The following is a 121,896-nucleotide window of genomic DNA, read 5'->3' on the forward strand; positions in this document are numbered from 1 at the left end:
ATCTAATTAACAATTTACAGATAACAGAGGGGATAGAGGGACAAGTTTTAACAGCATCCTAAAGACAGAATCAGTCAAATCCAAAATGTGGGAAATTCTACAAGACAAATGGTCTAATTTTAACATGAAAAATGGTACAAAAGTGGGAGGTGTGTGTAATTTAGAGGTTAAAAAAGACTTAAGAGACATAGCAACCAAATGCAATGAACGACTCTCATTTTGGATCTTTATTTGGATAAACAGTAAAAGAACGTTTTTTGAGGTGCATGCAGAAATTTGAACAAAGTATTACAGGCTGCGACAGCCATGAAAATGGGCTTCTCCACTCTCCTACTGTAGGGTGGGCAATTAACTGACAGCTGCTGTGATCTGAATCTGCCGCGGTGTTCAGCTAAGACCCTGCTTCCTCCTGACTACGCCCTGACAACAAAGGAGCACAGCAGGAATACAAAGGCAAGCCCACTCCTGCAAGATGCAGGACTACTCTGATGAATGGGCATCTTTGGCAGGAGGACTTTTTAAGACTTGCTAAAACTTTCTTCAAACCTCACTATGGATGGAGACTTCCTGCTCAGCCATCCTTCTTCCCTCTCTTCTTCACTGCAGTCCGGTCTATACCAAGGTTACCCAACCTCCCCTAGATCCTTCCCCGTGTTTCCTCACAGGTGTTTTCCCCACTAAGTATCTTGCAGGCCTTCCAGGAGAATCCAAACTAAACAGATGGTATCAAGAAACGAGCATTAAATGCATTGGGTATGATCATACTGTGGTTATTTTTTAAGCCCTTATCTAATAGAGACACATACTCAGGTATTTACAGGTGAAATTTAACTGTAAAATACCTCAGCAAAAAAAAAAAGGGGGGGGGGCATAGATAAAATAAGATTGGGTAATTTCTCTTCTTTTGTGTATATCTGAAATGTCCATAGTAAGATATGAAAAATACCTGACCAGTAATCCTCAGAACTGTTGAGGTCATCAAAACAAGGAAAGTCTAAGAAACTGTCAGAATTTAGGGTCTAAGGAGGAGACAGGACAGCTAGATGTCATGTGCTATCGTAGAGTGGATCCTGGAACAGAGGAAGGACATTAGGGGAAAAGTGAGACTATCTGAACCAAGTATGAACGTCAGTAAATGATAATGCACCAATATGATTCATTAGTTGTCACAAATGCACCACACTAATGTCAGACATTAATAACAGAGGGAAACGGGTGTGGGGTTATTTGAGTATTCTCTGTTGTGTCTTCATAAGAATTCTGTCATCAAAACCTGCTCCAGAGCTTTTAGAAAGTTAAAAAAAAAAAAAAAAAAAGTAATTCTTTAACTACCTCTTAATATAAGAAAACAACGAACCCAAATAGACTTTAACTTTCTTTACTCATTGAGATGCAAGTTTGTGGATTTACCATCACTGGCCAATTAAGGAGAAAATGCTACTCAATTTCTGAGTCCACAGAGAGTAAGTTGAAAATTCAGTCTCCCCATGGACTACCCCACAGGATCTGTACACGCAAGAAAACAAAAACAAACCCATAACTCTGATGAAACATACATTTATTTGCTCCCATTAAGGTTTAAAGTTTAACAGAAATGCGTTTCTGATACCAAAAAGTTTCAGGCAATAAGAGATCGACCTTAACACAGAAAAACAAAGATTTCATTCCACAGAGTCTTGGACTTAAGAATTCATTTGAGTTCCAGAGATAATACTAAACTAATAGGTTTATGTCAAGCTGCCAGTATCCATGCTGAGGCTTTTCCTGATACAATCTTTTGCAACATAAGCAACACTGAAAAGATCACTTTTTTAAAAAACAAGTTCTTGTTATATTACTTATACAATGTCCAAAGACAAAAGACCAACCAAGATCTTTGCTTAAAAATAGAAATGCATAATGCAAATTTGCAAGCTTTGACCTGCATCAGAATCATTTGAAGGGCTTGTTAAAACAGATTGTTGGGCCTCACCTCATTCTGTTGTTGGGTGGGGCCCAAGAATTTGTATTCTAACAGGCTTCTAAGTGAAGCCAAGGATACCAGTGTGGGGACCAGACTCTGAGAACCACTGGGAAAATATTTAATAGGACAGTGATTATGTCATAAAAGTATGTCATAGCAAAAGGTATAAAACACTGCTTTGTCACCTTGAGCAAATTAATCTCCCAATCTCTTTCTTGCATAAGTTTAAGGAATCAAATAAATACTTACAGCACTGAACACAATGCCTGGCATATATGGCTACCGAGTTACTAACTACCGAATGTTTTCACGATATATGAAATTGTTAAGGCACTAGAGGTTGTGACTGACCCTTTTGCCATCCCATGGACTGTAGCCTGCGGGGTTTCTCTGTCCATGGAATTCTCCAGGCAAGAATACTGGAGTGGGTTGCCATTTCCTTTTCCAGGGGATCTTCCTGACCTAGGGATTGAACCCAAGACTCCTGCAATGGCAGGCAGATTCTTTACCACTGAGCCACTCAGGAAGCCCTATACGAAATTAAAGTTATGTTCAAATTGTTAACTGAGTTACTCTGCTTAATCAAACTGAAGATATATTGCTCTCAAAGGAGTTACAAGAGGCTTCTATTGATCATTAATTAGCATTCTGAAATGTCCATTCATTCAATTACAATTTTCACTGATTAACCAATTTACTTCAAATAATAAATATGGTTAATGTGAAAATTACTGGGATAATTTTACTTCAAGTTAGTGATGTTTACTGTCCTGAACTATTCATACATGAAACTTTCAATCTGCTACAAAAGGCTATAATTTTCCCACTTTTCTGAACACTGTATAAGATGAATGTACTCTTACCAAAAGTGACTTGCAGGTTCTTCAAATGAACTTTCCTATGCCTCTGACTGATATCTTTATTTATATTTCTGCACTACAAGAATAATAAAAGGAATCAGACACCTTTCTACTATTTTTCTTAAAAATTTGCTTCCAAAAGCTAAAATGTCCACGGATGACATCATTTACCTTTGTTTAATCATAGAAAATAATAATAGTTTACATTTTAAAGAAACACAAATACTTCCCTGGATAAAAGCCTGTATGGTCATACAAACACTGTAAATTTCATGTCCCATAGTATATCTAAACATGTACAGCAGCTGATCATATATGGATTGACTATAATTTATACTGAGTAATTCTGCATATTTCAACACAGAATACAGTTAACATGAAAATTACTGGCATAATTTTCTTTAGTGATTTAAATCTACCTTTCCTAACTGGGTCATATTCATTTCTTTTTCATATCACTCAACTAACTGACACCAAGTAGCTTTCTCAAAGCATCTTTATTCAGTCACAGCAGTTTTTTGAAAGTGACAGTTGAATTGTGCATTTGGTCCAGAATTAAGAGATAAATTTTGCTTTCTTTTTAGCCTTACATGGTTAGACATCCAAAAAAGGGGGAGGGAGATTGTAAAGGGTATTATAACTAGTTTTATTTCTTTAACATAAAGGTATATTACATAATTCTTTCCAAGAAGCTGACCAGGAATAAAATGTGACCGCTTGTGTAAGTGGGAAGAAAACACTAGAGGCATGAGATTAAAAAATTATGTAGGTAGTTTAAAGCTACTCATAGAATTGTGTGCACCCACTGAGTGAATCTAGATGGGGGGGGGGGGGGAGGGATTTGATGAAGATAAAGGGCTCCAGTTCCAGTGCAGATAGGAGATTTTGCAAAATTCTTTTAATAAGCTTGCTAATAGAGTACATTCTTACATAAGGACTTGAGACATTATCAAAACAACCTGACTGAAAGATGCTTCTTCACTTGTTAGACATGTATGACATTACTGAGAAGATTAATCTACAGTTTTAGAAGAAGACTGATTAGCCTGGGAAGGTGTATGAAGAATGACACATTAGGCAAAAGGTTCTATAAACCATTTACTATAAAAAACAGACTGGATTTTTACATTCCTAGATCTCTACTTATCTTTTCTAACTATAAGGGACCTGAAATTCTTTGACCACCATCCGACTTAGTGGATGATAGATCCAAGTTTGGATTAAGAAATTTTTTGTGTAGCTTCAAAACACAAAGACAATTATGTGTACACTTCCTATTTCAAAAAGCCCCACCACAAATGTATTCAGATTTATTAATACTATATTTTTGTTTTTTAAAACACAATTCCTTCTACAATTATATTCTAAAGATTTTAAAGTATTGCATATTCTTTCAGTAAGAGACACAAAAGTTAATTCGAATATTAGCACTGTCCTTTAACTTTGAAAATAAAACTCAAGGTCAGGGTTTTACTGATGGTAGAGGAAGGAAGAAAAAATTAACCAGTGTTAAAAATTAAATGAAAATTTACTTTTTTATTGAATATTTGTTATTTTACATGCAAAGCATATTAGAAGTGAATCTTTATCATGTTGACTACCCCAGTAAAAACCTATGCAATGAGAATTATGAGAGTTGTCTACACAATACTAAAGTGATCAATAAATTATCAGATGTTTCTCTACAAATAATTGGATTAGCTGAATTAGCTGACTTTTTCAACAAAACAGTAAATTTTAGCTTTCATATGGTCTTTACTAGTAACAGCAGACATCTTAGACTTAAATTTAAAAGAAAAGCATAACACCCTGAATAGCATAGTCAAAACTTTCAAGAAACAAGTTCACCAGAAAAAAAAAAAAGTAATATACATCTATCAGGTATCCAGAAGGGGAAACAAAACAAGCATGTAATAAATGTCCATCAAGTGATCATCACTAATATTCCATTATTACCAAAGTGACTGCCAATATGTGAACTGTTTATTAGACTTAAATACCTAAAAACAAATCAGTAATCAATAATGTATACAAAAAAACTAGCATAAAATCACATCTGAATAGCATCAACAGTTGGGTGTATCTGACATACTCTGAATTCTTTTTACTTCATTACTGCCCCAAATGCATTAAAATGTTCTTTTCATAATATATAATTATCTGAAAGAAACATGGAAAGATACTTCCCCAGTATGTTCAGGTCTTTCCACCATTCAGTAAATGCTGCAGCAAATTAAACAGTACCTATTATCCAGAACTAAAATACAATGGCTGGATAATTAATATAAAAGGAATACTTTTGAATGAACTATTCAGATTAGACCAGCTAATGCTACTTATATACCATCACAGATTATACACTGCTAGATATAAGTGCTGGTCCAAGTCCACTGTTTTGAAACTTCTGTAATATCTAGAATTGTATACCCAGTTGATTAATAAATACTTGCTAAAAGAGTAAGTATGCAAATTTAACATACTCCCCTAACCATACCTTTTTCACATATTCAAACGTAATTATTTAGGGGTGGGAGTGGGGATATGACCTTAATATGCTGTGAGATTCTAGCTAAGTAAACTAAAAAAACAACACGGGCTCAGGTTTTCTTGGGCAATGATTCAAGCCTACACTGAGAATCAAATGACCAACTTCTACACATCAGTGAGGAAACCAACAGCATGGGGGGAAGTGCCTTTGTTGATGGATTTGATTAGCAAAATATTTGCTATCTAACTAGTACTATGTCTTCAGTTCATTGAAACAACAAAAGAAAAGTGTCACTAGTTCTCAGGTAAGTAATACTAGTTACAATCCTTATCAGTGGGAAGTCCTTTATTTATGAGAGCACAGTTCCAGTGCAAAAGAAAGTTTACTGTTACATATTAGGGATGGTTTAGATATAACAACATTTACCACTGACTTTAGCATGTTATCTTAAAGTTCTAATTCCCAAATGCTAGTTCCTCCTCACTTAGTAAATTCTCCTCAATGAAAAGCTGGTGTGTTTGTCTTTTTTTGTGTTGCAAGATGAAAACATATGCCTGAATCTTATAACAGGTTATTAACAACATTATGAGTAGTTATTAAATAAGTGCCAATACTGCATGAACTTACTAGGTACTGAGTCAAGATTAAAGAATTACAAAAATGTGAAAGATAGTCATCTTATACATATAAGATGTACATATACATAGTCATCATTATACATATCAATATTGTCTAGGACATCCAATTAACCATCAAACCCAAGGTCCATCCTACTGTGTCTTTCAGTATTGAACATGTGGACATTCTACTACATTGACTTTCATTGTTTTCCACAAAGTATAAGTGGACTTAAAAACTTGCATCTTAGTTTCTAATTATAAAAATCCAGATTAATCCAGAAAATATAAGCCACGTGTTAATTGAGGTAGGATTTTCACCTTTAGGAATACACTGCTTTCTAATGGAATTAAAAAGTTATTTTAAAAGATCCACTGCTTCAGGTATCTACTGATGCTTAATTTTCTATGTTATAAACTACTTGAGCAAGTATGAGAAGCTACACTACTTGAGCAGGTTTGACAAGCTATTTACAACATTTAGTAAATTCCCTTAGAAATACACACCAGAAAGCCTTCCTCTTCCTCTCTAAAGGTAACTGTAGTGCAACAAAATCAGTAACAATTTTAGAAAGATGAAACAGATTACTTTACTAATTCACAAGTTAATATATGCCAGAAATCAAGGAAGCAAGTCATGTTTATCCTAAATATAATAAACTTATTGTTTGGAAAATAGTATCATAAACATATAAACTGGATATGCTTTATTATGCCATAAATTTTCAGGAAATAATAAGAAATATTTCTGAATGGGACTATTAATTTCACAAATACTAACACTTTATTGACAAGTCAAGTATTTTAAGATAGTGTACATTTAAGTAACCTTTTAAAAATCTCAATGCTTTTTATAAAATTTAAAGGAAAACTGTAGCAGATCCTACTTTGCTTTTCAATATTCAGTGTAAAAACCTGTATGTGACATAAATTTACATTTTAAGCTTGGAAGGAGGACGGCACATGAACTGCTTTGCCAAAGGTGTCAGGCTCCATCCTGCATTTGTACTACATACCACTATGTAAAAGATCATTGTTGGAAACGTTCCTGATAAACCAAAATAAAGGAAAAATTTTAAAACGGCCTTGTCTTTAAAAGCATTAATACCTGGTATAAATTTAAAAAGGGAAATGAGGTATTTCTTTACTTCCCAATGGATTAAACAGAAAATTCAAAATACTTCTCTTATTTGGAAAATGAGTACACTAATATATTTTAAGGCTGGATACTGACACCATTTTCACAATATATAAACTACGATGGGAAACAAGGCAATACTGATATTTCTGCCATACATTCAAGGGTAAAGAAAGGGGAGATGAGGACAGCCAAAGCCAGTGACTGAGCCTGGCATGCCACTTTGACAAGTGGGCAGCAAACCACTACTCCCATGCTGGGAACAGTCTCCAAAAAGGATGCCCTTATGCAGTAATTCTACAACTATACCAAGTTTGGTAATCTATCACTGAACTTTTTGGTAAATATATATACATATATGGACATATGAGAAGTTTCCCAGAGACAAAGTTAATGATTAAATAAACTAAAGGGTGAAATAATGCTGATAGCTAAAATTATGTTAATTTCAGTGATTCCAACAGAAGATATGGGAGGAAAGAGGCACGAGGCGCTGTTTCCAAATTGAAATTACGACCAGAATCACCACGTGCTGAGCTTACTCTATCTAAGGTCTCAACCTAACCCTACCTGGAAGTGGTAACTCAGGGACCCCTTTTAAGCAACCAGGTGACTCTGATGATTACTGAAAACTGAACCTCTGAAGTGAAGGAGTGTGGCAGGTGAGAGGGTACAAGCCAGGCTATTGGAAGAGCTTCAGAATTCAGCATCTGATATTTACCATTTACTCTGCAATTTCCCTCCCTATTTTCTAACAGTGAATCATGAAGTGACTCAGCAAGTGATGAGTCGGTAGGTACCCAAAATGGATTTTACTATGTTCAAGCTATTTACATACATTAACTGGTGTACTATTAGAGATTCAACATCAGACAGACCATTCTTAATGTATCTTAAAGGAGAAAATTTCTTTACTCAACATGAAAATGTAACATAAAACAAGTCTAAATACTATTATTATTTAATGAAAGAAAATTTTCATAATTCTTCAAAGTAATTGTTTTTAAAAATCCAAAGTTAAGAGGAAAATTCCTTAAATTTGAGGTAGGGGAATAATTTTCTCATATGAGAACAGCTGTGTCACAGTGTTATCTGCCAAGTCAGAAATTAAGCAAAGTATTTCAGTACTATTTCTGTTTATGCACTGCTTTGTTACTGTAAATATAAATCTTTTAAATGTGGATAAGTATTTTTGTTTGATTTTAATACATGTAGTTAAAAATATGAATTGTTTTTCTTATACAGTCACTGAAATTATACATACTGTCTAGGCTTGATGAATAAACAACTTTTAAAATACTCCATGTTCACTTATAAACCTTGGAATAATAATAAAAAAAGCAGTACCTACATAAGAAATTACACATTAAAATTACAACTGTATGTTTTTCCAAAGTCAAAGTGATTTAAATTTTTTTTCAATATCTGAATACAAAATAGTACATTTTAATTTACTATATATAGCACAATTCAAGTATTCTCATATTTTATATTTAGCCAACTAGTACATGATATTAAGTGACTTTTTTAGCTTTCCTTTTTAAAGATGACTGTTACAAAAAGTGTGACTATGTTCTTCTAACTTGATTAGAATAAGCTGAGAAAAAAAATGACAGTAGACAAAGACCTTTATGAAATATCATTAACATATAAAAAGTTGCACACATCAGTAATAAGGCATTTGCAGGTAATTCCCCCAAAAGTATCTGAATTCATGTAAACAAAGATTAAGTATATTCTTTAAGGGAGAAAACATACTATCATACATGCAATATATTCAGATGGTTGTGACTTTAAACCATATATTTTTGAATATAACACAAAACCAAGAGGCCTAACCTACCAGTTTAGTAACTAAAAGATGTTACTTATTCATGGAGTAAAAGGTTGATACTTTTTTAAAATGATAATGAAAAAGAAATATTTTGAAAAGAAACACCCACTGTTTTCTAGAAATAAATATACATAGTTAGTTTAATGCATTACAGCATAGGAATATTGTCCTAGCATTAACCATAACATTCAGTAGTTTTAAAATATTTTTCCACACTGAGCCTTGAATCTTCTACCTTGTTAGCTGCCCAACAACCTTCAAAAGAGTTTTATTCTCCTGCTTTAGTTGTTCATTTTCATCTTCTATGTCATCTAGGTCCTTTAGGAAACAAAAAGGAAAATAATATAAAAGCTTTTTAAATGCTTAAAAATATTTTGAAGGTGATAAAAAAAACACTTCAAAATGCACATTCAAAGATAATTCATATAAACAATTTGGAAACATGGATGATTTCTGAAAACAATTTTGGAAGGAATATGCACCCCAGGTAAAGGCAGCATGCACTCTTAGACTCCTCACTAGCATGATGATGATGCAGGCCAGCTCTTGTCAGATCTTTCAGGTTTTAAAGAGAAGTCAGAAAGCAGAACTGTGTTGTGAACCTTCCAATTTTTAATCATAAATGACAAGTTTTTAGTTAAAACAAATCCCTCCTTCCCCAAACTGAGGGCTAAATACATATGCAGTCAGTAAGAGGTCTGGGGCCTCGGACTGCAAACGTGTGTCACATTAGGCATTAAGAAGGATTCAAGCACAAGTTCTATATAGACTCCCATCACCTTGGGTGATCTTAACAAGTGTTCATGTTGAGGAGTGAGAATCTGGGGAGGTGACGTAACTGAGGCACAGAAAAGGAGATCAGGGGCTTACCAAGTTGATCTGGTTCAATTTACGTTAGGGTTTCTCTATGATAATTTTTTTTAGAGAAAGGTTTTTGAGTTTACAAAAATGCAAAAGCCACTATGTAATTACCCTCCAGCTTTAAAGTTATCAGATTCCAGGTCTATGTTGTCTATGTTAATCCTAGTGCCCTAAATACAATCACTCGATAAATACAAAGACAATCCACTGTAATTTTCAGTTTGAAGAAACACAATTTCAAGGCAGACTATTTACTGATGAATGGAAAAGCAGACATTTATAGATTTACCCTTGCGTTCAAAATACTAAACTTGGGAGAAATAAATTTGAATTCTAAGTATAGTATTGGACAGCAGCATTCTGATACATTTAGTATACTGTCTTTGAATTGAGTTCTAAAAGTACAAACACAGAATTTGTAATTTACTCACAAACTAAATAAATGATATTAGGAAAGTAATTTGTTGGGACCAAAAAACCAATAATAAAGATATGAGATTCCTAAAAGTACTACAACTGAGACCTACCTAAGATTTATCATTAAATCATAAAATAATATTCATATATCATTATTAGGTTATAAACTCTGTAAAGATAAGTGTTTTACGCTTTTTAATAAACACAGTGCCTAAGGCAGTGCCAATACATCACAGACATCAAACATATTTGCAGATTTTATTAAATCACATTCTATAGCCAATAGAGGAATGCCCATGTTCTGAACCAAGATGAAAGGCAGTCAAGAAGAATGAAAGACCTTACTTAAAATTAAGACTATTGAATACCTGAAGGTCAATTACTGGCTCATCATATAACTATGCAATTCCTACACACGACCTTCAGCAAGTTAAACCCCGAGTTTCAGTGTCCTCCTGCACACCTTACTGTTAATGCCATGGAGCTGTATTAGAATGAGTCTGCATATAATGCAGCTTTCTAGTTTCTCTGCTTCTAGAATTAGAGCTAAGACTAGATTAATTAATTAAGATTAAGACACATGGAGTTTCTTATGGCAAGAAAGAGTAATTTCAGTTCTTCTTTGAGGCAACTCTGAGCCAGTACTGTTGGATGTGTTATGTGTGGCGCTGACCAAGCTGCCTCTTACCTCCAGACTCCAACAAAACACAAAATAAATCCATTCACTGGTTCATCCCCAGAAGAATAACATAAATACAAGTGATAATTGGCCAGAGGAAATCAGTTTGTGGAATGAAATGACAGTCCTGACTACCACAAATTACTATGACATTAACAAAGGAATGAACTATTCAGTTCACATTATTAAATAAAATTGCTTCATATTTATGTATTTTCATCCAATTGACAGGAAAAAACAAAACCATTAAAATGAAATATGTGAATACTCACTCTATTTAACAAATCAATTTCTTCTTTGAGTTTTCCAATTATTTCCTCTTTATCTTGCATTAATCTCACAAGTCTTAAGTTTTCTTGCCTCTCTCTTACCACCTCCTGGTACATAAAATTACAAAGTATTAATTGAGAAGTAACAAGTTGTTTCTAATCTTAAATAGTATACATCCACTAAATCTGGTAAAGTATCTTAGATATATGAAGATTTACAGTGACTTTCTTAAGTCACCTGGGGAGGGAAGGAGGAACCTATCCCACAGAAAGAACCAGGGAATGAGAGGAATACAGGAGTTGTAAAATATATTTCCGATTAAATCAATGTTTACCCAAGTTTTTAACAAATACCAATACTCAAATGGGCTTCCTTAGTGGCTCAGATGGTAAAGAATCTGCCTACAATGCGGGGACCTGGGTTGGGAAGGCTGCCTGGATGAAGGCATGGCAACCCTCTCCAGTCTTCTTGCCTGGAGAATCTCGTGGACAGACGAGCCTGGTGGGCTACAGTCCACGGGGTTGCAAAGAGTCGGACATGAATGAGCAACTAAGCACAATGACTTTAGCTCTTTAGTTGATCACCACCATTAGTAATAAAATCTCTTAATATTAAATGACTAATACCCTGCTGAAGGAAATTCAAAATTTTTGTTCAAAATACAAAGTTTAAGAAAAGGAGATTGCTCTGTGAAAAACAGAAAAATAACGATCCTCCATTTTACTTTTGGCTCTGCCAGTTAATTGATAAATGGGTAAAATGAAGGAGCTGAAAATGATTATTAGCTTTTAAACTTTTTCTCCAGTTAAACAATGCAGTGACTTCCCCAGTCATCCAGTAGTTAAGACTTTAAGGTTCCAAATGCAGGGGCTGTGGGTCTGATCCCTGATTGGGGAAATTAAGATCCACCAAGCCATGCAGTGAGGCCAAAATAAACAAACAAAAAGAAACAATGCAACACCTTTTTCAAAGAAATCTTATTTAGTACCCAGGACTTTAGGCTGGGTCAGACATCTTAGAAGCAAAAGTGAAGCTGAACTGAAAAGGTCTCAGCCGAATTTGGCTTCTTTCTTATGACCTCAGAGGAAAGTAGTCAGACAGTCTCATTAATCAGCTTCTGCCAACAACTCAGTCCAAACTTCTGTGAATTTTAAAAGCCTTCTTTGATGAACCCCCTTGAAAACTATTAAGGCTTCCCAGATGTCTCAGAAGTAAAGAATCTGCCTGCAATGCAGGAGACACAGGTTCAATCCCTGGGTCAGGAAGATCCCCTGGAGGAGAACATGGCAACCCACTGCAGTGTTCTTGCCTGACAAACCCAAGGACGGAGGAGCCTGGCAGGTGAGAGTTCAAAGGGTTACAAAGAGTCAGACACAGCTGAGTGACTGAGCGTGCACAGACTTGAAGACTATTATACTATATATCCCTTAAAGCTGTTCAATGTATTTATTTTTTTAAAGCTGTTCAATTTAAACTCACAGAAACCAGTGTAAAAGTTCAAACATGAACTAAAAATAATCATGTTATAAAAAAGAATAAAATTCAATCTCTACTTAAAACAACTTTTATAAGGAATTATTTCAATTCAACAAGATATGCTTTCAACAATCAGAAAGTAATTCAGCACCATTATTAATTTTAGGGATTGAATGTCTAAAGAACAAACTTGAGAACCCATGGTTAATAAATTAATGCCAATATTCATTTGACATGTTCTCAAGTGTTAGTCGCTCAGCAGTGTCCGACTCTTGACGACTCCATGGACTGTGGCCCGTCAGGTTCCTCTGTCCATGGGATTCTCCAGGCAAGAACACTGGAGTGGGTAGCCATTCCCTTCTCCAGGGTGGACATTCCTGACCCAGGGATGAAACCCACGGTTCTTTCATTGCAGGCCAATTCTTCACTGTCTGAGCCACGAAGATAACTCTTAAACAGGTTTACTCTTAAAATTGTTGCAAGTATCACAGCAGCTCTAGGCTCTAACTCAGAATGTAGAGGAAAGTCTACAAACTGTATAGATTATATAATAATAAACACACAGTAGCAGACACTGCTAGCATAGACTTCTAACCATTTCAAAGGCAGACTGTTTTCTATATATCAATATTAAAGATAACACTTGGCAGAATGAGAGGAGCCATTAAATACTAAGCAATTCAAGAACTGGCTCCATTTCTAAAAGTTTTAACATCAACAGAATTGGATAGAACAGTACTAAGAAATCAGAAAACGCTCAGCCACTTCGCGTCTAGGAAATATCTAATTAAGAGTGGTTCAAAGTTGCTGTCTGACTACACGTGGGAGTACAATTAACGCTCACAGTAGCTCCCATCATGCCTCTCATTTCTTCCCTTTTCTGGTACTGCCTCTTCCGTACAGATTTCAATTTTTCTCTTTCAGCTGCTATGAAAGTGAAAAAGGAATCCTAATGGTATATTAATTTTATAGGTCTTAAATAATTTATAATTCATACCTTTTCAAGATCTTCAATTTTCTTTTCCAATGTGCTACTTGAGACCAAATTACCTGAAGCATTTGCATCCCTGTTATACCTGCTGAATCCACTTCTATCTGTTCGGGGAAATCTACTTGAGACATCTTCTTCAGAGGCAGTGGTTGTGCTATGGAAATTAAAAAGATACATTTTTTTAAAGATACCTCATATTCAGTTTTTCAATACAACAAAAATACAAAAAAAAAATAATTCTTTTGATTAATATCTACTGAGAAGCTGCTAAGTACCAGACATTGTTTTGAGTACTGGGGGTGTGACAGGAAACACAGACATGGACTCTGACTTTCATAGAACTTTCAGTGTAACAAGAACATAACCAATGACCATAAAGCAAGACAACCATCACAATAAGGTTAAGTGTAAGGTACTCTGAGAACTATGACAAGGGACCTAACGTAGACTAATAGAAATATACAAGGTAGTGAAGAACTACTTTCTGTTTCCTTTTATTTTTAAATTCCATTACATCATGGGCCAATATTTTAGTAAGATCAAGTAGAAATGAACTGGAAAGATAAAAGTGAAAAACATCACACAAAATGTAAGCCTAAATGTTAAATTAGATTCAGACCCGTAAAATTATATTTTAGTAATAGGCTAAACAAGAAAAAGAATTACATTAAAATGAGTCATCATCATTGGAAGTATGCATATAGGCAATTATTGTCAAAAAACAGCTGTCAACTGGCAACTTTTGTCATTTTGTAATTCTTAATTATTTGACCAAAAGTTATCAGTGAAATAGCAATTCTTCATATTAAATACCAATTCACACTGAACTAATAGCATATGTCTTTAATATATCAAATAAGCTTGCTTCTTATTTTTTTGCATTAGTTATCTATTACTGCATAAAAAATTATACCAAAATTTAGTGGCTTAAAACAACACAATTATTTGACAGTTTCTGTTGGTCAGGAATCTGGAAGCAAATTAGCTGTGTGTTTATAATTCAGGGTCTCTTACTGGTCAGGACTACAGTCATCTGAAGGCTTGCCTGGACTGGAGGGGACTTTGGCTGTAAGCTCATTCACACGACTGATGGCAAAACACCTCAGCTTCAAACCGGCTACTAGTCAAAAGCCTCAGTACTCAGTATGCGGGCTCCTCTGCCGGACTGTTCACCACAGACAGAGAGCTTCCAGGGACAGAGTGACACAAAGCCAGGACAGCACCGCAGCCTCTCACGGCCTAACCTCAGAAGTGACAGGATCACATCAGCCCTGGGCGGGGTGTGGGGAAGGGCTGCACAAGGTGACACCACCAGGAAGCAGAGCTTCCTGGGCGCGCTCTTGGAGACTAGAATCATTCTTGCTAATCAACCTACTCTAGGCTGGACTGATGACAATGCTGATCACAAGGGGTAAAGTATATCTAAACTACCTCTATGATTTAATAGCATTCACAATAGAAAAATTAGTTTCACAGATGTATATTGACCAGAAGAGACGTTAAAGCAATTTTAGCAAGCTCAGTATACTCATTTTTAACTTTTACCCAATATGCAGAAAATGACACTTTTCAAAGTTTGTCCTCAATGCTTTACTGGTAGCCAGTTCCAATCATTTACCCATCAAAATTACAGCTAAATCTGAAACAATTTCTGCTGAAAGATAATAGGATTTTGATCCATTAACACCCTATGCATGGGTTTTCTTTTGATGGAAAATAAAATTCAAAGTGTATCTTATCAAATTTGTAAGGTAATGGATTATAACATTTTGCAAATGTGCAATACTAAAATCATCACTTACTGATGTATTGTAGAACGAACCATAACAATTTGAAAAATATTTCTGCCAATTTCTAACTTTCTTTTTTTTTTTGTCTTTATGTAACACTGAAAACATATGACATTTCTTTCTTGCACAAAAGTCTAATTAAGATCATTTTGTAAAAAAAAGAATGATGCAATCAGACAGACAAGTCTCATACACATATTTAAAAGGCTAGGGATCAAACTAGTTTCTTTTTTTTTAAATTGAAATATTTCTAGTTGTTCAGTTGGTCAGTTGTGTCCAACTCTTTGCGATCCCATGGACTGCAGCACACCAGACTTCCCCCCACCCCACCCCCCCGTCCTTCTCCAACTCCCAGAGTTTGCTCAAACTCATGTTCATTTAGTCAGTGATGCCATCCAACCATCTCGTCCTCTGTCATCTCCTTCTCCTCATGCCCTCAATCTTTCCCAGCATCAGGGTATTTCTAATGAGTCAGTTCTTCACATCAGGTGGCCAAAGTACTGGAGCTTCAGCTTCAGCATCAGGCTTCCCAATGAATATTCAGGGTTGATTTCCTTTAGGATTGACTGGTTTGATCTCCTTGCAGTCCAAGGGACTCTCAAATAGTCTTCTCCAGCATCATAGTGCAAAAACATCAATTCTTCGGTGCTCAACTTTCTTTATGGGCCAACTCTCCCATCCATACATGACTACTGGAAAAACCATAGCTTTGACTAGACATACTTTTGTTGGCAAAGTGATGTCTCTGCTTTTTAATATGCTGTCTAAATTTGTTCTCCCCATCTATTTGCCATGAACTGATGGGACCAGATGCCATGATCTTGTTTTTGAAAGTTGAGTTTTAGGCTACCTTTTTCATTCTCCTCTTTCACCTTCATCAAGAAGCTCTTTAGTTCCTCTTTGCTTTCTGTCATAAGGGTGGCATCATCTGTGTTTCTGAGGTTATTGGTATTTCTCCTAGATATCTTCATTCCAGCTTGTGCTTCATCCAGCCCAGCATTTTGCATGATGTACTCTGCATATAATTTAAATAAGCAGGGTGACAATATACAGCCTTGACGTACTCCTTTCCCAATTTGGAACCAGTCCGTTGTTCCATGTCTGGTTATATCTGTTGCTTCTTGGCCTGCATATATGTTTCTCAGGAGGCAGGTAAGGGCCTGGTATTCCATCTCTTTAAAGAATTTTCCACAGTTTGTTGTGATCCATACAGTCAAAGGCTTTAGCATAGTCAATGAAGCAGAAGTAGATGTTTTTCTGGAATTCTCTTGCTTTTTCTATGATCCAATGGATGTTGGCAATTTGATCTCTGGTTCCTCTGCCTTTTCTAAATCCAGCTTGATCACCTGGAAGTTCTCGGTTCACATACTGTTGAAGCCTAGCTTGAAAAATTTTGAGCATTACTTTGCTAGCATAAGAAATGAGTACAATTGTGCGGTAGTTTGTACATTCTTTGGCATTGACTTTTTTGGGGATTAGAATGAAGATTGAAGTAGAGTTGATTTATAAAACCTGTTTTTTTGCTTGTAAAAACATGAAGTGTTCATCCCAAAAGTCAAACATTTTTGTCAGAATGTTTCCCTTTAAAAATTACTGTATATGTCAGCATAAGGTAACAGTTAATATCTTTTAATTTTCTTTAAACCTCAAATTTAATATATTAGCATTTAAGTAGTTCACACTTATAGTGACTGTTAATTTCGTTGATCTAAAGCACACTGTTTAGTTCACCTGGCCTAACAAGACTCTGTCAATGAAAGAAGCAGACACTGATTTACACTCGGGCACAAGTTTGCAGCACTTCTTCCCTGTCACTGTCTCTATATAATCAGAACATACTCCTGCAAACCTCATCTTTGACCCTTCAAAGTTTTATATACCTCAGAGCAAGCTGTGTTTGTCAGCAAAGAAGGTGAAAAGTAACTTCTTTCTTCACATTACTGTTAAATCAAGGTACTGATCATATTGTAACAACTGTATCCCTAAACTGTCCCTAAATATAACAAATTATGGGCATAGCTGGGGCGCATTACATTAACTATCTACTTTGCTACAGACTCATCCAACACCTTTTGGCAAACATCTTTCACTTGTCATACCTAGTTTTTTAATGTCAGCAACCTGAAGTCAGACTGGAAAAGAAACTCACAAAACACTAATGAAATCCTGATGATCTGCTGCTGTCAGGTTCTTAAAAGTGACAGTCTTTCTTTCAAATAAGCCATTTGTGGTTGTGAATATAATGCCGTGCATATAAATGCCACTTAAAGTTGGTGGTTTTATTGTTTTAGCAGCCAGTACATCGCTGCAAATAACCCCACTGTGGTTTTAGCACCTCCCTATCAATAATGGCTAAAAACTGAACTCACTATAGGAGGGATAATACCTCCCAACAAAACAAGTACAAACTCTTTTGGTCTGTATCTCTTTGAAATTACTTTCATCATCATCATAATTTGGTTTGCCACTTCTGTCACATTCAAAAAAAGATATATCTTTTCTATTAAAAAGTCTAGTAAAGTTTGTTTCATCATAAGTAAATTAAGATTAAAAATAAAGAATGTAAAATTTACTTCCTAGATTTAGATAATACTAACAAAAGCAGAAGTTGAAAAGAATAAAAAAGATTTTTAGCTTTTACTCGCTTATTTTATGTTTACTTCTTAATTATTTATGGAACAAGAATATGTCTGATTAAATGTAACACAAAATTTCTAAGGTAAATATATCTTCACATCTTCTTCAATTCTTACACATTTTGGTTTACAAATGACTAACATAAAACTAACACAGGCATAGCAGAATATACATTCTTTTCTAGCTTGCAAGATGACCAAGATAAGCCAAATTCTGGGTCATAAAACCCACCGTCACAAATTTAAAAGAATAGAAATCATATTGTGCCTGGTCTTAGACCACAATAGAATTAGACTAGACCTAATAACAGAAACATAACTAGAAAACTCCTGAATAACATGGACATTAAACAATGCATTTCTAAATAACACATGCATCAAAGAAATCTCAAGAGAAATTTTAAAGTATTTTGAACAAAACAAACAAAAAAAAAAACTTACACTTATCATCTGTGGAATGCAGTGAAAGTAGTGGTTACAGAAATGTGTCCACTGAATGCATGTATTAGAAAAGACAGATCTAAAATCAATACTCTTAAGTTCCTACCTTAGGAAACTGGGAAAGAAAGAGCATATTAAATCCAAAATAAGCAGAATAAAAGAATAACAAGAACTAGAGAAGAAATTAATGAAACTGAAAACAATAAACCAATACAGAATAATCAATGAACCAAAAGCTATTTCTTTAAAAATATCAACAAAACCAATAGGCATCTAGCCAAGCTAAGAAAAAGAGAGGACACAGACTACTAACATCAGAAATGAAAGAGGGCATATTACTGAAGATTGCATGGACATTAAAATAATAATAAAGGAATACTCTGACCACAAATTTGATAACATAGATGAAACAGATCAATTGCTTGGAAGCTACAATCTGCCAAAATTCACAAAAAAAAAAACAAATAATCTCAATAGGCTGGTATGTATTAAAGAAATTGAATCAATAATTAATAACTTTGCAAACAGAAAGTACCAGGCCACAGTGAACCCATCCAAAATCTAAGGAAGAAATTATATGAATTGGTAAAATCCCTTTCAGAAGTAAAAATAGAAGGAATACATCTTAATTTATGAGGCCAGCATTACTCTAATACCAAAATCAGACAGATATCATAAGAAAACTAAAAACTAAAGATTAAGATCTCTCATGAACATTGATGCAAAAATCCTCAACAAAATATTCACACATTGAGTTTGAGAATGTATAGAAAAAATTATACACCAAAAATCAAATGGAATTTATTCAAGGCAGGTTCTGTTTAAAAACACACACACACACACACACACACACAATTATGTAATCTATTTCAGTAACAGGCTAGAGAAGGATCACATGTAACACAGACACAGAAAAAGCATTTGACAAAATCTAACATCTATATATGATTAAAAAAAAAAAACAAACTGTACAAACTAAGCACAGAGTGGAATTTCCTAAACCTGATAAAGAATATCTACCAAAAAACCCCAAAACACAAAAAACCTACATCATACCTAGTGGTGAGACATTCAAAGCTTTCCTGCTAAGATCAAGAACAAGGCAAGAATGTCCCCCTTTTACCAACTCCTTTTCAGTATCTTACTGGAAGTCTAGGTAATACAACCAGACAAGAAAAGGAAATAAAAGGTATACAGACTGGGAAGGAAGAAATAAAACTTCCTTTGTTCACAGATCATCTATGGAGAAAATTTGAAAGGACCAACACAAAAAAATTCCTGAAACTAATAAGTAATCATAGCAAGGCTGCAAGATATAAGCGTAATACACAAAAGTCAATAGGTTTCCTACAGAGTAGCAATGAACAAGTGAGATTTGAAATTTAAAACAATACATTTACATTAGCTCTCTACAAAATGAGATACTTATGTACAAATCTAACAAAATGTATAACATATATATGAGGAAAACAACAAAAACTGATGAAAGATATCAAAGAAGAACTAGGTAAATGGAGAAACCAGTTAGTGGACAGGAAGAGTCAATGTTGGTAACATGCCACTTCTTCCCAACTTTGATTTCCCACTGATCTCTCGGCTCAATGCAAGCCCAATCAAAATCCTAACAAGCTATTTTGTGGCTACTGACAAACTAATTCTACAGTTCACATGGAGAGGCCAGATCCAGAACAGGCAACAATATTAATTAACAAAGTTGGAGGGCTAACACCACCCAACTTCAAGGCTTAGTTTAAAGCCACATTAACAAGACAGTGCAGTACTGGTAAAAGAACGGACAAGCAGAGCAATGGAACAGCAACAGAAGTAGAAAGAGACTCACATAAATAACCCACAATAACCCACAACTCTGACAAGGAGTACAGGCAATATAATGGAGCAAAACTGTCTTTTCAACAGATGGAAAACAACTGGACATGTGCATGCAATGAAAAATGAAACAAAGAACTTACACCCGTAACAAAAGTTAATTCAAAACGGATCAAGACCTAAATGAAAAATGCAAAACTGCTAATACGTAATCTCATAGAAGACAACTAACACAGAGAGAAAATGTAGAAGACTCTGGGTATGCTGATGACTTCTCAGGTAAAACATCAAAGGCACAATCCATGAAAAATAGTTGATAGTTGCTGCTGTTTAGTCACCAAGTGACTTCTGCAACCCCTCGGACTGCAGCCCATCAGGACCCTCCATCCACTGGATTTCCAAGGCAAGTGTACTGGAGTGGTCTGCCTTTTCCTCTCCAGGAGACCTTCCTGACCCAGGGATCGAAGCTGCGTCTCCTGCACTGCAGGCAGATTCTCTACCACTGAGCCACCTAGGAAGCCATGACTGATGGCTGAACTTCATTAAAATTTTAAAAATCTCTGCTCTGTGAAAGACAATGCTAAAAGAACAAGACACGCCAGCCTGGAAAATATTTATATCTGATAAAGAACTATTATCCAAAACATACACAGAATTCTACAATTTAACAATAACAAACCATAAGACTGAAAAATGAACCAAAAAACTTAATAGACACCTCAGAAAATAAGATATACAGATGGCAAATAAGCATATGAGAAGATGTTCCATATCATCTGTTATCAGGGAAATGCAAATTAAGATCAGATACTGCTACACACACATTAAAGTGGCTAAAACCAGGATCAGCACTGGTGAGGATGCAGAGCAACACTGACCCTTATTCCTGCTGGCAGGAATGTAAACTGGCACAGCCGCTTCTGAGACAGTTTGGTGGTTTCTTACAAAACTAAGAAAAAAAAAAAAAAAAACCATGGCTCATGCTCCTTGGTATTAATCTAAAAGAGCTGAAAACGTATGTCTACACAAAAACCTACACATGGATGTTTACATAGCTTTATTCATAACTGCCAAACTTGAGAGCAATCACATTGCCCTTTCCTACGTAAATGGATAAACTGTGGTATATCCAGAAAACAGAATATTATTCAGCACATAAAAAGAAATAAGCTATTAAACCATGAAACGATACAGAGGAAATTTAAATTGTACATTGCTGAGTGAAAGAAGCCAAGCTGAGAAGGCTATATACTGTTTAGTTTCAGTTATATCACTCTGTGGCAAAGGCACAACTATGGAGCATAAAAAGATACCATAGTATCATTTTACACAGTGACAGAGACACGTCATTATATATTTGTCCAAATTTACAGAAGGTACACCACCAAGAGTGAACCATATAAACTAGGGACTTTGGTTATGATGTGTCAGTGTAAGTTCATCAACTGTAACAAACGTGCCTCCCTGTAGGAACATTAATGAGGGAGGCTATCCATGTGTGAGGATAGGTATATATGGGAAATCTGTGTACCTTTTCCTCAATTTTGCTCTAAAAGGTTAGAGCAAAGGTTAAAAAAACACACACATATGTACCACAGTACTTGAATTAAGTGGATATCCTGTTCATAAAAGAGTCCACTTATCATGCACTTGGGTGTGATGATGACAATGTAAAAATGAAATTCAGGCTTCTAAATATTTACTTTTATGTTTTATTCTTACTTTGTCATGGGTTAGAAACAAACAGTTCAAGGACCACACTTTGAGCAGCATTAAAAGAATGTTTAAACTCAGACTTAAAAGAGGAATAAGAATGTGCAAATATGAAAGAGTATGTGGTCTACTGAGAAACAGAAAAATCCAATACGGCTAAAGCATAAAATGTAAACATAGGAATGATAAGATATGACACTGGAAAAGCAAGCAGGAGACTGAAAACTATTTTAAGAAGAATTTCAACTAATGCTTTCTAAATTTAGTCACTATGTACACACTGGTATGTATATTATCTACTATTTTACAATATGATTTATAATATTATATGTGATTATATATAATATATTCATATATAATTTATTATACAAATGTATATGTAAATTAAATGCTATGATTTAGAATATGATATTATGGAATTTAGAAAGATGGCAACGATAACCCTATATGCAAAACAGAAAAAGAGACTCAGATGTATAGAACAGACTTGTGGACTCTGGGAGAAGGCGAGGGTGGGATGTTTCAAGAGAACAGCATTGAAACATGTATACTATCTAGGGTGAAACAGATCACCAGCCCAGGTTGGGTGCATGAGACAAGTGCTCGAGCCTGGTGCACTGGGAAGACCCAGAGGGATCGGGTGGAGAGGGAGGTGGGAGGGGGGACTGGGATGGGGAATACATGTAAATCCATGGCTAATTCATTTCAATGTATGACAAAAACCACTGCAATGATGTAAAGTAATTAGCCTCCAACTAATAAAAATAAATGGAAAAAAAATAGAATATGATATTATTAAAATATTATTATCTGTATCACAAAAAAATAGAACATAAAGGATGAAAAGAATTTTAAGTGTACATTTTAACTATGGTTTAAGTTTTCTTTGTTTGCACAAAAATTGACTATAATGTTTTTAATGAAAGTATAATTTGAAGATGCATCTTCTTCTGAGGAACTTATTTTAACTTTTCATGAAATATAAAGATTCAAAGATGCAGTTCTAAGATGAGCATGCATATTTGATTTTTAATGGCTATAACAGAAAGAGATGCCTCACAGTTTTTAAATTTTTCACTTAAAAATCCAAAGCATCAAAATAATTTTTTCTAATTTGTAAAAACAGATCTGATTTTATGTATCTTGCCAACAAAAAACCCCACATGATCACGTTTGCATTTATATACTTGGTTTGATATTCTCCTTAAGTTTCCCCCCACCAGACTTACTGATTTTATGAGTATTAAACTACATAATAAATTGTAAATCCATTTAACCATTCAAATTACAGTATTATATAAGATTTACAAGGTAATCAAACAGAATACACTTTCTTCAGGACACTTCCAGTGTCAAATAATCATCTGATACATAGAACAAGGGAATAACAAGTTAGTAACTAGCACATGTGAGTTACCAAGCATCATTGGGTCCTATGAATCTGTGGGTTCTATATCTACAAACTGAACCAATCCACACGGAAAATATTCAGAGTAAGGGAATTCCAGAAATTTCCAAAATGCAAAACTTATATTCATATAGCACTTACATTGTATTAGGTACTGTAAGCATTCTAGAGACTTAAAGTATACAGGAAGATGTGCATAGATTATACACAAATACATTATTTTACATAAGGGACTTGAGCATCCACAGATTTTGGTATCCTTGGTGGTCCTGGACCCAAAACTCCACATATCAAGAGATGAGTGTAAATGTCTTAGTGTCTTTTAGATTAAAAGGTAAATACAAATAGAAGATCTAATATTTTCCTCCTGCAGCCAGCATTATCTTGAGTATCACCCTGCCTTGGAAACTAGCTTAGACTCATTTAAAGGTCACAGGAAGTCATGAAAGCAGGGAAAGTTGAGTCATTTTAACAAAGTGGACTGGAAATAAGCAAAACTGAAGGCAGGAAGACCAGTGTGTAACGTATTGTAATCATCTATGTAAGAGATGAAGGTATCCTAGATTGGTGGGTAGGCACTAGAGCTATACAGTAAGTAAATTCAACAAGTTTTTGTAAATGATTGAATGGAAGTGAGGTAGTGAAGGGAAAAAGAAAAAAGAAGGGTCACAGCAATGTCCAGATTTCTGACTAGAGTAAGAATGGATTTTGATACCAACTACTGAAATCTAAGCTTCACCAAGTTTGCTTTTGAACTTGCTGAGTTTAAGATGCTTCTAACAGATCCAACCAGTCCATCCTAAAGGAGATCAGTCCTGGGTGTTCATTGGAAGGATTGATGCTGAAGCTGAAACTCCAATACTTTGGCCACCTCATGCTAAGAGTTGACTCATTGGAAAAGACCCTGATGCTGGGAAGGATTGGGGGCAGGAGGAGAAGGGGACGACAGAGGATGAGATGGCTGGATGGCATCACTGACTCGATGGACATGGGTTTGGGTGCACTCCGGGAGTTGGTGATGGACAGGGAGGCCTGGCGTGCTGTGATTCACGGGGTTGCAAAGAGTCGTACACGACTGAGCAACTGAACTGAACTGAACTGAAGATATCTAAAAACAGATATTTAAAAGTTGTTGATTATATAGGAATGGAGCTAATGATTTGGAATCAGCACAGGTATATACAATAACTGAAGTCATCAGAGTGAAAAAAATTTTCTAGTACAAATAAACAGAACAAAAAGAGTAAGACAAAGTGCTGAGTAACACCAACACATAAAGAGTAAGTACAGGAAAGGAAGAACTACAAATAAAACTGGGAAATACCAGCAGAGGGGTAGAAAGAAAATCAATAGTAAGGTATCATCTAAGTTGCAGCATATATAAAAGAGAACTGGAATCATTTTAAAGTCCTCTTTTCACTTAAAAAAAGTCCACTCACCTGCATCAACCACATGATTATTCAAATAAAAACCACAATGCTGACAACTACAAATAAAAACCAAAACATGTGGATATACCTTAGTATGTCTATATTTGCTTGATGTACATACAAGCTTAAAATAAGATTTCAAAAAGTTTAACCTATTAATACTTTAAAAAATCCTTCATATTAGGCTTTAGACAAATGATCATATACAAATTCAAACCAAGGAATATTACTGAAAAAAAATCAGTGATTTATCCCCACTATGTATTATGTTTGTAAAGAATACTTGTCATAATTGTGAATTAACTGTGCTACTAGCTCTTATTGCCAAATTTAGCTCTGTTTATTTTAAAAACAGAAATGTTTTAACCAATTTTCAGGGCTAGATATGTATAGTGCACAATACCCAGAATAAAAGGTTGCTTTATTAACTCCAACAAGATTACAACGATCTACTCAGGAATGTTAACACAAATCTCTAACTAATACAACTCCAAAAAGAATCCTCCTCTGCCCTTAGTACAAAGTTATTAACCAAAATGTTCAGAAAAGGAAAAAGAATAAACAGTATTATCAAGGACAAACACCACCATTTACTGAAAATATTCCCCCTCTGGGAATTTTCATATCTTCTGTGGGAAGAGCAGAAGGTGTTGTGTTGGGAGATAAAACACTGTTATTCTAAAACTACCATGAGGACAAGACTGGCAGCACCATGAGATTATTTTAAAGTTTTGCAATTAGACGTAATACAAGACTCATGAGTAAAATCCTCTTTTTAGAAAGTGCTCAAAAGTAATGGATACATCTGAGTCTCTTTTTCTGTTTTGCATATAGGGTTATCGTTATCATCTTTCTAAAGTCCATATATATGTGTTAGTATACTGTAATGGTCTTTATCTTTCTGGCTTACTTCGCTCTGTATCGCTCTGTATCTGGGAGAAGGCGAGGGTGGGATGTTTCAAAAGAACAGCATTGAAACATGTATATTATCTAGGGTGAAACAGATAACCAGCCCAGGTTGGGTACATGAGACAAGTGCTCGGGCCTGGTGCACTGGGAAGACCCAGAGGGATCGGGTGGAGAGGGAGGTGGGAGGGGGGACTGGGATGGGGAATACATGTAAATCCATGGCTAATTCATTTCAATGTATGACAAAAACCACTGCAATGATGTAAAGTAATTAGCCTCCAACTAATAAAAATGGAAAAAAAAATAAATTAAAAAAAAATAAAAAAATAAATTATTTCTCAGACTCTATTAAAATTATGATACATATTCACTGTGGGAAACAGATAGTATGATCAATCTCTCCAGTAACCCCAATAACCCACAGACAACAGATGTTATGAAAGTCAAAGTGAAAGTCGCTCTGTCGTGTCCAACTCTTTGCGACCCCATGAACTACACAGTCCATGAATTCTCCAGGTCAGATTACCAGAGTGGGGAGCCTTTCCCTTCTCCAGAGGATCTTCCCAACCCAGGGATCAAACCCAGGTCTCCCGTATTGCAGGTGAATTCTTTACCAGCTGAGCCACAATTCCACAATATATCAATATTAGTAGTTCATAACCTTTTTGGATTGCAGATCCCTTTGAAAATCTGATGAAAAATATAGCTCTTCTCCCAAATAAGCATGATATTCTTTTACACAGAAATTTAGCAGATTGTCAATAGAGTTCAAGTTTAGAACACTTTATATAAGAGACACTGTTTTATTATCATACCCTTTGTTATATGCTCTCCCTCTGCTCGTTTAATATAAATAGGTAATAATTTTCCTATAATTATTAATTCTTATAGGTAACATTTTCTACATCAGTTTAATGTCCGTATTGTAACTTTACATTAATATATTACAGCATATACGCTATCTCATTGTTATAAATTTAAGTTTTTCCATTAGGGGCTATCATATATGTTCTTTTCTGATATGTTAAATACAGTAAATTATCTTAAAGAGATCACTATAAACTTAACCAAGTAAACATTCTATTACGAAAATTACACACACTGGGGAGGAAAAAAACCCCATAAACACATGACCACTGGTCCACCCTTCCTAAACCTTAAGTTTCAGAAGCTTTATGACCCCCACCTCCAAATAATTTTCCAAAGTTATTGAAACATAGCTGTTTTAAAAAAAAAAAAAAATATTTCTTTGGCTGTGTCAGGTCTTACTTGCAGCACACAGGGATCTTCAATCTCTGCTGTGGCATGCGGAATCTTTAGCTGCAGCATACAAACTCTTAGCAGTGGCATGTGGGATCTAGTTCCCTGATCAGGGATCAAAGCTGCACTGGGAGCGCAAAGCCTTAACCACTAGACCACCAGGGAAGCCCCATTTAAACATGTTTTATAAAAAGGAGTTCAGTGAATATTTAAGAGATGTTCTAGGTAAACGAATTGACTCAATAAAATAGGGCATAACTAGAGTCACTGCTTAATAAATTCAATGCATCCTTGATATCTGTAAGAAAAAATATTTAATTCATAATTTATAAGAACACACCAACTGGTCTTGTGGATGGCTTATATCCTCTAATGACTTTTTAAGTTTGTCTAGCCATATGTATAAGTTATTTGGTTAACTGAAAATATTTTCTAACATATAATGCCAAATATCTATCCTTTAGCCCATTCCTCCTTTTTTTATCCCCATTAATCAGCAGACATCCTAAGAAATATACATTCTTCAGTCTTTGTTGCAACTTGACAGATTAATGAATGTAATGAACTGTTGATATACAATACAACAAATTCCTCTAGATAAGGCACTGATAAGTTCAGATCTAGATTTTGTTTATCTTATGTCTGAGTTGCAATGAGTTTGTGAATAATGATTAGTAACTTTAAAAAATGTTTGTTTTTTTAGTAGTATTAAACATGGCTAAACCTTTGAGAGTTGAAAAGTAACAAACCACATGTTCTAGGCTATGAAAATAAAAGAAGCAACAAGTGTACGAACAGGTCACAAGTAAAATAATGGTCTAAAAAGCTTAAAAATAAAAACATACACCATGTGAAATCAATTGTCTTCCTGATTTAACACAATGATAAATGGTAGATAAATGATAAATGGTAAATAAAGCTTTTGATGAAGATTTGTAAGGAAATTATTCCCCTAATGACTCTAACTAAAGAATGCAAATCTGAAAAGTGCCAATTATAATTTAAAGTGTACTACTTAAGAACTAAATGTGTATGAATGATACAACAAATGCTAAGTTAGTGAAGTTCATTTTTATTTCCCGAAACAAAAACTTGATAAAAATATTTTGGTTTGAGAACGTGGCCTGCAAACAGGCCAAATCAAAGCTTTTTGATTGGCAATGCTTGTTAGCAAACAAAAAAAGATTCTTTCCAGTTTAAACTAGTCATGCTAAGTAAAAGTTTCCAAACAATGCTTACATGTTAGAAGTTTAAAGGAACTACAGGTTTCATTATACCTATATCAAAATTACTCAGAAATTAAAATAAAAGCAGTAGCAGTGACAAATATATCAGATTTACTTACTCAGTTGTTGATTAGCTTAGCCTTCTTAAACATTGTTTTATCACTAAATATTTAAATCTTTTCTATTAAATAACTTAGTAATAAAATTACAGCTCTTCTTAATATTTCATTTATATACACTGTAACAATTACAACTTTTAACCATATATTTTAAACTTAACATCAAACAGAGGAAAACAGAGGTTTTACACATATAAATCTAGGTAGATTGTCTCGCACAGGCATGTGGGTTCTGGAGTCAGGTTGCCTGAGTTCAAATCTGGGCTCATACTGACTAGTTTTGTAACCACAGTGAAATGATTCTACCTCTTTATCTCATTTCCCTCACCTACAAAGTAAAAGTAAATATTTTACCAACAGTACCTTCTTTATACGATAACTGCAAGAATTGAATGAGTTCTCTGTAAAGCACCCTGGACATTATATATAAGACTTGATGAGATTTATCATTATTCTATAATTATTAGCACAAGCATGATGACCACATCTTTTGCAACTTTATGGCTTCAACAGAGAAGGACGCTACTACTTCAGGCGTCTCTGTTAAACAAGTTCTCATAATTCTGGTCTTCCTCCTATACATGAGCACATACACTCAAACATAAATTCTCGTAAAAAGCATTATTCAATTGTGAATAGGTGGTGCTATGGACTTGCTATGGTTTGAATGCTTGTGTCCCTCCAAATTCTTATGCTGAAATCCTAATGTCCAATGTAAGGGTACTAGGTGGTGAGACTCTGGAAGGGGCCTAGGTCACAAAGTTTGAGTCCTTATGCACTTTTCTAAGCACAGTAATGCCACAGAGCTCTCTAGCCCCTTCCACTATGTGAGGACACGGTGACAAGCTGTTATGTTAGTCTGCAACTGGCAAGAGGGCCTTCACCCACAGAATCTGACCAAATTACCCACTCTCTCTCCATCACGTGAGGATACAGTGAGTAGGCAGTTCTCTGAGAGTCAGGAAGAAAACCCTCATCAGAACCAGACCATGCTGGCACTCTGACTGATTTTGGATTTTATAGCCTCCAGAACTGTGAGAAAATAAATTTCTATTTTAGCCATCCTGTCTATGGCATTTTGTTATGGCATTTCTTTTCAGTGTTTAAATACACAAATGAAAATGACTAAGTTTTCTTTTGCTAGGTTCACCAAACCTTCACAAATCCATGCTGTGTGTGGTTTTCAAAGACTGCAGAGTATGTGAGAATAAGTTGTGGTCTACCTACAATGTCATTTCTTTTTAAGAGGACAATTAAGGTTTCTGACATTACACTTATGTCTACAATAGGTTCTTAGTCATAACTTAAGGATTCTTACCTTTTGTATCTGCCTGAAACTGTTCTAGAGGGCTCCTGTAAAATAAAAATAACAACATATCAGTTTGGGTATGTGTAAAAGCACGCACAATTCCAGGTTATATAAAACAACTGATAGAGAATATTGCAACAATTACCATTACTTTTAAAAATTCACATTGCTGATCAAACTAAACAATATTCTACATTTGATTTTTCAGACAAAACCAATCACTGCTTAAAAATCATATCTTTAATTTGGAAGCATTTTAAAAGCTTAGAAAAAATTTTTAAACGGTTATCATTCATCAATCAATCTAAACCTTTTTGGAAGTCGAGCATTAAAAAACACAACCTATTCCCCCTTCGAGTGTTTTCTATGCTCTCCATTTATCTTTTTTTTCATTTATTTTTTATTAGTTGGAGGCTGATTACTTCACAATATTGTAGTGCTTTTTGCCATACCTTGACATGAATCAGCCACGGATGTGCTCTCAGTTAAAAAAAAAAAAAAAAAGTACAACTCACCACAGACATATAATGATTAATGCTTATTTTTTAAAATAGCTAAAAATAAAAGGTGACAAAATATTTTTTATGCTGATTTTAAGCTAGACCTCCCCCCAAAAAGATAGCTATAAGTTAATATTAAGCATTGGGGTGAGAAAGCTATTGTTGTTGTTGCTATTTAGTCACTAAGTCATGTCTGACTCTTTCACAACCCCATGGACTGTAGCCCACCAGGCTCCTCTGTCCACGGGATTTCCCAGCCAAGCATACTAGAGTGGGTTGCCATTTCCTCCTCCAAGGAATCGTCCCCACCCAGGGATCAAACCTGCATCCCCTGCTTAGCACGTGGATTCTCTACCACTGAGCCACCAGGGAAATGGGAAACTATGTTGCCTTGCAACCAACAGGGCAATCATTTCTGTTTTGCCTTCTGCAGTTTCATTTTAATAACATAGTCAAAATGAGGGCTCCCTTGGTGGCTGAGATAGTAAAGTAGAGTCTGCCTGCAATGCAGGAGACCCAAGTTTAATCCCTGGGTCAGGAACATCCCCTGGAGAAGGAAATGGCAAGCCACTCCAGTATTCTTGCCTGGAAAATCCCACTGATGGAGGAGCCTGGCGGACTATAGTCCATGGGGTAGCAAAGAGTTGGACACGACTGAGCAACTAACACAGTCAAAATTAAATGATAAGTCTTAATTAACAGATTACAAATCAACTATACTCCTATAATTTTTTAATTTTTAAATAAGTAAGTCTTTGATTCTGCAACTCGATGGACTGCAGTCAGCCAGATTCCTCTGTCCATGGAATTTTTCAGGCAAGAATACTGGAATGGGTAGGCATTCCCTTCTCCAGGGCATCTTCCAGACACTGGGATCAAACCCAGATTTCCTGCATTGCAGGCAGGTTCTTGACCATGTGAGCCACGAGGGAAGCCCCTGAGATGATCAGATCCCAGCCTAAAATAGCAAATGCTACATGGCACAGTGAAGAATGTGTCAGTGTGGGAAAACAAGACAGAAAACCACACAGTTATGAGTAGGATTCAGATTCAAGTTCCAACCAGACAGGCCGCCCAGCAGCTGTGAAACTGTGGGTAAGTTATTTAACCTCCATCAGTCTCAGTTTCTTCATCTCTAAAATAAGAATAAAAACAATGTCTATTTTACCAGCTTGTTGTGGGAATTAAATGATGGAAGTGATAAAAAACAATTAGCAAAACTCCTTTACAACAGGTTAATAATTTAAAATTGACAGCGAAGGTTTTTTAAAAAACCTAGGATGTGGAAAAATCTTTACTGAATTTTATGAGCAGAACTTTAATAAATCTGACTTAATTTCTCCAAATCAATAAATTCCCATTACAACAGCCTACAAGGAAACGGGATCCCGCTCCAGTATTCTTGCCTGGAAAATTCCACGGACAGAGGAGCCTGGTGGGCTCCAGTCCGTGGAGTCACAGAGTTGGACATTGACCTGAGCACACACAGCACACACCACAACAGCCTACATCACTTCTTTAAATATGACTTTATCGCATTTTTAAGTAATGCAATAAAGGGGTAGCAGGGGTCTCTCTTCTTTGATTTCCTTTTCCCCAAAAAACCTCAGTATAAACAGTATGCAATAAATATATATTGACAACCTATGGAAATAACTTTCCTGGTAATCTGCAGTTACAGAAAAAGCATCACCTTGGAATTAAAAAGTTGTCAAAAGTAACCAGGTGATACGATACAAGAAGTGCCCATGTGTGTGGGCCTGGTCCTTTAATAGGATCACCCCTGGAGAAGTCTTGGTCCAACAGCTGGTTCAAAGACATTTTACCCTCTTCTGGGCACCAACTGATCTCAGAGCAGGGACAGTAGCAAAAGCCTAGCAAGTCAACTTTAAACAGTTTCTTATCTACCTGTCATTAAACTACGAGACCCTAAAGATAAGAGGGATGATCTTTGTACTCTAACACCAAACATGTAAAACAGAGCTCCTGTTTATAAAAATATGATATCTCTAAGTGAATAACAACAAAGAATACACTTTACAAAATCTAGTTTTTTAAAACTATTTTTGAAACCATAATAACTAGATTAAAATGTTTAATCCTGGCTATTTAGATAAAGCAGAAAGAAATACTAAAGTTATGTGTACACACTCAAAGTAATGATTTTAACTGCAGCTTTTCCCCTTAAGTTTTATAAGCAGTATTCCAACTAATATTTTATCAAGGTTTTCTTTCATAATATTCCCTAATCTTATTATATATGAACTAAAACTTTAGGCACAGACCTTAAAGAATGTTCATCTAAATATGCATTGGAAAAGATGCTAATAACAAGGTAAAGTCCAAAACATAAACACCTCTCTGCTTTTGGTTATAACTGAAATATTTCAAAAAATGACATCAGCGTGATTATCCAGACTACTTCTTACTGCAATGAAATCAGCGTAACTGCTGAACAGTAAGAGCCTCTCCTGCATTTACGGATTTGTGTGCAGTTGACACACTGGCTGTAATGGTATGGAAACCTGGCAATAAAAAAGTTCTGAGGCTTCATGTAGGCATTTTCCCCTAACATGGCAGAACTAGAGACTAACACACATTTAGATTAGAATTTTAATATGTACAGAAATGTGAAATGCAGGATGTTTTTAGCAACACTACACTATAGTGGCATGATACTACTGTTACACTGACCTACCTATAAATTACTTAAAGTCAGTATTAGACAAATTTCCATTGTACTATTAATAATAAGAAGTTGTATGTTACTAATTTTTTACATTTCGTACAGCTTTTTAAAAAACAACTAGTCACTTGAAAGGCGCTTTGCAGGTGGCACAGTGGTAAAGAATCCGCCTGCCAATGCAGGAGGTGTGGGTTCAATCCCTGGGTCGGCAAGATCCTCTGGAGTAGCAAAGGGCAATCCATTCCATTATTCTTGCCTGGAAAAATTCCATGGGCAGCAGAGCCTGGCGGGCTATGGTCCACGGGATTGCAAAGAGTCAGACATAACTGAGCGACTGAGCACACAGTCACTTAAAACATATCTCAAGTTTTATAGTATTTTCTGTACAACTCATCTGGTACAACTGATAAAATTATAAACTCAGACATAACCTGGACCAAATTACTCCATGCTCAAGTCCAAGATATGTAAACAATCAGATTTAAGTCTATTTCTACATAACTAATATTCAAGTTAAGATTCTAAAGCAGACCAACACTCTTAAGCTTATTGCTTACTGGCCAGATTTGAAAACTGTTATTATTAGATTATAGATTTTGTAGCTAAATGTTATTTCACAGTGACTCTGGTAACCAAATTCCATTGCTTAACAACCAAATGTTCCTCAAATCAGACAGACTACACTAGTATTAGCAGAGACTGAGAGGGATGGCAGCCTGCTTCTCACGTGTATTCAAAACTGATATTTACAGATGGGTGTTTAAAGCCATCTTTATGCCCTGACAAAAAGACAAAACTGAAATGTTAGAAGGAAAAAACAATCAACACCTATAGTGCAGTGTAACAGTCCCTTACAATTTTGAGGAGGAAAATGCTTGATGCTTCTATGTATTAATACACAATTCTGTACAAATATAACTATAAGCCTCTATATTTCAGGACCACAAAGACTTCTGAGCAAACAGTGATAACTTAACAATTACTATAACTGTTAAATAGTTGGCAATTTTAATCTAAACGTGGGGGCAGGAGAGAAGAAAACATTTTCACTATCACTGAAACTGCTTATAAAAAATACAAATGTTAAGACTATACTGGTCTTTAAAGTTTCAAAGACGATGTAATTAGACCTTCAATAACTCCAAAGTCTATTATACTACTGATTTAAAACATACTTTTCCTGAAATAATCTTCCTTGCAATGGAATGGTTTATATTACAAAAGGAAAGCAGAAAGATCTATGTAGAGCTTAGAAAATGCTGGCAAAGCAAATTGGTTTATGTAAGTTTAAATTAAACATTCTGCTTCATTCAAGCTTACAATGCTCAGTAAGAAAATCCCACTAACACTGTCTTCAGAGCTGCAATGGGAGACCACAGCTTGTAAAGTATGAACAAATATAAAAGCAAATGTGAAGTAAGATCAGACAAATACAGGCCCAGTAGAATATAGTAAAATGACACTCAAGTTATTCAAATTTATTTGAGCCCTCAGTAAAACTATGGTATACCACGTTAACTGACTTTCAGGACTAAATTATAATACCTATACTAGTATACAAAATGTACTGATACTAAAGATACAAAGTTGGAGATGAATGAAGAATGGAGCATCTGTAAGGTATAACTGATAAAATACTTAAAAATGAAAATAAAAAAACCAAACAGAATGCACACACAGCAGGGGAACGTGGCCTGGCATGAGAGACCAGAGCCTGAGCAGAGGTCAGAAGGGAGCCCCAGGAAGGGATGCCGAGAGCCCCGAACCTCGGGAGGGCGTGACAGTCATCCAGGGAGCAGGGTGGCCCAAAGTGGGGGTTTCGCCCAGACGGGTAAAGAAGGTATTCCCTGGAAGAGGTGGCCCGGCATGGAGAACCCCCAGGCTTGTAGGGTGTGCAGAGGCTCTCTGTAGGGATGTGCTACAGCCCAAATGAACAGGGTGAAGAGCGTCCACAGAGTGGGAGCCTGGTGTGGGTGTGTCAAAGCCCAGGCAGGCTGGTCAGGCGTCCCCAGGGAGGGGTAACCCAGCATGAGGGCAAAGACAGACCCGAGGGAAGAGCAGCCTGTCCTGGGCCGGCAGCAGCTAAGTGGGTGAGCAGGGGACCCCCGGGGCAGTGACCTGCCGTGAGGAGTCAGAACTCAAGCAGGGTAAAGAGGGCGCTCTGCAGCCTCACAAGGGAACGGCCACGCCTGGAGAAAGTGAAGCGTGTTCCTGCACGAGGTAGAGCCAGTGTGTGGCGTCAGAACCCACCTGCGGTGAGGAGCGCAGCAGTGTGCAGGAGTGACAATGGGAGAGAGGTTACATGCGGGGGAACTGAATAAATAAGAAAACATATTAAGAATAATGTGAAAACAGGTTACCCAATGTCAGAAAAAGGCGTTACAAATACTAGACTGAGCCTTGTGATATTAGATTATAATTGGCCATACTGGTATAAATTAGTTTCAATATCTACACAGATGTAGCTAGCTAGATAGGTAAGCAAGCAGCAAACAGATATGTATACCTATGTATGTGCACACAGACACACAAAGTAGGTCTGTACATAGAGAGGCACTAGGAATGGTGACACCTCAACAACATGAACACAAATACAGCCCAGATCTTGGCTTCGTAATATCAGTTTCAATAAAAGGAATCAGGGCTCCTTAGAGACACAGCTGCTTTCAAGGCTGGAGTAAGAAAGCTCCAGATGAGTCTGCAATACCTTATTATGCCAGAAAAGAAAGAAGTATTCCAAGAAAGACAGAGATGCACCAAACAATACAAAAGGTTAAAGGGGTGCCCACTGGCCAAATCTGGGATAATGTGAATATTAAAATAAACAGTGATGGTGTGGTAGAGCAAACTCAGGGAGATAGTGAGACAAGGAAGCCTGGCGTGCTGCAGTTGATGGGGCTGCAAGGAGTCAGATATGACTTAGCAACTGAACAACAAGGTAAAATAATAATGATCCTCAAAGATGTTCACATCTTAATCTCTAAAACCTTGAACATGTTAGGTTACATAACAGAGGGAAATTAAGGTTGCTAATCAATGACCTTAAATAGGGAGATTATACTGGGTTATCTAATGGACCCACTGTAATCACAATGGTCACTCAAAGTGGAAGAAAGAGGCAGAAAGTCAGAGGGAGATAGAGCAAAGCAGAAAAGTCACAATTTTGACTTTGAAGAAGGAAGATGGACAAAGAATTCAGGTAGCTCGTACGAGCTGGAAGAGGCAAGGAAATGGATTCTCACCTATAGCATCCAAAAAGGAATGCAGTCCTGATTTTACCCTTTGATATCGGTCCACAATTTTACTGGTCCAATGAGACTGCCAACTTAAAAACACTGTAAATTGATAAATTTGTGTTGTTTTAAGATTCCAAATTTGTGGCAATCAAACCAATACAGAGTATAACAAGGTAAAATCCATCAGATAAAATGGGTAGTAGTGAGTTGATACAGATATACAGATGACAGACAAATGGGTAGAGACAATAGAGAGCTTGATGGAGACAAAGATATCTACATGGTTCAGTGGTTCAGAGAACTTATCCACAAAACACTTATTAAGCAGCAGCAGGGAAGCCTGGCAAACACTACCTTAATCACATGACCAAAGTGATCAGCAGCAGCACTGGAACAAATTAAAATCATGTGTCACCTGACAGGCTACACATTGAGAAGAACACTGTCAATTCTGTGCTATTCCTGAAGACACACGGCATGAATCTAATCAGAAGTAAATATTAGATAACCCAAACTGAAGGTCATATGACAAAAATAAATGACCCATAACCTTAAAAACATCATGAGAAACGCTGGGCTGGAAGAAGCACAAGATGGAATCAAGATTGCTTGGAGAAATATCAATAACCTCAGATATGCAGATGACACCACCCTTATGGCAGAAAGTGAAGAGGAACTAAAGTTGGCTTAAAGCTCAACATTCAGAAAGCTAAGATCATGGCATCTGGTCACATCACTTCATGGGAAATAGAGGTGGAAACAGTGTCAGACTTTATTTTGGGGGGGCTCCAAAATCACTGCAGTTAGTGATTGCAGCCATGAAATTAAAAGACGCTTACTCCTTGGAAGGAAAGTTATGACCAACCTAGATAGCATATTAAAAAGCAGAGACATTACTTTGCCAACAAAGGTCCATCCAATCAAGGCTATGGTTTTTCCAGTGGTCATGTATGGATGTGAGAGTTGGACTGTGAAGAAAGCTGAGCGCTGAAAAATTGATGCTTTTGAACTGTGTGGTGTTGGAGAAGACTCTTGAGAGTCCCCTGGACTGCAAGGAGATCCAACCAGTCCATCCTAAAGATTAATCCTGGGTATTCATTGGAAGGACTGATGCTGAAGCTGAAACTCCAAAAGTTTGGCCACCTGATGTGAAGAGTTGACTCATTGGAAAAGACCCTGATGCTGGGAGGGATTGGGGGCAGGAGGAGAAGGGGACGACAGAGGATGAGATGGATGAATGGCATCACTGACTCGATGCACATGAGTTTGAGTAAGCTCCGGGAGTTGGTGATGGATAGGGAGGCCTGGCGTGCTGCGATTCATGGGGTCGCAGAGAGTTGGACATGACTGAGCGACTGAACTGAACCTTAAAAGGTGCTAAGATTAAGAAAGCTAAGGAAAGACTGTATCAAACTAAAGGAAACTAAGGAGATACAGCAACTAAACAGAATATGTGATTCTGAACTAGACCCTTTTGCTCTAATTTAGGATATGATTGGGACAACTGGTGAAATTTGATGGTATCTGAATAAACTAGATGGTAAAAAAATGTGTCAATGTCAATTTTAATTTTCTATTTTGAAGAGCTATGTTGCAGTTACGCAGGAGATCTTCTTTGTAGAAAACACACAGGGAGGTACTGGGGGTAATAAGGCATCAAGTTAGCAACTTACTCTCAAACATTTTAAGGGTAAAAAAAAATTCTCTACACAGTACTTGTAACTTTTCAGTTAGGCTGAGAATGTTTTAAAAGGAAAATCAATAAATGAATCAAAGAAAGAAGTAAAATAAAATTCATAAATGCCCTCTCACAAAATGCTCTTGATTATATACTGATAAACTTTTCTTCATAAGTAATTTAGGCAATATGTTGAGAAATTTTTAGCCTTAAACATGCATTTTATGGGGAATTCCCTGGTGGTCCCTTGTGGCTCAGCTGGTAAAGAATCCACCTGCAAAACAAGAGACCTGGGTTTGATCCCTGGGTTGGGAAGATCCCCTGGAGAAGGGAAAGGCTACCCACTCCAGTGTTCTGGCCTGGAGAATTCCACGGACTACAGTCCATGGTGTTGCAGAGTCAGACACGACTGAGCAACTTCCATTTTCACTGGTGGTCCAGCAATTAAGATTTTGTGCTTCCACTGCAGGAAGAACTGGTTCGATCCCTGGTGGGGAACTAAGATCCTGCAAGTCATGAGGGATAGCTAATAAATAATTTTTAAATATTACGACCTTTGACCCAATAAGTTTATCTCTGGTAATCTGGCCAAGAAAATAATTCAAAAAGTTTAATTTATATAGATGTTAATTTCAGTAGTACTTATAATAGTAAAAATGTTTAACCACTGAGGAATCCTATTAATGGGAAATTTGTGTCAACTACTACTCACATTAAAAAAGAAAATTCTATGCCAGTGAAAATAATATATAAAGAGATTTGAACAACATGAAAAAAATGTTCATGCTCTAACACTTACAAAGAGAATTTTGGCAATGTCATCAAAATTACAAACATGTATTCCTTTTCACTCAGAAATTCCAGTGCTAGAGGGTTTTATCCTACTGATTTATACACACATATAAAAAGACTGTAAGTTTCTTATATATTGAAAGGTTTTTTACCACTACATTGTTTGTAGCATCAAAAACTTACATGTTTCAACTAAATGTCCATCAAGTCAGAAAAATTACATCTATAAAACAATATTCTGTGGTTTCAAAAAAGAAAACAAGGAAGTTCTTTATGTACTATCGCAGAAGCCTCTCTACAATATTAAATGAAAAGAACAAGCTGCAGGAGTGTGCCTAAAATTAGGAATATATATATTATACACACAGAGAGAAACATAAACTTATTTCTGGACTACCTCGAGAAGAATGTACAAGAAAAAGAAAGCACTAGTTGCCTCCAAAGAAGGTAACCAGGTAGCTGAGAGGGACTTTTTACTATTTTATTCCTTTCTATGCTTTTTGCATTTTTTAGCATGTGACATTATGTTTCCTTCTAAATTAATTAAGCCTAATGCTGAAAATTTAATAAAGAGTTTACAAAAATACATAAAGAAAGGCACTTTCCTGTCTTTCACATTTTCTTTTTTTCATGTTTTCCATTGATCCTGTATTATTTAGTCAGAGATTTAATATATTACTTTAAAAAGTGACAGGATTAGGCATGACTACCTAGGGAAAAACGTGGTTAAAATGTGTAACATCAAACGTAAAAATGAAAGAAAAAATTTTAAAGGCTCATATTTTATTACTACTACTCCATATTATTTGAAAAAAGCCAAACAGAAACTTAAAATACTCTAACCTTTCATAAAGCATACTGTTACCGCAAATCCATGTTCCCACTTCATTCTTCATTTCAAACAACTTGTTTCACTGAATGGCTAAGACTCACGTGCCCTGTGTGCCCAGTCCTGCCGGACTCCTGGCGACCCCACGGACTGCAGCCCGCCAGGCTCTTCTGCCCATGGGGTTTCCCAGGTAAGAACACTAGAACGGGTTGCCATTTCCTCCTCCAGGGGATCTTCCCGACCCAGGGATGGAACCTGTGTCTCTCGTGTCCCCTGCACTGTAGGTGGATTCTTTACCACTGTGCTACCACATAGATAAGGCTAAGAGACAAAGTCTTTCTCTCTGATCTGTTCAAAAAAAGAAAGCCTTAGAACAACCAATGAAGACTTCCTTGGTGGTCCAGTGGTTAAGAATCTGCCTGCCAATACAGGGGACATGGGTTCAATCCCTGGTCCAGGAAGATTCCACATGCTGCAGGACAACCAAGTCCATTCACCACAACTACTGACCTGAGCGCCCTGGGCCAGTGCTCTACATCAAGAGAAGCCTCCACAGCGAGAAGCCCGAGCACCGCAGCCAGAGAGGAGCCTCCACCTGCCCCCACGAGAGAAGCCCTCAGGCAGCAATGGAGACCCAGAGCAGCCATAAATACATAACACATTTTTTTGGAATGCCAACATTTTCTTTCTGTTTATTGTTTTTGAAGTTGGAATTATAAATAAAATCTATCCTATCTTAAGAGTAACAAAATATATGAGTTTAGGTAGTAACTCAGAGAGAGGCCAACTATGTAGACAGGAAGAGTTCTTGTTCCCATTCCAACTTCAATGTGGCAATCTGCAATCCATGGGAGACTCTGCTTCTCTTTCATCCTAAGCACACAGCCTGAAAAACAGATACTTAAAACCAAGATCACCAGTGAGTCACATCCCAACTGCTAATGAAATAAATAAAAATGAGAGAAATGAAGGGGAGATCTAGGAAGAGACTAGTAAAGCTACAGGAAAGAAGTTAAACTGCAAGAGACCAGATCAGTTGACACTTCTCCATATCTGGGTTTAAACCTGGGAATAAGCTAAACACTAAGCTCCCCAGCTCCAAAACGGTAAGGACTTCATTCAACACAAATAAATCAGCACTCTTTCCAAAAGTTGCTGCCTAATGTTAAGTGACATGACCAAGAACTGAACCAGGTCTAGATTCTTAATCAAAATGCTATATTGTCTCTATCCTAACAAATTAAGCCTATTTCTTCACCTGGAATATGTACAGGTTTCATTTCAACTTTGTTGTGATACACAAAGGATATAAAGTAGTTTAATGCAATAGGGTACTACTTCTCCTAGTAGTAGAAACTGTGATACGGGGGAGCAGACAAGCCTGTGTTACTCTACGATTCACCACCTCAATATCTGCCTCAAAGAGAAGAGGAAAGAGAAATTTTGCATTCATATCCAGACCACTTCAAAATATTTTGCCTCTTTCAGCTAAGTGCCTTCTATTATAACCCTGCAAGTTAATAGACAAGCTTATATTTCATCTTTTATCATCAGTAAAACAGGGAGATGTATGTATTGCTTGGAAACCCCTTTTAAAGTGGTATCATAATAAAATGGATTAAAAATATCAAATGCTGAAAAGACAACACGGTAGTTTAACATATCAAAATATCATCAAATTAATTTAAGATTAAATATATACAGATCATTCCCCCAAATGACAGTTTATATGGAATGATTCTGCAGAGCAATCTGCTTTAAACTGAGGCACTCCAATGCCAATATCTTCCAATTCTCTGTGCCACAAGAAGCCAAGATAACCGCTAATTTGAAACTGACCTAAATTTTCTTTTGAAAAGTATTTTATAATTACACAGAAACACTGATGTATCTGGCAATTCACAATACTACATATTGTGTTTTATTATGTTTAAACATTTCACTTAGTAGAAACTTGTTATTCAACTCTACTTGGTATGTAATTCTAAAGTAAATATCAGCCGAGAACAGAACTGTCTGCTAAACCTTACTTCTTTAAGAGCAAAAAAGCTAATTACTTTTCCTGGTTATTTTCACAATGGATACTGTTTAAACCTGCTTGGTTAATCAGTAAATATTCATTGATCAGGATTTAAGGACCAAATACTGCTTACATCAAAAGATATTTACACATAAGAAAATACATAGTTAAATTCATTTAAAGTACTTCAGTGGAGCTGATGCAATTAAAATAAAATTGGAAAAATTACTGACAGTAACTTAAAAAAACTATTGTTAAAGTAGCTAGTGACATTCTAGAATTTCTAAATACTCACTTGTAGCAGGTAAGCACTTCCTGGATCTAACAAGCTCACAGCCTCGTTCTGTACTGTGTTCTGCTGTGTGATCGCATCTTCTCGTTTCCGCTCTTTCTGCCCAGCTTCGTCATCTTCATACTCATCTAAGCACTGAAAGAAAGAATAGCTTTCATTTTATTTCTATATAATATTAATAAAATGTTTTAATAGTACGTGGAGATAAATTTGATAGCGAGTAGAAATATGGAGCATTCAGAAACTACACAATAAAAGTGTTCCTTTCAATAACAGGTACATTTAATTCCTATAAACTAAATTATCTGCTTAAAACCCAAATCTCCACATTCACACCCCTGTCAACATCTTTTCTCAAGGCTCTGACTACTGACAGGGTTTGCTTAAAGCTAGGGTTCATTTTTTCTCTCTCACTCTATCTTCAAGTAAATGGACTGTGTACCTTAAAGCACTTCTTGGAGGGTAATAAAAGATATACCACACAGACACAGAATGCAGAATCTAATGGAAGATGTGTACACATGTGTGTGTATGTGCACAGATAACTCAATGATAGTAGCCCTTTTTCTACCTTAGTAGTACCTATGAGTATTTTCACTTCAAGAGTAAGTCTTCAACAAAAGACTCTGTAGATCTTGTAACTTAAAAAATGAGTTTAATTTGGAACTGCAAATACAGGAAAAAGAATTTCAGATGATGGGAAGCGCATATGGAAAAGCTTGCATGAAAAAGCACTGTTTAAAAAATTGAATCAACACCTGCATTATCTACCTCCAGGCTTTGTCCATTGGGGGGGGACCCACAAACAAAAAACAAAACCCTATCCATTACACCTAATGTGAAACGGTGGTCATCTAATCCTTGTAACTGAACACATTCTTAACCAATACAGTGCCTTTGTGTGTTCTGTAAGAGACAAAAAATAAATAATATCTCTGCAGGCACTCTGAGATACACCTACAGCAGGACGGCAGGAAAGACAACAGGATTCATATATTGTACACAAAGAGAAAGACTGAAGCTGATGTGCAAACCCAGGATCACTGGCACTTACGGCACAGGAGGACACGGAAAGTCAGCAGCACGTTCAGACACAGGGGCCACGTGGGGGATGTGGAAGAAGCATCTGTCTGAGACAAAGTCTTAAATCAAGACGTAATGGAGAGAAAGCTGGGGGACGGAACGGAAGGGATGAATTAAAGAAACAAGTAGGCTGAGACTCCAGAAAACATTCAGGGTTCCTCCTGTAATGCAACTAACTGTGTACAGGAGTCGCCTGGCCCTCATCTCCTCACCCTGGGGAAACTAGGGCTTAGGTAACTAGTACAAGAAATGTGGTAAGATTGTGGCTGCCGCTATTGCTGTAACAAACTGCTCTTGACTCTGACCCAGGAGACTAGTGTCTTCTACCAGGATCCATGAACCCATAGGAGGATAACTAACTCATTAGCCTATGAGAGGCTAAGATCTCAGATCCTTTAAAGTTCTTGACAGAGGCGAGTAATGGAAAGGCATATGCTCTGTTCACAAAGAAATACAGATAATAAATAGCCTTAGAAGTCTGCACTTTTGATTACATAACATGGAAAGATGTTCTGATACAATTCCCTGGAATATAAATAAAACATGGTCAAGACTGACTTGGGGCAGGAACTTGTACCAGCAGTTCAGAGTTCTGACTAATAGGGACAGGGACCAAAAGCGGAAAGACTAGTTAAACAACATAGCAGGCAATGTGGTCCTATGAAAAATGATATATTCGGGAATTCCCTGTCGATCCAGTGGTTAAGACAGTGCTTTCACTTCTGGGGCCCACATTCAATCCCTGGTTGGGGAACTAAGATCCCACAAGCTGTGCAGCAGGGGCAAAAAAAAAAAAAAAAAAAGATATATCTGAGGTAGGAAACAGACTCAATAAAAGAAATCTAGTAAAGGGTACCAAAGTTTAAGAAATTAGTACTGATGAGAAGAAGAAAAACATCTCTTAGGACTTTTAAAAAGACTTTTTCAAACCAACAGATAAATGTTTTATGCCAAAATAACAACAAAATTTAAAAGCAAAGCCATACTTAAAAGACACCGATGTCCACTATCAACACAGATGTTAACATCACTCTGGAAGTGCTATCTGATAAAACTAGGGAAGAAGAATAAGAGATTTCAGCATTAGAAACAAATTTTCACCATTTCAAGTGTATGAAAACTTATGATAAAGATGCTAGAAAAGAGAAAGGAGTACAGAAATTCCTCAATAAATAGTACCAAGGGGTCAACAGAGGCTTTCCAGGGGGCGCTAGTGGTAAAGAACCCGCCTGCCAATGCAGGCGATACAAGAGACACAGGTTCAATCCCTGGGTAAGGAAGATCCCTGGAGAAGGAAATGGCAACCCACTCCAGTATTCTTGTCTGGAAAATTTCACGGACAGAAGAGTCTGGCAAGTTACAGTTTATGGGGTCACAAAGAGTCAGACACAACTAAGCAACTAACACTTTCACTTCACAAAGAAAGAAATGTTAGTGGAGGTATTAAAATGCATTCTATGTTAGAGTTAAAAATGATAAGAATTTGGATTTTGGAATCTGAGAGATAAAGATTCAAATTCCAGGTTGGTCACTTAAAATAGTAATAGCATCTACTAATAACTGAGTATCATCTAGGTGTGTAGACCACTGTTAACACTGACAGCTAGTATTTCAAACACAGGTAATTTTCACCAAAATCACAGAAGGTGTGTACTACTGTATGTAAGAAGAATGTGAGGATTAGAATTAAGTAAGAGGCTGAAGGACACAGAGTTGTTGAGGGGTGCAGTCAGAACTCCAGCCCAAGCAGCTTAAACCACAAATTCAATTTTCCAACTACCATGTATAACCTATTTATCAGACATGAAATCCATTTAGTGCACCATAACCCAGAGTTCAAACGAAGAAAAAGAACAGAAGATATCAGTGAGCGCTTTTCAGTGGAACTTTGGTTTCATACTGTTTGTGAGGGTCTTAGGTCAATTTACAGAACAGAGTTACTGGAAGTTACAGGACAAATGGAGCAGCTAAGAGCTAACCATTGCTGTAGCTGGAAAACAGTTATATATTCATCTACTCTGTAGTTCTGCATATGTTAACATTTCTACCTCTGTTTTTCCATTTTAAAGGGACTTTGAGGAATTCTATCAGGTCTCATTTCCATGTTTATTTCAGTCACTGACAGCAGACCAAACTTCCCCAGGTCTCATCCAACACTAGCACAGACTCTTCTTTCCATACTGCCTGGTACATTCCTTAATCTGGCCCAATCCTTTGTCCCACCTCTCCCTTCTAAATCATTCCTTAGTGTCCTCTGAATTCCTGCTGACTAACATTTTGCTTTCCTCAGCTACAGAATGAAATCTAGCTGGTTCCTTGAAAAAGACCTTTCTCCAGTAAGTTTCACTCAACTTGAACCTATTTGTTTTTGAAGTTCTTTCATACCTTTGGGCCTGGTGAAAGGATTCCCTATTCTTTGACTGTTTCTCTGGCCAATGATTCTTACTCAGTCAATATCACATCCTACAAAGCAGGCAATTTTGTGGAGGAATTTCTGCTCATGTTTAATTTAAAAAAATTACTTGTTTATGGATCAGAAGCATGAAATGGATATCTTGCATCTGAAAAATTAGTCCCTCTAAGAAAGAACTGACTCACATCCCATCCAAATGTAGACTGTAATACTGAACAGTCATGCAGAAGAAAAATCTATTTAAAATTTAGTCAGTTCAGTTCAGTCAACTCAGCCGTGCCTGACCCTGCGACCGCACGGACTGCAGCATGCCAGACTTCCCTGTCCATCACCAACTCCTGGAGTTTACTCAAACTCATGTCCATTGAGTTGGTGATGCCATCCAGCCATCTCATCCTCTGTCATCTCCTTCTCCTGCCTTCAGTCTTTCCCAGCATCAGGGTCTTTTCCAATGAGTCAGCTCTTTACATCAGGTGGGCAAACTTTTGGAGTTTCAGCTTCAGCATCAGTCCTTCCAATGAATGCTCAGGACTGATTTCCTTTAGGATGGACTGGTTGGATCTCCTTGAAGTCCAGGGGACCCTCAAGAGTCTTCCCCAACACTACAGTTCAAAGGCATCAATTCTTTGCTGCTCAGCTTTCTTTATCGTCCAACTCTCACATTCATACATGACTACTGGAAAAACCATAGCCTTGACTAACGGACCTTTGTTGACAAAGTAATGTCTCTGTTTTTGAATATGCTGTCAAGGTTGGTCATAACTTTTCTTCCAAGGACCGTTTTTTAATTTCATGGCTGCAGTCACCATCTGGGGTGATCATGGAGCCCAAAAATAACCCGAGCCTAAACACATTTTAGAAGCAGCAGCTGTGCGACAGTGCAGGAGACAGTAGCTGAGAGGAGCTACCCCAAGTCCGAAGTAAGGAGCAGTGGCTGCGCTTTGCTGAAGCAGCTGTGAAGAGACACCCCACGTCCAAGCTAAGAGAAACCCAAGTAAGACGGCATGTGCTGAGAGAGGGCGTCACAGGGCAGACAGACTGAAACCACAACCACAGACAACTAGCCAACCTGATCACATGGAACACAGCCTTGTCTGACTCAATGAAACTAAGACATGCCGTGTGGGGCCACCCAAGACGGATGGGACGTGGTGGAGAGGTCTGACAGAATGTGGTCCACTGGAGAAGGGAATGGCAAACCACTTCAGTATTCTTGCCTTGAGAACCCCATGAACAGCATGAAAAGGCAAAAAGACAGGACACTGAAAGAGGAGCTCCCCAGGTCAGTAGGTGCCCAGTATGCTACTGGAGAGCAGTGGACAAATAAGAGTGAAGGGAGGGAGCCAAAGCAAAACAACACCCAGCTGTGGGTGTGACTCGTGATAGAAGCAAGATTCGATGCTGTGAAGAGCAATACTGCATAGGAACCTGGGATGTTAGGTCCATGAATCAAGGCAAATTGGAAGTGCTCAAACAGGAGATGGCAAGAGTGAACACTGACATTTTAGGAATCAGCAAACTAAGATGGACTGGAATGGGTGAATTCAACTCAGATGACCATTATATCTATTACTGTGGGCAGGAGTTCCTTAGAAGAAATGGAGTAGCCATCATAGTCAACAAGAGAGTCCTAAATGCAGGACTTGGATGCAATCTCAAAAACGACAGAATGATCTCTGTTCGTTTACAAGGCAAACCATTCAATATCACAGTAATCCAAGTCTATGCCCCGACCAGTAACGCTGAAGAAGCTGAAGTTGAACGGTTCTATGAAAACCTACAAGACCACTTAGAACTCACACCCAAAAAAGATGTCCTTTTCATTATAGGGGACTGGAATGCAAAAGTAGGAAGTCAAGAGATACCTGGAGTAACTGGCAAATTTGGCCTTAGAGTACAGAATGAAGCAGGTGAAAGCCTGATAAGAGTTTTGCCAAGAGAACGCACTGGTCATAGCAAACACCCTCTTCCTACAACAAAAGAGAAGACTCTACACATGGACATCACCAGATGGTCAACACCGAAATCAGACTGATTATATTCTTTGCAACCAAAGATGGAGAAGCTCTATATAGTCAGCAAAAACAAGACCGGGAGCAGTTCAGATCATGAACCCCTTATTTCCAAATTCAGAATTAAATTGAAGAAAGTGGGGAAAACCACTAGACCATTCAGGTATGACCTAAATCAAATCCCTTATGATTACACAGTGGAAATGAGAAATAGATTTAAGGGACTAGATCTGATAGACAGAGAGCCTGATGAACTATGGTTGGAGGTTCATGACATTGCACAGGAGACGGGGATCAAGACCATCCCCATGGAGTAAGTAAGTAAAGTCGTTCAGTCGTGTCCGACTCTTTGCAACCCCATGGACTGTAGCCTAGCAGGCTCCTCTGTCCATGGGATTTTCCAGATAAGAGTACTGGAGTGGGTTGCCATTTCCTTCTCCAAGGGATCTTCCTGACTCAGAGATCAAACCCGGGTCTCCAGCATCGCAGACAGACGCTTTGCCGTCTAAGCCACCAGGGAAGCCCAATGGAAAAGAAATGCCAAACAGCAAAACGGCCGTCTGAGGAGGCCTTACAGATAGCTGTGAAAAGAAGAGAAGAGAAAAGGAAAGATATACCCATTTGAATGCAGAGTTCCAAAGAATAGCAAGGAGGGATAAGAAAGCCTTCCTCAGTGATCAATGTAAAGAAACAGAGGAAAATAATAGAACAGGAAAGACTAGAAATCTCTTCAAGAAAATTAGATACACCAAGGGAACATTTCATGCAAAGATGGGCACAATAAAGGACAGAAATGGTATGGACCTAACAGAAGCTGAAGATATTAAGAGAGGTGGCAAGAATACACAGAAGAACTATATAAAAATTATCTTCACGACCCAGATAATCACGATAGTGTGATCACTCACCTAGAGCCAGATATCCTGGAATGTGAAGTCAAGTGGGCCTTAGGAAGTATCAATACGAACAAAGCTAGTGGAGGTGATGGAACTCCAGCTGAGCTATTTCAAATCCTAAAAGATGATGCTGTGGAAGTGTTGCACTCAATATGCCAGCAAATTTGGAAAACTCAGCAGTGGCCACAGGATTGGAAAAGGTCAGTTTTCATTTCAATCCCAAAGAAAGGCATTGCCAAAGAATGCTCAAACTACCACACAATTGCACTCATCTCACAAGCTAGTAAAGTACCTTCACATTCCACTTTTCACTTTCATGCACTGGAGAAGCAACTGGCAACCCAGTCCAGTGTTCTTGCCTGTAGACTCCCACGGATGGCAGAGCCTGGTGGGTGGCCGTCTATGGGGTCACACCGTCGGACACAATTGAAGGGACTCAGCAGCAGCAGCAGTAGTAAAGTAACACTCTAAATTCTCCCAGCCAGGCGTCAGCAATACATGAACCATGAACTTCCAGATGTTCAAGTTGGTTTTAGAAAAGTCAGAGGAACCAGAGATCAAATTGACAGCATCTGCTGGATCATTGAAAAAGCAAGAGAGCTCCAGAAAAACATCTATTTCTGCTTTATTGACTATGCCAAAGCCTTTGACTGTGTGGATCACAAGAAACTGTGGGAAATTCTTAAAAGAGATGGGAATACCAGACCACCTGACCTGCCTCTTGAGAAACCTATATGTAGGTCAGGAATCAACAGTTAGAACTGGACATGGAACAGCAGACTGGTTCCAAATAGGAAAAGGAGTACGTTAAGGCTGTATATTGTCACCCTGCTTATTTAACTTATATGCAGAGTACATCATGAGAAATGCTGGGCTGGAAAAAGCACAAGCTGGAATCAAGACTGCCAGGAGAAATATCAATCACCTCAGATATGCAGATGACACCACCCTTATGGCAGAAAGTGAAGAGGAACTAAAGAGCCTCTTGATGAAAGTTAAAGAGGAGAGTGAAAAAGTTGGCTTTAAAGCTCAACATTCAGAAAACTAAGATCATGGCATCCGGTCCCATCACTTCATGGCAAATAGATGGGCAAATAGTGGAAACAGTGGCTGACTTTATTTTTCTGGGCTCCAAAATCACTGTGATGGTGATTGCAGCCGTGAAGTTAAAAGACGCTTACTCCTTGGAAGCAAACTTATGACCAATCTAGACTGCATATTAGAAAGCAGGGACATTACTTTGCCAACAAAGGTCCATCTAGTCAAGGCTATGGTTTCTCCAGTAGTCATGTATGGATGTGAGAGTTGGATTATAATGAAAGCTGAGCGGCAACGAATTGATGTTTTTGAACTGTGGTGCTGGAGAAGACTCTTGAGAGTCCCTTGGACTGCAAGGAGATCCAACTTGTCCATCATAAAACAAATCAGTCCTGGGTTTGTTCATTGGAAGGACTGATGCTGAAGCTGAAACTCCAACACTTTGGCCACTTGATGCGAAGATCTGACTCACGTGAAAAGACCCTGATGCTGGGAAAGACTGAAGGCAGGAGGAGAAGGGGACAACAGAGGATGACATGGTTGGATGGCATCACCGACTCAATGGAGATGGGTTTGGGTGGACTCTGGGAGTTGGTGACGGACAGGGAGACCTGGTGTGCTGCAGTTCATGGGGTCGCAAAGAGTCGGACACGACTGAGTGACTAAACTGACCTGAACTGAAGACACATTTTATGGGGCTGGGAAGAGAATGTTGGGGGTGGATGTTTCAGGATTTTAAAATACATATGGATTTTTTTCCCAACAAAATAACTAACCTTTAAAAGCAGAGAATAAGATATTTCATTTTTGTTAATAATATTATTTTTTTAAGTTGATCAACATTTTGGAAAATGTCACTGGCAGCAAAGCTATTTGTAGTATTTGACTCACTAATAAAGCACACTTTTATCAGTCCAAAAAAAAGGTTTTAAGATATCAAACATTTAGTAAGTTCAAAGATCAAATTAACTAAAGAAGACCCATTTCATGATAGCTTTTCACTTCCAATTTTAAAAAGGAGACTCCCACAGAATTCAGGAATCTAGAAAAAAGCAACCAACATATCATATGCCTACTTTAAACACAATATGTATTAACTTATTTTTTCTTTCTTCACAATATCCTTTTTAAGTGCTTCTATATACGGAGAGGGGCTTCCCAGGTGACACTAATGGTAAAGAATCTGCTGACCAATGGAGGAGACAGAAGAGATGCAGGTTTGATCCCTGGGTCAGCAGGATCTCCTGGAGGGCATGGCAACCTACTCCAGTATTCTTGCCTGGAGAATCCCAGGGACAGAGAAGCCTAGTGGGTTACAGTCCATACAGTCGCAAGCGTCTGACATGACTGAAGCGACTCGGCGTGCTTGCATATATGGAGAAGAGATATATTCAACAGAGCTTTTTACTTATATCAATTAGAATTCTTGGACAGTAAAGGTATACCTACGCACAACAATCATTGCTCAGAACTATTATTTTTCTGAAACTATGCACATTCAACTAAAAAAAGTACAATTTAAAAAAATGTCATATGCATTAGAAATCATTTAAATTAATTTTTAATATAATAAATGCCTAAGCCAGGTTTTGACACTTCCATAATTAGAATAAATTGTGTGGTCTACTATCTAGTTTTTTAAAAACCTAGCTAGAGACTGCTTCACATTCCTTTTCCTCATTTGTTCCCTTTCATAAGTGAGGAGTCTTACAAATGAATCGAACAATTCATTCACCTCCAAACATTAGTTCAAAAAATCCATTTAAAAATATTAGTTTCCTTAATTTTCAGAATCCCTCCCCCAAAACGTAATATTTTATTTTTCTTTCCAAATGCCTCAGTCTCTGTGACCTATGCACATCTGATCTTAATATAAGGAATCCATACAAATTCTACAGGTGTTTTAGTTTTTCAGTATATTTTTGCATAATATAATTACTTCTCTATAAGATGCTAACACTAGGGAATAGCAGTACATTTTCATCATATGAATCAGAATGAAGCACATAATTACAACAGAACTAAACACCCAAGTAAGCTTAATTATATAAATGTGCCAATAAATCATACAAATGTGGCTCTAAAAGCATGCTGATGTCCCTTTGCATTTTAAAGAAAATCAATTAAGCAATCTAAGCAAAGCTTTTAGAAAAAAGAAATAACTATACAGCTCCAGGGGAGGGGGAAAATTCTGTATTTGGGATCACACAATTATAAACCATGAATTTGGTTTATAAGTGCATGTGCTCCCCAAAATGAAAGTTACTATGTCCATGAAAGATATTAGGAGAGTTTAAAGATAGATTCCACTCATTTTCTTCAGAGAGACCATGGCAATCCTATCAGCACCACTGTTGCTTTATCTGCCTCCCTCTTGGTAATATACTTTTTCCCATCCTTCATTAGTCCTTTATCTAGCATATACTACTCTGTCATCACTCAACCTCTGCCTAGCTTTTCCTAGCCTTCCCACTCTGCTCCGAAGTCAAGAAATGGTTAAACAAAAGAAACTACAGCACAGCAAAAAGAATACTGAAATAAGATCAAATTAATATAAGCATTTTTATGTAAAAACAACTAAGCAAAATAAATGACTGTGGTTCTTACATTAGGTAGCTGAAAAAGGTCCCATGTATCTGTAATACAATGATTTTAAACTGCTACAAACAAGCATGTGCACATGTAGACACCCACACACACACAGCCTTAAGCTAGAAAAAGTTTGAGAACTAAGTGGGGTAAATTAAAATGTAGGAATTTTCAATACTAATCATTAAACGTCCTGATTAATGTTGTAAACTAGCAACCAATTTCATCTATCACACTGAATCAGTTACGCTGTCTAACAACTTGGTAACATACAACGTAAGTACTTTGAGTTCATGAATTTAAAAGCTAAATTTGCACCAAGGTTAGACCTTGGACTAAAAAAAGCAATCTTACTTGTAAAGAATCTGAAAATATAACACTGTAAAAAACAGAAAATGAAAACAGAATTTCATTTTCCACAATTTTAAAGTACCTTCCCCACCCACAAATTCTACACTGATGCTATCAGACAGGACTCAGCCAAGGACAATTCAACCATACTACCTCCTGCTGGGATTCCATCAGCTCTCAGGGCTCAGCAGTGTCAAGGTCTCTGAAGAGCAACAACATTCAGGATTAGAGAGGCAGCACTCTCATTTTCAGCAAACGCAACAAATAATAATAACAGCTTAAAAACTATAGTTACTTTTTAAACAGAAAATGAGATTTTTTGCCTAATTATAAAATTAAAGTACAAGAAAACTTTTTAAATAGAGAAAAGAAGAAATTAAAAATCACCTTTTATTTTAAAATAAACAACCACCATCACTTTGATACAGATCACCCTACTAGAACTTTTCCTTTTTTAAGTCCATATTATTGTAGGCATCTTGTTTTGAGATTTAGTCATATCCATGTCCAACTCTGCAACCCCACAGACCATTGCCTGCCAGGCTCCTCTGTCCATGGAATTTTCCCAGGAAGAATACTGGAGTGAGTTGCCATGACCTCCTCCAAGGGATCTTCCTGACCCAGGGATTGAACCGGTGTCTCCTGAGTTGGTAGCAGGATATTTACCACTAGAGCCACTTGGGAAGCCATTTTCACAAAAATGTTAGTAGTTGCATAGTATGATATTAGATTAAGAACACAGCATGATTTATTTAATCAGATCTATGTTGTGGGAATATATAAGCTAAACAGCCTTTCAAATAAATTTTTGTGCCCATCTCTAATTTTTATAGCTCTCTAAACACGCTGTCAAATCTTCCTGCAAGAACGTTAAGGTTGTCTCACTGGCCTTCCCAGGTGGTCCAGTGGTAAAGAATCCCCTGCCAATGCTGGAGATGCTAGAGACAAGGGTTTGATCCCTGGGTCAGGAAGATCCACTAGAGTAGAAAATGGCAACCCACTTCAGTATTCTTGCCTGGAAAATTCCACTGACAGAGGAGCCTGGCAGACTACAGTCCATGGGGTCACAAAGAGTCGGACACAGCTGAACACACTGTTGTTATGACTGTTTCAACTCTCGCCGAACGTATTGGGCAAATAATGGTTTCACTGAATCCTAGTTAGCAGGATGGACTTCTGTTCCCTTTTTACTGGCTTTATGTAGTTCTTTACATATTTTCACTTTTTTTTTTTTTTTACTGATACCCTCTCTCAATTTTTATTCTGCTTTATTCATTTATTTTATTTCCAAAAGCTCTTCATATAATAAGATGATAACTCTTGTCTAGCATTACTGTCAATTTATTGTTCTAGCTCACTCACCTTTTAATTGTTTAAGTTTTCCTTCCGGGATTTTCTTCCTGTGGTTTTATCTTAATAAAATGTTTTCCCCCACTTTAAAGACCTAATAAGCCCGTATTTTAATTTTTACTATCTCATTTTTTAAACTCTTTCATCTCATATTCAATTTCTTGTATAGTGAGTGAGTCTGGATTCTAATAATTTTTAATAAGCAAGTGTCCTAGTCACAGACAGGGACAGCCCGAAGCTGCAGCACTGGCAGGAGGCCGTGTGAATTAATGGTTCCAGGTTCACCCTCTGGGGTTCTAAGCAATCCCTAGCTCCGCACCGCCAATTCAGAATGGCATCTTTGTATTTTTATATATGGCTATGTTTTAGCTTTCTATTATGTTCTACTGATCTAGTTATGTTAATGCCCAAATCACATTATTTTTATCATTAAAATTTAATAGGATTAAGGGTTTCCCTGGTGGCTCAGACAGTAAAGAATCTACAATGCTGGAGACCCAGGTTTGATCACTGGGTGGGGAAGATCCCCAAGAGAAGGAAATGGCAACCCACTCCAGTATTCTTGCCTGGGAAACCCCATGGACAGGGGAGCCTGGCGGGCTACAGTCCCTGGGGTCGCAAAGAGTCGGACACGACAGAGCAACTAAAACACACACGCTGTCTCTAGCAGTTTCCCTTCAACAGTATTCATTTTGAAAACTGTCTGGCCATTCTCAGACAACAAATTCTCCTGATAGAATAATTATTTCAATATATGTGAATTAAGGTATAAATCATTTGGAGAAAACCAGACAACATTAATTAGCTGTGTGATCTTATAAAATGGGAGCATTACAGGGTTGTGCAATGAGTTAGAACTGAGGAAATGAAAGTAGATAAGAACTGTGGACAGACACAGCCAAGAGCAGTGGAACCTGAATGAACTGGAACTGAAAAGCAGTAAGCAGCAGTAAGCAACACAGCTCCTAGACTCCTAGTTCACGGTATCATCCTGGCACACAGATAATCTAGACAGGAAAAATGGCGAGAAGTTTGGTGCTGAGCATTTAAAATGTCTGTAGCACATGTAAGAGGAAAGGAAGGACGAAGGGAGAAGTCAGAGGCCAAACCTTTTCTAGTAAAACTGCGAGGGAGGCTCTCAAGATGGCTCAAATGCAGGTAAGTCAGACAATACAGGCAAACAAAAACTGAAACAGTTCTGACAGAGGCTTCTCTAGCTTCTCTGAGAAGTAACTGTGCTTATCTGCTGACAAGCATGGGTAAAAGTTTAGGACAAGGTAGTGGGGTATAGGCTTCAAGGTTTAAAATACGTATTTGTAGGAAATATGAAACTGAGTTAAAAATATGTAAAGGATTTCCAGACAAGTACTGAGGGTCCAGCTCAGAAAGAAAACCCTAAGACGTCAAAAAGGCATCAATCTGTAATATCAGCTGTTACTAATTTAAAGCTCATCACTGCTGCGAGTCCAATTTTATATAGAAACTTAATTCATAAATACTTTCACGAAGTTGTCTAATTTTTGGAATGAGTAAGGAGGGTCTCCGCATGTCCTTTAACTGTTCAAACAGGTAACTCAAAACCAAGTCTTATCCAACAGGCTATTATCTGTGCAATTATACTTGAACATAACAACTCTGTTAATATCATCTTCTACCAATATCTGACTTTCTCCCACTGGAGTTTTTTTTTTTTTAGCTTACCGACCTTTGTAAGAAAGACTCCAGAATCATACTACTTTTAGGTGTAAATTCTTTCCACAATCTTTATACTACACACTTTCTTTTATTATCTACAACCCAAGTCTCAACATAACTGTGTATTTGTTTTAATGCTTAGTAGTTCCAAGTACTAGGCTTTTGTATTTACAACACAAAAATTCCTCAACATGAGTCACACAAACAATGCTAGGGAAACAAGCTAGGCACTAGAATAAGGAGAGAGACTATCTTCAAAAGGAACTACAAAAAAAAGAGACAAATATGTAAAATATATTCTATCTTAAAAGTATCAATGATGGTTCTTAGTTAGTTTAGTGCTGAGGTTGAAAAACAAACATCACACTCTTAAAGCTCAGTAGTTCAAAAGCTATTGATTATATTCCCAGAGAAGCAATGAGTAAGCAAAGAAAACAAACAACCCAAAATACCCATATTTAGCTTTCAATAGATATAAACATCGTATAAGATTTTCAGCTTACAACATAGTTTAAATGAAAATAAAAACAGTGAAACCTTCGAACATTTCTTTTTTTTTTTTTAATTTTAGAGATACCTTTGAACATTTAGACCATCCTGGTGGCTCAGATGGTAAAGAATCTGCCTGCAATGCAGGAGACCTGAGTTCGATCCCTGGGTTGGGAAGATCCCCTGGAGAAAAGGATGGCAACCCACTCCCCTATTCTTGCCTGGAGAATCTCATGGACAGAGGAGCCTGGCGGGCTACAGTCCATGGGGTCACAAAGAGTCAGACAATGACTAAGCGACTAACATTTTCACAGTTTGAACATTTAATTGATGCTTATATTTTAAAAGTAATGTCACTCATGTCAATGCCATAATTTCTCTCTTTTTAATTAAAAATCACTTTAATTCTGAAACCCAAGCTAGGCAGTAAATTGGCTATGTGTACAAACAAGTTTTAGCAAAGGGTAGAAAGATGGAGATACTCAGTCTAAATGAAATTAGCTAAAGATCCAGGTGGCATATTTATGAACATGTCTTGTTTAACATGGGCTTCACAGGTGGTGATAGTGGTAAAGAATCCACCTGCCAATGCAAAAGACATGGGTTCAATCCCTGGAGTAGGAAATGGCAACCTGCTCCAATATTCTTGCCTGGAAAATTCCGAGGGCAGAGGAGCCTGGGATGCAGTACAATCCATGGGATTGCAAAGAGCTGGATATGACTGAGCACACAGCACACCCGTTTAATACACTCTGAAAAGTACAGTACAGCTTATTAGAGGTTCCATATTTCTGTACTGGGATTCCAAGATGGCTCAGTAGTAAAGAATTCACCTGCCAATGCAGGAGATGCAACAGACCCGGGTTCGATCCCTAAGTTGGGAAAATACCCTGGAGGAGGAAACGGCAAGCCATTCCAGTATTCTTGCTTGGGAAATACCATGGACAGAGGAGTCTGGCGGGCTACAAACGGAGGGGTTGCAAAATGTCGGACACGACTGAGCGACTGAACACATTGTCTAGTTTAAGCAATCCAGTACTCACAACCTTTCCTCAGCTACATCCAATGATGCGTGCTAGTCATATGATCATTATTCTTCAACTTCCTAGATGTTTGGGCAATAATATACTTAATTACTCTATGCTTCAGTTTTTTTTTAATCTTAAAATGGGGATGACAATAATTATGTCCCATAAATTTTAAGGATTAAAGGAAATAGGTATACAAAAAGCTAAAACCTAGTGATGTACAAAGCAACATAACAACTTAGTAAACGTTTTATTGTCATTACAACAGCTCCTGGCAAAGAGCAGGCAGATGCACAAGTGAACAAGCTAACAGTGCCAGCGAGCTCTCACGGACACTCACAGTGCGCTAGGCACTGTTTTAACACCTTACTTGGGTTATTGCATTTAATCCTCACAGGTACACACTAGGACAGACGCCTTTGCTCAATGCTGTTTCAACTGGGATTGCTTTCTCCCTTCTCTTCTGTGTTAATCCAACCACAAGTATGGTAGGTGCTTTGTATTTAACAAATGAAACCTTGTCTAATTATTTCAAATGTAAAACAGCAGATTATAAATTCTCAATTCCTTAATTTTTAACTCATTTAGTTCTTGATTATATACACTATATATATATATAGCACTGGTGCCTTTTATGTTGCAAATTCTACCTACTTAATTAGGTCTCAAGGTTTCCAAACTGCAGAGACCTCATCCAGTTATTATTTCTGGATCTTTCAGCTTCTTGTCAGTAACACCTATACAATGGGAACATAATGAATATACTTGCAAATTCCCCAACAATCTTTCCAAAGACTGTCCTATGGCTTTCCTGACGGCCCAGTGGTAAAGAAACTACCTATCAAAGCAGGAGATGCGAGCTTGATCCCTGGGTTGGGAAGATCCTCTGGAGAAGGAAATGGCAAACCACACCAGTATTCTTGCCTGGGAAATCCTATGGACAGAGGAAGTGGGCTACAGTCCATGGGGTCACATAAGAGTTGGACTCAGCTACTAAACAACAAGAAAACTGTCCTATAAAAATTTTCAACAATTTTAACAGCATATTTATTCACTTTTATTCAAAAACATTCCTCCTGCTTAAAAACACATTTTGAAAAATCTGTAATCACATTGAAATAACTTCTGATAATCACAGTCAATTTCATTATAGATTCTAAGGAGAAACAGGATTTTCAAAAACTCGCTGTATACAGAATACTATAAGAAACACTATGTAAATGCAGTAAAGACTCATTTCTTCAGCAATGAACAAGCAATACTTTCCTCTTAATAATGAATATGGATCATTCTCAGCCTCAAATCCCTCCTCCTGAAGAATGAAAACTAGTGATTAATAAATTTAGAGGATCCAAAACTAAAACAAGTCTAAAAGGACTGTAGGCAGAAGCTCTGAACTTTTAAAATATGTTCTCTTACTAGCTTTTGTGAGTATGGGTATTTATAAAAACACTCAGAATTTCCCATAGTCAAACCACCTGTTGAAGTTTTAGGTGGCAGGGAGACAAAAGATTATATTTAATTGAACAGAAGGCAATCTAACACATGATATTTCCCCAATGAAATTTGCTTTTATAAGAATTCAGAAATATTTGGAAAAACACAATGAAGAATAATTTGTATACATATTTGAACAAAAAAGAATGATAGCACCAAATCCTCTGAAAATGAGCAGTCATCCTAGAATCCTCTTTTCTGCTTATAGAAACAAAACCACCAAACAGCTTCTCTGTTTCCTTTGGCCAGAATTTTCCCCAATGGTCAGTACTATTAAAAAGTAACTAAATAAGGAAAGGTTATAGGAAAAGGGATCCTAGAGAAGAATATGTGGAGAGTCATAATTTTGCTACAGGGTGCACATGCACAGCTAAAGCTCTGTACAGGTCCTACAGAGATGACATAGCTTTTTGATGTGATGTCTATAAAGCTCATTTTCAGTCCTCTCTCTCCTTCAGGAGCATTTGTCTAGCCCCATCAAGAAGCTTTACATTTCTGTTTAAATTTCCTTGTCCCCTATGCATATCCTTTCATCCCCCAAATAGTCAATCTGAAAGCAATCTAATTTAAATTTATCATATAAATCATTCATACTAGTATATACTTCCATTTTTAAGAACAGTTTCTCTCACAGAAAAATACAAAGTTTTGTCTATGTAAAAAACTAAAACTGACCTTGACTCTAAGTCAGCACTTAACACAGAGGCTGGCATACTACAGGTACTGGAATACTAATAAATGAATGAGCCACTTCACAAGTAAACTCACTAGTCTACTTGAGCGCAGCATGTTCCTCACCCACAAAGGGTCTTTCCTTAGCACTCCCCTGGCCCTAAATCCTTCATGTCTCTCTCGTCCCGTGGCCCCAAAACTCAAGGACTCAGTCCTAGTTGCTGTTCCACTTTCCTTTATCCCAAGCTTCCAATCATAATATGAGCCAAGTAAGCAACTCAATCTGTATGACCAGGAGATTCCAGTTTCTCAAGCTCTTTGATACTCTGGATACACATATCTTGGGTATGAAGAAGATACAGGGACTAGGAGAGAACTGAGCAGTTGGGAGTATAAGAATGCAGCTTAAAGAAACTCAAACCTGGAATGGTTTGATGGGAAGGAATCTTGGATGAGAAATTATGAGTATATGTGTACATGCATCTAAGAGTCTGAAGTTAGGGGAAATAATTCAACTGTATTGGCAGTGGCTAGATAAAGAAAGTATCAATAAAAAGGGAACTAAACACTTAAACTAAATTTTGTCTAACTACCGTATTAGACAAACAGGTTCATTTTGCTTTAACTTTCATTAGATAACAAACTCTATTTGTGTCCTTAATTCTCAAGTATACTGATTATACAAAGTTAGTTAACTGTTATTTTTTTTACATGTTTTTAGAGAGACCACCATTTGTGTTAACTCAAATATAAAAATAACAAGAACACTACATTTATATAGCAACTATATGCCAGGCATATTGTTTGAAGTATTTTTCAGAGCATAACTCTTTTAATCTACACAACAACCCTATAAGATAGAAACTGTTATCATCCTTATTTTACAAATTTGGAAGCAGTTAAGCAACTTGCAGAGGAGCCTGGCAGGCTGCAGTCCAGAGTCACAGAGAATTGGACATGACTGAGCACACATACACTCACAAGCAATTTGCCTCAAGTCACACACCTAACGAGTGAAGGAACTGCTACTTAAACACCGACAACTTGGCTGTAGAACCTAGGTTCTTAATCACTAGGCCATATTTACCATTCTGTGTGACTGAGCTTGTTCCTTACTTTCACTGTTATAAAAAAGCGTCTCAAATACAGCAAGTATTTTATACAATGCTTACTAATAGGATTAAGAATGTCTAATGATTTACCAAGGGAATATGAGTAACAATTCTTTCCTGAGAATTTTCAGGAATCACGAACATTCATTAATCTGAGATGCTATCGGGTGAATCTAGGGTGGGGGGAAGCAGATGATCAGAAAAACATCTCACTGTAACTAAAGATGCCACTGACTGAAAACACTGTTGCTGTTGTTCAGTCAGTTGTGTTCGATTTTGGGGACCCTGTGGACTGCAGCCCACCAGGCTTTCCTATTTCCCAGAGCTTGCTCAAATTCACGTCCATTGAGTCAGTGATGCCATGCCACCACCGCATCCTCTGGTGCCACCTTTGCCTCCTGCCTCAATCTTTCCCAGCATCAAGGTCTTTTCCAATGAGTTAGCTCTTCACATCAGGTGGCCAAAGTATTGGAGTTTCAGCTTCAGCATCATTTCTTCCAATGAAAATTCAAGACTGATTTCCTTTAGGATTGACTGGTTTGATCTCCTTGCAGGGACTCTCAAGAGTCTTCTCCAACACCACAGTTCAAAAGCATCAATTCTTCGGCACTTGGCCTTCTTTATGGTCCAACTCTCACATCTATACATGACTACTGGGGAAAACCACAGCTCTGACTATACGGACCTTTGTCAGCAAAGCGACGTCTCTGTTTTTTAATATGCTCTCTAGGTTTGTCATGCTTTTCTTCTAAGGAGCAAGGGTCTTTTAATTTCATGGCTGCGGTCACCATCCACAATGATTTTGGAGCCCAAGAAAATAAAGCCTGTCACTGTTTCCACTGTTTCCCCATTTATTGGCCATGAAGTGATGGGACCAAATCCTGTGATCTTAGTTTTTTGAATGTTGAGTTTTAAGGCAGCTTTTTCTCTCTCTTGTTTCACCTTCATCAAGAGGCTCTTTAGTTCCTCTTCACTTTCTGTCATCAAGTGGTGTCATCTGCAGATCTGAGGTTATTGATATTTCTCCCAGCAATCTTGATTCCAGCCTGTACTTCATCCAGTCTGGCGTTTCGCCTGAGGTATGCAGCACAGAAGTTAAATAAGGAGGCTGACGATACACAGCCTTGACGTGCCCAATGCTCAATTCTGAACCAGCCTGCTGTTCCATGTCTGGTTCTAATCAGTATGTCCAACTCTTTGTGACCCCAGGGACTGCAGCATGCAAGGCTTCCCTGTGCTTCACGAACTCCTGGAGCTTGCTTAAACTCACATCCATTGAGTCAGTGATGCCATCTATTTGCCACGAAGTGATTGCCAGTTCTAATACCGTTATTTTTATGTGCCACTGAGAAAGAAAATTTCACCAAACTATAATATACCATTATTTTAAAACATGTGAAAAGAAGCTAGAGCTATGTAATATTTTCAACTGTCTAGGAATATCAGAAAGAAAGCAATATTTAAATGTTTCATTGGGAACTTAACCATATGAGAAATATTTTCAATGCTACTGGACTGAATAACAGATACATAAACTAAGGTGGACTATTTTTGGTCTACTATTTGATTTGTGTCCATGTCTTCTTTATAAATACAGACCATTTAGTATAAAAACAAATATTAAGATAATAACGCTTAATCTCACATATCTGAATCAATGAACGTTGACAAACAATAGTTACTTATTATTTAGAAAGGAGAGCATTCCTTCAGTACAAATATGATTGTGGTTTCTTTTCTTTATAATTGAAATTTAAGATTGGTTTAAATTGTCAAAATCCCCTATCACTGAGTTGCAGTTTATTTTAAAAGGATCCAAAGTTCTTGAACTCATTATGTCAGAAGAAATGAACCAGACTTTTATAATGAGACAGAAAACAAAATGTCTATAGTAAATGATAAGTTCATTTTGTCTTAATTCTGACATTTACTGAAAAATGCTCTTGTGTAGCCTACTTTCAAAGTCTTTAAAGGAATGATAATAATATGCCTTCCCATTACATAGTTCAGATCAAATTATATGCCTAACAATTACAAGCATGAAGTATTCATTTACATACCTTCCTTCAGTGTTCAGAACACATTTACTGTTGACCAAATGACTTACAAAAAAGATTTAAATAGGACACTAGGTAACAAAAATTCCATTTCTCCTTGGCCTTAGCTGCTTTCCTATTCCCTTTATCAAACAACTAGTATTTCAATATTGCCCTTTTTCAGAAAGTTTAAAAAAATAACTTTTACTTACAACAATGATTAACTTTTAAAGTCTGTGAGCAGAGAGAAAGTTTCGTATATTTGTTACTTTCACTATAAATATATTTTCCTTTTAAAGACTAGAAACCTAAAGTAAAGACAACTTATGTGAAGTCTAAATTGAAACCAGGTTTCAAATTGAAAGTTAGATTTTAAATAAATTTGAGTCTACACATTCTGTATCTAATAATTCTTAAATAAGGATGATGGTCCCCAAACAGCACACTAAGGTACAGTAAACCCACAAGCTCCTCCAAGGGAAACAAATTTACTATTTTTTGCCATCTGTGGAATACTGCATGAGCCACGAGCTCAAAGGAGTTCAGTTTCAAATTAGATCCTACTGCATTCCTTTATACATACTCATTATCTTGCAAAACTAAGCCTCTGTAACTAAATAAAAAATTTTTAAAGGGTAAGAAAAAAATAATGGCCAAAACAAAAAATAAAAGTGTAAAATGAAATGAGAGAAGTTCCCATCTCATTTCATTCTAAGTTGTCTAGTATTAATATAAGGTGTACATATCCCATTAGAAAAAAATTTTAGCTACTTAAGAATAAAATTACAGTATTTCTTGGGGTAAGTCCTTGGGAGTCCAGTGCTTAGGACTCTGTGCTTCCACTGGAGGGGCCATGGGTTTGATCCCTAATCAAGGAACTAAGATTCCACATGCAGTGTGGCATGGTTGAAGTAAAAAAAAAAAAAAAAACTTTCTTCTTTGAAGAAAGTAAAGGAATTCCTATTCATTATTTAGTCGTTAGAACATAAATACTTAAGCTGTTTAGACCTAACTACTAACTATTAATAAATGGTGTAATTTGGTATTTCTTTGAAGGAATTACTGGCACAGTAGGGGTGTGGTGAACTGAGAAAGTTTGGGAACCTTCTTGAGTAAAAATGAAATGCCACTGGGGCTGTCACTAAACTTTTTTTTTAACCTTGCCTCTTGTTTTATGTATTTGGGAAGAAGAGAGGCAGCAGAGGGTTGTATGGACAAAACCTAGAAACCTCCCTCCTGCCTTATGCTGCTTCTTTCTAACAACCTTAAAACCCTTTAAAAGACTGTGGAATCCTTTCTTTCCTTTAAGTCCCTGCAATTGGGGGTATCTCTTTTTTCCTACAAATCTAAAATAGGGTACATATCATCAATGACACAATCTGCTACAGACCTCGGTCGGTGCCTCCTTAGATTATCACAGAGAACTAGGTTTCATGTGTAGCCTAAGTATTTCCCCCTAAATAATAATATGTAAACCTAAAAAGGCCAAAGTTGATGACATTCTCTGTGGGAACTATCAATAAAATTAATGAAACAGTAAGTGACTATATTATCCTCAAAAGACCATATATAAGTGTCACCACGTAGGCTCTAAGAACTCTTTCTACAAATGCCTGAAGCAGTCCTCACCTTTTTAAAGAACATTCTCCAACCCTCCCTGTTGCTCAACTGAAGTCCAGTTCTTCTCTAAAGAGTTTAGTCCCTCTGCAGCTATCTCTCAGATAAAATACTCCTAAGTCTTCATTTGGGCTGCCACAAATTCATCTTCTTTTTTCCATAATTGGGAAAACAACGACATAGTGTTCTTATGATAAAGACTCAGTTTCTTCAACAAATTCACATGGGTTGTGGTAACAATAAATATAACATTGACAATGTCAATATTATACAAAAGTTCTCCAAAGTATAATACTTTCAGAACCATATTCTGAATTAACAGTATACTCATTATCCCAACAATAGTATTCCTCTGTACAATTTCAAGGCCCACAAAGCCCAATGTTGATCTGGTTATAGCAATTCAAAAGGCTTTTCAGTTGTACCAAGCTCAGGATCTCAATTAAGAACAAGGGGGAGCAGTCAAGATCTGCTACCACTAACTTTAAGCAAGTTCCACTTCCTCCCAAGTACCAGCATTTTCTACCATAAGCAGGGTCATTTGTTTTTATAACCACACTGAAGAATATTCAAATGAAATTATGCTCATTCAGCACTTCATAACATGTTACTTATTATACAAACAAATGGATCCATCATTCTCTCAAACATATACATGCCAATAGCAATGGAGCAAACAAAAACAAGACAAATAATTCTCTCCTCATGGAATTCAGATTCTATTGATAGTTGGGAAATACATATTTAATCTCAGCTCCCTTCCACTAAAATGACAATGGAGAAATGTTTAAAAACAAATTAGCACTTATCAACAAAAATTGAGACGAGAGAGATGACAGCTAAATTTTGGCTTTTAAAAGCAGATGAACTGCTTATTTCAGAGCAAAGAAAGCTGAAACCTACATTTCAACCAGAAAAGGGAGGAAAAATTATACCAAGAAATTGGGGAAAAGATTTAGGAACTGAAAGTTCAAACATCCCTAAAGGCAAGGGAGAGGACTGGTGAAAACCAGGGGGAATGGTGAGAAGTCTGTATAAGAGGGAGTTAGGACACTCCACTCCCTGTCCTCTTCAGACAACTATCCTATTCCCATGGAAAAGGTTTACTCTACAAACATTCAAAATTCTCTAAGCCAGGCTTCAACAGTATGTGAACCGTGAACTTCCAGATATTCAAGCTGGGTTTAGAAAAGGCAGAGGAACCAGAGATCAAATTGCCAACATCCACTGGATCATCACAAAAGCAAGAGAGTCCCAGAAAAATATTTACTTCTGCTTCATTGACTATGCCAAAGCCTTTGACTGTGCGGATCACAGCAAACTGTGGAAAATTCTTAAAAGAGATGGGATACCAGATCACCTGACCTGCCTCTTGAGAAACCTGTATGCAGGTCAGGAAGCAACAGTTAGAACTGGACAAGGAACAACAGACTGGTTCCCAAGATGGAAAGAAGCACGTCAAGGCTGTATATTGTCACCCCGCTTATTTAACTTATATACAGAGTACATCATGAGAAACGCTGGGCTGGAGGAAGCACAACCGGGAATCAAGATTGCCGGGAGAAATATCAATAACCTCAGATATGCAGATGACACCACCCTTATGGCAGAAGGTGAACTAAAGAGCCTCTTGATGAAAGTGAAAGAGGAGAGTGGAAAAGTTGGCTTAAAGCTCAACATTCAGAAAACTAAGATCATGGCATCCGGTCCCATCACTTCATGGTAAATAGATGGGGAAACAGTGGAAACAGTGATAGACTATTTTTGGGGGCTCCAAAATCAGTGCAGATGGTGACTGCAGCCGTGAAATTAAAAGATGCTTGCTCCTTGGAAGAAAAGTTATGCCCAATCTAGACAGCATATTAAAAAGCAGAGACATTACTTTGCCAACAAAGGTCCATCTAGTCAAAGCTATGGTTTTTCCAGTAGTCAGGTGAGAGTTGGACTATAAAGAAAGCTAAGCACCGAAGAATTGACGCTTTTGAACTGTGGTATTGAAGACTCTTGAGAGTCCCTCGGACTGCAAGGAGATCCAACCAGTCCATCCTAAAGGAGATCAGTTCTAAATATTCATTGGAAGGACCACTGCTGAAGCTGAAACTCCAATACTTTGGCCACCTGATGCACAGAACTGGCTCACTAGAAAAGACCCTAATGCTGGGAAAGACTGAAGGCGGGAGGAGAGGGGGATGACAGAGGATGAGATGGTTGGATGGCATCACCAACACGATGGACGTGAGTCTGAGCAGGCTCCAGGAGTTGCTGATGGGACAGTGAAGCCTGGTGTGCTGCAGTCCATGGGGTGGCAAAGAGTTGAACACAACTAAGCAACTGAACCGAACTGAACAAACACTGAACCAAAGAAGCACCTGACTCTGAAATATTAGTAACAGTCAAGGGTGGAGGTGAGGCAGGGATCCTGCTGAAACCAGTGAAAATCTACATATCAAATAGCAGTATTTCCAGTCTCCTTCCCCAAGTGGATATCTTAAAATACTGAAGTGGAAAAAGTATATTAAATATTCCCCATATTTTGAGACTTATCAGGTAGCTGTATGCAGTATTTATAATGGTTCCTGTTTCCCTGGTGGCTCAGGAAGTAAAAAATCCACCAGCAATGCGGGAGACACAGGTTCAATCGCTGGGCTAGGAAGATCCCCTGTAGAAGGGAGTGACAATCCACTCCAGTAGTCTTGCCTGGAGAATCCCATGGACAGAGGAGCCTGGCGGGCCACGGGGCCGCAAAGAATCAGACATGACTGAGAGACTAACACTGTTCACCAAAAAGCCATATTTCACTTACTAAAAAAGAGTTATCATGTTCAAGTGTACATAGAAAGGGAGAGAAACAAGAAAGAAAGGTAATTATATTCAGAGGCTAGATGATCATCTTGTCAGGGAAACTTTAGGCAATTAATAAAAGGTCATTCAATACAATTTTAAACAGTCACAAAATTATAATTAATATACATTAGAAATAATATAGCTAGTTTACAGAACCTATAACTTCAAAACTATTGCTGCTCATCTAAGGCTAACTTTAAAAACTATTCAGTAACTATTAACTTAAGCACTTCGCAGAAACAGCAGATGAGCTTCTATTACATACTAGGCACTGAGTTAGCCAGGCAGTAGAGGAAATCTTTACACAACTCCCTTTTACATATTAAAATTCTAAGACTCAGAAAGTGCTAGTCACTCAGTCATGTCTGCCTCTTTGTGACCCCATGGGCTGTAGTCCACCAGGCTCCTCTGTCCATGGAATTCTCCAAGCAAGTATCCTGGAGTAGGTAGCCTCTCCCTTCTCCAGGGGATCTTCCCGAACCAGGAATCGAACCCACATATCCCACACTGCAGGCAGACTCAGAAGTAATTTACTTAAGGATCCAGCTGGAGGAAAGAAGGGTAGCTGAATGGGAAAAAGTGTGATATAAGGGGAAAACATTATTTATTAATCCACTAAGTTTCACAATTACATTCCCAGTACTAAAATTTTCTACATTCCTAACCTTTGGAAATCTGCATAAAAATCCATAAGTAAATGACTAAAGACTAATAGGTAAACAAAGACTAAAGACTAGTAGGTAAACAAATGGCCAATAAATTAAATTTACTCCATTTTGCACTCCACAGAGGTACTGTACCTACCCAGATAATAAACTTTGATTTGATAAAGTATATTCATATGTTCATCTTATCATAAATTTAGTCGCTCAGTCGTGTCCGACTCTTTGCAACCCCATGGATTGTAGGCTACCAGGCTCCTCCGCCCATGGGATTTTCCAGGCAAGAGCACTGGAGTGGGTTGCCATTTCCTTCTCCAGAGGATCTTCCCGACCCAGGGATCGAACCCAGGCCTCCCACATTGTAGGCAGACACTTTACCATCTGAGCCACCAGGTAAGTCCCCATCTTATTACAGCTGAGGACTTAATTACATTGCTAATTCAGCCAATGAAAAGACATAGCAAAAAATGGCCAAAACTTCTCAAATGGTCACACTTTCAATTAAAAGTCAGAAGTTACTGAGCAGCTCAACCAAACAACAAAAACAACTGACTCATACTTTGTAATTCTATGATCTGTGTCTTTAAAGTGTCACAGAAAGTTTAGCAGTTAAACTCTTTACGTTTTCAGAAATCCTCTGATATTTGCATTATCATAAAAAAAGCAGCAATTCTGTAAAACTGAAGGGAGATTCTGCTATTCATGCTTTTAAAATGTGCTTTTAATTCTTCTGACTACTAAAGGCTTTAATAATGTCACTTGGATAACAGGAAGCTGAGTGAGCATCTGAGGGTAAAAGGAATGTTTTCACAGGCGCAGCTGGTAAATACCACTGGCTCTAGATGAGCATTCTTCCCTAACTGGAAGCCAATCACAATTTAACTTTTAAAATCTCCTTGTTACATAGAGCAACGGGAGATCATATTATCTGAATTACCCCTTCACATAAAACCCAAAGTTGAACTAATACTTTAAACATAATCAAATTCTTCTCCTTTTTACTCTGCTTCGAACTAAGTCTATACCCTGAGTCAAGATTTAGCTAAACTAGTCAACAGACTTAGATGTTAGTTCTCTGGTTTGGGATTACCAAAAGATGGTTTTTATACTCCATGCTTTCCATTTTGATTATGCAAACATTCAACTTGCAAGTTATAATATCTCACCAGTGCTCTCAGAGAAGAATAGCTTGTGAGACCCAAATCAAACTTTAACGTCATAGCACTCCATCACTGTATTACAAAACAGCAGTGTGAATGAGGCTAGTATGGCATGGGAAGAAACAATTCAATACAAGCACATTTTATAGCTATGAATCTGCAACCAATAAATCTAGGAAACTTGGATACTAGAGTAAATGATCTTGAACAGACAAAACCAGATGCCTGAGAAATGAATAAAGCATAATCACAAGAAATAAATATAAATTTTAAAATAAAGCAATTACATTTCTCAAGTTTAAAGTCATTTTCTTTCTTCACACTTAGATTTTTATGCTAAGCGATGAACAGGATATATACCATAAACATGAACAGGCAATTCGGGAAATACAAATAGTAAGTTATTGTAATGTAAACACGTACAATTTCAAAGAAAGGCAAATGACAACCAAAAGAGAACTGGTGACAGAAATCATGGCACATATATAATTTGCATTTGCAGCTTTCCCTTCCAGGCCTGAATCCTGGATCCCAGCCCTCAGGCTTTCATATCTCAGCTCAGTCTTTGAGAACAATTGTCTCCTGTGGTATTGCAGTGTAGATCTGGCTGGATCATCAGACTATTCTCAAATCCAGGCTGGTCTCACGAAACAAAGCCTCAAGTGACAAGGAGAAAAATCATGGAAGAAAGAGTCAGTCCCGAAGCGTAGATCCCTTGATCCCCTTCTATAATGGATTTCTGAACCACTTTTGTAAAACACTAGAAGTGACTGATACAATCAGTATCTTGAATTTGTGCTACAATAAATTCAGCACAAAAGGAAAGAAAAGGAAGCAACTCAGTATCATTTGATCCATGAATGGATAAACAAAAAATCATATACATGTGTAGTGGAATATTATTCACCCTTGATAAGGAAATTCTGACACATGCTACAACACAGATGAAACTTTGAAGATACTATGCTAAATGAAATAAGCCAGTAATGAACAAATATGTAGATATGAATCTACTTCTGTGAGGTACCTGAAGTACTCAAATTCACGGACAGAAACAAGGGTGGCTGTTAGGAGTAGGAGGCAGCCAGGCAGGAAAAATAAGGAGTTACTGTTTGGTGGAGTTTCAGTTTGGGAAGATGAATTTAAAAAGTGGTTGCTTGACAATGTAAATATACTTAATGCACTGAAATGTACATTTTAAGATAGTTAACATGGCAAATTTTGTTATGTATTATGTATTTTACCACCATAAAAAAAGGAAAAGGAAAAGATAAAAACAATTTGCAATAAAACAATAAAAACACATCTGCAAAGACCCTGAAAAACTCTGAAGAACATTAGTGTCATTTAAGTATTTAATACACCAAGCAACACAGAGATGCTCATTGGCTAAATATACCTTGTAATGCAGACCACAACCTGACAAATATGAGTATTTGAGCTGATTAAACAAAGGCTTTCAAAAAGAATCACTCTTAATTGTTTATATAAAAAAGCTTCAGATTTGTGATTCTGTAGGGAATGTCTTTTCAATAACCCTTTGGAAAGAGTTCAATCATAAAAAAAAAAAAGACAAAAATATGGACCATCGTGCACTTACTTCATTTTCCAACCTCTCTGTTAACCTGTCCCTAAAATGTATTTACAAAGAATGCAGCAAATCTTTTCATCAATCACCATGAGAAAACCTTTGGCAGGGACACTGTGCATTCCTGGGAGGATTTAAATTAGTTTGTGAGGGACGGAAACCTGGCTTAAAAGCAAAGAATTGGATTTAGGATTTGACAAAGAGTTTCTTTTCTGAGGAACCTAACAGGTTCTATCGTGAGTTTTCACAATTTATTTTCTCCATCATTAGCAAAGACACAAAATAACAAAGAATTTCAATTAAAATGATCCTTTGATAATTTTCTACACATTATTGTGTTATCTGTCTACAACAACACAGTATTTGAAATCACATTTCTACTTTAAGCAAAAACAGGACTAAATTAAATATTCCAAATGCAGGAAATCCTGTTTCAACTGTACACTTAAAATTCTAAATTGATCTACTTACAAGAGTTCTCTATCACAAAGTAGGATAATTTTTTTAATTGATGCAATTTCAATCTCCTTAAACACTTTTCATGTGAACATATCAGTATTTATTAAAAAAAAAAAACCTATCTTTCATCAATTTCAAATTCTAGTTTACTTTTTAAACTGCTAGTTTGACAAATTATTTTCATTGCAGACAACAGGCAACTTAATTTAATTCGTAATTTTTAGTTTAGGCCTAAAAACGCAAGTTGTTCCAAAGGATCCTTACACGTAGCATGGCAAATCACAGAAATGCAAGTAAGTACTCTAGAGGTACTATGTGAATAATATGCACTCTTTCTGTAAGAGTCAAATTGTCACATCAGGTTAGTTTAAGCAGTCAAACAGCAGTGGAAGAGCTGCTGCAAACCTGAGAGAACAAGATTAACAAAAATAAACCGACAGTCCTTGGAGAACAGAAATAGGAAAACCGAGAAGATGCTTGTGATAATAGTGAAATATTCCAATACTATGACTCAGGGAAATAATGCCCTTATTGGTGAAAAATAGGGATTGGAATAATGGATGAAAGTCTATCCACAATCGCAGCACCCTCCATTTGTATAAATAATATGTTTAGTTAAATGTGACTACATTTAAATTTTATCTTAATTACAAATACTATTTCACTGAAGTATCAGCAAAGAACGTGTGTGCGGGAACACTTGGACTAGCCAATCCAAAATAGTTGCACTATGGCCAAAAATAACAAGAAGAATACCAGCAATAAGGTAGTATCTATAATCAATATATTAAAAAGAGAGGCTATGGTCAAATATAACAGACAAAGCTTTGGAATAATTCTAAGACAATGGCTCAAAAGATAGCCCTCTTGTTCCTCTATGTAAAATGTGTTCCACCTTTCCATAAATCTATCAACCAAGGAAGACTCTTAAGATGGAAAGCTCCTCAAAAAGCCTAATTCTGGTGTTGCTTTACCACCCCTTGGGAGAGGGAATTATCACTTGGGTTCTGGGGACTGCAATATTTAAATGCCCTTTCTTTTCTGCTCAGTAACAGTGGAGGAATCTGCAACAGTTTCAGCGTGTGAAGTACTGCAGTTGTACTGAGCCGGGGGAAAAAAATCAAGGAAATAAAAGGAAGTACAAGTTTGTTTTCATTAAAATTTCTTAACATCACATTTAGTTTTCTAATGCATTTACTCTTGCTAAAAAGTACAATCTCAGGCTGCACCCCACCCCACTTCACCCTCACTTTCAACAAAATCTGCATTTTTACAAAAGCTTCAGGTGATTTGCACATAAGATTAAATCTGAGGGATCCGGAAAGATGGACAGCCAAAAGCCCTGTACCTCATTACGTATTACTACTTTCCAAATATTTTAAAACTTCAGAATGGAAGTATGAAAGCAACTCAAAATCTGAACATAGCTCTGATACTGGAGAAAGTGTTGAACTAACTAAAAATTTTGGACTTCCTAAATCCTTTTCCAACAGGAAAATTGTATGAATTTATTTGTGTTTTGAAATCTAGCTCTGACAAGATGGAGAATAGACTGGGGCAGATAAAGTAATTAGGAGCTACTACCGTGATCCAAGTGAGTGGTATCAGTGGCATGAAACAGTACAGCAGTCCTTAGGATACGAGAGAAGTAGACGAACCTGAGCACCATCCAGGAACTAGAGTTGACAACATGTGGTAAATGAATGGATGTGACATGGAGGTGGGGCAGGGAAATACGGAAGATATTCATGTAATTCAGAATATTAGTATCAGTAAACTGGAAAAGCTAGGTAGATGGCTGTACTGTTTATTCACAAGTTAAGGAACACAAGAACAACAAGGTTTAGCATAGAAGACTACGTATTTTTAGAGAAAAAACGCAGAAATGTTTAATAGGCAGACTGACACACAAGTATAAAGCTCGAGAGGAAAAGAGGCACTGGAAATACAGATTTATCAATTAACAGAAATGACATCCACTCTGGCCAAGTTGGAGAAACAAGGACCAGATTTACCTGCCTGCCTGAAACAACAGCATAGATAAAATGCATGAAACAATGGTTTTCAGACAGTAACTATAAGCACACAATAATGCATACTGAGAGAAGGAAAACTAAGCGTAACTCTGTAATTACTTCTTAGAGAGAGTTTCCAGAGTACAGCGCAGTGAGAAAGAACCTGGGCAGAGACCCATAATCTCCCTGAACTGAAGAAGTGGATGTGGCAGTCCAGAAAGGCCAAAGTAGCTGGAGTAGGCAGAACAGAGTTCTGAACAGAAAAGAGCGGCACAAAAATCTCAAGGGACCTGAAAGGGTCTCCTCTCTAGATTTAAGCTAGGCATTGAGGCTTCCCTGGTGCTTCAGTGTAAAGAATCCACCTGCCAATGCAGGAAATTCAGGTTTGAGGCCTGGATTGGGAAGATCCCCTGGAGAAGGAAATGGCAACCCACTCCAGTGTTCTTGTGTGGAGAATCCCATGAACAGAGGAGCCTGGCAAGCTACAGTCCATGAGGTTGCAAAAGAGCCTGCAGACACAATTCAGCAACTGAACAACACTGACCAGTGCACGCACGTGAGGATGCACCCCAAGGCTAATCCATCTGAAAGGATTAGTGGGAAACCAATACAGGCCAAACAACTATGCTAAATGAAGCCAGAGCTTTCCTTTAATATTTATTTGGCTGAGCCAGGTCTTAGTTGCAGCATGCAGGATATTCAGTAATGTGAACTCCTAGTTGCAGCATGTAGGGTTTAGCTCCCTGACCAGGATTAGAACCTGAGTCCTTTGCACTGGGAGCACAGTCTTTGCCAGCAGACCACCAGGGAAGTCTCAAAGCCAGATTTTAAAGAGTATACCCTGTATGATTACATTTATATAAAATTGTAGAAAATGCCAAGTAATCTATTGTAACAGAAAGCCGATCAGTGGTTTCCTTGGATGGGGGAGAAATTACAAAGGATCTTGGGTAAACTTTTGGGGGTGATGGATGTGTTCAATATCTTGTTATAATGGTTTCATGAGTGTATACATGTCAAAACTTATCAAATGGTACATTTCAAATTTATGCAGTTTATTATATGTCAATCTATGTCCACAAAGAAATTAAATTATCAACATACATACAGAAACTAAAGCTACAGGAGTGGTTGAGATTGCTGAGCAATTATATACAGATTCAGAAGGCCTAGGAGAAGACCACAAAGAATACCAACATTTAATAAGTAATAAAGCAAAGAAATTATGGAGTGTGTTCAAAGAATTAGAGGAGAAATTTGGAGAATGAGTCATAACTGAAGCAAAGAAAAAAGTTTCTCTCAGGGAGTCTTTCAAGGAAAGAGCAATCTATAACATCAAATGTAAGATAAATCCTCAAGAAAGTTCAATGTACAACAGAGAAGAAGATTATGAGGTAGGCCTGGTGTACCTCACAGGTAGGAGAAAGAACACCAAGGCAGTCATCCTTGATCAAATAATATGCTTCTTTAACTACAAAGACAGTAAAAAAATGTATTTAAGGTTAATACAGTTAAGAAAAATCATGAATCTCAGATGCTAGTAGATTATTTTTCATCTGGCCTTGGCACCCTCCTAACTAATACTCTATATTTAACATAAACAACAGTAATTAACTGTCCTTGAGTCTTTAAAGGAAATTAATTCAGATTCAAGCTAAGAGTTATTAATGCATATACTCATTAAGCATGAGAGGAAGTCCAACTTAAAGGTCTATCTTCCCATCTAAATTTAATAGGCAACTAAATACTTGAAATTCTTCCAGTTTTTCTTTTTTGATGAGTAATAGGGTTATTTATGTTCACCCTGTAAGTCAACCAAGCAGAGTAAGATTTTTTTGCCTCATGTTAGAATAAAAATTTATGTTTATATACAGATGCACATCAGTACACATAAGAATTTAATTTAGTAAATTAAATTAAATGAACTATCTTCCAAACAAATGCAGATTTATATATCTAACATTAAAATTCCAAGAGACTAAACTAGTCATTCTTCAAAGTAAATAACACCAGTAAGTAGTCATGTTTTAATTGCTTCTTTAAAATGTTTACACAGATAGAATTGTTTAACTGTTTTTGTTTCATTTTGGAATATTTATTAAATTCAATCTGTTAAGTCTCTTGACTATTAACATACTTATAAAAATCTAAGCTCGAGGTAAAAATCTCTAATACTTTGCAGCAGTAGCATTTTAGATACTCAATAAAATAGGTCAATGTAGAAGGCCAAATTCTGCTTATTATTCACAAACAGAAGCAAGCTTTATTTGTCTGTTTATTTATTTGTTTATTTATTTATTTATTTATTTGGCTGTGCCATGTCTTAGTTGGGGCATGTGGGATCTAGTTCCCTGACTAGGGATCAAACCCGGGCCACCCTGCATTGGGAGATGAAGTCTTAGCCACTGGACCACCAAGGAAGTCCAGCTTTATTTGTTCCTATCATTACAAACACTGGCCCTGGGACTTCCCTGCTGGCCCAGTGGTTAACACTTCGCCTTCCAATGCAGAGGGTGCAGGTTCAATCCCTGGTTGGGGGGCTAAGATCCCATACGCCCATGGCCAAGAAACCAGGACATAAACAACAGAAGCAATACTGCAACAAATTCCATAAAGACTTAATTTAAAACAAACAAACAAAAAACACCTGCCTTGCTCTCTACGTCGTCTTAGGAGCTTCATCTCCATGTATACAGTAGTAATAAATGTCTGGAGAAAGCCTGTGAGCTCACAATATTGTCCAGACCAACTAATTCTTAAAAAAACTAAAATGTTAAAAAGTTTCACAGTAAATCTGATTTTAAAAATACGACCATTTCTATCCGTAATCATTCATAACATCAATTATATTCTTATATAATGTAAGAGAAAGGAAATAAGCTATAGTAACTTGAGGCCAGACATTCATTAAAAACTTATCAATGATACAGACAGAACATGAGAAGTTCTAAAAAATTATTTTCTGTGATTTTTAGTAAGGTGTCAGTGGCTCATCCTGTTTTCATTTTTTCCCCAATATTTAACAAAAGAGAATATTTGAGTTTAAAAGACTACATACTCCCCAGAAGCAGTTTTACAAATTATATGCGAGATGAAAGGTGGAGGTGCGAGGGGTGGGCCTGGGAACAGAAGATTCCCTCTTCTTTTGGTGTGCACGGTGGCGGGGTGGGGGAGGAACATGTTATCATTATTGTGCTTCCCAAGCGGCTCAATGGTAAAGAATCCACCTGCCCATGTGCCAATGCACAAGACATAGGCTCAATCCCTGGGTCAGGAAGATCCCCTAGAGAAGGGAATGGCTACCCACTCCAGTATTTTCACCTGGAGAATTCCATGGACAGCGGAGAGACTGGTGGGCTAGAGTCCACAGTCTCAAAGAGTCCGACACAACTGAGCATACACACGTTATTATTAAATACTCATTTATTTCATTTATCTGGCTGTACAAGGTCTTAGTTGTGGCATGTGAGATTTAGTTTCCTGATGGGATCAAACTTGGACCCCCCTACACTGGAAACACCGAGTCCTAGCCAACAGACTACAAAGTCCCAAGATTCACTCCTTCTAGTCAACTATTTTATTAGACATGGATGCAACAAATAAAGTTTAAAAACAAAGCTGAAGACAATCTAGTACTCATTATGTTTAGTGCCAGGCCCACAATAACAGTTTAGGAGACATAGCTAGCCATTTGGAGAAGGCAGTGGAAACCCACTCCAGTACTCTTGCCTGGAAAACCCCATGAATGGAGGAGCCTGGTGGGCTGCTGTCTATGGAGTCGCGCAGAGTCGGACACAACTGACATGACTTAGCAGCAGCAGCAGCAGCAGCTAGCCATTAAAAGCAAATCTACCAGAGACCTTGTGCTAAGTCGCTTCAGTTATGTCCAACTCTTTGTGACCCCATGGACTGTAGCCCACCAGGCTCCTCTGCCCATGGGATTCTCCAGGCAAGAATACTGGAGTGGGCTGCCACTCCCTTCTCCAACAGACAAAGTGGGTTATAAACACAAGTACTCGGAGCTCCGCAGTCAGCTGTGATGAGCAGCCTCTGACTGGTTTACCCTAGTCGGGAGTATCAGAGGAAATGAATGAAGGAAACAGAAGACAGCACAGATAAAATCTTTTTTCCAAGAGTAAACTTCAATGCGGCATTGACAGGAATCTGGTTCTTTCCTGATCAACTGACCAAGCTATAAACCAGGAATGAAAGCAGACATGAAAGCACCACAGGACCACTCAAGATAACAGAGCGCTGGGACTGAGAGACGCAAAGAAGAGTGAGAGAAGGAAAGCAAACAGGGCTAAAAACACTTCATACGCACACACCACAACCACCACCCTCACCCCCTCAGAAGACGGGAATGCTCCGCTGTGTTACACAGCTTCATAACAGCGTGCATCAAAGTCTTTGAGCTCTACCACCCACTAGCATTACCTGGAGAGCTCACTAAGACAGCAGGTCTGGAGAGAAACCCAAGAATCTGCATTTTTCACAAGATCCCAGGTGACGATAATGTTAGACCCAAAACCACACTTTAAGATGCACTACCCTATTCTTACCCTTTTGTGACATTCATCCCACTCATGATCACTTAATACTTGTTGCCTGGAAAGCAGGGGGAAACTCTCTATTAAACTCATCACTGTATCTCTACCACCTAGCACAATACTGAATATATAATAAGCCTCCAAATACTGTTTACTGACTAAAGACCATTGTGAAAAACACAGAATGTAGTGTGAATGGAGTGAGAGGGGGTTAAAAAAGGAATACAATTATAAAGACATAGAAAACAAAAGCACAATATAAATGTACAAGTATTTGCAAAAAGAACTGCCCAAGTCTTAATGAGAACGGCAATAACTGGACATCAATCTAATTTCATAGGGAAAGTATAAGCCATAGAAATTCAACAAATGCAAAAAAGTTAGAAGTAAAAGAAGAAAAATCAATGAATATTTTGCATCATTATAAAGATGATATTTTTAAAGAGCAAGAGTGATAAATTCAAGAGGAGAAGAGAATTCATTATGGATATACTACCATTAGGTATCTATGATCTTAATCATCATCACTAAAACTCACTAAGTATCTATGAGTCAGAGAGTAACACTTAAAAGTTACATTTACACAACCACCCCAGATAACTACTTTCCACATTTTAGAGATAACTAGGGACTTCCCAGGTGGCTCAGTAAATAATCTGTCTGCCAATGAAGGAGACACAGGCTTAATTGCTGGGTCAGGAATATCTTCTGGAGAAGGAAATGACAACCTAGCCCAGTATTCTTCCTGGGAAATCCCATGGAGAGAGAAGCCTGGTAGGCTACAGTTAATGGGGTCACAAAAGAGTAGGACACGACTTACTGACTAAAGAACAAAATAACTAAGCTGTAAGTAATGAAATCATTTGCCTTTAGAGTCGAATGGATCCCCAGATTCAAATCTCTGTTTTTCCTAAATTATCTCCTAGTAGAATGGGTGCCTGAGTGCTAAGTCGCTGTAGTCGTGTCCGACTCTTTGCACCCCCATGGACTACAGCCCACCAGGCTCCTCTGTCCATGGGATTCTCTAGGCAAGAGTACTGGAGTGGGTTACCATGCCCTTCTCCACCTAGTAGAATGGTCCTGAGCAAATGTTTTGGCCTTTTAACCTCTGGCTTGACTGTCACTCTTTCTATTCCGTCAGTGTTTTTTGTTATAGCCATTTTGTTTTGTGCTTATTTATTAACCTATTGCCATTTAATGAGTACTCTGTATGCTGGAAGGCTACAGTCTTTGCAGTTTCAGGGTGAGAGACAATTTAGTGACCAAACAACAATAGTTAAAGTGAAAGTTGCTCAGTTGCATCCGAGTCTTTGCGACCTCATGGACTGTACAGTCCATGGAATTCTCTAGGCCAGAATACTGGAGTGGGTAGCCATTCCCTTCTCCAGGGGATCATCCCAACCCAGGGATTGAACCCAGGTCTCCCACTTTGCAAGCAAACTCTATACCAGCTGAGCCACAAGGGAAACCCAGAATACTGGAGTGGGTAGCCTATCCATTCTCCAGCGGATCTTCCTGATCCAGGAATCGAACCAGGGTTTCCTGCATTGCAGGAGGATTCTTTACCACTTGAGCCACCAGGGAAGCCCATGGGTCTGGTAATATCTTTCTATTGTTAGTTCTAATCCCATTATCTTAAGACTTATGTTGTGGGAGTGGGTCTGGTAAAAGTATGTAAGGCCTTGATAAGACTAGTGAGGGGGTCACTCTCTGCCCCCTTCTGATGTCTATGTCAGAAGCTTCCTCTTGTCCCTTTTCTTACTTTAATAGAACTCTGCTACACAAAAGGTCTTGAGTGACCAAGCCTGGTCCCTGGTCAGGAAGATAAATCTTCTTCCAAGATCACGAATCCAACACCATTCTGTAAGCTATCAGGGAAGCCCAACAACATCAGCTGTGTGCTAAATAACATGGCGGTCAAGGGCATTAATGTGTAAATTCAAGGAACACAACAGTGCATGAATCTGAATTTCAAATAAAGCCAATTTCTTCATTTATAAAATAGGAGTAATAATACCAATCACCCAAGGCTTGGAAGAGTGTCTAGTAATAAAACCTAGTAGCTTCTACTGTCATTATCATGAATGCCATTATGACTACTGACCCATATATCAACACCAAAATGAATTAGTCCCATTTTATAAGAGAGCAAATTGAAGTTAAAAGAGATTAAGTCCTCAGATTTGTGATTACTGTATCTAGTTAGGTACTTGGTGAATTTGGTTATTTTACCTATAATAAAAGTGTTGTTAACTAAAATTTTGTTTTTAAAAATTGCAGTTTATAAAGGGTATTTAGTCTTCTCATTTTTAGGAAAAAATTTTGTATATGTGATGGGATAGAGGGAGACCTTGTGCAACAGAATTAACCTCCAATTAAGAATAGTTTCAATACTGTAAAAAAGAAAGCAGAGGCATCATCTTCTCCTATGTTATATCCAGAACTCATAAAAGAGGCCTTCAAGGAACACTTGACCTGATACAGCTCTACTCTCTTCACAGCTGTACTGCTGACTCTCCATGGAAATGCCCGCCATGCACAGAGGCACGGCGCGTACGTGACCTATCCCGGAAGCGCTCGGTGTGCTCAGAGACCGAGGCGCACACGGACTCTCCATGGAAATGCCCGCCATGCACAGAGGCACGGCGCGTACGTGACCTATCCCGGAAGCGCTCGGTGTGCTCAGAGACCGGGGCGGGAAGAGCCGAACAGCACATGCACGCCTGCTCACTCCCTCAGTCGCGTCTAACTGTCACCCCACGGACTGCAGCCGGCCAGGCTCCTCTGTCCATGGCATTTTCCTGGCAAGAATACTGGGGTGGGTTACCATTTCCTTCTCGAGGTGATCGTCCAACCCAAAGATCAAACATGGCATCTCCTGCACTGCCAGGCGGATTCTTTACCACTGAGGCACAGGGGAATCCTGCTGAATAGTACAGAAGACCTCAAAGAACTGGGCAACTATACAATTCGGGCCACCTGGGAGATAAACTATGTCCTCTCCTACTCAGAGTTGCTTGGTGGCAGTTTGAGTACCACTGGTTTGTATAATAAACCTATTAGTGGCATTAACATTAAATCTGTTTCTACAACTACCAAAAATGAGGTCAATATGATCAGATAATATATGTTCATTTTCTTCAAACTGGCAAGCCTTATCTATGTAAATTAGTATAAATGTCTACTTAGTTTTTTAAAAACTATGGCTCACCTCTTTGAGGAAAGGGCACATTAATAAACAGCTGTTTTCTCTCTCCAAAGTCATTTATATAATTAATGCTTATTAAAAAAAGAAAACAAAAAAAAATTATAGAAGAGTCTCTACCACTACATCTTTTGAATACACATGCTAATTGCTATTGCCAAGCAATTTAAAGATATGTGTTCATCTTTTCGTTAAGATTCACTGTCTAGTTATTGCCTCCTTTCCCTTTCATCCACTGACAAATGCCAAAGTAATAAAAGTTGCATGTTTCCACTGGGTTCCTCCTCTTCCCATATCGATGCTGTCAAATGGAAACAAAATGTAAGCCACATGTAGTATTAAATTTTCTAAGTAGCCACATTTAAAAAAGTAAAACAGATAAAATTTTGATATATTTTATTTGATCCAATAGCTCAAAATTATTTCTATAATTCATGTAAAGCATTATATATGTTTAATATTTTAATAATGTTTAATAATTTAATATTAACATTTTTTCAAAGTCTTCAAAATCCAGTGTGTCTTTTAAACTCTCAGCACATCTCAACTAGTCACATTTCAGGAGCTCAGTAGCCACCTGTGGTAGTGATTCTAGACAGGGAAACAGTGTATGGTGATACCAACAAGAGATTCTCTGACCTGAAGGCTACAAATACCTAACATTCAAGCTTACCTATTCTGCTAAAGCTATTAAAAGAGAAGGCCTTTATTTCTTCCCACTCTTTTTATTCTGTATCAGAGTAAAACTGCAAAACTTAATGCAAAAAGGGTATGAGTAATTCAATAAATCAATACAAAATTATAAATCTCTATACTAGCAAAATTAAAAAAGATTCTGTGGTATATCAACAAACCAGAACCCAAAAAAAGATTATCTGGTGAAAGTTATAATTTATTGAGTACCTACTGTGTCTAACAGTGGCAGACTTTATATTTTGGGGGGCTCCAAAATCACTGCAGATGGTGACTGCAGCCATGAAATTAAAAGACGCTTACTCTTAGAAGCAAAGTTTTAACCAACCTAGACAGCATATTAAAAAGCAGAGACATTACTTTGCCAACAAAAGTCCGTCTAGTCAAGGCTACAGTTTTCCCAGTAGTCACGTATGGATGTGAGAGTTGGACTATAAAGAAAGCTGAGTGCAGAAGAACTGATGGTTTTGAACTGTGGTGTTAGAGAGGACTCTTGAAAGGCCCTTGGACTGAAAGGAGATCCAACCAGTCCATCCTAAAAGAAAATCAGTCCTGAATATTCACTGGAACGACTGATGCTGAAGCTTAAACTCCAATACTCTGGCCACCTCATGTGAAGAGTTGACTCATTGGAAAAGACCCTGATGCTGGGAGGGATTGGGGGCAGGAGGAGAAGGGGACGACAGAAGCTGAGCTGGTTGGATGGCATCACCGACTCAATGGACACGAGTTTGAGTAAACTCCGGGAGTTGGTGATGGAAAGGGAGGCCTGGCATGCTGCAGTCCATGGGGTCACAAAGAGTCGAATGTGACCGAGTGACTGAACTGAACTGATTGTATCTAACATTATATTTTAAAAAAAAATTACAAATACAAGGATCAGTCAATGATTCTCAAACATGGCTTGAATTCAAGCACAGGCAAACTGACTTCACAATTAGGAAACTCCGCTAGGCCCTTTGTACTGATACCATGTCCCTCGTCATACATTCAGACAACTTTGCTTTTGTTAACTGCCAAACCTCCCTTGGCCTAGAGGAAATGGTAAACAGTCCCTACTGCAACCCTTTCTTTCTGCCCTCAAGGCAGACACACAGAATCATTCTTTAAAACATCTGATTCTTTTCTTAGGAATTTCAAGAGTGATAAAACACAAAAGATCTTCTTCCACATTTACTTAACCACCTGAACTTTCCTCCTTCACCTGGCAGCACCTCACCCTATCTCACCCCACCCTTTGCCTCCATTAATTAAAGGGACTCAGCCCTCAGAACTTCAGCTCTTTTACACCCAAGCTAACTCAATCTGTCTACTTTCACATGGTTTAAACAGAACAGATCACTGATGCTCAAAGTGCAGAATCACAGTAGCATCAGTATCACTCTGGAACAAGTTAGAAATGCACTTCTGGGACACCTACCCAGACCTACTGAATTGGACACTGGGTGGACTCCAGTAATGTGTGTATAACAAGCCCTCCAAGGGATGATATGTGCTAAAACACAAAAACCACTACTGTAAACCGACTACCTCCAAACCGTTATCTCTTGGCCAGACCTCTCCCCTAAAATCCAGATACGGTCTTTCCAGCAAGACTGTAAAAAAGCATTTTATTGGATTTTGAAAAAAGATGAAATCATACAAACTGGAGAATACAAATAGTAACTATATTATATATTTAAAGCTAAGGAAAAAATCTGCCCTTAAGAACTTCAAACTCTTAGCCATAATATATCTAACCTGGAAATTACTAACAAACGATTTCAAATTCATGACAGTGTTCATCATCAGCCTTGAAAGAAAGAATCTTAGGATATCCATACATATTTATTGGCAAAAGTAGAGAGTATCTCTGGAAGGCACACAAGAAAGTAATTGGTTGCCTGTACCATTTGAAATTTTATCATGGGCATGTAACTTAAAATTTAATTTATTACATTTAAGGTAATATTTCACTTTTAGTTATAAGAAGATAGCTTTCTTATTTACTCCCCCCAAATTCTTGTAGTAGTAACACCTAAATTTAAAGCCCTATCAGAACTAGGAAATTTGTTAACTACCAAGTTCAATGCCGCGTTTGCACCAGGTTACATTAAACCAAAGCTCCCTCCCTTCATCACTTTCCCTTATCTCCATAAAAAGTTATTTCAGTAAGCATCTATGAAAAGCCTGTGTGTCTTCAGTAAAAAGATACTACAATCAAAAGGGCCATACCTTTAAGCAGGGCTCAGAGGAGAGAGGATTCAGGGAATTATAGAAGGGTATAGCCTGGTTAATCATATTTACAAAGTAAAATGGGAAAGCAATAAAAAGTAAAAATAAATAAAAATATCCTAAATGAAAACCCAAATGTTGCCACTTGCAAAAATGCTAGAAAATATTCTCAAACTAAAAAACAACCTTTTCAAAAGAAGCTGAAGTGCAGTAAACGTTATCTGAAATACAGAGAAATCTTCGTCAATAAGTACAGTAGAGCTTAAAAGATACAGACATCTGAGACAGGAACGCATAAACGCATTTGCAGGGATACTACTTTACACTCATTTGATTCTCACAATAGTCCTGTAAATAGGCTGTGATATTAGAATAACTGCATCAAGATGTATCCTAACAAATCGAAGATCAGGAAAGCTAGGTAAAAGCTACAGAAAAATAAAAAAATCTTTCAAGTCTTTAGCCTATATCTCTCTAATGTGTCTAGCCCTTTCTTCTGCACCTCCATATGGGTAAATCAAGACAGCCTGGGATCATTAACCTCTTACATCCTTCTTCTGGCCATCACTCATGGACCTACCACATCATCAAAGAGAACTAGAATTCAGTTCAGCTTGCTTCCCTGTATCCTTTCTTCAAGACAAAGGCATCATTCACACATTAAGATCAAAGGGAGAACTCAACTCTTACAGATTCCAGAGTAAGAAATCCACAATGGCTTACACCAAATCATGTAACGTCCATTTATGCATCAGCAAAACTTCAACTCATAAAATGGCACTCATTCCCATCAGGTCTATTTCCAGAGGATAGAGGACAGAAAATAAATGCTAAAATGTGGAATCAACACTTAAAATCATGAGAGAGATAAGAAAAATGGGCAGGAAACCAAAAAGAATCTTAGCAGGTCTTTGTATTCCATATGAAAAAAGATGGTTAATTCAGAGTAAGTGACTGGGGTTCCAAGGCAACACCAAGGGAGCAATTTGAGGGAACATAAACATTCACATTACCAAATACCTATCTACTCATCATTTTCTCATTATACAAATTTTGTTACTGTAATGATAATTATTAAGAATTATTAATTTCAAATATTTATTCTTCATATTATTCTTAATAAGTACCATTGAATACTGTTAACTATTAACAATGCTAATTATTAAGAAGGATGGATTCCAGGATGAGATAAACACGGATTTCAACCTTGGTTACATTAGTTATTACTTGTGTAAAACTGATCAAGTGCAGATTTCTCATTAGGGAAGTGGAGATTCACTCACCTATCTTTTTAAGGTTAGGGTTAAATAAATTAAATGCACTTACCTAAAATATTTGTCAAGTAAAAACCCTCATATAAGTTGTGGCTATTTTTATTTACAATGACAACACAGTATCATTTTCATTATTTCTTTATGATTAGTGATCAGCATTGTTTAAATAGCATTTTCACAATACTTCCTTACTCTACCTTCACAGGCAAAATACCAAATATTTAATAACTCTAAGAAGTCTTTTAAAAAGTAATTTTTGAAAGCCAAGATAAATAAACTGGAGATTTAAACTGAGTAACATATTTCAGGTAACATGAAGTTATTAATAAATTCTATAAATCAGAATTTTTCAAAGGTACTGCTGATGGTCCACATTCACCAAAATTATCTGGTAGAATCTTTAAAATGAAAATTCATGGGTACTATCCTAAACTTACTAAATCTCCCTTAGTGATTATTTGACAACTAAAGTTTTATAAATTTGTTTTAAACAGGCTAGTGTGAACTTCTGACACAGCAACTTATAAATGAAATAAAGTCATACTATATGTAGCAGTTAACCAGGCTATGTGTTTATGGTGTAATAAAATTTAAAAAAAAAATTAAAAATAAATCCAACTACAAAGTACATGCAAAATAAACACTCCAGGAGAAGTACTAAGTATTGGCAAATATGAAATTATCAAAGAGAATAACTGTTCATATCTTAGTACCTTTGGGCTGCCATAAACAAAATACCATAGACTAGGTGACTTACAAACAGAGATTTATTTCTCACAGTCTTGCGGCTAGGATCAAGGCCCTGGCAGACTGAGTCTTCGGTCAAGAGCCACTTCCCGGTTCACAGATGAAGGTCTCTTTGCTCTTCTTAGTGGTGCAAGGAGCAAGATAAATCACTAGAACCTCCTTGATAGGGGCCCTAATCCCATTCATGAGGCCTCCACCTTCATGACCCAATCAATTCCCAAAGACAACTCCTTCAAATACCAGCACACCGGGGACTAAGCTTCAATATAAAAATTTAGGGGAGAAGACGAGCATTCAGCAGTAGCAGCTTATAGTAAAGAAGTTTATTTTACATCCTAAATAAAAATATACCTATTAAAAATAACCAGACCTAGTAAGAAATTTAACAGGATTATTTACCTATTTTTTCATAAATGGTTATTTTCAAAAAGCTATACAAAGCTAAAAACAGTCCTTTAAATAGTGAGTCACTAGAGACTACCAATTCAAGGTCTGGGGCTATAACTAATTCCCAAATGGTTTTCTGAAGTGAGTTTTCATTACTTGAAAGGCTATGTGCACGCTCAGCTGCTCAGTCACGTCTGACTCTTTTGGACCCCATGGACTGCAGCCCTCCAGGCTTCTCTGTCCATGGAATTCTCCAAGCAAGAATACTGGAGCAGGTTGCCATTTCCAACTCCAGGGATCTGCCCAACCCAGGTATCGAACCCATGTCTTCTCTACCTCCTGCTGCAATTGGCAGGAGAATTCTTTTTCATTGTGCCACCTAGGAACCCAGCAAGATCAGAATGATCCTTCTTTTTCATTACGGGTTAGGCAGATTCTTTACTGGTCTGAGCCACCAGGGAAGTCCCATTCTTTCACTATACCTCTACAAAATCCTCCCTCCATTAAAAAAAAATACGTGTGTGTGTGTGTGTGTGTGTGTATGTGTAAAACAAATTAAACCCAAAAAGTTTCTTTACTGCCTTAAGTCTTCTCTAAATGTTGACCCTTTAGGGTCATGTCATACTTTTATATAGATTATCAGTTACTACAAACTATCATACCACGTTTTTATATTGAATCTATATTTACTTGAACATGCCCTGAAAGTATATTTTTGTTTATGTTTTTAAACCCATGGAATTAGCTTGTTTTGGGTCATATATTGTTTTTCAGAAAGTTATTTAAAGCTTTTAAATACAGCATTAAGAAGAAAGTCCTAAATGTGATACCAACCCATTTCAAAGTTCTAACTGTGATAATGAAGTATTTCAAAGTCAAAGTAAGCATTTTTTTGGGTAAAGTTCCAAAGCCTTTCCTTTATAAAAAAAGAGAAAGCAAAACATATATTGATAATTGTGTAAATACAGTAAATATGCATCTATCACTACTTTTATCAAAACATTTTTTAACTTTGTAGTGAACATCCAGTCACTTCATTCTTCATTAAAAACTAGAAAATTCTTAAACTTCCAGGAAGGAAGGCCAAGTTCACCAAATATTTTTCCAAAATTCAACAACATTTATAAGGTTCAACTATAAAGAGGTTTGATATATTACCTCCGATATATAAGGTGAAGAAAACTATTAAAAGAATGAAAAGATTTAATTTCTTTTCCAAACAGGTATTTTTCCATGGAATGATGGTGGCTACTCAAATGATTCTCCCAAAAAATGTTAACTTTTTTCAATGAACTTCTATAAATAAAAGTATTATTCAATATTTATCAAATAGTATTATTCAAATATTATTCAAAATATATATTTTTTCCTTTACTTTTTATTAGTTGGAGGCTAATTACTTTACAATATTGTAGTGGTTTTTGCCATACATTGACATGAATCAGCCATGGATTTACATGTGTTCCCCATCCTGAACCCCCATCCCACCTCCCACTCCATCCCATCCCTCTGGGTCATCCCAGTGCACCAGCCCTGAGCACCTGTCTCATGCATCCAACCTGGACTGGCGATCTGTTTCACATTTGATAATATACATGTTTTGATGCTATTCTCTCAGATCATCCCACCCTCGCCTTCTCCCACAGTCCAAAAGTCTGTTCTATACATCTGTGTCTCTTTTTCTGTCTTGCATATAGGGTTATAGTTACCATCTTTCTAAATTCCATATACATGCGTTAGTATACTATATTGGTGTTTATCTTTCTGGCTTACTTCACTCTGTATAATGTGCTCCAGTTTCATCCATCTCATTAGAACTGATTCAAATGTATTCTTTTTAATGGCTGAGTAATATTCCATTGTGTATATGTACCATAGCTTTCTTATCCATTTGTCTGCTGATGGGCATCTAGGTTGCTTCCATGTCCTAGCTATTATAAACAGTGCTGCGATGAACATTGGGGTACACGTGTCTCTTTCAGTTCTTGTTTCCTTGGTGTGTATGCCCAGGAGTGGGATTGCTGGGTCATATGGCAGTTCTATTTCCAGTTTTTTAAGGAATCTCCACACTGTTCTCCATAGTGGCTGTACTAGTTTGCATTCCCACCAACAGTGTAAGAAGGTTCCCTTTTCTCCACACCCTCTCCAGGATTTATTGCTTGTAGACTTTTGGATAGCACCATTCTGACTGGCATGTAATGGTACCTCATTGTGGTTTTGATTTGCATTTCTCTGAAAATGAGTGATGTTGAGCATCTTTTCATGTGTTTGTTAGCCATCTGTATGTCTTCTTTGGAGAAATGTCTGTTTAGATCTTTGGCCCATTTTTTGATTGGGTCATTTATTTTTCTAGAATTCAGCTGCAGGAGTTGCTTGTATATTTTTGAGATTAATCCTTTGTCTGTTGCTTCATTTGCTATTATTTTCTCCCAATCTGAGGGCTGTCTTTTCACCTTGCTTATAGTTTCCTTTGTTGTGCAAAAGCTTTTAAGTTTCATTAGGTCCCATTTGCTTATTTTTGGTTTTATTTCCATTGCTCTGGGAGGTGGGTCATAGAGGATCTTGCTGTGATTTATGTCGGAGAGTGTTTTGCCTATGTTCTCCTCTAGAGTTTTATAGTTTCTGGTCTTACATTTAGATCTTTAATCCATTTTGAGTTTATTTTTGTGTATGGCGTTGAAAGTGTTCTAGTTTCATTCTTTTACAAGTGGTTGACCTGGACCACCTGCTAAAGAGGTTGTCTTTTTTCCATTGTATATTCTTGCCTCATTTGTAGAAGATAAGGTGTCCATAGGTACATGGATTTATCTCTGGGCTTTCTATTTTGTTCCATTGATCTATATTTTTGTCTTTGTGCCAGTACCATCCTGTCTTGATGACTGTGGCTTTGTAGTAGAGCCTGAAGTCAGGCAGGTTGATTCCTCCAGTTCCATTCTTCTTTCTCAAGATTGCTTTGGCTATTCTGAGGTTTTTTGTTTTTCCATACAAACTGTGAAATTATTTGTTCTAGTTCTGTGAAAAATACCGTTGGTAGCTTGATAGGGATCGCATTGAATTTACAGATTGCTTTGGGTAGTACAGTCATCAAAATATATAAATATTTAAAAATTTTTCTTATAGTCTACAAATAAAACTAAAACAGATACCATCTAACCATAACTATGCTATTAAATTCTAATCTCTAAAATAATTTTTACCAGGTCCAAAAACAACAAGAGATTAAGTCTACTAGAAAAGATTTATTTTGCTGACAGATTATTCTGTTTGGTTCAACTTATATCCTTCAACTCACATCGTTCTCACTTCCAGTCCACATTAAATAGCTATTTAAACTGCCAAATATTTTAAGATCTATAGATGGCTGGCTCAATAAACTCATCTCAGCATATTTCTATTGTATCATAAAAATTCCAAAAGTTAACTAAAATAAAAATTGTTAAGTACAGGAAAACTGGCTACATTTCATCTCAAGTATACACAAGTAAGAAATTAAGATGACTTTCCCCTTTCATTTATGGGGAAGATGAATTAAGAAATTAAGTTTTATTATGCCTAATTAATCTATTGCTTATACTGCTCTGACACATATCTTCTCTCTCCAAACTTCATTCCATTCCAAGTTTCAGTTTCTGGATTTTATCATTTATGACAGCTTACAACTCCCAGTGTTGCTTCAAGAGTGCTCAAATTGGGGAAGCAATTCTGGAATTAGATTAGAAAGCTCAGTTTTCTAAAATCAAACTGCAGCAAAACTTAATATCCCATAAGAAAGCCTATATTCTTCCTTCTATGGAGTTAACAGTAATATATTTCACAATATACAAGAGCTTTAAACAATTCACAGACATTATCTTGTTAATCTTCACCAATTTCTAAAAGCCTCAGATACCCTGGAAGCCTTCAATCCTTTTTAGCTTCTTCTAGTAGTTTCTTAAAAAGATTACAATGTTATATAATGTACTACTAAATAAGAAACCTGTAAGATACAAACTACACCTTAATAATTTAAGAAGGCAACTCAAATGTATTAGCAGAGGGCTTCCCTTCCCTTCTAGAAGATTCTAACTGTAAGCAATAGCTTCAATTAGTACAAAGAGGGGCTTCATGGTCCCTTCTCTTACATGGTGAAACAAATGCAATAAAGCTTCCATCTCTCTAAAGGGAAAGAATCAAGCATTGAGCCTACCTTATTTGTAAAAACCACATCTCAAGATAATTATTAATAAATAGTTGATAAAAGAAAAGCATTCTTTATAAAACACTCCAACTAATAAATTCCAAGGTAATAAGAATTAGAGTATCACCATTTTGCAACTCCCTAATAAAATGAAGATAAATTAGCAGACACCAAAACGAGGTCCAAGGAACCCCTGTGGGTCCCCAAAACCCTTTCAGAGAATTTGCAGAATCAAAAATATTCTACAATAATTACTGTTGTTGTTCAGTTGTTAAGTTGTGTCCCACTCTTTGCGACCCCGTGGACTAGAGCATGCCAGGCTTCCCTGTCTTTCACAATCTCCCAGAGGTGGCTCAAACTCATGTCCATTGAGTCAGTGATGCTCTCTAACCATCTCGTCTTCTGCCTACCTCTTCTCCTTTTGCCTTCAATCTTTGTCAGCATCAGGGTCTTTCCAATGAGTCAGCTCTTCACATCAAGTGGCCAAAGTAGTGTAGGTTCAGCATCAGTCCTTCCAATGAATATTCAGTGCTGATCTCCTTCAGGATTGACTGATTTGATCTCACTGCAGACAGAGGCCTCTCCAGTCTTCTCCAGAACCACAATTTGAAACCATTAACTCTTCAGCACTCAGCCTTCTTTATAGTTCAACTCTCACATCCATACACAACTACTAGAAAAATGACAGCTTTAGACTATATTATTACAATGATACTAAATATTATTACAGTGATACTAAGATGTTACTCACTCCCCCCACACACACAAACACTCTCATGAGTGTACATGCAAGTTTCCAGACATTAAATGATAAGTAATATCATGACAGACTAAAGAATAAAGCAGACATGAGAATCCAGCTGTCTTCTTTTAAGCCAGACAATAAAGAGATTTACAAAAATGTAAAATAAGACCATTCTTCTCACTAAGTTTCTGTTTCGTAAAATAGTTTTCAGAAAAATGTTTATTTAAACATACAGTGAGTTTATTTTTGTTATTTTTCAATAAAAGACATTTCTAAATTTTTTTAGCTTTTTTTCTAATAAGGTAAACATCAATAGATATAATAACATTTACAATAAACAAATGTCCTTAGGGTTTTTGATAATTTTTAAGAATATAAAAATTCAGTGAAAAAGCTGGCTTAAAACTTCACATTCCAAAAACAAAGATCACGGCATACAATCCCATCACTTCATGTCAAATACAAGGGGAAAAAATGGAAACAGTGAGAGACTTTATTTTCTTGGGTTCCAAAATCACCGTGGATGGTGACTGCAGCCATGAAATTAAAAGACGCTTGCACCTTGGAAAAAAAGCTGTGACAAATCTAGACAGTGTATTAAAAAGCAGAGACATAACTTGCCCACAAAGGTCCATCTCATCAAAGCTGTGGCTTTTGCAGTAGTCATGTATGGATGTGAGAGTTGGACTATAAAGAAAGCTGAGCATCAAAGAATTGATGCTTTTGAACTGTTGTGTTGGACAAGACTCTTAAGAGCCCCGAGGACATCAAGGAGATCAAACCAGTCAATCCTAAAGGAAACCAACCCTGAATATTCACTGAAAGGATTGATACTAAATCTGAAGCTCCGATAAATACTTTGGCCACCTGAGCAAAGAGTCAACTCACTGGAAAAGACCCTGATGCTGGGAAAGATTGAGGCCAGGAGTACAAGGGGGCGACAGAGGATGATATGGTTGGATGGCATCACTGACTCAATGGACATGAGTTTGAGCAAGATCCAGGAGACAGTGAAGGACAGGGAAGCCTGGCTGCAGTCCATGGGGTTGCAAAGAGTCGGATACAACTAAATGACTGAACAACAACAAAGAATATAAAGGTATCCTGAAACTAAAAAAGCTTGGGGACAGATGATCTAGGGAATTCATCAATACCGGCTAACATCATAGAAAAAGAGTTGACCAGGGTTTTAATCCTCCTGGGAATACGAAGTACTACCTATTAAGTATTCTTGAGAAAATAATACTGAACATGAATCTGATCAAACATCTAGTTGAAATCAAAATCTACATGTTTACAGGAAATACAAATTAAGAGGATTGTATTCAATACCACCATGCGGATGCAGTCAGCACAGGACAATCAGCTTTAATCAAACAATAAACTGCAAAAGAATAAAAGAGGAAGAACGTGAAGATTAAAAGAAATTTAAGAGGCACAACAACCAACTGCATTGAACTACAGATCTTATTTGGGCAAAATGTAAAAAACATGCATGAGATAATCATGGAAATCTGAACACTGGATATTTGATATTAAGGAATTATTATTTATACATAATAGTGGTATTGTGGTTATTATTAAGGAACTCTTATCTTTATAAATTTATACTGTTTACAATGAAATGGCATGATTCTACAATTGCCTCAAAATAATGGGAACTGGGGGAAATAGATGAAATAAGATTGCCCAAAGTTGAAAATTATTGACCTGGGTATTATATTTACACACAGGGTACATACTTATAACCAGTATTTCTTCTCATTAAGCTGCCTGTAATCCTGAACAGTATGTCTTTGGTTATTCCAGCATCTTATTTCTGAACTCTTCACCTTCAAGAGTATCAAACAAAATGCAAAAACAAAACAACATCTGGTAAGAAAGAAGGTTATAGACAGGACAAATGAAAAGAGAAGGATCAAGATAGCATGCTGGGACTTCTCACTAGAAGGATACTGTCTCAGAGACAAACATCAACATGCTTACACACACATGTTTCTAATTGTGTGCTATGGCCAAGACCCTGAAATGAAGAAAAAGGTCAAACCAAGCCATGGAATGGAAGGAATGGGTGCACGCTAAAAATTCACTCCTGTCCTTTTCTATTTCAGATATGGACTTTGATGAGTCTTCTTTACATTTTGCTCTCAAAAGTCTTTAGTCCTAGAGGTGCTGAAAGACTAGCCCTAAAAGTTATTGGCTTGAGCTATATATAAGATTCCCCATCCAATGGAGGCTACATAAAGATTGAGGATATAAGACCAGTAATATTACACTGAGGGTTTCCTGCACTGATTTTAACAGAATTTTAAGTAACTTGCAGAATAGATTTATGAACCACACAAACCTCAAGACTTTCTCCACATGACAAGAGTAAGCCATACCATAGCCTAGGGTCATGTCTATTCTTCCAGTATCATCCAGGTTTCAAATACTTTGCCTTGTCATCAGGTCATATATCGTTATTATTGGTTTGAGAAATACAGTCATCATAACCATAGAACTAAGAAACATATTTAAATAGCATCTCCCCATCCAATAATCACCCCAAATTAGGCTTCATTTGCAAGCCCTCCAAAAGAAGCAACTCTAACAAATATCTTGATAATCTATTATTAGTTGAACAACTCTCAAATGCTCTTTTAAAAAAATAATAGGTAATAAATGGAAAACTACAATGAAACTGTTGAATAACTTCAGTTCAGGCACTCAGTTGTGTCCGACTCTTCGCGACGCCATGGGCTGCAGCATGTCAGACTTTCTTGCCCATCACCAACTCCCAGAGTTTACTCAAACTCATCTCCATTGAGTCAGTGATGCCATCCAACCACCTCATTCTCTGTTGTCCCTTTCTCCTCCTGCCTTCAATCTTTCCCAGCATCAGGGTCTTTTGAAACGAGTCAGTTCTTCGCATCAAGTGGTCAAAGTATTGGAGTTTCAGCTTCAGAATCAGTCCTTCCAATGAACACCCAGGACTGATCTCCTTTAAGACTGGTTGGATCTCCTTGCAGTCCAAGGGACTCTCAAAAGTCTTCTCCAACACCACAGTTCAAAAGCATCAATTCTGCCATTTTACATTCGAGCCCAAGGCAATTCTAGAGGTTGTCCAGAATTAACACTTCTTGTCCTAGTGTAATTACTGAAAGAGCCCCCTTTCAAGGTCAGAAGTGTTCCTGGTGGGGAACAAATCATACATTCTCTCCCTAGTTCTTCTCGTTTGGGTTACAGATAGGGATGGGGGAAGGGAGGACGTGAACAGGCAAGAGGCGTTCTCTCTAATGGGTCTCTTGCTCGACTTCCGGTGGCATTTCGAATATAGACTCGTGGGGGCACCTACGATTGCATCTTTGCTGTTTTAACAACAACTGTGCTCATTGAAGTGGTTAAAGGCTTATTTTTGAACTTCTCTCAATAAACTCTGAGAAAGTAACAGTGTTTCCTGAAACCATCAAGAAAGAAAATGTCGGTGACATTGCATACAGATGTAGGTGATATTAAAATAGAAGTCTTCTTCAAAGTTGCAAACAGAAGCGGTGATTATGTTGCAGTCAGACTTGTCAGGACCAAGAAGAGGGTAGGATTGTTGAAGTCCGAAACATAGTTGAAGAAAAGTCAGAGGATTCTAAATCAATTTTTTTAAATGGCCTGAAGTTACGGGGGAAAATCTAATGGATCCAGACAGACAAGTATTTGCTTTATTCATTGAGATCAACAGAACTGTGCAACTGTGGAGTAAAAGTAAAGAATTGTTACTGTCAGAGGTAGAGCTTGGCTCCAGACCTTAAAGATGGACTATGAGATCGTTTTAGTAGTTTTGGGGGGCAATAAAAGCTCTTACTGTTAAGATTTGGAAAATATAGATGACATTATGAAAAAGTAAAGATATCAGAAAAATTGCTGTCACAATACACCATGATTGTTATCACTCTAGTCAACATCCTTCTAGACATGTCTCTAGATACACACTTGCACACAGTACATTTACAGGGTCATAGCAAATGTTATTTTTAGCAATTATTATGGATTGCTTTCCATGTCAATAAGTATGAATTTGCACCCTTTTATACTGGTATTAGGATAATCTGTTATTAATCCAGTACCTTATTAATCCATTATCATAAATTTGAAACTTATACTGATTCCATACTTTTATCAATCATTAAAAAAATAAGACTACTTTTAAAAAAAAAAAATAAAAAATAAAATAAAATAGAAGTCTTCTGTGAAAGGACACCCAAAACATATGAAAATTTCTTGGCTCTTTGTGCCAGTAATTACTACAATGGCTGCATATTTCACAGAAATATCAAGGGTTTCATGGTTCAACCGGCAGATCCAACAGGTACCAACCAGAAAGGGAGGTAACAGTATCTGGGGCAAGAAGTTTGGAGACGAATATAGTGAATATCTTAAGCACAATGTTAGAGGTGTTGTATCTATGGTTAATAATGGTCCAAATACTAATGGATCTCAGTTTTTCATCACCTATGGGAAGCAGCCACATCTGGACATGAAATACACAGTATTTGGCAAGGTGATAGATGGTCTGGAGACTCTAGATGAACTGGAGAAGTTACCCGTAAATGAGAAGACATATCGACCTCTTAATGATGTATGTAAGGACATAACTATTCATGCCAACCCATTTGCTCAGTAGCTATAATAGACCTGGACAAATATTTGGCAAACTATTCAAGGAACACACCTATTATGGTTCACTCAGTTTTAATTACGTCAAAGATTGCAGCTTTGTTTACAACTAAGATCTTCTGTGAGGTGCTGGTCCAAGAGGGGACAAACAGTGTTTAGTCCTGTTTTTAGAGCATATTCTATGACTATTATCTAATGCATTTCTTTAATTAAAAAAAAAAAGCATCAATTCTTCAGTGCTCAGCTTTCTTTATAGTCCAACTCTCACATCCATACATGACCACTGGAAAAACCATACATAGCCTTGACTAGATGGACCTTTGTTGACAAAGTAATGTCTCTGTTTTTGAATATGCTGTCTAGGTTGGTCTTAACTTTCCTTCCAAGGAGTAAGCATCTTTTAATTTCATTGCTGCAGTCACCATCTGCAGTGATTTGGGAGCCCAAAAAAATAAAGTCAGTCACTGTATCTCCATCTATTTGCCATGAAGTGATGGGACCAGAAGCCATGATCTTAGTTTTCTGAAAGCTGAGCTTTAAGCCAACTTTTTCACTCTCCTCTTTCAATTTCATCAAGAGGGTCTTTAGTTCTTGTACACTTTCTGCCATAAGAGTGGTGTCATCTGCATATCTGAGGTGATTGATATTTCTCCCAGCAATCTTGATTCCAGCTTATGCTTCTGCCAGCCCAGCATTTCTCATGATGTACTCTGCACATAAGTTAAATAAGCAGGGTGACAATATACAGCCTTGACGTACTCCTTTTCCTATTTGGAACCAGTCTGTTGGTCCATGTCCAGTTCTAACTGTTGATTCCTGACCTGGATACAGGTTTCTCAAGAGGCAGGTCAAGTGGTCTGGTATTCCCATCTCTTTCAGAATTTTCCACAGTTTACTGTGATCTACACAGTCAAAGGCTTTGGCATAGTCAATAAAGCAGAAATAGATGTTTTTCTGGAACTCTCTTGCTTTTTCGATGATCCAGCGGATGTTGGCAACTTGATTTCTGGTTCCTCTGCCTTTTCTAAACCCAGCTTGAACATGTGGAAGTTCATGTATTGCTGAAGCCTGGCTTGGAGAATTTTGAGCATTACTTTACTAGCGTGTGACATGAGTGCAATTGTTCGATAGTTTGAGCATTCTTTGGCATTGCCTTTCTTTGGGACTGGAATGAAAACTGACCTTTTCCAGTCCTGTGGCCACTGCTCCATTTCCCAAATGTGCTGGCATATTGAGTACAGCACTTCCACAGCATCAACATCAACCAGAATTCCATCACTTCCTCTAGCTTTGTTCTTAGTGATGCCTCCTAAGGCCACTTGACTTCACATTCCAGAATGTCTGGCTCTAGGTGAGTGATCACACCATCGTGATTATCTGGGTCGTGAAGATCTTTTTTGTAAAGTTCTTCTGTGTGTTCTTGCCATGTCTTCTTAATATCTTCTGCTTCTGTTAGGTCCCTACCATTTCTGTCCTTTATTGAGCCCATCTTTGCATGAAATGTTCCCTTGGTATCTCTAACTTTCTTGAAGAGATCTCTAGTCTTTCCAACTCTACTGTTTCCTGACCTGCTGTTTTCCTGATTGAAAGAAGGCTTTATCTCTCCTTGCTATTCGCTGGAACTCTGCATTCAAATCGGTATATCTTTTCTTTTCTTCTTTGCTTTTCGCTTCTCTTCTTTTCACAGCTATTTGTTAAGGCCTCCTCAGACAGCCATTTTGCCTTTTTGCATTTCTTTTTCGTGGGGATGGTCTTGATCCCTGTCGCCTATACAGTGTCTCAAACCTCCATCCATAGTTCATCAGACTCTCTATCACATCTAGTCCCTTAAATCTATTTCTCATTTCCACTGTATAATCATAAGGGATTTGATTTAGGTCATACCTGAATGGTCTAGTGGTTTTCCCTACTTTCTTCAATTTAAGTCTGAATTTGGCAATAAGGAGTTCATGATCTGAGTCACAGTCAGCTCCCAGTCTTGTTTTGGCTGACTGTATAGAGCTTCTCCATCTTTGGCTGCAAAGGATATAATCAGTCTGATTTCGGTGTTGACCATCTGGTGATGTCCACGTGTAGAGTCTTCTCTTTTGTTGTTGGAAGATGCTGTTTGCTATGACCAATGTGTTCTCTTGGCAGAACTACTAGCCTTTGCCCTACTTCTGTACTCCAAGGCCAAATCTGCCTGTTACTCCAGGTGTTTCTTGACTTCCTACTTTTGCATTCCCGTCCCCTACAATGAAAAGGACATCTTTTTTGGGTGTGAGTTCTAAAAGGTCTTGTAGGTCTTCATAGAACCATTCAACTTCAGCTTCTTCATCATTACTGGTCGGGGCATAGACTTGGATTACCATGATATTGAATGGCTTGCCTTGTAAATCAACAGAGATCATTCTGTCATTTTTGAGATTACATCCAAGTACTGCATTTCAGACTCTTTTGTTGACTATGAGGGCTACTCCATTTCTTCTAAGGGATTCTTGCCCACAGAAGTAGATATAATGGTCATCTGAGTTAAATTCACCCATTCCAGTCCACTTTAGTTCTTTGATTCCTAAAATGTTAACGTTCACTCTTACCATCTCCTGTTTGGCCACTTTCAATTTGCCTTGATTCATGGACCTAACATTCCAGGTTCCTATGCAATATTGCTCTTTACAGCATCAGACCCTGCATTATCACCAGTCACATCCACAACTGGGTGTTTTGCTTTGGCTCCATCTCTTCGTTTTTTCTAGAATTATTTCTCCACTAGCCTCCAGTAGCATATTGGGCATCTACCGACCTGGTGAGTTCATCTTTCAGTGTCCTATCTTTTTGCCTTTTCACACTGTTCATGGGGTTCTCAAGGCAAGAATACTGAAGTGATTTGAAATTCCCTTCTCCAGTGGACCACATTTTGTATAACTCATTCCTTAAATACCAGTTATTCTTTGTTTTTAATGGATTACCTTTCTAAAAAAAGAATGCCAGTATCGTTAACCCACGGATGCATAAAAAGCTAAAGATAAGTGTTTGTTTTAAACAAGAAAGAAATAAAAGTTGTTAATCATACTGCTTCATTCTTTGCACTAAAGCAAATTTGTTATTATTTTCCCCCATTTTAACAAAGTAAACAGTTTTAACAACTTTTTAAAAGCTTCCATATTTGATAGTATGTAACCAAAGTCTAAAAGAAAAATGCATGGAAAGTTAATAAATTACAAAGAGATCTTACTATTTTTAAAACTATTCTCAAAGATTACCATGCAATCAGGTAATTTAAACTTAAAAAATGAAACTATCATCCCAGTTAATGTAGTAAGAAAAGGAAGTAAAATGTATACAGATTGGGAAGGAAGAAATAATACTGTTCACAGATGACATGATCACCTATGTATAAAAACTGAAAGATGAAAGAATCGTCAAAAAATCTCTAGAATGATCAATTACAGCAAGGCTGCAGAATATATGCTTATTATTTTCAAAATCAATAATTTTCCTATATACCAGCAATGAACAAGTGGAATTTGAAATTAAAAACAAAATATATTTACATTAGCTCTCCCTAAAATGAAATATTTAGGTAAATTTAATGAAACACACGCAACAGCTATATGAGGAAAATGATTCTGATGAAACGATACCAGAAGAACTAAATACAGACATTCTGTGTTCACGGTCAGAAAAATCCAACACTGTCAAGATTTCAGTTCTTTCCAACCTGATCTATGGATTCACCGAGAGCAGAATCAGAAGGCCAGCAAGTGATTTTCATAGGTATTGACAAACTGATTCTAAAGTTTATATAGAGAGGCCAAAGACCCAGAGTAGTCAACACAATATTGAAGAAGATCAAAGCTGGAGTACTGACACGATACAACTTCAAGACTCAGTATAAAGCGATAGTAATCAAGACACTGTGGCACTGGTGAAAGAACAGGCCAACAGGAGAAATGAAACAGAGAGCCCAGAAATAGATCCACATAAATACAGTTAACTGACAAAGGAGTAAAGATAAAATGGTCTGGAACAACTGGACATCCACGTGCAAAAGAAAGAATTAAGATTCAGACCTATACCATTCATAAAAATTAACTCAAAATGGATCACAAATCTAAATGCAAAGCTTAAAATTATAAAGCGCATAGAAGACTACTCACATAGAAGAAAATCTAGATGACCTTGGGTCTGGCAATGATCTGTTTTTTTTATTTAATTTTTAAAATTATTTTTGGCTGCAGTGGATCTTAATTGCAGTGTTTGGGCTTTTTCTCTCTAGTTGCAGTGGGTGGCAACTGGGCTTAGTTGCCCCCAGGCACATTCGATCTTAGCTCCGGACCAAGGATCAAACCTGGGTCCCCTGCAGTGGAAGCACAGATTCTTAACCACTGAACCACCAGGAAGTCCCTGGCGATGATGTTTTAGATACAACACCAAAGGTACAATCTATGAAGAGAAATAATTGATGAACTAGACATTAGAATTAAAACTTTCTGCTCTGCAAAAGACACTGTCAAGAGGACAAGACGACAAATCACAGTTAGACAGAAAACACTTAGAAAAGACACATCTTAGGACTTCCCTGGCAGTCTAGTGGTTAAGACTTCCATGCTTCCACTGAAGGGAGCACAGGTTCCATCTCTGGTAGGGAACTAAGATCCCGCATGCCTTGCATGCCATGTGGCATGGCCAAAAAAAGACAAGTCTGAAAAAGGACTGTTATCCTAAATATACAAAGAACTCTAAAGCTCAACAAAATAAACAAGTCAATTTGAAAATGGGCCAAAAAAAAAAACAAACACAAAAACAAAGCAAAAACAAAAAAATGGGCCAAAGACCTGTTAACAGACACTTCATCAGAAAGATACACAGATGGCAAACAAGCATATAAAAAGATGCTCCACATTATGAATCATCAGGGAAGTGTAAATTAAAACAAAGTACCATCACGTATCTATTAGAATGGCCAAAATCAGGAACAGTAACAACCCCAAATGCTGTTGAAGATACAGAGCAACAGAAACTTTTATTCATTGCTGATGGAAATAATACAGCCACTCCTTAAAGATAAACGTTTGACAGTTTCTTAAAAAGCTAAACATAGTCTTACCATATAATTTATCAATCATGCTCCTTGGTATTTACCCAAAGAAGCTGAAAACTATGTCCACACAAAACCCTGTACATGGATGTTTATAACAGCTTTATTTATAACTGCCAAAATGCGGAAGCAACCAAGGTATCTTTCAGTAGATGAATGGATAAATAAACCAGACAATGGACTATGATTCAGTGCTAAAAAGATATGAGCTATCAAGTCATGAAAAGATATGGAAGAAACTTAAATGCATATTACTAAGCAAAGAAGCCAATATGAAAAGACTACCTACTGCATGATAGCTACTGTATGATGCAGTAAAAGGCAAACTCTGGAGACAGGAGTAAGATCAGCGCTTGCCAGGGGTAAGGAGCAGGTCTGCACAGGTAGAGCACAGACGATTTTCAGGGCGGTGGAACTACTCTGTACAGCACTATGTCGGTAGATGTGTATCTTTATACACTTGTCCAAACCCACAGAACTTACAACACCAAGAGTGAATCAGGATGTAAACCATGGACTTAGGGTGTCTGTGTAGGTTCATCAGCTCTTACAAATATACTGCTCTGTTGATAATGGGGAAAGCTCTGCACATGGAGGGGGAGGAGACATGTGGGCAATCTCCACAACTCACACTAAGTTTACTGTGACCCTAAGACCGCTCTTAAAAATAAAGACTATTGAAAAATAACAACAAATGAAACTATCAAATCTGTCCCTAGATTTGTCAAAATAAAACTAAATGGGCAAACTATTTTATCATTATCATGCCCATCTTATGTGATACTACTAAAAATTCTTTTTCCTGAACAACAAATTCCAATCAGTAACAATGAAACTCTTCATAGAAAAATTAGTGGGTTATAAAACGCTAAAAAATCTTTAACGCAGTTTCATTCTAAAAAATTCCACTTGACATTAAAATAAAAGGTTTCCTGAGACACAAATGATGCAAAGGGAATAATTTACAAAATTGCAAAATAACAGCAATTACTGTAACTGACTCTTATGCCCACAAATTTCTTGGCAGGTATTTTCTAGTATTTGTTATCCTCAACTATTCACTGGAATGGGTAGCATTACCTACTCTAGCTCACAATAAAAAAAGGCTATCATCAACTGAACTCCAATTTCAAGTCAACTTCAAGATTTTGTGATTTTTAGAGGAGGAATCCAGGAGGAAGTATAATTTATAAATGAAATCATTTATTCAGAAATATCTACCTCATTCTCAATAAAGTCTTAATTATTCATTAGCAAGCAATGAGCTAAGAGTTAAGGACATTAAAATAAATGGCATATCAATGAAAGGTAAGCTTCAAAAAGGAAAACACCACATTCAAGTACTTATTTCAGAACCAGGTATAGCTTAAAGCTGCTTTGTTTCTGCTCTGCTATTCTCTTTGCTAACTTGCTGTTGCTGCTGTGGCACCGGGCCGTCACTGCTGCAGGCAGGCTCCTCTGTCGCGGTGAAGGGCCCTTCACTGCAGTGGCAGGCCCCTCGCTGCAGTGGCGGGCCCCTCTGTCGCGGTGAAGGGCCCCTCGCTGCAGTGGCGGGCCCCTCTGTCGCGGTGAAGGGCCCCTCGCTGCAGTGGCTCACTTCTGCTGCAGGGCACAGGCTGTGGCAGTGCGGCATGTGGGCTCAGCAGCCGTGGCGCACAAGCTTAACCGCTCTATGACACGGAAAACTTTCCCCAACCAGGGATCAGACCCGCATCCCCTGCATTGGCAGGCAGATTCTTATCCACTGCACCATCAGGGAAGTCCTTTTAATCTTGGATTCAACAAAATGAAAAATTGAGGAATGTAATTAAAGTCCCTTTCTCTGATTATTTTTCCACCTAAAATATTGCACCAAACTCAAGACTGAATCTCTTCTCTGGGAGAAGAATGTGGATACATTTCATAAGCTGGAAACACAGGCCTTGTTGTTCAATCTCTCAGTCGTGTCCGACTCTGCAACCCCATGGACTGCAGCTGCAGCACGCCAGGCCTCCGTGTCCTTCACCATCTCCCAGAATTTGCTCAAACTCATGTCCATTGAGTTGCTGATGCCATCCAACCATCTCATCCTCTGTTGTTTCCTTCTCCTTCTGCCTTCAAGCTTTGCCAGCATTAGAGTCTTTTCAAATGAGTCAGTTCTTTGCATCAGATGGCCAAAGTACTGGAGCTTCAGCTTCGCATCAGCCTTTCCAATGAATATTCAGGGTTGATTTCCTTTATGATTGACTGGTTGGATCTCTTTGCAGTCCGAGAATCCTAAGAGTCTTCTCCAACACCACAGTTCAAAAGCATCAATTCTTCGATACTCAGCCTTCTTTATGGTCCAACTCTCATATCCACACATGACTATTGGAAAAACCATAGCTTTGACTAGATGGACTTGTGTCGGCAAAGTGATGTCTCTGCTTTTTAATATGCTGTCTAAGTTGGTCAAAGCTTTATCTTCCAAGGAGCAAGTGCATTTTAATTTCATGGCTGCAGTCACCATCTGCAGTGATTTTGGAGCCCAATAAATAAAGTCTCTCACTATTTCCATTTTTTCCCCATCTATTTGCCATGAAGTGATGGGACTGGATGCCATGATCTTAGTTTTCTGAATGTTGAGTTTTAAGCCAGCTTTTCACTCTCCTCTTTCACCTTCATCAAGAGGTTCTTTAACTCCTCTTCCCTTTCTGCAAGAGTGGTGTTATCTGCATATTTGACGTTACTGATATCTCTCTCGGCAATCTTGATTCCAACTTGTGCTGGAATTAACTTGGTCTTAAATTCTATATACTGAAGGTGGAAGTAACTTTTTTTTTTTGGAAGTAACTTTCTTAATTCAAATATATTGTCATCCAGAAATCAAGTCAGGCAGAAAGAAAGCACTTAAGCTCTAGATTGTTTACCCTTCTGACACTTCATTGAATAAGTAAGAAAAATGAGCATCCCTTTCTGAGGATCTTTGGAAAGTCAAAGATTTTGACAGACTGTGAAAACATAGGTTTAGATATTTGGTGAAAAACCACATAAAAAGTTACAAATGTGGACTAGAAAGCAAAAGCAATGTGATTAATATTTTAACAAACATATTCTAATTGACACGATCAAATAAGCAATAGGACCTTCTCAAGGCTTTATATACAACTTATGAAGTTGCACGCATTTTATGAAAATACCATCATTAACCAAAATATTTTTAGTGCTCCTCTTTTGGAATTCCCACTAGAGCTTTAGCATATTCTTCTGAAAAACTGTTCATCTGATAAACACTGATTCACCACCTCATTTATGCTGTAACTCTGTACTGGTGACAACTGTTTGGCATCTGAGGGTAGATAGACTCTTTGAAAGTAACTATCCCAGATCATCCTGGGGTAACTTAGGTGACTAGGTTAATTAATATATTATGATTTTAAAAAATAAAATGTTAGAACCTTAAATGCATGTTGCTAAAATCAAAGAAGCCAGTCTGAAAAGGCTGCATAACAGGATTCCAATCTTAGGACATTTAGATTAGGCAAAACTATAGGGAAAGTGGGTAGATCAGTGGTTGCCAGGGAAGAGGAGGAGGTGAAGCATAGGGAAATGTTTTAGGGCAGTAAACTATTCCCCATGATACTGCAATGGTAGATACATGATATTACACATTCAACTATCTATCTATATATATAAAAGCTGCATAACAAAGACTGAACAGTATGGTATGTACATTTTTAAAAATACAATGCTAAGAAACTATAGTATTCCTATAGTGTACTCATAACTTTTACATGCACTAAGAAACCAAAAAATTCATGTGATTTGCTTCACTGCAATGTTTATTATGGTGAACTAGAACAAAATCTGAAGTATGCCTATAATTGAAAAAGAAGTATTACTATGAACAAACTTCAGTACTTCAGCGGATCTGCAGAGTAGAGCTGTGAAGGTAACACCCAAGCACCAACTGTAATACCTGTATCCTTCTACTGTGTGTTTGAAAGCTGAGACACATTTTCTAACATAAACCCTTTATCCCAGGAATTCCCTGGTAGTCCAATGGTTAGAACTCAGTGCTCCTGCTGCCGGGTCCTGGGTTCTAATCCTGGCTGGAGAACTAAGATAGTGCAAGCTGCATGGCATAGCCGATAAACAAACAAACAAAGCCTCTATCCCAAGGGCTGCTAATTCCCACCTTCCTACCACAGCCCACTCTGATCTCTCTCAATCTGAAATATGATTCTCATTTTCATCTGCCCATTTCTAATCAGTCCTTCAAGATCAACGCAAACCTCATACACCCTCGATGAAATTTCCTGGACTATTCAGTCTTCTTTGGGAACTCTCACTTCTCTATATTAACAGGACGGCACAATATTCAACACCTTATTATACACTTTTTAAATGTTTCAAAATTATCTCATATAACCTTATTCCTCCACATTAGATTTCAAATTCTCAAGAGAAAAACAGAATTAAGAGTTTGTCCAAATCCTAGCAATGCTAAGAACAGAACAGATATAGCAACACAAATGCCCAAAGGCCAAGTTCAGTGTCTAACAATCTGTACTAAGAAGGAAGTGAAATGTGTTGCAGCTTTACTGGAACATTAAATTATGAAATATTCTGTAGCCACTAAGAATCACAGCACAGTTACACATTCACTGACATATAAAGATGATCTAAGAGAGGCTTCGGAGCAACCAAGCCCAGTGGACCACAGCTTCGGAGCCTGTGCCCCAGAGCCCACGCGCCACGCCTGCTAAAGCCGCGCGCCCCAGAGCCCACGCTCCGCAACAGGAGGCAGCCGCGGTGAGAAGCCGGCACGCCACATGAAGAGCAGCCTCTGCTCAGCAGAGCCGGAGGGAAACCTCCGCAGCCGCAAAGACCCAGCACAGCCAAAACTAAATAAAGTTAAAAAGAAGAAAAAATGTATTGATAAGAAAAAGGTTATAGTATTGTACAATGACTAAATTTCTGGATTTCGATGTCTATTTTAGGTGTATGTCCAAAAATATCTCAGGAATTGTATATTAAAACTATAAATAGCTATCATTGGATAGTGGAAATTACATTTATAAAACCAAAAAATATGCAGCAGTTAACATCTTTGCTTTCAAAAAAAAGCTTAAAAGGGAATAATAATATTTATGATATCAAGTTTAAAGATCAGTTGTAAAAATGTATATAGTGTATAATCCCAAATAATAAAAATAAAAATGAAAGAATATATGTCAAATTGATACTAGTAATCTATAGCTGATGCTTTGCACAATCCTGTTTTGGCTGTTTAATTTCAAACTGTATACAATAAAAAGATATTATCTTTAAATTATCAAATATAAATACTCCTAAAATGTGATTTAGAGAAGCACTTCCTCAAAGAGAAGGCAGAAGGAAGGGAGAAAGGGAACATCTGTAGAGCTGAGAGAATAATAAGCAGTAAAGATACAAAGGTGATACCCATCCTTTAGCACCTGTATTCCAAGCATCTATATCCCAAGATGAACTAAAAAAGAATCTGGGAATGGAAATTAACACCTGCTTTTACGAGAAATACAAGGAAAAATCTAAACCAAGGGATAGTATTAACCTATAAACCTCCTATAATTATACCCAGAACAGACTCTGACAATTTAATGTCACCAGAGTCACCAGAGCATCCATCTTCACTCCATCCTGCTCCCCAAAGGCATCCCCAAATCTATTTTCAGTACAGAATTATTTTTGTAATAAAGAGTCACTTGGTATGACTTTGCTTAGAGCCTATCCTCTCATTTTTTTAAACCCATGTGAAAATATGGATTTAATTATTCTATTATATGCATATTATTTTTATAGGATTTTATATTGTTTACCATGCTTGAATATCTACCTGTCTGTGAACAAGAAAATTCCCTTAATAACTGCCAAAAAGGCAGGCAAAACTTACTCCAGAAGCTGTCAGACTTATTGTATAAATAGATATGGACAAAGGAAGGAAATGCCCAGCCAACAGTGCTAACAAAGAATAGCAGAATAAAGTCTGAATCCCCTGGCGTGACATTCAGATCCATCACAAGTGGTCCTTATCATTCTTACTGAGTGTTCTCCATTCACTTTCAACCGTGAATTCGCTGCACATCAAAATCTCCTCAGTTAGAACATATCCCTCCCTCTTTCCAACAATGATAACCAACGTGTGAGCATGGGCACCTAAACCAATGTGGAATCATCCAAGTTTGCCAGTATAACCTTTGGGCAAGTCACACTTCTCTGAGGCTGAACTTCCTCATTTCGTAAAATGAGAAAAAAATTTTTTTTTTCTTTTTAAAAAATCTATGTTGTGAGCCAATGCGAAGATGAGGAAATAATGCACAGAAAGCCCCCAGCACAGTGCTGGGCACACAGTTCACACACAATATACCGCTATTTTCTCCTGGTTCTGGGCCTTCCTTTATCCAGAATGTTAGTGTGTCCCCTCTGCACTTGGGAAGTCCTCATTAGTTAAGTCACAGGGCTTAATACCATATATCTGGTGGCTCCCTTTTCTGAGCTAGTTCAGTACTTTGTTTTCTCCATCACAGTTTTTATAACATCAAATTTATAATTATCTGCTACGGACTGAGTGAGTATACTTCCCCAACATCCCTATGTGGGTGGGGATCATCAACTCCAATGTGATTTTAGAAGATGGGGCCTTGGGGAGGAGATTAGGTCACAAGGCTAGAGTCCTCACGGATGGGATTAGTGTTCTGATAAAAGAGACCCCAGAGATCTCTCATTCCCTTCCACCATGTGAGGACAAGTGAACTAGAAAGCAGGCTCTCACCAAACGCAGATTCTGCTGCAGTCTTGATTTTGGCCTCACAGCCTCCAGAACTGTGAGAAATAAACTTCTGTTGTCTGTAAACCACCCAGTCTATGATACTCTTGTGATAGCTGCCTAAACTAAAACAGTGTTTTTTTTAATCCCTGAGAGAAGTTCCTTAAAGACAGGTGATAATGGATAATGTGACTCACTGTATCAGCTAGCACTGTGCCTCAGGCACAGAGAAGGCTGGCCAATGTTTTTGAGTAAACCAACTGAAAAAGAATCTACCAAAAGTGCTGCAGCCCCCAAGGGAAAGGAGTGATGCTAAAGAAAGGTCAGGTGCATGAAAATAGAAAAGAAGTGGTCACGTTTGGCAAGTATGAGACTACAAGCAAACCTGGCAAAACAGATTTTTAAAAAGTAGTGAGACTGAGCAGTTAAATGGGAGTTGGCAGGTGAAAACAATGTCTTTAAGTTAAGCAATTAAGGAAGGAAAAGTAAGCTGAAGGTGAAGGAGAATTAAGGGAACATTCCTTAATGGCAAGATGAGAGAGAGAGGTTGAGTATTTAAGAAGGAATAAAATCAGCAAGATTCTGAATAGTAATCAGGATAGAGCTGAAGGGCAGGTGGAAGACAGCAACACTCAGCTGGAGTTAAGACTGAGGCTGACAGACAACTTCAGTTTTAGTAGTCTGGGAATACCAAATTAATACTTTTTTGTATGGAACAGATGATCTCTAAAGACTTTTCCAGTTCAAAACATCCAGTTATGTAATTTTCAAATGCCAATAAAAAATGTCTAAAATCCATCCACTGTTTTCCTTTTCTACTACCTCTGTCCTAGCAATCAGTGTCAGTATAAGCTCTTAAACAAGCATTTTCAGTTCTAGACCTTTCTCTACCTCATTACTTGGACTTTACATGTTAGATTATCGGATTCATGGTTATGCATAGAGATATGCACTTCCCAAGCGGTGCAGTGGTAAAGAAACTGCCTGCCAATGCAGGAGATGCAAGAGACATGGGTTTGATCCCTGGGTCAAGAAGATCTCTTGAAGGAGGAAATAGTGATCTGCCCCAGTAGTCTTACCTAGAAAGTTCATGGACAGAGGAGCCTGGCAGGCTACAGTCCATGGGGCTGCAAAGAGTCAGACACTGAGCTCACATACACACACACACGTATATAGATATAGACAGACACACAGATGATGTACATTTATGGGCACACACCTCCCCCCCAATACTGTGACACTTGCTTAGAAAATTCAATTTACGCGCACACACACACTCCCCACATACTTGCTTAGAAAAATTCAATTTGCTCCTAAGCAACTAATATGTTACGGAGCAAGTTGAGCACAACCCAAATTTCAAATTTGCTTTGTGCAACTGCAAGAAACACTAGGCAGAGAAAACACAACTCAGCTGCAAAGAAACTCACAAAATACACACACCACAAACTTTTACCATGCAGCTAAGTTCACTGCATGTGTTATCAGCCACACTCATCTGAATCTGGTGTTACACTTTTAATCCAACTTCAGATGACCCTTCTTCCATCACTTCACAAATCTCAACCCTTTTGAGACCCACTTCTGTAAGCAAACCAGCTCGTTTACAAAGTCGTGTCATATTAATTCAAGTATTTTTATATTTCTTAACCATTTAACATGTATAAAATTGCACTAGTCCTTACAAGGTTTCTGTCTTTTCACATGTCACTGAGTTTTTGAGTGTTTTTCCCCTAAACTCCATCTTTCCATATACCCTGTGGTTTTTAATCATGATTTCTGCATACCATGTTGAATTTTATGAACTTAAAGGCTGAGTTACAGCTTACACGTGCTTGTAATTACTACAGTTCCACTCAATTTCCCACTAAAATCAAAGGCAATAGAGGCGATTTAAAAAAAAAATCTCTGGGCATCTTTCACAATTATCTGAAGGTGCCCATACCTATAAGATGCTTTGAATGACCCAAACACTTTTCAGGAGACACAATATATGAAAAGAAATAAATAGCTGTTTAACACTAGGGTATTTTTCAAAATAAAGCAATGCTTAAATATTTTAATATCAAATAACACAAACATATTCATTCCTAAAGGCAGAAGTATATTGGTGGTTGTCTGAGGCTGGAGGGGGAGGGTAGAATGGAGAGTTATTATTTAACAAGTATACAGCTTTATACAATGCAAGAGTTATGGGGATGGCTAGTGGTAAATTCTGCACAACAATCTGAATGTATTTAATAGCACTGATTAAAAATGATTTAAGATCTTATGTATGGTTCAGTTCAGTTCAGTCGCTCAGTCCTGTCCGACTCTTTGCGACCCCATGAATCGCAGCATGCGAGGCCTCCCAGTCCATCACCAACTCCCAGAGTTTACTGAAACTCATGTCCATCGAGTCAGTGATGCCATTCGTCCATCTCATCCTCTGTTGTCCCCTTCTCCTCCTGCCCCCAACCCCTCCCAACATCAGGGTCTTTTCAAATGAGTCAACTCTTCCCGTGAGCTTCAGCATCAGTCCTTCCAGTGAACACCCAGAACTGATCTCCTTTAGGATGGACTGGTTGGATCTCCTTGCAGTCCAAGGGACTCTCAAGAGTCTTCTCCAACACCACCGTTCAAAAGCATCAATTTTTCCGGCACTCAGCTTTCTTCACAGTCCAACTCTCACACCCATACATGACTACTGGAAAAATCATAGCCTTGACCAGGCGGACCTTTGTTGGCAAAGAAATGTCTCTGCTTTTTAATATGCTATCTAGGTAGGTCATAACTTTCCTTCCAAGGAGTAAGTGTCTTTTAATTTTATGGCTGCAATCACCATCTGCAGTGATTTGGGAGCCCAAAAAAATAAAGTGTGACACTGCTTCCACTGTTCCCCCATCTATTTCCCATGAAGTGATGGGACCAGATGCCATGATCTTAGTTTTCTGAATGTTGAGTTTAAAGTCAACTTTTTCACTCTTCTCTTTCACTTTCCTCAAGAGGCTCTTTAGTTGTTCTTCATTTTCTGCCATAACTGCATTATCTGAGGTGATTGATATTTCTCCTGGCAATCTTGATTCAAGCTTGTGCTTCTTCCAGCCCGGTGTTTCTCATGATGTCCTCTGCATATCAGCTGAAGAAGCAGGGTGACAATATATAGCCTTGACGTACTCCTTTCCCAATTTGGAATGAGTCTGTTGGCCCATGTCCAGTTCTAACTGTTGCTTCCTGACCTGCATACAGGTTTCTCAAGAGGTGGGTCATTACCACAATTTTTTTAAAATCCATCCTTATTTTTGAAGAGTAACACCATAAAAATACTCATAATGAAAGACTAAATATACATACAAATCTGTATAGTGTGGCTCCATTTTTTATGGAGACAAAAGATTAGAAACAATATGTATAAGATAAGAGGAGATAGGTTTCACTATCTTTTTTGTACTTACACAGGAGAACTACAAGGAACACATTACTTTTTTAACACAGTTTTTACCAGCAGGAGAAAAAAAAATAAGTTTATACAAATTTGGTTTGGATCAACTTTTGCTTGCATTACAGAATATCAAGAAGTCTTTCAAGAATTCGAGACTTAATGCAGCTTCTCTATGTCAGCTAAAATATTTTTTAATCATATTCCTCAAGCACCATCTTCTGAATGTTAATTTTGCTCTTCATAACTCAGATTTCCATTCTTTTTAAATACTACTAAAAATATACTGCAAAGAATTCCAAAAGAAATAGAAAAATCATTTCGTAGTTTATACAACCTGAAAATTTCTCAAACAAATAAGATTAAATGGTTCACTTATATGCCCACAGATTAGCTGAATATTAAAAGGTATCATTTAAAGTTAATTTTATTACAAAACTTGTTTTCAACTGTATTTCAAACTGACATTTTATTATTCTTATTTATCTTATTCAGTCAGTCTCTTACAGTTTAAAAAAAAGAAGTCTGCAAACACAATTTAGCTGTCACATAACTGTAATCTACAACCGAAGTCCTCTCCTACATGCTCATTTCAGCAAAACTCTAAAAAATATGTACTTTCAGAATACAACAGCCCTTTTTCTTTAAATTCAACTTATAAAACAAATAAAACTATTACTGAAAAACACTGTAACCTATACAACTCTGGTGAAGGAAATGTCTAAAGACTATCACGGAATAAATGTTTATTAACCAATTCACATGCTAAGTTTCTAACTCACTAGAGATGTTTTTACCCTTTAAGTAAATAATTTTACTGTTTTTAAAAATTAAATGTTCTTCTAATTTCATTCTGACATAGAGCCTGGTATATCTGTAAGTAACCTAAGTAGAATGTAATACATGGCTGATGCTCACCTTTAACACCAGTCTGCATGCAGCTATAGACAAAAACGCACATGACTTACAGTGAAAGCTGCCTCAGCAATAAGCAGATGTGCTAAGACCCAACCGGCGAGTTACGGACGCCAACAGGTCAAATGTGTACGAGTAACAGGAAAAAGGGAAAGACTTCACTTGAGAACATTTTAATAAGATGGACAAAACCGGTTTCAAGGGTTTGAACTAATTATTAAACATTTACAAACATACACTTTCCCTTAAAGAATACAAAAAAGAAAAATGAGTGAACGTAAAGTTCAAATTACACATTAAGAATTAGAGGTTTTTTCTGTAGGCGAGGCTTCTTCATGAAGCCAGGCAGACACAACATTTTGGACTAAATATATGATGTAAATGTTTAAGTTACTTTGAATTTCCAAGTATCTCAAGTTGCATCTGTTAAAGTATCTATAAAGTTCTTAATTAAGTGGAAAAAGTAAAAATGTTTAACATCCCAGTAAGAAATTTCCATTAGACATCAATAACCAGTTATCAATGTATTATACCTATATAACTATAATTTATCATTAAATCATTCTTAAACATTTTCAGAAACATTATCTCACAGGACTACTAAATGAATTAATAAAATAATCACTATCAATTTCATTTCACAGATCAGTAAGCCAGTATAGGGCATTTAACTCAGTTCTTCTTGAACTTCAGTATGTACAAGAATCACGTGAGCATATGTTTAAATGAAGTCTCAGGTAACTCTTCCCTGAGGTAGATCCCAGAAATCTGCATTTTAAATAAATAACATAGGTGATAATGGTACAGATACTCCCACCCACTGCCACATCTTTTGGGACCCTGACTTAAGTAATAAATGACTAAGTTTAATCGCCTAAAACTCCATGTTCACTCTGAATCAAAGTTCCCAAATGTTTAGATGGTAGAGCTTTGTAGATCTCCATGAAAGATATGTAAAATTTTAAACAAGTTGAAAATACTACCTTCAGTTAAATTACGTACCTCTTATACTAAATTCTAGTAAAAACAAGTGGTAGTAGAGGTCTAAGTTTTAAGAAACTAAAAACAGACGATTCTACCATTTCATTTTCTCTGTGAAATACAGGGAAAGCAGATAGTATATTAATTTAATGGCTTCTCCTGGTTTGAATACTGTTGCACTTTACTGAGTAGGGAGCTAAAATTTACCACAAATACCACAGGTTCTATGAACATAATAAAAAATTAAGATGAAAATGTAAAAGCACTTAGAGCACAACTTTGGGAACACACTAAAACCACTGATGCACACTTTAAAAAGGTGAATTTTATGATATGCAAATTATACCTCACTTTTTGAAAAGAAAACAAGTGTTGGAAAATTTCAAACTCTTTAATATTTCCAGTAATTTTAAACTTCTAAGATATCAGCATTACTATCAAAGAGCATAATTATTTCTGACCCATATCACATGTGCTGTAAACCAGTGTAGAGATAATGAAGAGCATTCGTAAGGCTACTAGCTTGACAAAAATTTTAAATAAGAATTTTAATGCCACTGTTTATGTATTTATTTGCTCTTGAATTTTTCCAATAAAGTCCCACTTCATGTCTTTTTTAACATGGTCATTTTCAAATTCTACAGTAATTTACTAGCTTCTTATAAAATAATCCTTGTATTTCTTAAACTGGGTATACACTTATACAACACAGTGAAATATAATATAATGGTTCTTAAGAACCAGGCTTTGAAGACAGATTATCTGTGCTTTTTCCCTCAGGCAAGTAACCGGCCCTTTCTGTCCCATTTTCCCATAGGATGTAGTAAGAATTAAATGCACCAGTATATATAAGGCACTTAAATCAGTGACTGGGTGCTTAATAAACATACCATATATATCATCTGCTTTAATTACATAATTATTATTTTTATGGAAAAAGGTCTCTCAGCTTAGAAAACTCACTAAAAATTCTGATAATATTAAAATTTCAATTTATCAATGAGTTCAAACATTTAGAAAGGCTTGGACTAAAATCTTATTAAGAAATCTCAGTATTTATGCTGTATCTACTCTATTCACTAGTCCAATTTTCTCCAACTCTGAATCACTGTTAGTCCTTTCCCTGACTCATCACATTGAAAGGTAGACAGTCTAGAATATAATGGGCATACCAAAAGGCATTTCTTAAGCTACCTGGATTTATAAGACTTACTAAGTGGAACTTGTCCTATATAATGGTCAGTAAATATGCTGAATAATTGCGACTTAAATTGTGTTCACTTAGAAGAGTTTCTATATATCAAATGTTCCTTCAAACTATGGAGTAGGTATTATAATCCCATCTTGACTGAAAAAACAAGGCATTACTTAAGAAAAATCAAAGATCCACACTTTCTGACTGCTAGCCAAAAGCAGACTTGTATTTTGCTGATGATTCAGTGTTCAAAATTTTGCTAAGCAAACTACAGACTACAGGGTTAGAAACAAACTCTGAGCCTACAAATTTAACCTTAATTTCTACTCCATTTCATACTTTCATTGTTTTCCCCATTTATGTTTAAATCATTTAAGATCAACCTCTAATTTTTTTTATTGAAAAAAATCTAAAAAATAAGCTAAATAATGCAAGATTGATTTAACTCTTAAAAACTCCTTTTTTTAAAAAAAAAAAAAAACCTCCTTTTTCCCTAGACACACACACATACACAAAAACCCAAAAACTTTTAAAATACTACTCTACCATTTATTCACTTCCCATGTGATCTTGAGTCATTTAAACTCTCTAAGCCTCCATTTTCTCCTCTGGAAATGGGGATTAAAAACAGTAACTGTAACTACCATTGGAGACTGCTGTGAGCATTAATTAAGACAATATGTAAAGCACTTTAGCTGACCACAATGAAAACAGTTAAGTTTCAATAAATTTTAACTTTTATACTTAAATCCAAACTTCAGTGTCACTTGACCTCCATCTGAGACTTCCCGGGTGGCGGAAGCGTAAAGAACCTGTGTGCCAATGCAAGAGAGAGAGGGAAGATCCCCTGGAGAAGGACCTGGCAACCCACTCCAGTATTCTTGCCTGGAGCATCCCAGGGACAGGTGAGCCTGGTGAGCTACAGTCCACGGGGTCGCAAAGAGTTTTCACAATTGAAAGCAACTTAGCACTAGATCTCTATCTATTGAAAGATTGTGTTTTCTATGAAAACCACCTCTGTTAATCCATTCATGCACACCTACCCAATGGCAATAACCTCACAAGCACTCTGAAAACGTGGGTATAAATGTCGAGGAAGCATTCCCCAACTAACCCTCTTGAGGTAGGTACCCTTCTCAGGAAAGAGTCCGCACTTAACACTGTACTACCTAATACAGTTCCCTGTATTACTTAAGAACCCCTCTGTGGGCAAGGCCTGTGTCCTATTCATTTCTGCATCCCTAGAATGCAACCCAATAATTCTAAATCCCGACTCACATGGGGAGCTTATCAAAATACTAATACCTGGGATCCATCCCAGACCCATTAAATGCAAGAGGTCAAGGAGAGAGAAGTCAAATAATCAGCAAAGGGGAAGCATTTTTTAATTTCCTCACATAGTGTTGATATGACACCACAGCTAAGAACCACTGCACTTTGACATTTAAACTACTATATAAACAGGTATATATGCATTTATGTGTGAATATATGTATAAACATCATCTCTTTCCTTTAAACAGAGGACAATTTTAATTAACAATTAGTTACATGCTGTGTTAAGATGGCTTCTAAACTGTTAACTCAGTACGTACTTAAGTTTCATGTAATTATGCCTTCTTCCTAGATTACAGTTTTGCTACTTGAAAATATACACTGCCTTATTCTTGTTTTCTCCAGAGTGCTTATGATAGTGCCTTGAACAGAGACATGTAATAAATATGTGGCTGATCTAATAAATGTATAAAAAGTATCAGCAGGAAGTATGTTACATTCAAGTTATCCAATTCGGGCTAGTACTCAAAAAAAAAAAAAAAAAAGAAAAGGTAAAAATTTAGGAAAAAGTTTTTTTAAAAAAACTCTTACTTAGTAAACAAGAGCAACTAAAGTTTATCTCACGAATGAGCATCTGTATATTTGCATTTATTATAGCCATCACATGCAGTATCCCACCACCTACACATTAGGATTCTGAACTGCTTCCTTACTAAAACTATCCTCCAGTTGCTTGTATCATCTTTATCTGCTGTCAGGTTCTTTTGAAATAATTTTATAGTTACTCTGTAATCAGTAAAATAAGTTAATGAAAGTCACAACAAATGTTTTACACAGATGCTTAATAAATATATTGAAGAAATTTAATGTTTATCAAACACTAAAACAGACTCTTTGCATACAAGTTACATGCTAAACTACTAATATAAACTTGGTTGGGAATAAGGCCTGAAAATAAGAGATTAGTCACGCAACACTATATACATATATATATATGTGTGTGTGTATATATATATATATATAAAAAAAATACAAGTCTACTTTTGAATATTGACTGATGATCTTTTTATATTTTATAATACTTTTATATTTTATGCCTGAAAATTTCATAAATTATATGACTTTTTAAAATAGTAGTGTTAAACTGTATTATACAAGAAACTCCACAGCAACTGGCATTTACAAACTACTAACAGAAATGAATGGCACATGATTAACATAATCTGAAAAGCTTTATTTTTTCAAAAACTGAAAATATGGGGAGGAGGAACTCAAGAAATATGCCTGCTAATTAGATACTGTGGTAAAACATTACCATGTTTTGTTGGGTCCTACAGCATGAAACAGATAAAGCCATAGTTACCACAAAAAGAAAGCAGTACTCAATTCCCTATTCAATAAAAAAGGTTCAAATTCCACAGACAAAAAAATGGTACCCTGGGTTGTTTGTTTTTAAGGAAGATTAAATTTAGGAGGTGCCAACACCCAAACGAAAAACATTCCAGAGTATCAGACTCAATTGTAACGGGGAATCATCTACATTCTCAGCACTGTGTTCCCTTACCCAAAACACGAATATTAACATAGGATGTTTCTTAGGACCTCACAAGATACACCATACTTATTTCTCCCAGTAAACATTACCCTTCTTAAAAACACAAACACAAAAAGGTATTGAGAAAGAACAATTTTAGCATAAGCAGCTAGACAAAAAAATGAAGTTTAACATCTGCCAAGAGATCTCCCAAAATAAGACCCCTGTCAAATGAACAATGAGGAAAAGACTGGAAATGACAAATTATTTTATTTGGACCATCAGCTATATTTAAAAATAACGCTGAGGAATGTAACTTTTCCAAAGCCTTCTCTTCAGTTTCCCCTTAATCTTCATATTTTTAACTTAAAAAAAAACCCTAGAAATTTGATTACCACTCTCATGAATTCCTTTTAAAGCAATTTAATGAATAACAGATCTTTTGTGCAAGTAGCAAACCACAAAGGACAGTTTTGCTGGCTGATAGAAATCTTCCTGAAACATGCATAAAAATATACCCTTCAAAGACAAACTGATTTTCTAGGTATGGAAATCATATTAAGACTCAAAAATTTGGTATGTTTGATACACACTCTAACTTATTGCAGATGTTTTTATCTGAACCACAATTAAAGTTGGTGAATTCTTACTATTTACTTACTGTGTGTCAAAGTTGAATACATTAGCAGGCCAGGAGGGGAAAAAAAAAAAAAAAGGTTAAAACCTCAGAGCCAATGAGCAAAAGATGCAACTACTTCGGGTGAAACATGATTGTCGAATCACTTCCCCAAGCCAGTGAGTTACTATTAAAGCAACTAAAAACTTGTTGATTGTTTCGTTGAGTAGAGAGAAGTGCTGTTATACCATAAGTAAAAAAGTTTCATCAGGCAATCTAATGGGAAGGTGCTGCTGCTGCCCACAGAAATGTTTTTGAGACTGCTCAAAAATACCCAAAAAGAGAAAAAAATCAACCACCACTCCCCCTCCGAAAAAAAATTCCCAAACCTACCACAAATGTTTTCCAGAATACATAGGGTCAAATACTCCAACACAAGGAGAGAGCAAAAGAACTGTGGGTTGCTACAGCGTTCCTACTGTCCAGAATACCACTCAGGAAAAAAGTGTTTGTGTATATGTGTGTGTGTGTGTGTGTGTGTGCGCGTGCGCGCGCGCGGTTTCCAACAGCTGGTGTATATATGAAATAGTACATATGCTCGGTTGGATATACTTCTTGGGTTCACTGAAAGATAAAGCTGTCTGGGTAGTGCTAAGGCCAAGTTTTCTTTACGGGTGCTATTAAACACTGCTAAAAGGGAAGAGATAAACGATCCGATAACTTAAGACCGACACCTGGGAAATTAGAGTACGTCATCATCACCATTCACCAATTTTTCTAACTGATCAAGCAGAAACGAGGTAGGCAAGTTCTGAAGCCCCATGCTATCTTTCCACCAGTGAAAAGAAGGCTCTGGTGTCTGAGATCTTAGCCAGGAAGCCTGAAAAGCACGTGTCCGACTCTGGGTTGGGGAACTTCCCAGGAAGCGTTTGTTGAGAGTAAAACTCCATCACCCCCTGCCTGCCTACTCTGAGAAAGGCTAAGAAGTGCAGGCTCGAGGGGGAAAGCTCTGGGTCCCGGAGAGATGAGACCTGGAGGCGGCTGCCCTCCAGGGTCCGGCCGCGGCCCCGCCCGGCTCACCTCTGCGGCGGGGATGTTGACCACGCCGGTGGATCGCCGCTTCTCCCGCAGCTTCCTCTTCTCGATCTGTCCCTTGCCTTTCCTGGCGCTGGGGCCCGAGCTCTTGCCCTTCTCCGGGGCGCAGTCCCGCTCCTCCTCGCCGCTCCGGGCGGGCGCTGCCCCCGAAGTGGCGGCGGCGCTGGGGGGGGACTCGTCCTCCGGCCGCCGCGGGGCGGGGGCGGCGCGGCTCAGCGGCGCGGGGCCCACGGCGCAGTTCACGCCCCCGGGGCCGGGGGCGGCAGGTGCGGCGGCGGCGGCACCGCCGCCCGGGAGGTTGTTGTTGAGCTCGTTGGCTGCCGCAGCGGCGGCCGAGGTGCCTAGGGCCCCCGGCGGGAGCTTCCCAGCCGCGTCGCCGGTGCCCCCGGCGGGGGCGGCCGGGCCCGCGGGATTCTGCTTGGCGCGCATCTTCTCGCGCTTCGCCTTCCACTCCTCCAGGAAGTCTGTGGTGCTGCCGCCGCCGCCGCCGGTCCGGTAGCCACCGGTCGCCATATTCCCAGCGGGGCCGGCCAGGCTCTCACCTCAGGCCGCCCGCCCCGACTCCGGCCGCCGCCGCCTCTTCCTTCCCGCCGCCCGGAGGAGGCGAGGGGACGACCCCCGGGGCGCTGGGGCGGCCGCGCCTCCCGCCGGGACCGGCTAGTCTGCAGGGGAAACACAAAAGGGGGCGGGGAAGGGAAGCGTGAGGCCCTCGCCCGGCTCGAGGGTCTGCCCCGGGGCCGCGCCCCTCAGGGCCCTCCTCTCCGAGAGCGCCCCCACTCAGCCCCGCAGGCGAGGTGGCGAGGAGGCAACTCCTCGCCTCCTCGCCACCCCGCCGAGTTTCTCCGACGCACCTACACGGCTGGGCCCGCACGGTCGCCGCCCCTGGAGGGGAGGAGAGAGGCAGGGTCCCCGTCCCCGGCGGTCGCGGGGGACCCGAGCCAGACCCGCCACCTGCCGGCCCGTCGCATCTCCAGCCCTCGCTCCGCTCTGGGCTGCCCACCGCCGACACCCTCATCATCGCGGGGCGAGGCGCCGAGCCCCCTGACCGACTCGCGGAGGAGGCGGGACGGGTTCCGACCCAGCCGTCCAGCCGAGTCCAGGAGCACAGACTGGCGTGGAGAGCGCGCACTGCCCCGGAGGCCCCTTACCTGAGAGGACTGGGGGGGGACGAGGAACGGGGCTGGGAGCTGGCGCCCAGGTGAGCCGAAGCGGCCGCGAGCGAGAAGCCACGGCCAACTCGCCGTCCGGAGCCCGCGGTTCTCCCGGGCTGGGAGGGAGGGAAGGAGGGAGGGGAGGGAGGGGAAGGAGCGGAGCCGAGCGACGCCGAAGCGCGGGCGGAAAGGACCGAGGCGGCGCGCGAGGGGCGCGGCGCGCGGCGGGGGGCTGTGCCCGCCGACGCCCCGCCCCCCGGCGCTCAGGTGCGCGGCGCCGGGTCCGGCCCGCCGCCGCCAGCCCCGCGGACGCCGCGGCGACCGCGCATTCCTGGGCGTGCAGCCGCGCGGCCTCCGGCCTCCGGGCGCCTCCGACTCTGGAGCGCGAAAGGGCCCCCACGCCCTTCTGCCCGCTCCTCTTCTCCGCCTCTCCTGTCTCCCACCACTCTTCCTTTTAAGTACAAGACATACTCTTCCAGAGAAAAGTCTCCAATGCTGCTGGCTGAAGGGGAAAAGGCAATCAACTGGTGATGATTTAGGGCCTGACTAGCCAGGATGGGAAAAGACTCTCGCTTCTCTTTTCCTCGTCGCTGCGTCCTTTTCAGATGCACTAGGGTGGCAGGCAGGAGAGTAGGAAGAACTGAAACCCAGTTTCCCCCTCCTTATATGTCTGTGGTCTCAGGTGAGAGTGTCGGCTGAAAGGAGGGGCTTCAATTGTCAGTGTATTATCAAGGCTTTGACTATTATCTTAGGCTTGCAGGAACAAAATGTTAAACTCATTTTAAAATATATTGTATCGGCGATCCCAATCAAATTGGAGTTTCCTCTTAACTCTGCCTCTACACCTCCTCTTCACAGATAGTGAATGTAGCCCCAAAGCTTCCTCCCAAAGTCCTAAAGCTGCTTTGAGGCTGATTTGATATGAGCTGGGACGGTGATTGTCTCTATTCTTCTGCCGTTAACGTGCCATAGGATAAATCTTATCTTCAGATTCAGATCATCTCAGATTTCCGGATCAGGGTAGGCTGAACTGCCCCCGTCAGGCACCTGAAGGGGCAGACTTCACAGTATCAGAGTAATGCCAGGGCACATCACTGTCAAGTGTACAAATGCCCCGTCACCATTTTGTAAAAAGTAGGCGAGCACTGAGTCACTTTCTTACCTAACGTACATCTTTCTTCCTACTTAGTACTACCTGATTTGCCCAGGTGGCACATGGTGGGTGAGCCCTCAGCGTGGGCCTGCCCAGGAATAAGGACAGGACACAGTGATTCACATGATATTTATTTGTCAGAGGGGAAAGTCACCCAGTTCTCCTCTTTGGTCTGTCTGCTGGGAGTGAACATGTGGATAACCCGGATTGAGTTCTGGGAAAACCCTTTAAAAAATTAAAGGCCTTCCTCGGGAATCGGTTTAAAAGGCTGAGCCTGGCTGGTACCAACCTGGGTGCGCCACTTGAAACTCCTCAATTAATGATTCATTGCTCTGTTTTCTGAGTTTTAAGGCCAGGAGGGCAGGAGGGAGGAGGTTTGGGCATTAAACAGGTTCATGTTAATATGCTTTGTAACTTCCCAGAGGATTTTCTCTTGGAGGGACTGCAGGATATAGTGGAAAGAGGATATAATGTACCTGAATTCAAACATATAAACCACTGAGCGATCTTGGGCATGTTCTCTGAAACTCAGCTTTCTTTACTATAAAGCCAGTAATAACATATAAGTTAAGAATTGAACATTGCTTGGTCAAGGATAACACTCCATAAATGTAATCTCTTTTATTAATAGGATTTTTTTAATCTCTTTTATTAATAGGATATTGAACAGAGGCCTGTGTTTCTAAAAGTGAGGGGAGATAAAGACCAAAAAGATAAGATACTAAATACACATTATTAACTTGAAAACAATAGATCCTGAACGACCTAGGATAACACTCTGCCACATAATTTATCACTGCATCTCTTAGACCAGTTCTCTTAGTATTAACAAGCGCTGAGTCAGGAATGTTGGCTGCTGCTGACGTGTGACTTCGGGAAAGTTGCTTAACTTTTGTACCTCTGTTTACTTACATACAAAATGGGGATAATAATACTTCCTACATTGTGAGTGTGCTGTGAAAGTGCCTGAGATCCTTAGATAAAAGGTAGTATGTGAGTACCAGAGTAGTTTATATATAGTCTATAAAGTGTCCTAGGAATCAAGGATGAAAGCAATTATTGAGGTGCAAAGCACTGTGTATTATTATCATTTATTATATCTTTTGTCTTTACCTTACCATTCTCAATATTCCCAAAGATATATTTCACAGCCAGACTGCTTCCATCATTGCATCCAAATATTTAGCTGAGTCAGTTCTAAATTGCCACGCTTGCATGTCATCAGTCTTTCTGTACAAGCGTTCTGATGAAATAATCCCCAAAGACTCCAGGCCTGTTTTCTCAACTGCAGCACTGTGGACATTTGGGACTGGATAATTCTTTGGGGGTGTCGTCCTGTCCATTGCAGGATGTTTAGCAGCATCCTTGACTTCTGTCCTCCAGATACCTACCAGGAATTGCCTCCACACCCAGCTGTGACTTTGTCAAGTCCAGTTTCTATATGTCAGTCCCAATTTTCCCCCAAACTTTCTTCCTCTCAATGCAGTTAATCATGTCAGATGATCTGTCGGTTCTCCTTTTCTTGGAGGGATCTCTCCTGGAGCTCTCCACCCCCTACTCTACTCTGGACTGATTTTTAAGGCTCATCGCTCTGTGCTCATCCTGGGATTCTACTTGCCTAACATCCTGGGAATCATTTCCTATACAGACTCCTTGTTTCCTGAATTCCATATTGTCCTCTGTTCCTTTATTTTAGTTGAGTACTCCTTCGTATACTCTGGAGGTCAGATTGCACATTCTTGGAGACTATGTATGTTGAATACTGGTTTTCTTTT

The 121,896-nt window shown here is 37.9% G+C and overlaps 2 protein-coding genes across 2 annotated transcripts; one reads left to right on the top strand and one right to left on the bottom strand.

Moving 5' to 3' along the window:
- Nucleotides 1–1,541: 1,541 nt before the first annotated feature.
- Nucleotides 1,542–119,133, bottom strand: PAWR (pro-apoptotic WT1 regulator). Its single transcript, XM_070454250.1, has 7 exons — nt 118,966–119,133; nt 117,803–118,479; nt 41,699–41,830; nt 29,672–29,706; nt 13,601–13,748; nt 11,130–11,234; nt 1,542–9,218 (listed from the first exon to the last, which is right to left on the bottom strand). Exons 2-7 carry the CDS (start codon nt 118,328–118,330, stop codon nt 9,132–9,134), a joined length of 1,035 nt encoding a protein of 344 aa, XP_070310351.1. The 5' UTR covers nt 118,331–118,479; nt 118,966–119,133; the 3' UTR covers nt 1,542–9,131.
- On the top strand, nt 94,503–95,032 carry PPIL3 (peptidylprolyl isomerase like 3; the record flags this gene model as incomplete). Its single annotated transcript, XM_070454883.1, is given in 2 exon segments — nt 94,503–94,643; nt 94,645–95,032. Coding segments are annotated over 2 exon segments (447 nt in total), but the record flags the coding sequence as incomplete, so codon positions are not given.
- Nucleotides 119,134–121,896: the final 2,763 nt, after the last annotated feature.

The sequence above is a fragment of the Odocoileus virginianus genome, chromosome 24 (assembly GCF_023699985.2).
Source record: "Odocoileus virginianus isolate 20LAN1187 ecotype Illinois chromosome 24, Ovbor_1.2, whole genome shotgun sequence".
Taxonomy (NCBI): domain Eukaryota; kingdom Metazoa; phylum Chordata; class Mammalia; order Artiodactyla; family Cervidae; genus Odocoileus; species Odocoileus virginianus.

Bases quoted from the DNA above. Each gene is read 5' to 3' on its own strand.
- PAWR (XM_070454250.1), bottom strand. From the start codon at position 118,330: ATGGCGACCGGTGGCTACCGGACCGGCGGCGGCGGCGGCAGCACCACA. The intron at 13,749-29,671 runs GTAAGAATCCTT...TAATTTCCATAG, and splicing joins GTTTCAGGCAGATACAAAAG to CACAACCACTGCCTCTGAAG. The intron at 11,235-13,600 runs GTATGAATTATA...TTTATGTACCAG, and splicing joins AAATTGAAGATCTTGAAAAG to GAGGTGGTAAGAGAGAGGCA.